Source organism: Saccostrea echinata, unplaced genomic scaffold (genome assembly GCF_033153115.1).
Source record: "Saccostrea echinata isolate AGI-Se365-2 ecotype Australia unplaced genomic scaffold, CSIRO_AGI_Sech_v1 ptg000054l, whole genome shotgun sequence".
NCBI classification, from domain to species: domain Eukaryota; kingdom Metazoa; phylum Mollusca; class Bivalvia; order Ostreida; family Ostreidae; genus Saccostrea; species Saccostrea echinata.
Window position 1 is genome coordinate 63,828,121 of NW_026889803.1, and position 144,179 is coordinate 63,972,299.

At 33.8% G+C, this 144,179-nt stretch overlaps 5 protein-coding genes and 2 non-coding genes across 10 annotated transcripts; 5 read left to right on the forward strand and 2 right to left on the reverse strand.

The window, feature by feature from the left end:
* The first annotated feature begins 5,850 nt into the window (after positions 1-5,850).
* On the forward strand, positions 5,851-24,780 carry LOC133172396 (zinc finger CCHC domain-containing protein 2-like). The gene is made up of 14 exons (XM_061307273.1): positions 5,851-6,495; positions 10,745-10,802; positions 11,090-11,166; positions 14,119-14,190; positions 15,273-15,348; positions 15,773-15,821; positions 16,000-16,130; positions 18,969-19,031; positions 19,271-19,328; positions 19,712-19,868; positions 20,750-20,832; positions 21,198-21,487; positions 21,807-22,910; positions 23,560-24,780. The coding sequence occupies exons 1-14, from the start codon at positions 5,938-5,940 to the stop codon at positions 23,592-23,594; spliced, it is 2,811 nt and encodes a 936-aa protein (XP_061163257.1). The 5' UTR covers positions 5,851-5,937; the 3' UTR covers positions 23,595-24,780.
* A 4,412-nt stretch (positions 24,781-29,192) lies between these two features.
* On the reverse strand, positions 29,193-64,937 carry LOC133172014 (E3 ubiquitin-protein ligase Su(dx)-like). Of its 4 annotated transcripts, none has more exons than XR_009718897.1 (22): positions 64,836-64,937; positions 60,331-60,411; positions 53,699-53,846; positions 48,389-48,513; positions 48,123-48,257; positions 46,999-47,025; positions 45,868-46,005; positions 43,599-43,752; positions 43,403-43,498; positions 42,991-43,223; positions 42,564-42,648; positions 41,882-42,010; positions 37,402-37,555; positions 35,874-35,962; positions 35,264-35,423; positions 34,882-35,015; positions 33,817-33,957; positions 32,848-32,968; positions 32,295-32,399; positions 31,809-31,905; positions 30,969-31,513; positions 29,193-30,932 (listed from the first exon to the last, which is right to left on the reverse strand). XR_009718897.1 is itself a non-coding variant. In XM_061306817.1 (21 exons), the coding sequence occupies exons 2-21, from the start codon at positions 60,389-60,391 to the stop codon at positions 31,341-31,343; spliced, it is 2,514 nt and encodes an 837-aa protein (XP_061162801.1). In that variant the 5' UTR covers positions 60,392-60,411; positions 64,836-64,937; the 3' UTR covers positions 29,193-31,340. The 4 variants fall into 4 exon arrangements, 1 of the variants encoding a protein (XP_061162801.1); XR_009718896.1 differs by having other exon boundaries at positions 43,599-43,761; XR_009718898.1 differs by lacking the exon at positions 46,999-47,025 and having other exon boundaries at positions 43,599-43,761.
* Trnat-cgu (transfer RNA threonine (anticodon CGU)) lies at positions 38,129-38,201 on the reverse strand. Its single transcript has one exon. It is a non-coding gene; the product is annotated as a tRNA-Thr (tRNA).
* On the forward strand, positions 38,503-38,575 carry Trnat-ugu (transfer RNA threonine (anticodon UGU)). Its single transcript has one exon. It is a non-coding gene; the product is annotated as a tRNA-Thr (tRNA).
* A 365-nt stretch (positions 64,938-65,302) lies between the features above and the next one.
* Positions 65,303-80,588, forward strand: LOC133172661 (RNA-binding protein NOB1-like). Its single transcript, XM_061307599.1, has 8 exons — positions 65,303-65,385; positions 70,986-71,118; positions 72,553-72,686; positions 74,897-74,965; positions 76,181-76,612; positions 79,217-79,314; positions 79,974-80,115; positions 80,318-80,588. Exons 1-8 carry the CDS (start codon positions 65,317-65,319, stop codon positions 80,564-80,566), a joined length of 1,326 nt encoding a protein of 441 aa, XP_061163583.1. The 5' UTR covers positions 65,303-65,316; the 3' UTR covers positions 80,567-80,588.
* A 10,007-nt stretch (positions 80,589-90,595) lies between these two features.
* LOC133171668 (microtubule-associated protein 9-like) lies at positions 90,596-94,905 on the forward strand. The gene is made up of 4 exons (XM_061306455.1): positions 90,596-90,773; positions 91,858-92,357; positions 92,559-93,474; positions 93,744-94,905. The coding sequence occupies exons 2-4, from the start codon at positions 91,886-91,888 to the stop codon at positions 94,744-94,746; spliced, it is 2,391 nt and encodes a 796-aa protein (XP_061162439.1). The 5' UTR covers positions 90,596-90,773; positions 91,858-91,885; the 3' UTR covers positions 94,747-94,905.
* A 4,665-nt stretch (positions 94,906-99,570) lies between these two features.
* On the forward strand, positions 99,571-105,411 carry LOC133205087 (beta-hexosaminidase subunit alpha-like). Its single transcript, XM_061340827.1, has 11 exons — positions 99,571-100,156; positions 100,407-100,516; positions 100,961-101,071; positions 101,917-102,018; positions 102,278-102,383; positions 102,730-102,937; positions 103,327-103,425; positions 103,529-103,619; positions 103,919-104,084; positions 104,570-104,660; positions 105,291-105,411. Exons 1-11 carry the CDS (start codon positions 99,571-99,573, stop codon positions 105,409-105,411), a joined length of 1,791 nt encoding a protein of 596 aa, XP_061196811.1.
* The last annotated feature ends 38,768 nt before the right edge of the window (positions 105,412-144,179 follow it).

Sequence of the window (144,179 nt, forward strand, 5' to 3'; positions counted from 1 at the left end):
CCTCATGTCAGTTGGTATCAGTTATCCCTTCTTACCGTATCTAAAAATGTAAAGACAAGAAATTAATTTTGATTAACATTGATGGCTAACATAAATATACTCTTCCAGTAAAGATGTTTGAATGTTATTGTACATTTACAAAGGGGCTATATGTGCTAGTGGGCATGAAGAGGATAGGTGAGGTACATTTTCAAAGATGGTATTTTATCACAAGATTGATGTGACTGTTTGGATGAACACAGCTATATCTGTCTAATAGAATCTATGATCTATTAGCAATAAACACCACAGGTGCTTGAAAACAGGACCCAACCCCACCCAACCCCTTCCACCAATTTATACCCTCGGGGTATTTTGGTCTTCCCTTTCCTAACATATTACCACACATTGACAACTGTAACACAAAATCTCCAATAAAAGGAATTAAAAAATGTTCATTTGCTAATAAATGATTGTAGATTTTGTACCCACGCATTTTAGATTGTCTTATTAAGATTATTGTTCAAAAATTGTCAAGCATAGTTCAAAGGTAGACCTCAGTGGTTCATATGAGCTTTTGCTAAAAGTGAGCACATTACTGATTGGTTTCTTTAACTGATAATGAAAAATTCTATATTGATGAATCCTAGGGCAGATACACCTATTTTATTTTCTTAAAACAAGGCCCAAGGGCCTTAAAAGTCACCTGTGAGTATAATACAATCCTGCACAGGATTAAGAGAAGTCTATAATAAAACAACATAAACTGAGAGATGAAGATATGTTGCCCCAAAGCAAGATAAATAAAATGGTCACAAAATAGTTAGTCTAGAAGTCGGTAATAAAACCTAGAGTAGATCTGTTAACTTGCCAATTCTAATACACTCCCCTCCATCACTATCATTGAGAATATGAAGTAAACCCTTTTTATTCCCTCGCACATTGGCCTCTGTTGGACTTTGAAGAATATATGATGTGCAAAGATAAGGTATTTTGTCTTTGACAATTCTATATGACCAATATAAACTATTTTAAAAGTACTGTTTGTATTATACATTGAAAATTCTTATTGAATTCTTTTATTCAGCATGACTACCAAATTACATTATTTACAGTAATTAATTATCATAGGTGAATAGCAAAGGGGAATAACTTCTCTCAGTAGAATACAAATTTACCAACAATAACATCAGAGTCCTGCCCAGCACCAGAATACTTGACCCAGTGGTCCAGAATTTCACAAATCTGGTAAAAACACTCTTGCTCATTACAACTTTATACTCTGTTTGCCTCCAAGATGCCCAGGAGTAGAAAAGAAGAATTTCAAAGAATTAATGCATTGGGGTGAAACGATACACCTCCTTCACGGTTCGATACGTATTGTATAATTTTGTCTCGGTTCGGTTATTTTCGATACGATACATTTTGATAGAAGGAATCAAATTCAACGTTGTTTTATGCTTTCTTTTCCTAAATCTAGTCACATATTTTACGAATTTTATTTGCAAATTGACTAGAAGAAATTGGTTAAAATTATTTGACTGTCAAAAATTATTTTACAAGCTATCAGTCATCAAAAATTTACGTTTTCTATACTTATTTATACTGAGTAAAGTGTTTTACCTTATGCCAAACCTGACTGAATAACGATCCCGACCGAAAAATGAACCGAACCGAAAATTAGAGATTTTGCACCGTGTATCAAACCGAGAAAAAATACCGCGGTGAATCGATACCGCGGTGAACCGTTTCACCCCTATAATGCATTTTTACTATACAATCAATAGAGCCCCTCAGTAACACCAAAACCCTTCAACCAAGGGCTATGATTTTCAGTTTTGGAAGAGGCATCCTTGCTAATCACAACCATGCATTTTGTTTAATGATTGATAAAAACCCATGGGCAGAGAAGATTTGTAATGTAAAGAAATTATGCATTAAAACTTATAATCTGATCAACAGAGCCCTACCCTAACACCAGAATGCCAGACCCAGGGGCCATGAATTTCACAATTTTGGAAGGCATCCTTGCTTACATAATCATGCACTTAGTTTGTTTGCCAAATGCCCCATAGCCATTTTCACCAAAAAAAATTGGTATCTCAAATACTGATTTTTTTTTCAAATACCATGAATATGCCAAACTGATTTGGAAGTCCCAACCACTTATTTTTTTAAGTATTTTACCCACCATATCTTAAATCCTCATATAAAAGTTTTTTCTCGGTCCCATTGAGTTTGAGAGAACAAGGTTTGACTGTAAAGGAATTTTTTTAAAGCATGTAAGCAAACACTAACAACAAATATCAAGTGCAATTGATTGCAGAGCAATCACAATCACAAGTGTGACAATAAAGCAGGTCATACAAAAATCTAAAGAGAAACTGTCATTGTAAATATTTTGCAGTATGCATACATGTATTTCATTTAATTTTTCAGCAATAATTGTGGGAAAAAATAAAATGCTATTGTAGGGTGTGTTAAAAGTTTGATTAAATGTGCATTTTTAATAGTTTGATCTGTTATATTTTTACATTAAAATCAGCTCTAGAATGCTTATGAGAGGGTTAGGGCTCTCGTAAAGTTACAACAAATTTTAAGAATCTCTCAAGATTTCTCTTACGATGGAAATCAATCCTATTAAGATTTTTTGTGAAAAGGTCTACAGGAGTAGAGAAGAAGATTTTCAAAGAATTAATGCAGTTTCGCTATATAATCAATAGAGTACATGCCACCCTAGCACCCGAACCTATAACACAATGGCCATGAATATTACAATTTTGGAAGAGGCACCCCTTGCTTATCATATCCATTCACTTAGTTTATCTGCTTATTACCCAAGAACAGAGTAGAATGTTTTAAAAAAATAAATGCATTTTCACTATATTATTAATAGAGCCCTGTCCTAACACAAGAACACCTAACCCAGGGGCTATGAATTTTAAATTTTGGAAGAGGCACTCTTGTTCATCAAAACCATGCACCTAGTCTTTCTGCTAAATACCAGGAAGAGAGAGAAAAAAAAATTCTATAAAAAAAAAAAAATACATGTATTCATTTTTACTATTTGGTCAACAGAGCACCGCCCTAAGACTAGAACTCCTGACCCGGGGGCCATGAATTTCACAATTTTGGAGGAGACATCCTTGCTCATCATAACCATGCACTTAGTTTGTTTGCTTAATACTCACGAGCAGAGAAGAAGATTTTCAAAGAAACAATGCATTTTTACTATAAAATCAGTATAGCCCCGCCCTTACATCAGAACCCCAGGGCCAGGGGCCTTGAAATTCACGATTTTCAAACAAGTAGCCTTGTTCATAATAAAGTTAACATGCTTTGAATGCTTGAATCCCAGAAGAAGAGAAGATTTTCAAAGAAATTATGCATTTTCAATAATCAATAGAGCCCCCCCCCCTCTCCCAAAGAACCCCTAACACGGGGGGGGGGGGGGGGGGGGCAGAAATTACATGAAAAAACTATGTAAGCAATGTATGAATTTCTGACCTTGGCCTTTGTCATTTTGACCTCAAAATCAATAGTTTTTTTTTTTAAATAACTTATAGTGATGAAAGGTATGAAATTTCATTGCTAATCCTCAAAGAGAACGAAAGTTGTCACCAAGAAAACATATTATGCAATGTATAAATTCCTGGCCTTGACCTTTGATCTTCTGAACTCAAAATAAATAGGGTCTTCTTTAGGCCACAGGGAGCTGTGATATAAAATTTATTGCAAAAGGTCAAAGGTTTTTGGAGATATCGTCCTGAAACGAGATTGTTCCACACACACAGAATGTATGATTTCTGACCTTTGACCTAAAAATCAATAGGTCTCTTTTAAGACATTGAGAATAATAATTTAGAATTTCATTGAAAAACCTCAAAGAAAACTAAAGTTATCATGTGGAAACCATTTTCTTGCAATGTATAAATTTCTGACCTGGATCTTATCAATGAAATCTATTATTGTAACTCCCAATGACTTAGAGAAGACCTCTATTGAGTTTTAGGTCAAAAGGTCAAGGTAAAAAATTCCTATTTTGCATAAAACGGTTTCGTGGTGATAACTTTATTTCTCTTTGAGGTTTTCCAATTAAATTTTTTTTATCTTTTGTCAATATGACCCTTACTGATTTTTTTTTAGGCCGAAAGTTCAACGACCAAGGTCAGAAATTCAGATATTGCATGCATAATTTTCAGATGATAACTTCATTTTTCTCTCTGTTTTCTTTCTTTACAGTGAAACGTAAGGTCATGAATTTCTTAAATAACTTTTTAAAAAAAAAAACTATTGCCTTTAAGGCCAAAAGATGAAAGGTCAAAGACTTTTGTTTTAGGTCTTCCATTCTGTTTTTTTCCCTTGAGCGGGAGATACAAATTCCCTGAATTAGCATTTTTACGATGTGATGTGAGTAAAAAAAGAAAAGATAAAGGTATAAAGAAAACCATCACTAATTCTGACGCATGTTTTGAAATATCATGAATGCAAGGAGTTTAAAAGTATATTTACAAAGTTTTCGTGAGAATTTACAAAACCTTAATTATCATAAACGACATTGCGGTGACGAGTAAAATGGTCGAGTAATGTGTCTTATTATATTTATATTTTAAATCGTATTCTTACCCGCATCATTGTGAACGAATCCTATTTAGGGGTAGTTTTCCTCGTGTTCAGATGTAGACAGTAGTACAATGGACTTCGATCTTTTCGACTGTTCGATGGACTTCGATCGTTTGTGTAAAAATAAAAATGGTACATTGCATAGATTTTATTAAAAAGCCAAGATGCAAAGAGATGTAGTATGTCATCAAGAACCCTTTTAATACATAACTTGCCATTTCTTACAGGAAAAATGTTCAAGGACAACAAAATAATGATGAATAGAATTACTGTTGCTTATCTAAAAAGTCAAAAAGTGAAAACACATGCAAATGAAATATTCTATTACTTCATTTTGATCAAATATATAATGTTAAGAATACTTGAATTAAATTATAAACTGTTCATTATCCAGTAAATTTACCCCCCCCCCCCCCGGTTTAAATCGAAGGGCAGAAAAGTACCGTACTAGATTCTTCAGTGTGCACAGAGGGTCCTCAAGGCATATTTAAATATTTGTACTATAATGTGGTTTATGTTCTATGTTCTAAGTTTATGTTCTAAATGGAGAATTTTGCACAAAAGTCAGGTCCCCCCTTTACCCTAGCCATCTCCACACACACATTCATTACGCTCCTCTTTAGAAAAGCCTGGTTTCACCCGTGCAAAATAGTTTCTTCGTGATTTGTTTTATATATTGAAAAAATAGAATCCTTCTCGAAACAGGCCCGTAGGATGCGGGGCAGGGGGGGGGCTTCTTTCTGATTAAAGTATTTTGCTATAGTAAATTTTCCTTTAGATGCTGGTTGCCCCTTACCTGTAAGGTCGAGCACTAGCCAATTGCAGGATTTGGACAGTAGTTTTTTTCTCTCCCCCCCCCCCCCGGTTTTACCCTGCCCCCCCCCCCCCACCGGTCAGTTCAGTTTTTTTTTGCTGGTCAGATTTTTTTGGGGGGAAATTGCCCCCCTTTTGAAGCCGTTGCTATGGGCCTGCAAAATCTTTCAACTGTTCAATGAGCTACATAATCTCTCACTCACTATTTAAACATGACTGAGTAAACAATCTAAACCACTGTGGCATTTTAGCCCTCATGGCGCACCGTACTTCATGTGTTCTACACGCTTCAAAATAAATCTTTTTTTATGGTTTAAAATAGCTGCATTATTTGAGATTTATTCATCGATATCATTTATCACTGTGGAATGAATAAGCAAAGAAAAGAAAGATAAAGTAGAATAATATTATTTACGGGCTAATAAAAATCTCTGAATTCGATTGGCCAATGGAAAATGCCCGGATGACTTTATATCCATGTTTTTAGAGAAGAAGTGCTATGGAGAATGTTTCTAGGTCCTGATGTTTATTGACGATTGCATTTTTCCACAGGGAAAAGTGTACTCTGTTCCTTATAACATGGTTGGTAAAGACCTGGATGAGTTATACTTAGAATTTGGGACACTGAGCCCTCACCAAAGAATAGACATAGTATGTGGAATGCTTGAAATGTGTTTAGGCCCCGAGCTTCGATTTATCGGCTCTGTGGTCGAAGATTTGTGTAAAAAAGACTATATATATCTCAGAGAACAGGAAAATAAAGCAAACAAACCAGAAGAATTAGAATCCTTAAAACAGAATTCGACAGATATAAGGAATTTACAGCATGCAATGGCGATGAATCTGGCCTTGCTTCACACAGACAACACACACTGTGCCAGTATAGTTTTTGATATCTTGGAAAATAATCTAAAACGAGCTTTCTCAGTAACGCCGTCAACCGAAAAAGACAGCGTTGATATAATCCTGCTGGTGTTGTCAATGGCTGTGAGGCACCCAGCATTCTCATTTCATCAAAGAACCAAGTTGTGTAATTATTATGTATGTGTTAAACAGCAGTTGGAAAGTGTGTTGTGCAAGGTAAGGAACTGAGTTGTGTATATTGACAGAATATCAGATTACAAGAAAGATGGCGATGCCAGCTTCCACCTTCAAAAGGCGGTAGCAAAGCTGTTATTGCATAAATTGCATGCTATCATGGATTCTATACATCTTTTTGACTTAAAGATTACAATCTCAATACACATTAAGATCTAAGTTAACTTTTTAAAGATATGTTTTTATAGAACTGTAATTGATAAATATTCCATCATCTATATTGGGGGTATATTAACAAAGTGGTGCCTATTGGTTTCTGTTTCATCAGTTTATTTTTTTGTACAGCTTTCTTATGTAGATGAATATAAATGTTCATTTCATATATAATAGGATAAAATTTGAAAAATATTAAACTTTCCCAATGGTCCACACTTGATTGTCACTGGCAGTGAATTTTCGTGTGTCAAACAAAAGGTAATTCACCTCAGTTATAATTAGATTTTATGCAGTTTCAAATAAAAAAAAATGTTGAAAATTGTAATTGTAAATTTAAAGGTATAAAAGTGATATTATATAGATGCTACCTATGTAAAAAGCTACTGCAAAGTACTATTGTTGAAAAATCAGGCAATAAACAGGGTCAAGGTCATTGCATCAACTGAAAAATAACAATAATTAGAGATGTAATAGTTTTCTTCTCAATTGTTAAATGTACACAAAGTGCATCAAATGAGTAGCTGGAGTAAAGTGGAATAATATATTATGTAACTGCAAAGGAAAAAATGTATTACTGGACCAGAAATTGAACCCAGAACCCTGCATCACTAGTCAGGTGCTCTACCGACTGAGCTACCCAGGCCGATATCCATAGCCCAAACCATTACATTTCTCCCTACTTAAATTGTCTTTGCCCTTGAAGACACAATCCAAGTTCTTATTGCTCCTGGCAGGACCTTCACCTGCAAGCCCAGAGTGGTCAATGGCACCGAATTATGTAACAGGAAAGGAGACCCAGTAATGGAACCCAGGACCCCTTTATCACTAGCCAGGTCCTCTAGCTACTGAGCTATACAGACCGATATCTATGGCACAAACCATTTCAATTAATTATGTATACCATGATATAGGTAGGTTTTACCCAGTATATTGTATTACATACATTGAACATTACATACAAAACTTCTGTGGATGTTGTCTCCAGAATGTTTTTGTTATTGCATCTAACATATATTTAACTTCAAGTTTATAACAATAATTAAGAATAGGGTACAAACTAAAAAAACATTTTATACATATGGATGTTTTTCAATCTGTCAATTCTTACACCAAATGCTACTTGATTATTCTGACTATTAATGTGTGGATTTAGAAAAAGGATAGTACAGAAAGGGTAGGGTTTTAAGTAGAATTCATAAGTCAGAAATGTTCAGGTTTTTTTAGTCGGTAGATAACCTGGTGAAAGATGGTCACATTTTGTGGATGTTCAAGGATTATAAGGGAAAATTTAAGTAATATTTCACTCGACTAAGCCATCATTTAGAGTTGAATTATACAGAACAGTTGTACACATCACAAAAAAATTATTTATAAATATATTTATAAAGCAAAAGTAGATGGTATTAGTTCTTTCATATTTGATTCTAAGAAAAGGCATGTAAAAAGAAAGTAGAATTTCTTATTACCTTTAGAGAAATCAAAATCAAATAAATGTGTGTATCTGTGTTGCTTGTACTCTTTTATTGAGTGACTTACTTGACTTATTCCTGTTCGCTGCTTGGGGAGCATAGGGACAAAGAAGTGTAGAATTTTAATGACAGAAATTTATGTAAACGTTAAGAAGCCAATACATTGAATCCACTATTTTAGCTCTTTTATACATTGAAAGTCGGTGAAATTTATATATTGATAGTCAGATAGGAACTCGTTAGAAATTGTCAATCAGTAATACTAATTACTCAGACTGAAAAAAAAAACTAAATTGAATCACAAATCCAAGTATAGAGTGACATATCCATAAGGCTTTCTTAATCGAAAGACTTATTAAACAAATATGACTTGAGGGAAATTTAGACAAACTCAAATGCACTGTAAAGCAGCAAAGATGAAAATTATAAAATAAAATGCAGGAAAAAACAAAAAGTAAATCTAACAGCCATAGCTTCATTATCGTCCATGTCAAAGTCATGCAACTTATAATATAGCATAAAAATCATAAATAACATTGATTTAGCATATGCAGAGGAATATCTTCTTATTATTTCTTTCAAAGATTGTATCAAAATCCTCAGTCGACATACATTCCACCTCTTGAGGCCATGTTAACTATTTTTGCACACACGTACAATAAGGAGAGACGAATGAAGCAATACTTTTATCTTGGGCCAGACAAAAATTATTTATTTCTCCATTAAAGTAGATTTTTAAGGTTCTGAAACTGGTAATTTTATGAAAATAATTTTATGAATTGAACAAAATTTGCATGAGCCATGCAAAAATTCAATTTCGTCAATTTTCCCGTTTTTTGCGTGCCTGTCTCTTTACCTTGATTGGTACTGTCAGTGTGTATGCCAAGTACAATAACCATTAATCAAAAGGTAGCATTCTTTTTTTTTCCAAATTTAATTGAAGATTTGTGGATGCACATATATATAATGGGTATTAAGTGAAAGTTGACAAAGACAAACTGTCTTTACCACAGATAAACAAATGATTTTATTTCTCTGAATAAATCCCAGATAGGAGATGCATATTTTGAATGAGTGTACAATCACTGAGCAAAGTTTCAATAATGTGGAATTCAAATTGATGGGAGAAAGAGATTACAAGAAGGTTACCCCCTATCCCCTCCCCTTTTTCAGTGTGACAGATTCTTGTTGTTGAGAGAGATTTGAATTTATTTTTCTTTGTGGTAAAACATGATACACACAAAAAAACGGCAATTCTTGAGTTGTAGTGTAAGAATTGAATAAACAACTGTTATATCCTATTATCCACCTTGCAGATATTTGGCAGTGTCTACTGCATGTACTACTTCATATCAGTACACTGACTCACAGTAATAGAAACTAGAACAGTAATTACCTATATATATATATATATATATATATATATATATATATATATATATATATATATATTATCAGCACATAGATTGTAGTTTATATGTAAGTAACCACACAAATAAACATGCTGCATATGCACAGTTTTTATTTTTTGGTTGCTGACTTTGAATTAGGATATCTTGCAGTCATCTTAAATCTAAACCATATATTATGATCAAAGAAAATTGGAAAATTTAGGATATGTTGGTCTTTAGTAAAAAGTCATAGCACCAGTCTTAAAGTCCTTAAAAACACACTGTGAACTGTTTGCCTACATCATTACATTAACATTCAGCAAAGAGGACATTGCACTAGGAAATCTCGAAGGACAAACAGAAAACCATTGATTCTGGATGTGTGTTAAGTGACTATATAATTTCTTTTCAAACAATAAGATTCCAAATGCATTGCTTACAGAGTGTTCAGAAGGCAAATATGACTTCTTCCTCTGGGAGACTAAGAGGAAAATATCAGAAAAATTTCACTTGTGTATTGACATTAATCATCAACAAGCATGCAGTATAAACTGCTACATATCCCCATTTAAAGAGAAAGTGGATGGCTTTTTTTTAAAGATAGTTCTAAATAAATAGATTGGACTGATAAATGATATACTTGACTATATATGAACTGATGCTTTTAGAGTGCAGGTGAATTTTTATGTTGGTCATGATGAGAACTAACTTTTGGAAAGGACAATTACCTCTGAGCAACTTGCCTCGTGAATTAATGACTTTTTATTGCCTATTTGTATAAAAAGGTTTAGATTATAATGAGTTTCTGTTAAAAACAAAGTTCTCTAAGTTTGCTTGGTGTTAATTTTCACCCCTTAATAGGTAGCTGACTGCAAGTAGGTGATGTTACCTGAACTGTTTTAGATCAAGTGTCTGAATACACAGTTTTCTAAGTGTACTAAGCAAAAGTAAATTTCTATGATAATAAAAACAGATTTTGTATGAAGTTAATAAAAATTAAGGAAAAAATTATTGCAGATTTAGAATGAAAAAATCCTAAACACAAATTGAGATCACTATTCATATTTTGAAAATTGCTGCCAAAATTAAATAAATGAAATGTAGTGATGATAAACATGAAGTGAATATTGCATGGGTTTGTTAAAGCATTGTACAATATATTTAATATACATTTTTCATTGAAATTGTAGTTGTGTGTGCATTGTTTACTTGCAGGTTGATCATGAATCACGTCCAGAAAACCCATCTGAGCCGAGAGGCAAGCAGGAAGCAGGTATATGATTTTAAGTTGTCATGGAAATATGTAAACTGGTGAAGTCAGATGAAGGAGTTCTTTAGATTTTCCCACACACTAGGATAATAATAGAATATGTGTGACATGGGTAATTTTTATGGAAACTAATGTATGCAGCATTAAAAATGAATACATTTTAGATGAAGGAAGTTAAATTGTAAATAGGCTTGTTATTTTCAGACCTGTGTAACTATAATGTATATCTCCATTTTAATACTGATCAGAGGGCCAAGTGTATGTAACTTTGGAATATCTTGTTCTTTCAGATCATATATGCAATCTGGATGTGGTTAAGGCAGACAAGAGTCATAGACATGAAAGAAGGAGAGAGTATAGAATACAAGTTAGTATGTCAGTGGTATTGTCCAACGATAATTGGTACCTTGTGACAGTCAAGAGTACCATGTAGTTGTTGTTAGTGCCACCCAGGAACTAAAATGATTACCATCTTTCAGTACAACCTATTAACAGTAATCACCACCTAACAGTAATCAGAACCACCTAGCAGTTATCAGTACTACTTAACAGTAGTCAGTACCACATAACTGTAATCAGAACACTTAACAGTAATCATTACCACATAACAGTAATCAGAACCACCTAACAGTAATCAGAACCACATAACAGTAATCAGTACCACAAACAGTAATCAGAACTCCTAACAGTAATCAGAATTCCTAACAGTAATCAGAACCACCTAACAGTAATCAGAACCACATTACAGTAATCAGAACCACCTAACAGTAATCAGAACCACATAACAGTAATCAGAACCACCTAACAGTAATCAGTATCACATTACAGTAATCAGAACCACTTAACAGTAATCAGAACCACCTAACAGTAATCAGAACCACCTAACAGTAATCAGTACCATCAAACAGTAATCAGTACCACATAACTGTAATCAGAACCACCTAACAGTAATCAGTACCATCAAACAGTAATCAATACCACATAACTGTATTCAGAATCACTTAACAGTAATCAGAACCACTTAACAGTAATCAGAACCACTTAACAGTAATCAGTCCACTTGACAGTAATCAGAACTCCTAACAGTAATCAGTACCACCTTACAGTAATCAGAACCACCTAACAGTAATCAGAACCACTAACAGTAATCAGTACCACCTAACATTAATCAGAACCACTTAATAGTGATCAGAATCACTTAACAGTAATCAGAACCACCTAACAGTAATCAGAACCACCTAACAGTAATCAGTACCATCAAACAGTAATCGGTACCACCTAACATTAATCAGTACCACAAAACAGTAATCAGTACCACCTAACATTAATCAGAACCACTTAACAGTAATCAGAACCACTTAACAGTAATCAGAATCACTTAACAGTAATCAATACCACTTAACAGTAATCAAAACTCCTAACAGTAATCAGAACCACTAACAGTAATCAGAACCACCTAACAGTAATCAGAACCACCTAACTGTAATCAGAACCACCTAACTGTAATCAGAACCACCTAACATAGATCAGAACCACTAACAGTAATCAGAACCACCTAACAGTAATCAGTACCACATTACAGTAATCAGAACCACTAACAGTAATCAGAACCACCTAACAGTAGTCAGAACCACCTAACTGTAATCAGAACCACCTAACTGTAATCAGAACCACCTAACATAGATCAGAACCACTAACAGTAATCAGAACCACCTAACAGTAATCAGTACCACATTACAGTAATCAGAACCATTTAACAGTAATCAGAACTCCTAACAGTAATCAGAACTCCTAACAGTAATCAGAACCACCTAACAGTAATCAGAACCACCTAACAGTAATCAGTACCACCTTACAGTGATCAGTACCACCTGACAGTGATCAGTGCCACCTAACAGTAATCAGTACCACCTAATAGTAATCAGTACCACCTAACAGTGATCAGTACCACCTAACAGTGATAGTCACAACCTAACAGTAATCAGTACCACCTAACAGTAATCAGTACCACCTACCAGTAATCAGTACCACCTAACAGTGATAGTCACAACCTAACAGTAATCAGAACCACTTAACAGCAACCAGAACCACCTAACAGTAATCAGTACCACCTAACAGTGATAGTCACAACCTAACAGTAATCAGTACCACCCAACAGTAAACAGTACCACCTAACAGTAATCAGTACCACCTTACAGTGATAGTCACAACCTAACAGTAATCAGAACCACTTAACAGTAATCAGAACCACTTAACAGTAATCAGAACCACTTAACAGTAATCAGTACCACCTAACAGTAATCAGAACCATCAAACAGTAATCAGTACCACATAACTGTAATCAGAACCACCTAACTGTAATCAGAACCACCTAACATTAATCAGAACCACTTAACAGTATTCAGAATCACCTAACAGTAATCAGTACTCCTAACAGTAATCAGTACCATCAAACAGTAATCAGTACCACATAACTGTATTCAGAATCACTTAACAGTAATCAGAACCACTTAACAGTAATCAGAACCACCTAACAGTAATCAGTACCACCTAACAGTAATCAGAACTCCTAACAGTAATCAGTACCACCTAACAGTAATCGGTACCACCTAACAGTGATCAGTACCACCTAACAGTAATCAGTACCACCTAACTGTAATCAGTACCACCTCACTGTAATCAGTACCACATAATAGTAATTGGAACAACCTAACATAGATCAGTACCACCTAACAGTGATCATTTCCTCCTAACATTAATCATTACCACCTAATGGTGAGAAGCACCACCTAATGGTAATCAAAACCACCTAACAGTGGTCAATTCCAACTAACAGTAATCAAAACCACCTAACAGTGTTGGTACAATTTAGTATAAATCAGTTCCATCTAACAGTATTAAGACTAATAGTAATCACCTCACAGGAATCAAGATCCAGCAGGCTTTCCATCTTTATTAGTACAGAAATCATTATGAATCAACATAACACTATAATTATCATCTTATATTAATTACTACCAAACTGAGATCATTACTTCATAAACCTAATAGTACCACTTGATCATTACCACTTTTAACATGATCAGCACCACCTCAACTTCATTAAAAACCATGTTAAAGGTAAAAGTACCACCTAAGGATAATTAACAATGGGGTCTTGTATTGGTATTGATGTGTTTATTAAATCTTCTGATTTGATTAAATGTTTGATAGATCAATCATGATATTGTGAGAGAAAACTCCAAACCATAGCTAATATTGAACTTAACTTTTATTCTCAGGTGATGCTTTGATAATAGAAGTGCTATTAATTTTTCAGGTAACATGGCAAGACAATAAAAAAACAGAGGTGCTTAAAACCTATCAGGACTTCAAAGAATTTCATTCGAAGGTAAATATGTGTAATCTATTGATTGTTACTCAAACCTTAAAGGTTGAGCTAACATATTGACCTGTAAAGTCACAGTTAAGAATTTGTTTTCATGACTTTGCAAGTGAATCAGACATTAGTAATTCAGTTGTTCAGTCGAGCTGCACCATTACTTCTATTTTGTCAGTATGGTGCAGAGAAATGTTCCAAACCATCAGGATGCAAGTAAAAATAATCTAATTCATTCAGAAATTATAAACAAAAACTTGGTTTTAGTTACTGAATGATTTGAATGATTATCAACTTTCTGTGATAGTGAACAATATACACACATAGCCTTTAAAAAAGACCATAGCTGCATTGGATCAATCATTGAAAATATGAATACTCTTCCCTCCCCTTCAATAATTTACATGCTTGATTTTTAAAGTGTCTTTGGTCAAAACTCTTTATAATGTTATTTATGATAATTCTACATTGTTTATAAGGATCCTCATGGGAAAAAAGGGCTCTGTAGACAAAAATTCCACCATCACTGTGATTATTTTTACCTCTTTTGAAAAGGGGGAGGGGGTGAATGCATTGTGTTTATTATTTAGAATATTTCATCTGTGTCTGAATGAAAAGCTCCTCAAGAGTATTTTAAGGATGCTTTTATTATTAATGGAGTTTTGTTGGATTTGAAATTTCCTTCAAAATGATAAATTGGTGTCATGAAGTTTAATAGTGCCCCACATGAACCTTTCATAGATTAATGTAATTTGCTCTTCATAATGAATTGTTTGTGAATCCTGATTGAGAATATTTATTTTTATTAGCTCATACTGGTTTATTGTTTGTGTATGTTGGGTGATTTGAGGGTGATATAATTTTTTCATCAATATCAAGAACTTGACTGCTGTAGAGGTGAATTATAGAGGCCATATCCTAGGATGATAATTTTTTGTCTGCATAAAACTCAAGACAAGCACTGAGGGGAAAAAACCTAGTACTGACTACAAGATATAAAAATTATATGAATGCATGGTCAGAAGATGTCAAATGTTATTATACACGGGTGGATAAAGTATGGATATTTTTTCATGTCAATTCTCTTTTTTCAGCTGGTGAAGCAGTTTCCAGAGGAAGCTAATTTACCTAAACAGGACAGAAAGTTGCCATTTTTCTCAGGAAGCCCAGGTACAAGATTGGATTTATACCGTGTTAACTGTATATGTATCTCAGTGTATATCACATGTCTAAAGTGATGAACATACACATTTATTCTTGGTACAAATTAATAATGTCTTTTGAAATCCAGCTAATCAGTATTTTAGATCAGTTGAGATAAAAGTCATTTTTTTTCAAACATGTACTACATTATAATAAGGGAAAAAAATCAATATAATTTTGTTGGCTTTTAAATTTAACATTTGTTATTAAGTATTGGAGATAGAAGAATTATAATCAGGCCACGGGGAGGGAGAGAGATTCCCTGGAATTTTATTTTAGATCAGTTGAGAACAGACAAAATTAGAAATGCATTTTAATGCCATCTTAACTCGGAAATCAATAAGAAGATTTGTACATTACATGTTTGATTAATCTCTAGTGATTTTTTTAGGTACCGGTGTATCTAAGGAAGATGAGCAGACCATAGCACAATACACAAAGTAAGTTACTTTACGTATGGTTCATGTAACATAAAACCAAGCATTTACATGTATTTCTTTTAATTATGAAGTGAATCATGTACTTCATATATTGTAAGTATATTTTGACATTTTTAAAGAAAAGCTTTTCATAATACTGTACATGTATTTCATATTACTTGTGGTTTTTTTTTTTCAGACTTCTACTTCAGATGCCAAAGACTATCTTAAGTAGTGAACTGGTAGTGAATTTTTTCAAAGGAGATGGTGTTCCAAAGTCTCTGACAGCAAAGTCATCTACCCCAGTGAATAATATCCCCGTCTCAAGTGGTAAGAGAAGTTTTCTGTATATTATAAACTATCAGAAGGTTTGGGGGCACATACAACACAATAAGCAGAGGATCATAGTACAGATAAAAAGAATTTTGAAAATTGAAACAAGTAAATATATTTGGGAAAGGTCTCGTATGTTTGTGATGTCCCAACATTGGTCATTAGGTCAGGGCGCAGTGGTTAGAGCGTTTGCTCTAGAGTCGCGGGGTAAGGAGCTAATCCTTACGTTGCGGGTTCGAATCTACTGTGGAGACTGGTCCTTTGGATCAACAAACAAACAAACATTGGTCATGACCATGTCATAGTCTTGTCTTGTGTGGTGTAATGATAGCCAGAGAATTGTTATCTATTTTTACACAAACACTTTTTTTCTAACAAAAAAAGGTAAGAATATTTAGTTTTTATTAGCTCACCTGAGCCGAAGGCTCAAGTGAGCTTTTCTGATCACATTTTGTCTGTAGTCCGTCTGTCCGTCCGTCTGTCTGTAAACTTTTCACATTTTCGACTTCTTCTCAAGAACCACTGGGCCAATTTCAACCAAACTTGCCACAAAGTATCCTTGGGTGAAGGGGATTCAAGTTTGTTCAAATGAAGGGCCACGCCCTCTTTCAGGGGGAGATAATAAAGAATTAGTGAAAAATTAATAGCATCTTTTAAAAATCTTCTTCTCAAGAACCACAAAGCCAGGGAAGATGAAACTCATGTGGAAGCATCCTCAGGTAGTGTAGATTCAAGTTTGTTCAAATCATGACCCCCGGGGGTAGGGCGGGGCCACAATGGAGGATCAAAGTTTTACATAGAAATATATGGGAAAAACCTTTTAAAATCTTCTTCTCAAGAACAGCAAAGCCATGATGAGTCATATTTATATGGAAGCATCCTCAGGTAGTGTAGATTCAAGTTTGTTCAAATCGTGACCCCCGGGGGTAGGGCGGGGCCACAATGGAGGATCAAAGTTTTACATAGAAATATATGGGAAAAACCTTTAAAAATCTTCTCCTCAAGAACAGCAAAGCCATGATGAGTCATATTTATATGGAAGCATCCTCAGGTAGTGTAAATTCAAGTTTGTTCAAATCATGACCCCCGGGGGTAGGGCGGGGCCACAATGGAGGATCAAAGTTTTACATAGAAATATATAAGAAAAACCTTTAAAAATCTTCCTCTCAAGAACAGCAAAGCCATGATTGGTCATATTTATATGGAAGCATCCTCAGGTAGTGTAGATTCAAGTTTGTTCAAATCATGACCCCCGGGGGTAGGGCGGGGCCACAATGGAGGATCAAAGTTTTACATAGAAATATATAGGAAAAACCTTTAAAAATCTTCCTCTCAAGAACAGCAAAGCCATGATTGGTCATATTTATATGGAAGCATCCTCAGGTAGTGTAGATTCAAGTTTGTTCAAATCATGACCCCCGGGGGTAGGGCGGGGCCACAATGGAGGATCAAAGTTTTACATAGAAATATATAGGAAAAATCTTTAAAAATCTTCTTCTAAATAACAGCAAAGCCCTAATTGATCATATTGATATGGAAGCATCTTTAGGTAGTATAGATTTAAGTATGTCCAAATCATGACCCCTGGGGGTAGGGTGGGGCCCCAAAGGAGGATAAAAGTTTTACATAGAGATATATAGGAAAAATCTTTAAAAATCTTCTTCTCAAGAACAGCAAAGCCCTGATTGATCATATTTATGTGGAAGTATACTCAGGTAGTGTAGATTCAAGTTTGTTCAAATGTTGCCCCCCTGGGGTTGGGTGGGACCACAATGGAGGATCAAAGTCTGAAATAGAAATATATAGGAAGATTTCTTCTGATGAAGAACTGCAAAGCCATGATTAGTCATTTTGATATGGAAGCATCATCAGGTAGTGTAAATTCAATTTTGTTCAAATGATGACCCCCGAGGGTAGGGTGGGGCCCAATAGGGGGATAGAAAGTTTTACATAAGAACACATAGAAAAAATATTTCTTCTCAAGAACAGAAAAGCTATGTTTAGTCATATTGATATGGAAGCATCTTCAGGTAGTGTAGATTCAAGTTTGTTCAAATGATGACCCCCGAGAGTAGGACGGGGCCACAATGGAGGATCGAATGTTACATAAGAATATATAGAAAAAATATTTCTTCTCAAGAACAGAAAAGCTATGTTTAGTCATATTGATATGGAAGCATCCTCAGGTAGTGTAGATTCCAGTTTGTTCAAATGATGACCCCTGGGATAGGGAGGAGCCACAAGGGGGGATCAAATTTTTACAAAGGAATATATCAGAAAATTTTTTTTTAAATCTTCTCAAGTACAACAAAGCCATTTGTTATTTTTAACATGGCAGCATCATCAGGTAGTTTAAAATTCAAGCCCCCCCCCCCCCCCCCCCCCGGAATCTTTTCAATACTGAACTGATTTGTGCTTTTGCCTATCCACTGTGCTCAGGTGAGCGATGTGGCCCATGGGCCTCTTGTTGATGATGGTCTATAAGATTAAATGAGAGTGTTAAGAACAATTTGGAGAAAGTTTGGGTCTTTGAGACAATGATTTGATTAAGTATGTAGTTAAAATCATACATTGCACCAGGATCACAAAGTAAAGGTTCAGTTGGGTGAGGTAATATTGAAGTGTTAAATGTTACAAGTCTAACAAATGCAGTTTCTGTTTAAAATTTGTATTCCCAGTTGTTTTGTTGTAAGAATTGACAGTATTGTGATATTGGAAAGTGTGTCTACAATTTCCTCTGTTACTACATAGTACATATTAAAGATTAAAATGATATTTCTACACATGACTTGTTATTTGTGTTAAAAATAAGATACATTGTACATAATCTTGCAGAATCTGATGTGATACCATACCAATCTGCCCAAGTCTTCAACACCCATAGCCATAGCCCTCCTGGTATGTTTATAAAGTACAGTGATAGAAATAAGCATTTTATTTGATGTAAGGCATGTATGCTATACTTTTCAGTGTTTGCACGGATTTTTCAGCATTTCGACTAAGATTTGATATTCTAGCCTATTAGACTTAGTTTTCTTAGCAAATGCACTGTAATTTTCTTACAAAATTAAGGTTAAGTTACTAAGTTACTTGATTAAATATTGTTTGTGATTTTATGAATCTATTTTCATTTACAGCAACACAGCCAATGGAAACTTTGGCTCCGTATCCTAGTAATTACATTATTACTCAGAGGTAGGCCATCATGTTCATAAATGTAGATATTAATATCATTCATTTCATTCTGTTATATGTTGGAAGAATAAATACTGGTGAGCCAACTTTTTTCATGCCTCATAAAAAAAAAAGAAGTTGTAGTTTCCATTTAGCCTTTTAATCAAAGACTAGATCTTAATATTTACATTGACTTTCATTGGATAACAGCAAACAACCATGTTAACCATCTTAATCTAATTCTATACATAGCTCCAGCTTAAATTGGTAGTCATGAACTGTTTTACTTCAAGGTTTTAATGTTTAGGGTTAATGTCAGTTTGGACCAAAATATATACATGTGTAAGGTATTCCATGTATTCCTGTACAAGTTCACATAAGCACTAAGATTGTGAATTTTTCAGACCTCCCCCTGTGTCGCCCAGTCATTCCCCACAGCTTATCAGCCGCTCCCCCCTGTCTGACAGTCGCTCAAACTCCCCCGAAGAACAGGAAGTAACGAGTCTGATGAATAAAGTCAACATCAGTCAGAACTGCAGTGAGAAAGCTCCACCCATAAAGGTAGAAATAATCAAGTTAACTTTATTTCAAAATAAAACTTCTCATGGTAGCTAACCTGAGCTGAAATTCAAGTGAGCAAAGTTTGTCTGGTGTCTCTGTCTATTCTCTGTCTAAATTTCCCAATTCTCTACTAGTTGTATACCAGAAAAGGTTATGCTTGGACCTAAATCAATAAATCAATCAAGCTGTAGTCATTAGAATTGGAAAGGTATTTCTACATATCCACTAGACCGATTTTCACTAAAATTGCCATAAAACCGCTGAGTAGAAACAAAAGATGTTCCCAGTTTTCCTTTGTGAGAATTGGAATTTACTTAAAGAAGATATGATTAAAACACTTCAAAAAAAGTGTTTTTGAAAATATTTCCTGCAGTCTCTTTAGAATGAAATGTGAGGATAACAAACAGGGATCATGCTCAAAAGTCCATATAAACATACAAGTTGTGAGTAGAGGCAACATAGATCTGTGAAAACAGGTGGGATTGGGTGCTCTGGAGGAGTCAGCATCACCTGTAGAACAAGTCACACCCGCTATGTCAGAACTCGATTCAGGTGTGAGATTATGTATCAATATGTGAGCAGCCATTGTACTCTATACTCTATAGTCTTGGTTTGTTCAGATAATGCCCCTCTGTTTAGAGTGACCAAAAGTCACACACACATACACACAATTTCTCTAGAGTTCTCTTGAACATTATGACTCTATTTTTTCAACTTTAAATGCAGTAATCTTTGTGAACTTATTAAGGGGACATATTTTTTGAGAATTTCTCAAGTGAGTAAAGAACTCAGGGACCAATGTCAATACCTGACTTTTTCTATTCAGTAGGATTGTACGTTCAGTGTTTAACGTGTTCAGATCATGTTTACATTTATTGCAGAATTGGAGCTGTGAAGAAACTGAGTCCTTATCATTGACACCAGAACAGGCAGCTAAAATCCGGGCAAATCTGGCATTAAACAAGTAAATAGAACAGGAATAAGTATTTTTTAAACTGCCATAAAGTAGTAGAATGCTTAACTCTTTAGTGATTACTATGTAAATTAGTTTTTATAGATAGACAAATACATTGAATAGGGCTGAAACAATGGATACTCTAGATCTCCTTGAGAGAAACCTAAGCTCATTTTTTGACACAAAGTTTGTTATGACTAGAATATGTGACATGAATTTGACCCAAGATCATTTGGACAAGTTCAAGATCACTGGAAGAAAAAGTGTAAAATTCATTTAATACATAAACTTGGGGTATCATTTTGAGCTTGTTCACAGTACCTTGAGTTGTTTCTGCAGTAATCTTTATCTTGTTATATATTTTTTTATTTCAGAGACAAAGTTAACAATGGTTATATTGATCACTTAGTGGTCACCTCTGGTGGTCAGCAGATACCACCAGGGTGGAATCCAACCATGATCCAGCCACCATTCCAAGGGATGCCCCACCACCCAGTACATGTACTGGCCCCTCATCAGTATGTACTCCCAGCTAGTCAGACCTCGACACGTGACAGCTCCCCCACTGGGTCTGACTACTCCAGCCCTCTACCCAGTCCACTACTGAAAAAGAAAACTCTGACCACTAAAGAGACAGACAGCTCCTCAGAGGACAACGAGAAAGGTGAGATGTGGAACGTTATTATAAAATATACCTAGGGGAAAGATCCAAGATACAAACTTATAGAATGAATATAAGTATGTCAAGAGGCTGATGTAAGTTTTTTGGGGATATGTTTGTGATTTATGAATGTTGGACATGTGTACAGGCATATGAGTTCTGTTTCAAAGAGAATTATCTTGATATGTTGTACATGTATGTTATCTCAGAAACAAAATTTAAGAAGCTATTTATGTAAAAATAAGCAGATGGTAAACTCATTATTATGAATCATATACATAAGAGTAAACATTGTTGACTGCAGTTTATCTATTTTTCACAGAGAAGAGTCATAGAAATGGTTCTCCACATGTTCGTAAACTTAACAAGACGGCATCAGGAGATGGATATTATCAGGATGGATATGATGTTGGAGGACTGGCCACACTCACTGGAGGGGGTTATCAGTCAGATCCCTCCCCCTCAGGATACTACCCTGTGATAAACATGCCTCCACGCACCCTCAAGGCCCAGCCAGCACATACTAGCAAAACGATCCCACCGAATAATATCATTAGCATGCCATTGGACAGTCTTTATGGAAAAAGAGGCCAAGTTATTCCACTGGGAATGGCACCTCCCATTCCAAGAACAGAGGCCCCCACAATAACTTCTACATCAAATGTTACCTCAGTGACTAGTAATCTTGACAATATAGGGAAACCACGCATCAGTGTTTATTCATATCCACAACTGCGTCCTGTGGCTGCCCCGCGAACATTTGTGTGCTCGGTGACTAATTCCACCTCAGTGACCATGTCTAACAGCATCACCTCTCCCATGGCTATCAACGGATTAAAGTCACAGATGACCCACTCATTCTCGGAGTCCTCCATCAACAATCCCCATGCCCTAGAACAAACCATACCCCCCTTGCCTACACAGCCCCAGAGCACTCCAACATCCACCCCAAATATGCAGCTTCCACCATCATCAACTCATTCGACCTGCTCCAACTGTGGGTGCCCAGGCCACTCAGGAAACCCATCATATCCTTATGCTCACTTCATACCTAGTCACATGTTCCATGGTCAGCATTTGTGGCCGTTATCAGCACTTCCCATGACACCATCATCAAATGGACTTATCTCCCCTCATTTCATTCCACCTGCGTATCACCACTTCCAGCACTTTCCGAATCTGAATGGTCTGACACCTCAGGAGTACCTGTTGAACAACCACCATCAAAATTTTGTTCACAACCCAGGTCCACCCCTGTCTGGCCCTACCAATAATGTTCCAGGACCAATCATCAACCAGGGCCTACAGAGGAGTAACAGTATTAAAGAGCGGAAGGAGAAACCTCGGGTAGTCACGTGCTACAATTGTGGATCTCATGATCATATAGGCAATGACTGTAGTGAGAGCTCTATGGAATCTATATTGGGTAAGTCAGTCTTTGGAATCTATGTTAGGTAAGTCAGTCTATGGAATGTTTATTAGATAAGTCAATCTATGGAAAATCCTAGATTAGGTAAGTCAGTCAATGGAACCTAGATTAAGTAAGTCAGTCTATGGAATCTAGATTAGGTAAGTCAGTCTTTGGAATCTAGATTAAGCAAGTCAACCTTTGGAATCTAGATTGGGTAAGTCAGTCTATGGACTCTAGATTAGGCAAGTCAGTCTATGGAATCTAGATTAGGTAAGTCAGTCCATGGAATCTTAGATTCACAAAAATCAACATGAAAAATTTCTCGCAATATTTTGTAGAAATAAAACATTTTGACTTAATTGTTTTTTCTATGTTCAGTGTGGGTTATCCATACATTCCCAGTGCAGGTTATTGTACACATGTCAAGTTCCTAGCTTAGAGTTTCATTCATCCTTGACATTAAATCTGAATTAACTTGTCTAGAATGTTAATTTCATACTAAGACACATTGAATGCTATTATTTACTTGTACACTGTAGTTAACATTGGTTACTTTTAACCAAGTGTACCTGTGGATTGTCTGTCCAATCTATGTCTACTTACATTTATATCACAGATTTGGCTAATCATGGATCATTATTTACACCAGTTTGTATCATTTTAGGTCATTATCACTTGAATTATGAACCAAAAGAGTGACCACAAGAAGTGAACTGTTGAAACCAATTTTATTGCCATTTCCTGAGGCAGCCTCTTAACACTGAAGAGCGACAGCATGGCGTTTCACTTCAATAAACATTGTCAAGCACCGTCACTGACAGGGATTTCTCTGCACTACAGGAGAGATGTTTTCCCTTACAGCACCAGAACAATGAACAGTTCTAGCCTGCACGATTGCTTTCTGACATACCTATCTGTGAGTGTAGATGTGTCTATATAAATATCTGTCTCATCAAAGAATGAGGAAGAGTATCAACAAATGTTGAGGAATGGCTCATAGTCAAAACCCAGGATGACACTTGGTGCACATATAAAGCTGAAATGAAGATTAAGAAGCATTAGGTTTATTTTACTAAGATATTGCCTTTGAATGAGTTATTTTTTGCCCTTGAGAAACATAAGATTCAGGTGAAATAACATTTTGTTTCCAAGCTAACAGCCTACATGGTGAGGAACTGTTAACTCTGGTTGTTGTTTCACCAGATTTTATGATATAAAGTATTTATTTTCTAAGACACAAGTGATAAATTTCAGCTTCATTGACAATTCCCATGCAGCTATTTCAGAAGTTTCTGATCTCATTGGTTTTCATCTGTGAAGACTCTAAATAATACCAGACAAAGCGGACATCAACTCAGTTACATAGAAGTGCTGATTCATTTTCATAAGAAAATATTGATATCATTACATGTAGCTTATTTTTTGAACAGATAAATAATATGGCTATTTTTTGTGAAATACACCTTTAAAAAATGTTGAAAATGGACTGAGAAATTGTTACTGCAACTTTAATTAGGAATCAGTGAAATCACAATCTGTACATAAAATTGTGTCATTTTATTCATATCATTGTATTAAACGGGGTTTTTATTATTGAATATTGTGTAAACATATTGAGACTTTCTACTTGAGTGTAACTAGTTTGTACCTTTTAAATTTTGATAGTCATTCATACCATTTTGTGCTTCTGATAGCATTTACAGAATATTTTTATGTTGGATGTTATATTTATGTTTATATGTTTGAGTACTGAAAGTGTTTAACTATAAAGTTCTTCTTAGAGAAAAAAAAAACAAGCTTTTATGAGTTGAGCATTTGGCTTTTGTTGTAATTTTGCAAGCTTTTACTGTTACATTGTTTGTATTGTGGGCTCTATTTCAGGTATTTTTGGGGGGTGGGGGAAGGGGGGGGGGGGGTTGAGGGGTTACAATCTGATCATGACAAAAAACAGGTTAAAAATTTTTTGTCAATGTCCAGTTTCTGTTACTGTATGTCATAGTAGTTTAAATACAATATTTTTCATATGTTTGGTAATGTAAGAAACTTTGCAGTATTCTAATCCTATTTATTCCTTAGTTGAACTTAAAACTGTACAACTATTGATAGCAATTTATGATTGTTCAGAAGTATTTGGATATCATCTTAAAAATATCAACAATCTGTACTTCTTTGTCCAGTCAGTTGTAAGTCCACGCTACTGGGTATGTCTCACACACTTGTCTGACGTGAAGGGGAGGGGGTCATTATTAATAAGCCCTAGTTAAACATGCAATATTCAGTAAATGAATGCAAAATGAAAAAAAAAAATACTTGAGTTGGAATTTGAATTTAATAGATGCATATGGGGTAAATATTTTGTAGAAAAATGTCCCAAGTCAAACTGAATAAATTTTTGGAAAAAAAACCATCAGTAATAATTAGCCCAGCTAATTTATTTTAAACATGTTAATTAGCAAACAAAGAAAAATATAGTGCTATTTTGATGCATTTCCAAGCATGGCATGTATAATTTTTTTGTATTTTAATGTTGAAATAAAGTATTAAAATGTCAGTAATTTGTACACTGTGTGATATAAGTACATTATAGGTATGAGTACTGTATGTTTATTGTTACTATGGTTACAATTTGTTTTAATGTGATATTTTGCCATGAGTTATGTGTTATTTATGGTGCTGTTCAAGGTTTTTTCACAAATTTTGTTACACATGCTGTGCCTATTTTGGAAAAAAATATCTTAGAAATGATAGAATTACAGCCAAGGTTTAATGTACATAATGCAGTGTTAAAGCACTTGGTGTTTTAAGGAGCCAAAACTCAGGTGGCATTTTACCAGTACTTGATCTTTATTTATTATTTTACTTGGATCTTGTGATCTCATTTTACTGGCCGCCACTTTGTTTCATTACTGGAGCTGACATTGGAAATGCTCTGTTTTCAGTTATATTTTTAGTAACATGAATATGATTTAAAAATTATTAAAAAAAAATGCAATTTAGTGAATGAAAATGAATTGTTTGAAATAAAAGCCATCCTGAGAAGTACCGTAGTATAAGATTGAAGGTACGTGTACCTGTGTTTATTGTTGCCCAGTGTAGCACATGTTGTGTAGTTGACTTAAGATAGTGCTGTATGTATATTTTTGAAGAAATGGGAGAAACTTATGTGAGATTGTCAATATTGCATACTATTGATATAAACAACGGGATGCATCTTTTTTTTCAGCACTTTTTGATTATGTTTTATTGTATATTTTTATCATAGTTTTAGGCGTAATCAAACAACAAGTTGTTTTACATCTTAATTTCAGGTTGAGTCACCAAAGAAATCTGGGTTGTGTATTTTAATCATGGCAATACATAATGGAAAAAAAAAAAAGATAAAAGTATCTTTTGATTTAAAGTTTGTACTTAACCTTATTTCAGAAAAGAATTATTTTTGGTGTCCATTGATTTAAATAAGTTGCATGCAGAAACTTGAATCAGAATAAATCTGATTTATACATCTTGTTACTATATGTAATGCTTTAATTTATGAATGATATGTAAATATCTTTAAATGATGGTAATTTGTGTAAGAAAGGTCTCCAGGTGTCAAAAAGAAGAGTATAAAATACTTTAGACCTGATACTGGATTATATGATTGTGCCATTTTGGATAGTTAACCAGTTTTATAGTGTGAATATATGAACATTGTTCCGTTTTGTAAAAAGGCATTTTTATTTAATGTTGTGTAATGGGAGATAATGTACAGCCATTTTGACAATTATAGAGTGGGTATTTTGTCAACTTTCATGTGGAGAAATGATTTGTCCAATTTTAAAAGAAATATGAAGTCCCATTCATTAAATAGCAAATTGACAAATCACTTTCCTGGGATATTTTTAGGGGAATTTGATCCTTGTTTTTATATTACATACGCAACTCAAGAGGAGAAGTGGAGTGAGACATTGGTGGAACAGAACATCTGTGTACTTCTAAGACTAAACTCTGAAGAAGGAAAAACTGAAAAAAAAAGCAGCAATACATAGACCCCCTTTAAAATTCCTCATTCATTTGTTTTATATGTCATTGTTACATGCAGATTTTTCTTTAATGCATTTCATGTTATTAAATACTGATGACAAAATAAACCAAAAAAAAAAACATGTTAATAAAAATCATTAAAATTAAACTGGTGTTCTGTTGTTTATTATATGAATGGCAGTTTGGTAAAGTTATATGATTGGTTCAATTTAATATTCTAGGATGGTGGTGGTAACTCTCTTTTTAAGATAAATCCGGAATATAGAGAAATGCTGTACATTGTAATAAAAAAAAAAAAAGGCATACATTTTACACAAATATCTGTGTTGTTCATTGGTATGTAGGAAAGGTTTGACAATTTTTAGCTCATTTATAGCAGACCTTAATCTTTTCTTAATCCCTTGTGTCTCATCATCCAGACTAAATGAGAATTAAGATTTGCGGTCAATCTGTCTATTAACACCCTCAGTCACCTGTGTTACATCTCTTGGTGCCATATGAGGTCAACTTGATTGATATTTTTAAATTTTTCTATTCACAATTTAGTAAAACAGTTGCAATGAACAATCTGATAAAATGATGGAAATTTTCTTGTTGGGAAAAAATACTCAATTCTTTGTCCTAAGTTTTTGCGAAGCGCTGACAAAAAAAAACAAGATGTGTTTATGAAACACTGATGTCCCCGTATGGCAGCTTATGGTGAAGGTTAAAGTTTCTCAAATGCAAGTCCAACTCCAAGGTCAAGAGATAAAAAATGTTGTAACCCTAAGAAAGGACCTGTGTCAATGGATATTCCTGGTAAATATGAAAGTCCAAGCACCAACCATTCAAAAGTTACGGTCAAGGTTTATATTTTCTAAAAGGGAGTCAAACTCCATGGTCAAGGGGTCAAAATTAATAGGTGCAGGTGAATTTCATAAGAAATGCACATGCAAAATATAAAAGCCCTAGCACCAACTGTTCAAAAGTTTGGTGAAGGTTAAAGTTTTTCAAAAGTAGGCAAACTCTAAGTTCAAGGTTGACATTGTTGAAATCCCAATGAAGGTCTTGTCACAAGGAATATACCTGTGAAATTTCAAAGTCCTTGTACCTACTGTTCAAAAGTTATGGCCAAGGTTAAATTTTTTTAAAAGTGGGTCAAACTCTAAAGTCAAGGTCAAAAATATTGACACACATGGTAAGGTCTTGTCACAATGAATACACGTGAAATATAAGAGTCCCAGCACCAACAGTTCAAAAGTGGTTGTCAAGGTTAAAGTAGGGTAAATTTTTGCAAGTGGGTCAAACTCCAAGGTCAAGAGGTCAAATATGTTGGTACCCAAAGGAAGGTCTTGTCACAAGGAATACACATGTGAAATATGAAAGCCATAGCTCCAACCAATCAAAAGTTATGGACAAGGTTAAAGTTTTTGCAGACAGACAGACAGCTAGATGGATGGACAGGGCAAGAACTATGCCCCTGCTGATTCCTCGATTATGGGGGCATAAAAAAACTGCTGGTGTTCCCTACATTTAAAGCATAGTCTTGATCATTGAAGGGTCCCTACATGAGTTTACTGTCTTGCATTTCTAATCAGGTGGTTCAAACTAACTATCAAAGCTGATAACCATGGTCCATATATCCCAAGCCACTACATTCCTCCCTCCTTGTCTTCCCGCTGGAAGACACATAACCCAGGTTCTTTAGTTTATGTCAGGACTCCTAGAAGACACACAACGTGGATTTTAGCTCATGTAAGGACTTTCACAAACAAGTCCAGGGGCACCAAAATATTTAAGGGGAAAATTTGTGGCTGGACCACATATCAGTCCAGGTCCCTGGCACTCTAACCACTAGCTATCCCAGCCAATATCCATATAACCCAAATCATTATAATATCTTTAATTAATCATCAAAAAAATTCAGATCCAAAGCTAGAATGTGGCCTTGGAATATCTATACTTCACATCGAGGTTAGATTTTTTTAAAAATCTGCTTAGGAATGGAACTGCTTTGAACACTTTAACCATCCAGAAAATATAGATGATGCATCAAGCAGATCTGGGAGAATGTATCCATGGTACATCATTCATGCTAGTACACAGAATAGTACTAGTACCTTTGTTTGCAAGGGCTTCTTTCTCTTGCTGATACAATATATATGTCATATATATTCATTTACTCTTGAATTCCCCATCCACTCAGAAAATTCAGACAGAGCAAGTTTTCTTATCAGTACACATATATCCAGGATTTGTTATATTTTCTCTATACACAAAAAACAACAGCAACAGTAGATTTCGTTATTTTATATGACTGACCTTCTGCTGATAACAATTTTTCCTATCGTTTTAATCAATATTTTACATATCATAAAAACAATACATGTTAGAATGATAGAAGGTCAAAATGTTGGGAAATCAGAAGAAAGCAAACACACGCTGTATTCAGAGAAAGATTATTGATATATCTGTATATGTACTATCAATATTCACTGTGACTATATGCTCAAATACACAAACAAGTTCAACAAGAAAGATCACTCTTCCAACAATAAACTGATGTGTATTTTCTCAGTGTTAATATGGAGATGTTTTGTGCCTTGGTAACAACGTCTGTAATAAATAATGGAATACATTTTTACATCAACTCATTCAAAGAAAATGGACAATATTGCATTACAAATAATAACAGGTCACAACAAATTTTAATGCAATTGCAACAAGATCGGAACACATCCATGCTTAGACAAAAAAACCAAAACAAAAAAAAAACCAAATTGTAAGGGTATGTGGTCCTATGATTCTCTGGCTACTGTAGATGGATATGTATCATATAACATGACATACAACTTTATATAATGCTAATATTTTAAATATGTCTCTGTAGGATTTTGAAATTTAATTCGTAAATTCATCTTCAACAAAAATCATTTTTTATTCCAAGGAAGACTTACAATGCATGTTTCAAGCCGATTGCAATGAGATAAATAATTTATTACACTGGGAGGGGAGGTGTGAGAGAATACACAACATATAACTTGTATCTTGCATTATCTTGGAGTACCAAGGGTAGATAACTTGTCTTTCTAATTTTAACTTAAACTGCAAATCATATCAATCTTAATACAAAATAAATATGTGTGACATTTATGGCAAAATATCATCAACATTAATTTTAACAGTTCTTTATCATACTTAAGGCTAACACAATTTAAGTTGAGGCAGCAGGCACAATGCCTCCTCTATCAGCCCTCTCCTGTTACTGGAATGAGTGTGCCAGATACACTTCATGATTCCTTCTTTTAATGGGACAAAGCTTCTTAAGAATGCCTAAAAACAGATACCCAGACACCACATGCAGAAATACTGAAAAAGTTAACATGTTCCGTCATACACTAATCCGTATTTACTGTGGATTTAAACTGAACAAATCATAACAAAAAGAATTCAGCTATCCATGATCTTAAGGATTCTATCACTAAATTTCTGCTTTTCTTGAGAACACAGACCTAGGAATATGCTAGACCACTGTCAAACTTTTTTTTGTACATTTTTTCTTGAAAGTAAGCAAAAAAATAATTTTGTTATATAAAGACCATCTGTATGGTTTCTGACCTATCACAGTCAATAATTTGGAACATTTATAAAATGCTCCATTTGCAAATAAAAAGGTCTAAGGAAAATCCCAGACAATAAACAAAACTAAGCTAAGACTTCCTCCTCAGACATTAATATTCCCCCTTCCAAAGGCCTGGGATCCAAGTCACACACAGAACACATGCATCCATGATTAACAATGTTTTATAAATGACTCACAGTCAACTACATGCCATATATATTCATGGTTTCTTATAAACCCTAAAAAAAATACCGGTAAGATTTTTATCAATTTTAAAAAAAATGACTGCAATACTGTAGATTCCTTTTCGTCAAAAGCAGAAAATTTATTCTTGTATATTTCATGAGAAGTGAATTGAATTTTGGTTTTACTTAAATTATCTCTATCATAAATCATTGCCCTGTGTTTCTTTACTTAAGTTAACTCTATCATATATCATAAATTCTTACAATTTAACATAGATAAACAATCTTAACTCAAGTAAATGAAGAGTCTTTCAGGAATCTACAGCATAATAATTACATAAAAACAAAGTATATTCACTTTAACTCACTACAAAAAAAACCTACACTTCTCATTGAAACAGAATTTTTCCAGCAATAAAAATTAAAATCAAATGAAATACATGTATTACTAAAAATCATTATTTTAGCAAAAGAAATGAAAAATTTCCACAACAAATAACCATTCAAAAAATAATGTCAAGGACAGAAATGGGAAAAAGGGGATCACAGATCATCTTAAAATTCTCCATCATTGTGATCGATGGTCCTTAAGGTCCAGGTATAATCTGAAAGACTGTCTCCATATTTAAATCATGTCTATTCCTGTCCAAAGCCTTCAGTCTCTTCAATGGCCATTGTTAATTTTTCAAATAATTGTTCATAACTTCTATAAGGAGGTAAGTCTAGTCTGTTAAAGCATGTGTGACTCCTAGGTAACCAGGTTTCCTTGCCAACCTTCTCTATACAGAATCTCTGTGGTCCATTACTCCCTGAAAAACAATTAGAACCTCTAGTTAGATATCCACTTACACTCTCTGTTTGTAGGACACAGATTCTGGTACTCATTTATGAAAACTTACATTCTTGTCTTAAAAAGTGAAAAGTACTGTATGTTTCAAATATGGTATCACAAGGGAAATAATGTGTTGTGTAATATGTGACAGAGGAAATTTGAAAAGAAACAGAGGTGATGATATTGGGGAATCAATGTATTTTTTTAATTCTTTAAACATTTGAAAAAATCTCTTTTGATAAAGTAAGAGCATGAAGTTGAAAGCTGATTACCCATTAGTTCTGCAAAGCCTCCAACAGGTAGTCGACACGTTCCTGTGACAAACTGCAGTAAACGAATCTTCTTCTCATTGTCAATATCCCTTACAAACTGAAATTTAAAGAGAAAACATTGTAGCATTTTAAGAACCAAATATGGCCCTCATTTAATATGATAATTTTTCATTAAAAACCCCATTAAAATCTAGCATTGAATATATACCAAATCATGCAAAAACAGTTAAAGAAGGGTGAAAATTAGCACAGTTTCCAAATTTCCTAGAATTTTCATCAAATATTTGATACTTTTAACCAAGAAATAATTGCCTAGTTCCGACAGCCAAGTATGAAAAGATTTTTTTAAAAATACATCACCAAAGACTTCTACAATACATATGGACATGAAATAAATCCCATCTCAAAACAAGATGTTTTTGTAAAATATCCCATTGGTAACAAACTATCAGGTCCACCCCTTTGGATCCACCAGTGAATTCTTACCTTCCAGAACCAGACAACCTGTTTGGAGTTTCTTTGGTAATGCCTGTATATTGTGTTCCTTTCCCAGTCATCAACATCTATCTCCTGCATACCACACAGCATCAACTAACAAAGCAAACACAACTCTGTTAAGGGGAGTCAACTCCAACTATATTCTGTGAAGACTTTTACCACAATACAAAGTTTTCAACTTTAATATACACATCAATGGGCATTTTCTCAATCCAAAATCAAATTTTAAAAGAATAATTTATTCACATTTTATGAACCAGAACAAAGCTGTAAAGTTCAAATCATTGATAACTTGCATCATTATTTAAAGAACACAATCGAAATGAGTTTGAGAGAAGTTATTTAACACAAGAATTTTTGAAGAAAAATTAAGAAACAGTCTGTTCAGTTTCATTTCTTAAAATTAATAACATGAAGTATCAATAAAATGTGTAAAAATAGAAGTTAGGCAACCTGCACTCCACAACAGTCAGCTATGTGTTATTGTGATCCTTGTAAAATCTGTTCTGTTTCTTATGCATAGAAAATTAAGCTAACATACCTCCAGCTCTCTCTCATCAAAGTACTGTAGCCACTGTAAGGGCACCACCTCACTGAAGCCATCCAAGAATGCCTTGCTCTGCTCCTCCACCCCACGAGAGAAGCGCCAATTCGTCATCAAGCTACCAACACAAAGTAAAACATTGATTTTCACACAGTCAAAACAGAGTACAGTCAAAGCTGTATTAAGGGACATTCAGTATTAAGGGAAATTCTAATATGGTCACATATGACAGGTAGTCTATTAAAGCAGGGAATCATATCCATGAATAAATAAATATAAATGCAGGTACTTGTTTTCCTGTTTCCTGTCCTTAATCATAGTTTTGAATGTATTAACTCTTCTTGATAAGTAAAACACATTCCATAATTATTTGTACAAATTAATACTTATTCCTAACTGCATCAGGAGTGATTTTTTTCAAAGAAAATCAAAATACATGTAATAGATAATCAAAACACTACAATTATCATTAAGAAAAATCAAGGTTTTTTTATGCACAAACATACACTACTCTAAATCATATTTCGGAGTTGATCTACAGTTACTTTTAATATGCTTCTTATATTTATAAGTTTCTATGTGATACCAAATTACACTGTGAAATATTCCTTTTATGTGTACTGTTTTGCCAACTGGGAGGAGAGGTAAAAGTAAGCATTCTATTTTTTTGTTACTAAAATCAGCCCTGAAAGTCACTAAATTCAGGGACTTAAACTGCTTTAGGACAGAAAAATGATGACCGTTTGTCAATTTAAACAGGGAGCTGCTGAATGCAGGTAAAATATAATGAAAATTTCTCAGGAGGAAATTTAATGGTTGCATATGACAGGAAGTCGCTAAATACAAGTGGCTTCTATGACAGGTTTGACTGTACAATTTTCTGACCAACTCCAATATTTCTTATAATACCATCCTCAATCTACATGGCTGACAACATAAATCATAAGGTGACAATATTCCTCTTACTCTATATATTCCTCTTTGTTTTCCTCCGTGACTTTGATGTCAGAACCCCCCTCTTTCAGATCGTGTTGTTCTACTTTACCCAAGATCTCAAAGTCAGCAGTAAAGTACAACTCAAGTCCACATTCCTCGATGTCATTATCCCTGGAATCAAAATTACAGCCTGTTACATAAATAATACAGACAGTTAGAATATTAAGTCACATTCAGTACATTCTCAAACGGCTTTCCTATTCTATTGTCCTCTGCTTTCCCTAAAAAATGGGGGATATTAATTTGACTGTCCATTCATCTGTATGTCTGTCAGTCCATCTGTAATGTCTTAGTTTCCAGATGATATCTCTGAAATATCTTTAGCTTTTGCAATGAAATTTTATATCATAACTCCCTAATGTCTGACATATTGCATAAAATGGTTTGAGGTGATAACTTTTCTTTTAGCTTTTGCAATGAAAATTAGGTGTTAACTTCTCTTTTAGCTTTAGCAATGAAAATTTAGGTGATGACTCTTACAAAAGACATTTATCTTGAGGCCAGAAAGTTAAAATGAAATGGTTCATATCAATATAGTCTCTCTCATAAACACAAACCCTGCTGATTTTGAGGTGAAGGTCAAAGGTAAATGTCACAAACATTTTTTGCTACAATTTGTTTTTATTATCTCTCATAAACTTTTGTCCTTATGCGAGGACATAAATTCCCTGATTTAGCTTATTACTTAATGAATATATGCAAGCATTGTGAGTATTCTATCAAGGTACTCAAAACAGACAAGTAAATGAATTGCCTTACAACAAGTTATTTCAGCAATCGGCAAATTTAATGATTTTATCCTAAAAATTATTAGCTTAATTAATTTGTTAGCGATCTTGAGGATAACTTTTCATTTTCATGGACAATATGTGACTGAATTAGTGACATTTATTTTTAGCATTGTCAAGACTCTCGCTAATAATGCCAAAATTAGATGGTTGCTAAAAATTCGTTTTAAACAGTATATATCTGAATTGCCAAGCAGTGGAGAAGATGAGAAATATTAAGAGAGTAGCAGTATAATATATACCATACCTTATCCATACTAAAGAGTTGTAAAACTCGGGGTCTATCGTTTCTATATCCTTAAGATATAATTTTTTGCTTAACATTCTCTTGTAGAAGGGTAGTGTAAACCCACTGTCTATAAACTTTCCATGATAAAGTGCCTAGAAAACAGAAGATGATTTTTATCATGAAATCCAGTAATTTTTCTTGCTCTCTTACATGAAAAAATCAACATTCTACAGTCCATTGAAGCATAATCTTTTTTTCTCAGCTCTAAAACAATCAGTTTAAGCATTTTTATAAGATCCTTTTTTTTCTTCCTCTAAGAAATACAACTAATGAACAGAAGATTTCTATATAATAAAAATAATCCAGTAAAAGTCTGAAAAGACACAGACAGGGTATTTACCATGGCAATGAACCTGCCGATGAACCTGAAGTATACCAGGTGATCAGGGTTAACACTCGAGGCTGGATTGATCTGTAGACAGTAGTTATTAGTGCTGGCATACTCAAACAGACAGTACATAGGGTTCAGAACATCATGTGACAGGTGGAAAAACCATTCTCTGCAAAACAATACCAGCATTTTAATATCTTTTTATCTCAAAATTAATTAGTCTGAAACATTTTTTCTGCAAGTTCAGGCCTTTCAAAATGTGCCAGTACCTGGTACATTTACACAGCTGTTATCATAAGTGTACTGGCCAAAATATTCCTTGGAAAAAAATTGATAACATTTTAAATTAAAATCACTTACACAAGGTACCTCCTATTTTTGAAAAAAAGTACTGCCTGTTTCTAAACTTTTTGAAAGCCTCGAAGTCTCAGCTTATTTTAGCTATTAAACTCAGCAAGTAATTTATATCAATGTCATACTACGAATGGACATAAATTGTGATTGTAATTAACTTAAGTTTATCAATAATCTTTAAAGAAAACCTATGAAATTTGTTTAAAAGAGAGGTTATACAGTGCATTAGAGGACCCACAAATAGGAGTCCCTATATCTAGCTTACCTTGCCACGCCACCATAATCTAAGCCCTCCTCTCCCTTAAATATAATGTATAGTCTCCTCCTCAAATCAAAAGGCTGTAGTCTCATTATCTGCCAACACAAGATCTCAGTTATTGTTTATAGCTACCCATCAATTCTAGAGTACACACGAGGGTTGTCCCAAAATTCCATAGACAAGCATGGTTTTGTAGGAACCCGATGTCATACATTAATGAAACTTTGTACATACATAAAACTAATAATATCCCATACATTTATGGACAAATATTGACCAGTTACACATTTAAACCCTATTTAAATACAATATTTCAGTGTCTGGTGCAAGAAGGCGGCGCAGTACCCATAAATTGCAATTAAAAATCGATATATGATATTTAAAATTTTACGAAAAGGTAGTTAATACAAAGAATTATGAAAATAGAAATAAAAATTATTGATATTGCATTGATAACTACCTCTCCTCCAATTCTGTGGCATATGACTTGATTAATATGAATTTTATAACATTTTAAATGCACCGGTTTAAAATCTGACTTGTTGAAAAATGGCGGTTGCGATGAAAACGGTGGCACACTAGACTCTGATCAAATGTTCTAACTTGGATTCACTCCTACAGAAATGCAGAAGTTATAAATGTCTGGTACGCATAGAAATGTATTCCGGTCCTTATTATATCAAAATTGTCCAAGTATGTGAAAAAGCTAAACTTAATAAGAAACAAGCCGAAGAGAGGGGCAAGAAATCGTTGTCAAAGTGACATTTTTGCAACTCCATTTGCGAAGACATAGGGGAAAAACCCTTAGAGACATGGGGCTTTTAAAATCATTATTATTGGATACATATGCATGTACATACTTTGTTTGTATTTTCTAATGTTAATTTATATCATAGCAATTATGATATTTTTCATTTATTTCTACAATCTTTATATTGAAGTAAAGGACTTGATTCTTGTAATAAGTATATCCACCCCAGTCAAAATTGGTGACGTTAAGTGTATCTTTTTTGACGTCGGAGATTGCTCTGGGTGTTAAGGAATGGAAATACTGAAATTGTAATATCTCAAATTGTTTTCAAACAATCGTGTTAAAACTTCGTAATTTACCAACCAATAACATACTTCATCCACCAAGAAAATTTTACAAAGATACGTTCATTTTTGTAAAAAATATGGGCTCAGTCTACGGAATTTTGGGACAACCAGGTTACAACCCTCGTACTTCTGTAAGCAATTAGTTTACTCAGCAGTGCAAAAAGCAGATTTTTTTTTTTTTTCAAATGCAAAGACATGAATACAAGAACTTGCTTCAACTAACATCTGGTAATATTTTATTTTGTAAACTTTCTACCATCTGGATAAATGTGTTGCATACTCAGAGAACTATATACAGGAAGCATATAGAGATAACTGACATTTCCTGTGTTTGTTCCTGGAGCTAATGATGTACTGGATGTAACTTTCAGAAACAGAATTTTATAACACTTTTAATGTATAATTGCTATGAGAGATATCATCATGTCTAAGATACCTGCTGAAATGAATCTTCAAATAGATTATCCCTGGACACTGTGATTTTGACATGGCCTGGGAGAGCGTTGGAGGTACACAGGTATCGGAACTGTCCAAGCTTCCATCGGAAACTTCTCTCATACTGTAAAGGCACTCCATAGGCTCCCTTAGGTCTGGAATTATTAAACATATAAAGTCAGGTCCAGGTAATTTCTACACATTCTGATTGACAAAGGAAATTGGGGATGTTCTTAGAAAATCAACTGAATCTCTTGTCAGTTTATCAGTTAACATAAACGAACTGCACAGCCTCCCCACATTCATTAACTAACTCATATGCTTAATTTTCATAATCACTGATTTAATGGTGCAGTACAATCAATGACCTTGTCAAAGATAATTTAATCCATCTGCTACTATTTCTCTTAGGCTTGCTCAAGTCTCCATGTTTTAGTTCTCTCTTTTCATACTTTTTATCTATGTTTGATAATATTTAACTATGACAGAGAGCAGAGGACAACAAGACAAAATGAACAAAGAATTATTTAATTAATTTAAAAAAAAACATAGAGACTTGAGCAAGTCTATATTTCTCCCAACAACTGACAAAAGAAAGGCTACACTTCACTGAACAAATACAGGGCATTGTTATTTATTTTCCATCAATTCTGGATAATTCCCTGAAATATTATGTTATAATAAATGCCCAAAATGAAAATAATAAAAAAAAAATGAAAAATAAGTTCTGCCCCCAGTGAGAGTCGAACTCACGACCCCTGGTTTACGAGACCAGTGCTCTAACCACTGAGCTATAGGGGCACTTCAACTCTCCCACAAGTAATTCCTGTATAGACTACTAGGCAGCCAATTATCAGCTGGTTTGCCTTTAATACCTGTGTTCAGGAGTGTATATAAATATAAGTTCACAGTATTCATACAGGTAAAGGTAAATCTCTTATCACAATAGTGGCTAAAAATAGCCTATGGCATGACTGCTATACAATGGGCTCTTGTTAAGGCATAGTGAGGCAATGAATCATATACACCATTTAATCAATACAGCGAACAAACAGTCAGTCGTAGCTTGAAAGGCGGATTACTGTATACCGTCTACATGTAAGCCTCCATAGCTCAGTGGTTAGAGCACTGGTCTTGTAAACCAGGGGTCGTGAGTTCGATCCTCACTGGGGGCTGCATAACCAAACAAATATTTTTTTCCCCCCTGTTTTGGTAAATTACATAACTTACTAATAAATGAAGTAAAAGTATTTCTGTCATACGAGACAAAAAAATCATCCCTCTTAACAAGAATGACTTGAAATATTTTTGTCCAACTCAAACTATGTCATTTTCTATACATGTTACGAGTTTTTGTTTTTATTTCCTGAATGAAATTGCAGTAATAAATTTCAAGCTGATAGAACTTCTACACTTAAATTAGTTGAAACATTTCCTTGGTAGTTATTATTTTTAAGTGTTAGAATTTGTTCTGTATCCAAAAGTTATTAGATTTCTTTTTTTCACATCAACATAAACTGTGTCTATTAAGTTTCCTAGTATTTACCTCTAAATATTTTATAATTTTTCTGTAACCACAAGACATTCCACTCTGAATTAAAATGTTATTAATGGGAAGATTAAGAGATCTAACCCTAAATCCTCATCAAAAAGATCTCTCCCATGTGTTCATTCACTTAATATAAATTAATCTTTTCTGATTGGAAGTTACCTCCTTTATGTCTCATTTATGTTTTTCATCAAAGTTACCCCCCTTTACACAATATGGCCATTTTCCCTCTTCAATTTTTGGAAACAGTGTTTTTATCTTTTTTGAATTTCATTACAGCAAATGACAATTCAAAACAAATCAATGAATTTTGTTTTTCAATATTATCAAAAATAATTTTGCATGTACGGATGAATTTAAAAAGTTTAAATTTTCCCTCATTCCACATTTACTGCATTGTTAGGAGGATCATTTACACGTGTGAACTCAGCAGAGAGTGGGAGGAAATTCCTGATGTCAGATTGTAAATAGGAAAAGTTAAAGTGTCATATAATACAGCATTGTTTCCCATTACATGTAACATGATTGTAATCCAGGAGTATAATATAGTAATAATATGTTTACATGTAAGAAGTACACATTGTCAATATAGCTATAACTTACATTTTGGGTATGATATCAACTTACACAACTATTTTCAGCAATGAAAGATATTAGCCTACAGAACGTATGTTGTAACATCATAAAGCAAAACCTTTATCATCTTTTTACTGGTTTGGAAACAAACTGAGGACAAATTGTTCCATAAGTCTAATGACCTTTATGTAACTTAAAGTTCATCAGAGTCAAAAATATGCAATAGTTATACAACAACAACAACAGAATCTTAAGGTTCTCTGGCCACATCATCTGAGAAAAAGCTGCCACATTTCATGTTTTTAACTGGATTATTTTCAAGGAGAAAGTTGCTTTCTGGATAACTTTTTTTTTCCCCTATTCCCAAAATTTATAGTAATCAATGAGTTGCTATGATAAAAAAGCAAAGGAAAAAAAAAGCCACATAAGAAAACTTTTTAAAAAAAAATAATTCTTAGATATCCATTAATAGATTTAATACTCTATGTACTCACATGCAAGTCAGATTTTAGGGAGTTAAAATTTTTGACAAAAACTGTTTGTCCACCTTATAAACAAGTGCTAGATACATCATTTTTTCAGGAAGAGGAAGATGAAATTTCATAATTTTGTAAAAACCCCACTGCTAATTGCTTATACAGGTGTGAACTTAAATCATCAGATTTTTTAACGCAGAAAATAAGTGTTTTCAAATAAAAATGATCTTATTTTTGCTTAAATTATTGATAAAATATCATAAACGATAGATGTCATATTCCAGAACATACTTTTAAACACATGTAAAAACAATAGAATACCGATCTAAAACTGGCAACAGATTCTGGCAACATACCATTCTGACTTATAAGCGGGTCAATGGTAAATTCCTCCAAAATATACATTGGGACTGTATCATGATACATGTTGCGAAACTTCACATAATCATTTATATAATTTGTGTCTCTTTTCTGAGGTGGGAGGTTCTCCATCATAATGTGAAAGGATAAAAGGTGCAGATTATCTCTTCAGTTCACAAATACATTATGAAACATTTTAGTTAATAAGTTCTGAACACAATAAAAGCAGCATAATTAAATAAAGAAAATCACTTTTATGAGGTCGAACTAAAAAGAAATAGCACATATTGTTTAAATTGTTATATATTGTGATACACAGGTATACAATTTTTGTACAGTACAGTACATTTTTTATTTGTGCATTGTGATATACTGGTATATCAATACACCCTAAAATCTAGTGTTGTAAGTCATCATCAACTGTTTAAGTCAATATATTTTCTCTATAAAATATAGCTATATACAAATTTATATATGTTTTCTATATGAATGGGGTAATTTTTGGAAGAAAAAAAATTATATAAAAGCACACACAGTTCCCTATTTCATTTTAATACAAATATATACCATTGTATCATGATCAACAGTGCCTACTATTAAAGCAGTAGCATCAATTGGAACTGTGCAATATGTGACATATTACTGCCAAGAGCTTAAAATAAATCCATCAGATAATTTATTGCAACAATTAATTTTCCTGACTTAAATATATACTTTCTTAGCAACCTGCAAATTCATAATCATTTTTTTCAAACACATTTGATCAGAAAATCTGCTGACCTTTGACTTAAAAATCAGTGAGTTCATCTACTTGTCAACCTGTGTATGACATTTTATAACTATGAAGCAAAGGATTCTTATAATACATCAAAAATCAACTTTGGTAAATGGACAACTAGATAACTTTTTTACCTGAAGATCAGCACAGGTCATTTATTATTTGGGTAATTTGTGTATAACGCTTGATTAAGATCACATAAAAGGTTCTCAATATATCAGCTAGAAACCATTATTCTGATCAGCTCAAAACTGCAAAGCTACTGTCAGTCACTTAATTTGTGTGAACTTTATTTTCGCATATTTACCCGAGACCTCTGATCACAAAGATCTTGTACATCTAAACATACTCACCCTCTGCTCCGCCCTCCCCAGGGATCTTTTACATTATATATATTCACCCTCTCCTGGGGTCTTGTACATTATATATACACATCCTTTGCCCTGCCCTCCCTTAGGATCTTGTACATTAAATATACTCCCCCTTCCCTCTCTGGATCTTGTACATTACACAGAAAAACAAGGCTATAGCAACACACTTATAATGAATTTATGATTACAGCCAAATGATTATCATTCCCGGTAGTTTTAAAACCGAATGTGAACTGAACAGATATAATAAATTACCTTTATAATGAATCAAAATTGTTGATCTCTGGCACTTTGCTATAAGCATGTTTTACTGTATATACACACCCTTTACCCTGCCCTCTCTTGGGATCTTGTACATTAGATATACTCACCCTTTGCCCTGCCCTCCCCTGGGATCTTGGAATGTTGTTGACTTTGTGTTATGATCTACAAAGTATCTCACACCATCAGCGGTATATCTCATCTCCCAGCCCTCAGGCAACGGGTCCTCCTGTATAATTCTGTGGGGACAAAAACAAAATCATAGTTACTCTAAATGCTCATGGAAAAGTTTGCAAATTAACTACTTCAAGTATAATGAATATTTTTAAATGAATATAAGACAAAATCGTATGATGTCTACTGCATCATTCACTAACACAAGACAAAATGAACGGAACAGCTACATGGGGAAAACAATCCTTGTAACAGAACACAGACAGCTTTGTACATATACAAGCACACCCGTTCCAACATGAACTAATTCCCTTCAATTTCATTGGAGGGGCTTCTGATGGTCATGAAAGGATATTTGAAAACATGTTTGTTTATTGCTGTAGTGACTTCCCTTTGAAAAGTAATGAAATTTTTTTCTGGAAAACATGTATCAACAATGATGGCATGCATTTGCTAGCAATAATTGGGGATACACACTCTCTAGCAACAATTTTTTGATTGTTGGCTACATCACTAATAAACCAGTGCATGACAATGCCCTTTTCTCCACTTTTTTTTTTAAAAAGATATCCTCAAGTCTTTGACACGATAGACAATATGACTTGTCTTTAGACTTACCCTTGTGTCCTGGGATCTTCCCATTGTGTTGTTCTGTTTTTGTGATTCACAAAATAGACACGCCCATTGGGATCTATACGTTTCTCTGCAAAAATAAGAACATATATGTTATTTAGCAAGAACAACTAAACCTTTACACAAGTTAACTCTTTGCAAGTTTCATGTAACAAATGATAGGTATACTAATGGTAAGAGTATTTCATCAAAGGTATATATTTTTTTTTAAATCAATATATATATGTGGAATGAAAAACAAAATTATTATATTAATCTATAAGACAACTGACTGACGGTAACACCACATATTTTTCTATTTCATTTTTTTTTCAATAAAAGATGACATGATGTTCTTTTTTTTAATGGCACATTTTTGAAAAAATAAACACCAATCATAATCAAACTAATACTGCCAATTCATCAAACTCACCCCATCCCTCAGGTAGAGGTCCAAGCGGATCATTATCGGGGGCCGCAGTTGGGGCTTGTGGAAACAGAAACCGGTTCTGTAAGTGTTCCAAAGCAATGTTACGATTATTGCGGTGGTCCTGCCACGCGCTGTAATTGTTTAACATGTCAGTGTTGGGCCTTTGCCACGTTGTAGTTCGTGTGTTGTGATCTACGTAGTAAACACGGCCACGGGGGTCCACGCGTCTCTCCCACCTACAGGAATTATACAAGGATCTCATTCTTATATTGGTTATACAATGTCATTTACAGTGGCAACCAATAATTTTAAAATCAATATACCTATTTACTGTAAAAGTAATTGAAATATTATAATTCCAAATGATTAAATAGTTAGAGGATGAATATTTCATTAAGACATTTTTAGTACTGACCCTGGAGGAAGTGGCTGTGGTCTCTCCCATGTAGTGGTGCGTGTGTTGTGGTCAACATAATAACTACGTCCATGAGCATCAGTTCTCATCTCCCAACTAAATAAAACCAATAAAACCAAGATTTAATTTAACAATAAAGGTATCAGTGATCTGAACATTTTTCATTCCTAAAAAATATTTTGAAAAAGTCTCTTACCCAGCTGGGAGTGGTTCGGTACTAGTGGACTGATTTTGCTGGGCCTGGGTGGGGCTTCCTGCAGGACCCGTATTTCCCTCCTCTGAAGAAGTTGCTCCCGCTGTACCATTTGCTACAGGCACTGACCCATTCTGTTGTGCTACTGGTGTTGTACCTGAAGAACCTAAACATTTTTACAATGATAAAGAATAACTTACAAGCCAGGGTTCGACACTAATGGTAACCCACTAGCAAAGGACAACTGAAAATTGAGGTCTGACTACTAATCAAGTCATCAAACTTATTCTGTGGGCTACTGAAATTTTATATACAAAACACATTCACTTTAAGCAATTGTAAAGATTGATTAAAGGAGGTATAAATTTTGAACTAGTTTTTGAAGTTCAAGGAATAACGTTTGAATTGTCATTGTAAGATAGATGAGTTGTGATTTTTTTTTTAATTGTCCAATGTTATTTTGGTCTAACCTATGAAAAATCTTTATCATATAAGTGTCTGAAACTCCGATGTAAAAACAGACAGAGAATACAAGCAATGCAGTGATATAGATGACAATTATGTACGAAATAACGATAAGGAAAAATGTCTTTAAATACATCTATAAAGCAACATAAAATACATCCAGAATGCAGGATTTGTTTTATTTTTGAAAATTTTGGAAGCGGCCCCCTGTGCCCCCAGCAACAGGAAGGAAAAGCCTCCTCCTGACCTATCCCCCTGTTGCTTTGCAAATTGGCAAGCAGCCAAAGCCTGCTGAACAACTAATTCATGAACAGGGCTAATAGGAATTAAAAACTGCTAGCCCTGTAGTCTACTATGGTTTTAGTGTTGAATCCTGCAAACTATTCTACTTTGAGAAAAATATAGAAAACTGCTGCTTCACAAGATATCTATTTCACTTTCAACCCCTAACAATTCAATCTTTCATAGAAAAGTATTACTGTACCAAATGATAGATGTATTATCTATTCAAAAACATTTTTGGTTTTGTTACTTTATTAGAGGAACACCTAAACAATAAGGATATGTATTCAATATGTAAAGCAGAATGTAAATGTACAATGTTTGTCTTACATGTAAAAAGTAAAATGTAAATGGACAATATTGGACAAAGCAAAAAGTAGAAAGTAAATGTACAATGTTGGACTTACTTACATGTAAAGTAGAACTAAATGTACAATGTTGAACTTACTTACATGTAAAGTAGAATGTAAATGTACAATATTGGACTTACTTACATGTAAAGTAGAAAGTAAATGTACAATGTTGGACTTACCTACATGTAAAGTAGAAAGTAAATGTACAATGTTGGACTTACTTACATGTAAAGTAGAATGTAAATGTACAATGTTGGACTTACCTACATGTAAAGTAGAAAGTAAATGTACAATGTTGAACTTACTTACATGTAAAGTAGAATGTAAATGTACAATTTTGGACTTACGTACATGTAAAGTAGAAAGTAAATGTACAATGTTGGACTTACTTACATGTAAAGTAGAATGAAATGTACAATGTTGGACTTACCTACATGTAAAGTAGAAAGTAAATGTATAATGTTGGACTTACTTACATGTAAAGTAGAAAGTAAATGTACAATGTTGGACTTACTTACATGTAAAGTAGAAAGTGAATGTACAATGTTGGACTTACTTACATGTAAAGTAGAAAGTGAATGTACAATGTTGGACTTACTTACATGTAAAGTAGAAAGTAAATGTACAATATTGGACTTACTTACATGTAAAGTAGAAAGTAAATGTACAATATTGGACTTACTTACATGTAAAGTAGAATGTAAATGTACAATGTTGGACTTACCTACATGTAAAGTAGAAAGTGAATGTACAATGTTGGACTTACTTACATGTAAAGTAGAAAGTAAATGTACAATATTGGAATTACTTACATGTAAAGTAGAAAGTAAATGTACAATATTGGACTTACTTACATGTAAAGTAGAATGTAAATGTACAATATTGGAATCACTTACATGTAAAGTAGAATGTTAATGTACAAAGTTGGACTTACATGTAAAGTAGAATGTAAATGTACATTGTTGGACTTACATGTAAAGTAGAATGTAAATGTACAATATTGGACTTACTTACATGTAAAGTAGAAAGTAAATGTACAATGTTGGGCAATGTAAAAAGTAGAATGTAAACGTACAATATTGGAATTACTTACCTGTAAAGTAGAATGTAAATGTACAAAGTTGGACTTACTTAGTACATGTAAAGTAGAGTGTAACTGTACAATGACTTACTTGCAGCGGCTGATGGTGTGGCCTGATTGCTAGAGCTGGCTGTGCCCCCTGACTGGGTATTTCGTTTGGGAGGAGGAGGTACAGGAGGGCCCCTCCTGTTCCTGGACCCAGAGGCATTTGAATTACTGGAAACTTGTCCTAAACAAAAGGAAATTAATTGGTAGAGAATAGACTGTACACTTGATTTAAATGTATATGAAATACTGATTCTCACTAAAAATCATTAATGTTGTGAAAAAAATTTCCCTGTATGGATTAAGTTATAAATGCATCTCAGTGTGAATCATTAACCAAATTACCCGAAAATAATTGTGTGCATGAATCATTGTAAGCATAATGTGTTTAATTTGACAAGTTATCAAGCAAACTTTACCTCAGAATTCTTCCGAATTAAAATAAAAAGTTTAAAAATTTCAACAAACTGAACTACTGATATGAGGAAAATGAAACTTTTAGATTACTAAATAACACCTTATATCTTTTATCATGCTTTCTGCAGCCAGAAGAGCAGTAATGAAAATAAGCATTCAATTAAAAAAAACATGCAAACAAATTCTTGATGCCTGGTATGAAGTAATTTAGTTAACTCTGCTGAAATTTACAAAACTATAGCTATATATTGGAATTTCTTTGTAGAGACATGTTTGTAATTGTAAGTATTTATATTGGAATGTTCACTCCACAAAGCAGTTTATTTGTAGAAACAAGGCATAGCAAAGTCTTACTGCTAGCTCAGATTTATTTGGTTTGAAATAACATGCAGAATATTAGAATATCTATCTTCTAGTCGACAGAAAAATGATTGTCATCCTCCAGTTTTTACAGATGTTCCTTATTTCCTTTGGGCAGCCTAATATTAAGGTTAAAATATATAATATATGTAAAACATCTGTTAGTTCTCATCTTTAAGAATACAGATCTGGCCCAGGGCAATGACTAGAAATCTGGATTACAAAATGCAAAAATATCTGCAACTTTGATCAGATGCTGTAATATCTTGGGTTATGGATTAGGCTGGGTAGTAAAATGGCAGGCAACAATAAGAAGTAATTCTGTTTTCTTTTTCGGCTTCAATCATTCCGATACATCAGTAAGCAACATAACGAGTAATCAGCTATTGGTTCATCTCACCTTTATTTCTTCTTTCATTACGACTAGCTAAAAGTACGTAAAAACAATCACTCAGTCCCCTTGTGAAATACTGGACAGTTGTGACTATAGACAATATGTACTTCCAAGTCCTTTGTCTTACAAAATCAACCGAGATATTTAAGATTACAGCAAAGCAGGATTTAAATCTTCTACTGTGAAGTATCAAATGAATAAAATTCTGTGCTTTGAATACACCATTTGACCTATTTACTTCTATATTGCCCTGAAAATTCACCCTGCATGTCAGTGTGTCACACTATAACATGCAAAGTTAAGGTTTATCAATAATGAAATCAAAACCAGCATTTACAACAAAAATTTACCAGCTGGTGATATAATCTATCAAATTCAATCTTATCTACATCACTGTTATTTTCCTGTTGTTGTTTCTAATATTATACACTGCTTTCTGAAATAAATTCTCAGCACAGATCTGTTACATCAACTATTATAATGAAATTTAATAGTCAACACTAAATCTACCATATTTTCTGGGGATCCTGTACAACACAATAAAATTCCACTAAATAAATAAGTTCTTTTTTTTTTAAATTACACATATCTGATGTCATAGTAGGGAAAACTTATTGAATGTTTATTCTACTTAACAAATAAGTGTTTAGTCTAAGAAATAATAATTTGGATTTAGTGAAACATGCAGAGAAGACATAATTCTTCAATTCATAATGAATTGGCTAAAAAAAAACATCAGAAATTTGATTGTTAACATTCCATATTGCAGTGGCCTCTCCCCAACATGCACCTAAATCTCCTCTCCCTCTTCCTGAGCTCCCCTCTCCCCCCCGTGCTCTCAGATCCCCTCTCCCTCAAATGTCCAGATATCCCCTCTCCCTCAAGTTACCCCTATTGCCACCCTCTCATGTGCCCTTCTATCCCCTCTCCCTCATATGCCCTGAGGTTGCTCTCACTCACAAGCCCTTATATTGACCCTCCCCTCCCCCTCACATGGCCTGACATCCCTTCCCCTCACAAGCTCTCTGTGATTGGCCTTGAGAATACCTCAGCCTTTCATTCCCCTGGATTGCCTCTTCCTTACAAGCCCTCATACTGCCAGTGTTTTATAGGATTTTCTAATAACTCACCATTGGTCTGTCTCCTCTCGTTTCTCTTAGGAAATCGGGTCATGTTGACTTCCATCCCATTGAAACTTAGACTGACTTCCCCAGTTTTTCCTTTTCCATCAAGTTTGATCTCAAAAGACTTTGTTATATTACTTACTGAAACAAAACAACGTCCAATCTTATTGTATATACATACTAGGCCAACCTCAGGTAGCTTCTTATTTTTTTTCATAAAATAATGAAATAACCTATTTAAAAATAATTTTCTGTGATATGATGATACATACATTTGCCTTGAGCTTCCAGAAGCATATTGTACAGTTCTATCGAGGCCTGTCCCAGGAGGGAGGGGGCTCTGATGGTGTTCTGACTCTGGACTCGGACATCTAGCCGGGAGTAGGGGGTAACCAACCTAAAACACAATATAAATGTTCAACATTGTATAGTTACCAGCCTAATCACAAAATACAAGTGTGACACTGTATAGATACTATCGAACTGGGAGTAGGGGGTAACCAACCTATAATACAACATACATGTGTGATACTGTATAGATACTATCGAACTGGGAGTAGGGGGTAACCAACCTACAACACAACATACATGTGTGACATTGTATAGATACATGTACTATCAAACTGGGAGTAAGGGGTAACCAGCCTATAATACAACATACATGTGTGACACTGTATAGATACTATCAAACTGGGAGTAGGGGGTAACCAGCCTTTAATACAACATACATGTGTGACATTGTATAGATACATGTACTATCAAACTTGGAGTAAGGGGTAACCAGCCTATAATACAACATACATGTGTGACATTGTATAGATACTATCAAACTGGGAGTAGGGGGTAACCAGCATTTAATACAACATACATGTGTGACATTGTATAGATACTATCGAACTGGGAGTAGGGGGTAACCAGCATTTAATACAACATACATGTGTGACATTGTATAGATACTATCGAACTGGGAGTAGGGGGTAACCAGCATTTAATACAACATACATGTGTGACATTGTATAGATACTATCGAACTGGGAGTAGGGGGTAACCAGCATTTAATACAACATACATGTGTGACATTGTATAGATACTATCGAACTGGGAGTAGGGGGTAACCAGCATTTAATACAACATACATGTGTGACATTGTATAGATACTATCGAACTGGGAGTAGGGGGTAACCAACCTACAACACAACATACATGTGTGACATTGTATAGATACATGTACTATCAAACTGGGAGTAAGGGGTAACCAGCCTATAATACAACATACATGTGTGACATTGTAAAGATACTATCGAACTGGGAGTAGGGGGTAACCAGCCTATAATACAACATACATGTGTGACACTGTATAGATACTATCGAACTGGGAGTAGGGGGTAACCAGCCTATAATACAACATACATGTGTGACATTGTATAGATACTATCGAACTGGGAGTAGGGGGTAACCAGCCTATAATACAACATACATGTGTGACACTGTATAGATACTATCAAACTGGGAGTAGGGGGTAACCAACCTACAACACAACATACATGTGTGACATTGTATAGATACATGTACTATCAAACTGGGAGTAAGGGGTAACCAGCCTATAATACAACATACATGTGTGACATTGTAAAGATACTATCGAACTGGGAGTAGGGGGTAACCAGCCTATAATACAACATACATGTGTGACATTGTATAGATACTATCGAACTGGGAGTAGGGGGTAACCAGCATTTAATACAACATACATGTGTGACATTGTATAGATACTATCGAACTGGGAGTAGGGGGTAACCAGCATTTAATACAACATACATGTGTGACATTGTATAGATACTATCGAACTGGGAGTAGGGGGTAACCAACCTACAACACAACATACATGTGTGACACTGTATAGATACTATAGAACTGGGAGTAGGGGGTAACCAGCCTATAATACAACATACATGTGTGACATTGTAAAGATACTATCGAACTGGGAGTAGGGGGTAACCAACCTACAACACAACATACATGTGTGACACTGTATAGATACTATCGAACTGGGAGTAGGGGGTAACCTAGCTGCAATAATGTAGCCCTCTCCGATTTTTTTTAATCTGATATTTTCTGGAGAGGGCTACAATTCCACAGCATCTCTGTAATGGTGCAAATATATTTTTTAAATACGGGCGACTGCAGGCAAAATAAATTGTTTTTACATTCAACTTACTTCTAAAAAGGTGAAATTTTTATTCACTGTCAACAACATAGCCCGTTAAACGCGAAAACCAGATAAAATAAATCTGCTTGTTTACCAGTCGCTCTCATCAGAAGCCATGACAGTTCTCGCGTGATGCACTGAGACTTGCGTTTGAAAATTATAAATTACTTTGTAAAGTAGATTTTCGGGGTTACTAAATGATTGTGCTGTATGGCATCACTAAATATTGATAAAAAAACTATTCCATGTGACATTTTTTCGTAAACAGCGATATTTATGCCTAAAATAAGGTAATTCCTACAGAGATCCGCTCCCTAGAGATCCCTAGTCTCATTGGCTGTCCCAAAATAAAATCGATCAAGGTCAGTAAACATGGCGGATAAATTCAAGTTGTGATGTTGACATACACGAAAAATAACCGATATAAGGATTGTTCTGTGTATGTTTGGATTGATTTATGTTTTGCATAACTACATTTTTGGAGTTCAGGTAAGAAATGTTAATTAAATAGCCATTTACTGATAATTTAAGCCGAAATCCGTGCAGGAGTGAATCACTCCCGCACTTGCACCATTACGGAGATCCTAAGGAGTTGTAGCCCTCTCCCAAAAAAAAAAAAAAAAAAAAAAAAAAAAGGGGAGAGGGCTACATTATTGCAGCTAGGGGTAACCAGCCTATAATACAACATACATGTGTGACACTGTATAGATACTATCGAACTGGGAGTAGGGGGTAACCAGCCTATAATACAACATACATGTGTGACACTGTATAGATACTATCGAACTGGGAGTAGGGGGTAACCAGCCTATAATACAACATACATGTGTGACACTGTATAGATACTATCAAACTGGGAGTAGGGGGTAACCAACCTACAACACAACATACATGTGTGACATTGTATAGATACATGTACTATCAAACTGGGAGTAAGGGGTAACCAGCCTATAATACAACATACATGTGTGACACTGTATAGATACTATCAAACTGGGAGTAGGGGGTAACCAGCCTTTAATACAACATACATGTGTGACATTGTATAGATACATGTACTATCAAACTGGGAGTAAGGGGTAACCAGCCTATAATACAACATACATGTGTGACATTGTATAGATACTATCGAACTGGGAGTAGGGGGTAACCAGCCTATAATACAACATACATGTGTGACACTGTATAGATACTATCAAACTGGGAGTAGGGGGTAACCAACCTACAACACAACATACATGTGTGACATTGTATAGATACATGTACTATCAAACTGGGAGTAAGGGGTAACCAGCCTATAATACAACATACATGTGTGACACTGTATAGATACTATCAAACTGGGAGTAGGGGGTAACCAGCCTTTAATACAACATACATGTGTGACATTGTATAGATACATGTACTATCAAACTGGGAGTAAGGGGTAACCAGCCTATAATACAACATACATGTGTGACATTGTATAGATACTATCGAACTGGGAGTAGGGGGTAACCAGCCTATAATACAACATACATGTGTGACATTGTATAGATACTATCGAACTGGGAGTAGGGGGTAACCAGCCTATAATACAACATACATGTGTGACATTGTTTAGATACTATCGAACTGGGAGTAGGGGGTAACCAGCATTTAATACAACATACATGTGTGACACTGTATAGATACTATCAAACTGGGAGTAGGGGGTAACCAATCTACAACACAACATACATGTGTGACATTGTATAGATACATGTACTATCAAACTGGGAGTAAGGGGTAACCAGCCTATAATACAACATACATGTGTGACACTGTAAAGATACTATCGAACTGGGAGTAGGGGGTAACCAGCCTATAATACAACATACATGTGTGACATTGTATAGATACTATCGAACTGGGAGTAGGGGGTAACCAGCCTATAATACAACATACATGTGTGACATTGTATAGATACAAGCCTAATCACAATATGTAGAAATAGTGAATCCTAAGATAATCACAATGTGTGTGACATTGTATAGATACTATCTAACTGGGAGTAGAGGGCAACTAGCCTACAACACAAAATACAAGTGTGACACTGTATAGATACTATCGAACTGGGAGTAGAGGGTAACCAACCTACAACACAACATACATGTGTGACATTGTAAAAATACTTTCAAACTGGGAGTAGGTGGTAACCAACCTACAACACAACATACTTGTGTGACACTGAATAGATACTAGCTTAATAAATCACAATATACATGTGTGACATTGTATAGATACTATCAAACTGGGAGTAGGGGGTAACCAGCCCCTAAAAAAACATTGTTTTTCTATAGGTTAGCCAGAAGAAGGGGAAATGAACCTTTAATTTATACCTTAGACATTGTATAGATTGGCCAGTAACAATATATTACGTGATATTGTATACCTTAGTCAGGAACTATATGTGACATTGTATAGATACTATCTAGCCAGCAACTATCTTGTAATACAAGGGTACTAAATTGACCTGGATGGGAGCAGGGCATATACATTGGGTCATTATAAAAACTTTACTTGGTTAAAGTAGAAGTATACTGTATTTGTGCAATGCACCAAAGAGATAGGAAAATGGGGTAGATAATTGCCTTCATCATTATTCCACACTCAAATATAACATTACTTACAAAGCTCTTTGGTTCACAATGAAATTTTACCAAGTATCTCTATACATCAGAAGGAGAAAAAAAATCATTACTCAAAAATTTCAGTTCTAAGAAATAAAAAAAAATTGTCCTTTAAGAATTAATATAAAATGTCACAAAAAATGAATAATTGATTCATACAACTCCTACTAAAGATTTTCTTAAATATTAATTTAATTTCTAACAGAGAATTATTCAATACTCATTCAAAACTAGACAGGTTACTGTCAGAAAAATAGATTTTGCTCATTACTTCTCCTTTCCTACCCAACTATTCTCCATAAAAATCTACTCAATAATTGATTTCAGCAATAGAGAAATTCAAATCAATTTGTTGATGATACACAGGTGCATATCACTTTCAAGGCAACACAACTTTTTACTGATGATGTATGTTTTCCTATACAGTTAGTTAATCAGAGGCAGGCCATAATGAAACGATCTTCCTTTTTTAACAACTAATCTTTGTCTCAACTACTATGGACTTCAAATTGACAGAAATACCTAAACTAACGCAAGAATTTTTTTTTTTTTGAGTTTCAAATTGAAAGTGACAACCCTTTTCAACTATTCAGTAAGAAACAAGATACAGAACATCTCTAATGCCTTCAAAAAAGTTTTCACTAAATATTGATTGTTATCTTCAGATTTGAGAGGATGCACATACATTGTGTTGAATGAAGCTGATAAATCGTGTGACTTACAGAGTAAAGTCGTCGTCCCACTTTGGGTTTGTGGTCTTTTTCTGGACATCAGTTTTGCGTGGAGGCTGGCCATCAACAGAGACTTCTACAAATGGATCGGGTTTGGAGGAAAAAACACCACCACTGCCTGTGATCTTAGCTGAGTTTACTAAAATAAAAAACACAAAGTTTAGTTTTGGTTTGAAACATAAATTTTTCAAAATCTCCCTCAATAAAGGTTTCTTTGTGTGTATTTATCAGAGAAGGGTTCAAGCCACACTGAACTTTACAGGAAATTCAACTGTACTCATTAAGCAATCAAACTACAAATATACTGAACAGTAATGAATGCTTCATATTCCTCATGCTTTGTCCTATTCATACAAGACATTGGTTAATGTTTCTTATACCTTGTCAATTCCATAAACTGATCTCTGAGTCAATGTTATGAATTCTGCTTTGACTTTAAGAATAATGGATTGATTGCTTGTTTGAGAAAAATACTTTGTTTTAAATGTAGGTTTAATTGTAAATAATAAGAGTATTTAATCGTTGTGTGTCACTCACTTATGGCAAAGTCTGGATATTTTATTTAAAAATCCATTCCTATTTTGGCAGTTTCAGTGGCAAGAATTTTAAAATGGATGCTAGAAGTTACATGGTTCAAAATCAAAAGTATCTAGCCGTGAACCTCTAGCATGCTGAAGTACTATTGTCCATGTAACCTTTTATTTTACTGCCATTGAACCTACAGGTACATGTAAATAACACGTAATAATAATAATTAAGTTAAAAACTCCCCAACAGAACTAAACCAAACATCTTTCTTGCTTCATCTTTTTTAGAATAAATATATTGATGTTCAGTTGTCAATAAACAAAATGGTGATCTTATTGTCATCCTATCATTTATGTAACTAAAAGAAATATAGTTTGTGAACTTTTAGTTGGCAGATAATTAATTAAATGACATTTTTCAATAATTGCTGATAAGTCACAATACTTTCAATTTGCTGTAAGAAAAAAAAAGCAATACCATAGTTATCGTGATTTGGATAAATCAGTTCTTGAATTCCTACAAGAAAATCTCTCCCTAAGAAGGTATGATCCTATTGATTTCTATGTAGTAAGTTACATACACATTTACAGTTAAGAATTCTGTGCTGACATACACAGGTAGTACATGTATAGACCAAGTAAAAGTTCTGGATCATATTCAATATTACACAGATATTTGTATAAACTTTGCCCTTTCATACTCAAACTTATATGCAAGGTATTGCATAAATTTTATAGGACATAAAACATGTTTCATTTAAAAAATTTTGCATGTGTATCTTTTACAATCTTTATTCTGGTCAAGCGTAGTATTTTCTTAGTAATGTTGACATAATAAATGGTTGTACCTTAGAACACCCATGAATATGTAGAAATAGTGAATCCTAAGATACTCTCTGCTGGGGTTGTAACAGGTTCTCCAATCAATCCTATATCACATCATACTACCTTAGCAAAATCTCCTCCTTAATACTTTGTCTACTCACCACAAATCAATTGTATCTCATTCTACAGCATGAAATTCTTTTAAAACAAAACCCAATTATCTTTATCACTTTTTCTAGTAAAATCCAGCATCTGAAGCAAATATGAGAGTGTTCATCCCATGCATAATCCATGCAAGTTTGGTTCAGATGGACCTTATAGTTTCTTGGTAATGAACCTGCTACAAAATCTTTAACCTGGTCACTCATCTGTAAAATGTAGGTCAGATCCAGCATCCGGAGCAAGTCCAGTAGTGTGCATCCAAAAATATGTCTTATCCATGCAAGTTTGGTCAACATAGGGCTTATAGTTACTTGGAAATGAGATCTGCTCCAAAAACTTTAACCTGATCACTCATCTGGAAAATGTAGGTCAGATCCAGCATCCTAAGCAAGTCTGGTAGTGTGCATTCTTAGATGTCTTATCCATGCAACTTTGGTCAATATAGGGCTTATAGTAACTTGGAAACAAGACCTTTGCCAAAAACTTGAACCTGGTCACTCATCCGGAAAATGTAGGTCAGATCCAGCATCCGAAGCAAGCCTGGTGGTATGCATTCTTAGATGTATCATCCATGCAAGTTTGGTCAACATACGGCTTATATTTACTTGGAAATGAGACCTTCTCCCAAAACTTTAAATTGCTCAAAAAACATTAACCTGGTCATTCCTTATCTGAAATTACAGCATCTGAAATCTTGACTGGCACAATGAAACACACTAGAAGCATCTTCCATGCATCTCTTATTAAACTAGGGCATAGAAGTACTTTTAAGCTGGGACGCCTATGCCGACACCAACACCGAGTGTATTACATAAGCTCCCCCAACTTTGTTGAGGTGAGCTAAAAATCAATTATAAAATTAAGGATTTTTTTAAATTATTGTAATTTTTTCATTAATATATAATGTGGGCCCATGGATCACATTGTGGGCCCTAAAATTTGAAAAGTTAGGAGCCCACTGGCCTAGGGGTGAAACGATACACCTCCTTCACAGTTCGATACGTATTGTATAATTCTGTCTCGGTTCTGTTATTTTCGATACGATACATTTTGATAGAAGGAAACAAATTCAACGTTGTTTTATGCTATCTTTTTCTAAAACTAGTCACATATTTTACGAATTTTATTTGCAGATTGACTAGAAGAAATTGATTAAAATTATCTGACTGTCAAAAATTATTTTACAAGCTATCAGTCATCAAAAATTTACGTTTTCTAGTACTTATTTATACTGAGTAACGTGTTTTTCCTTATGCCAAACCCGACTGAATAACGATCCCGACCAAAAAATGAACCGAACCGAAAATTAGAGATTTTGCACCGTGTATCAAACCGAGAAAAAATACCACGGTGAATCGATACCGTGGTGAACCGTTTCACTCCTACACTGGCCCCTAAGATTTCGTATGTTAACCACAACCCTGGTATCACATCACAGTCATTTTAAAATTACCAGTAGTTTATTCAATCCAGTTTTTGAAACCCCCTTTTTCATACAATTTTATTTAATATCATGAGATCAATGAAAAAAAATTCATCTTGATTTAGTTAAACAAATTCCAGTGCACTTCACTCTGTTAGAAAATGCATGTATCACGAAATTTAATTAAACAATGGTTACAAAAACATCAAAAGGTATAGATTTTAATATCAAAGTCCTTATCGTAGTAACATCAACCCAGAATTTCTGAAAGCCTTCAGAAAAATTGCAATCACATTTACAATGACAATTGAAAGCTGTTTGAACTTTGGATCTTTTTTTTTTAAATTTTAATAATGAGTGGTACAAAAAACACATGAAAAAGGTCATCAAACTTATAACCATCCCAGATGATAAATGTATTAGGCTGATTAGAAATTTCTTGGATACACCAGGGTTTTTTTTTTTTAAGATCCGGATTTTAAGGGCCTTCTGGGCCTTTTCAGTTGAGGGAAATAGTGACTTTGGTTAAAATTGGGGAAAATGTTTCATAGAAAGAAATGAGGAAAAACAGACAAACAAAAAAAAAGAAAACAAAACAGTGTTATAATTGGACTTCTGAGGACTTTAAATTTGGTCCCTTGGTTTACATCCAGGCTAGATTTCTTGCCAATGAAAAATATTTGTGAATATGAAGAAAAAAAATAATTATAAATAAATAAATAGAAAAAAAAATAAATTAAAAAAATGCAGGCTTATCATGCTTACTGTAACAATTTTAGGAGAAAAATTAAAGTGGTGTCTGTTTTGAAAATTTAATGTTTGATATTCTCCTATTGTGAAAATAAGTCTTATATAAAGCCATAAACTTATAAATAAATATAGGAATGTATCTCATTTGATTGAACATCTCTTTTTTTCATGGCAGTATATATAATACACAAATGCAGCATTTAATAACTTATCAATTTATGAATGTCAGAATCCTTTTACACATGTAAACATCCTGTTTACAACTAAGTAGAGTAAAACACAACATTCTAGAGTCATCAAAACAGACATGACTTCCTTGTTACCTGGGTATTATAACAATGTTATCAAGCCTGGAGGCAGATTTATTCCCTCTACTTCCTTGTGTCAATTAGACTGATAAGGTAGAGTTTGTTGTTATTTCTGTACACCTGTATCCATTAATACCGTAGTCTAGTATTTCTCTTTCCCATACCTTTCTTCCCACCGCTTTAAATAATAGACAATGCTGCTGTATCAAGTGCCAGTAACAACAACTGGTACTAAATTAAAGGTCTGACAATATATATTGATCTGCAATTCCAAATCCTTAATAAATCATGATATAAATTTATAATAATTATTCTCAAGCTAAAATGATTTTCATTTTGTCTTGACCAAAACAAGAACATTTGTCACATCTTTGCTGAAATGAAGCCAAAATAAAATCCCTGTTTGTTTGGAATTGATGCCTGCCTCATTGAAATAATCCCTGCTGAGAAAAATTGGATAGACAAAAATAAGAAGAGTGTTCATTGTTTTATCATTTTTGTTGTCATGAAGAGAAAATTACAAATGTGTACAGGCTTCTTTTTCCCCTTTGGTTGACCTCAAATAGAAGTAACTCGATGCAACTGGAAATTCATATATGAAAAGCATTAATATTACTGTCCATACATTCTATCTATTTATGTTAATGATGTACATACTAGTATCTCTAGCTCACTTAATGAAGGCTGAAATGATACAACCTGTTTATGATAAGATAACCTACTGCAATACTGGTATCAAAATTTAATATTTTCAATATGATACACTTCAATGTTTTATAGAAGAAACACAAGGTTGAAGAAAAGATATGATTTATAAGGCAAGTCTTTTTAGTAATTAATAAACTGATACATGTATACAAAACAAACAACAGATGTTTGTGAAACACTTCATCTCCCAAATAATTGGAATTTTTCTAATCCAAGGGGTTTAACTCTGTCAAAAATTGCTCAATCGTACCCAAAACAGAACTTGACCTAGATATTTTTATGATTTATCTGTATACCAATTTTCATTTCAGTACGTGCAAGCTCTGCAAAGAAAATGAACAGAAACTGTTGGTGGACTGACAGACGGAAAGACCAACCGACAGCAGCAAAGCAATATGCCCTCCCTTCTTCGAAGGGGGGCATAAAAAGAATTCTAGAAATCATTTTTATTTATTAGTAATGATTCTAATGAGTACTGCAAATTTTAAGATTAACCAAGTCAGTGTTCTTATTTCAATGATTTCTTAAATATAACAGGATGAATTGTGAAAAGACATAAATTCATCATTCCTAACATGACTACATATCTATTCTTGTCAGGAGACAAAAATCTAAATTAAATGAAATGCAATTGATTTGTGTGCATAAGGAGGACCCTTGATGAAGTGGGCCTTACTACGTACATGAAGTATTCAAAATAATGTGGTATTAACTGCAAAAACACTTCTTAAATTGTGATATTCAAGCAATTGACCAGATGCTTGATAGAGTTTATGAATGTAACAACTTTGATATGTGTCTGGAGGTCAGGATACCATTGTTGCACAATGTTAACTAACGTAAACTAGACTATATAACAATATACATTTCTGTCAGAAAAAAAATTCACTTGCCCGATGGAACAAGGATGTTGACAGTTTCAATTGCTCAAACGAGGAATTTATTTGTCCCGGGCAATCGGACAACCGTTAATGTCGATCCCTGAATACCTGATCAAGTGGTTTCAAAATGCAGGAATATTCACGAGGAGTTTACTAATGATTGTGATGTACCAGTATGGCTATTTGCCCACCTAGACTTTAGTTCTCGGAGCAAGAATGTAAGGTCAACAACATAACAGAGTCAAAGCAATGTAGTGAGAATGTGAGAGCAACTAAGCAATAAAGAAAGAAAAGCAGGGCCAAAAGCATGCAAGCCAAGGTGTTAATAGTAATGTAATGGCTTGTAACTCTAATCTAACTTCCTTGTCCTTATGGTGTTGACCTCCCTCCCTCAAATATTCACCCCCTTCAACTCTAGCACTAGAGATCAAGAAAAGCAATTTCACTTCAAAGAGGGGGGTGTACCCCAAACATTTTCAGTTGGAGGGCACTACTACTCTCACAAGTTCACGCCCTCGCATTGCAAGGCTTTTATACCACTTTTTGGGACTGGGGTCGATGCCAAGAAATTGGGAAAATGAGCAATCATTATGGGAACTGAGAAAATCATTATACACTTAAATCATTATACACTGAGTTTCTGGAGTTATCAACTAAATATCTGTTTTTTATAGAGGTATATGAATAACAAGTTCTTTAATTTTGGAGGAAAATGACTATTGGGAAAATTTACATACAAATAGGAAAAAAGGTACCTTTCTGAACTGGGAATGGGGCCTTTGATTGTCCCGAAACTTAGACAATTGAGGGCCCTGCATTGTCACCCTCACTCCCTCATGCTGTCTTCCTTGCATTCTTGTCCATGCTTAAGGGCTAGGAAATGAGTGGCCATTTCAGTTCAGAATACTAGATCCCCCCTCCCCCTTTTACAAATCCAGTTGTTCAAATGACAAAAGAAAATGTGAATTGCTTCATGAAAATCTAAATGTGTGGAGGATTTAGAACAATATATTTCAGTTAGGTCCATTGTCACCCTTACCTGTCAACTGAAGCTGTGAGTACTGTGCACCGTTGGATGTGGCTGAAGCAGCTTCTCCCATTATATAGATATCATACAAATCTGAAAAGCAAAGTCTGAACCTTTGACAAAGCATAAATAAACAGGGGGTACTCCAAAAGATTCAATCAATCATTTGTATTAAACAACAAGTTCTACAGACAAATCCATCTATATATATATATATATATATATATATATATATATATATATATATATATATATATATATATATATATATATATATATATATATATACACACACACACACACACATATATATATATATATATATATATATATATATATATATATGTATATATATATATATATATATATATATATATATATATATATATATTCTGAAGTGCAATTTTAAGAAATAATAAAGTGACGAACAAATATGAAATATGTAAGAAAACATGTTTATTATTAACAAAATCTCATTTTCACATATGCAGAGCAAAGGATCACATATACAATATGATTTTCCTGTACTTTTGGAACAGTTACATCAAAAGTTGGATTGAGCATTGTATGACATTGTCCCAAAATTCTGTTGAAAAGCATAGTTTTGAAGGAACCTAGTGTCATAAATAATTGAAACTTTGTATAAAGATTAAAAAGAATTACTAATAAATTTTTGAACAAATATTGAGTAATTACACAGACTATTTAAATAGATTAATTCATTTTCTGGTGTAAGAAGGTGACGCAGTATCCAAAAATTGCAATAAAAAATCAGTTTACAATATTTAAAATCCTACAAAAAAGTCTTTATCACTCAGAATTTCAGGAATAGAAACAAAAATTCTTATTACTGTATTATTAACTAACTTTCCTCAAGTTTTGGTGTATATGCCTTAACAAATATGAATGTTATGTTTTATATCCAGCGGTTTGAAATCTGACTTGTTGAAATTGCGTTGACACAGGCAGAGCAATGGACTGTGATCAAATGTTTTGATCCTGAATTCACTCTTACAGAAATGCATGTTATAAATATTCTGAACACATGAAAATGTTTTCTGGTCCTTAGTACATTAAAATTGACTGATATAGTTTCTCTAAGTATGTGAAGAAGAGAAATTTAAAAACATAGGTAATCAAAGATTACGAAGCTCACCTCGATGAATGTTATCTATAAGTAAGGCAAATTTCACATCATACTTTTTTCTAGTTAGGGTACATCCCAAGATCAATATCCATGCAAATTTGGTTGAAGCAGGACTTATAGTTACTTGGAAATAGATCTGCTCAAAAAACTTGTAACCTGTTTACTAATCAAGAAAATTTTGGTCAGTTCCAACATCCAAAGCAAGTCTGGAAGTTTCATCCTTAGATGCACCATCTATGCAAGTATAACAGGCCATAGTATTATATAGTTACTCCAAAAAAATTACCCTGGTCACTCATCTGGAAAATGTAAGTCAGATTCAGAATCCAAAGCAAGTTTGGAAGTGTCCATCCCTAGATACACCATCCATGCTAATTTGGTTAAAATATGGCTAAAATTCACTAATGTGGAAAATCTAGGTCAGATCAAGCATCCGAAGCAGGTTGGTAAGTGTACATCCCTAGATGCATCATCCATGAAAGTTTGGTCCAGTTAGGGCTTATAGTTACTTGGGAATGGGACTGCTCCAAAATCTAAACCTGGTCTCACATGTGGAAAATCTAGGTCAGATCCAGCATCCGAAGCAAGTGTGTAGTGTCCATCCCTGGATGCATCATCCATGCAAGTTTGGTCTTGGTGGGCTTATAGCTACCTGGGAATGGACCTGCTCCAAAAACTTTAACCTAGTCACTCATCCGGAAAATCTAGGTCAGATCCAGCATCCGAAGCAAGTGTGGTAATGTCCATCCCTAGATGCATCATCCATGCAAGTTTGGTCCAGGTAGGGCTTATAGTTACTTGGGAATGGACCTGCTTCAAAAAAATTAATCTAGTCACTCCTGGAAAATCTAGGTCAGATCCAGCATCCGAAGCAAGTGTGGTAATGTCCATCCCTAGATGCATCAACCTAGCAAGTTTGGTCCAGGTAGGGCTTATAATTACTTGGGAATGGACCTGCTCCAAAAACTTTAACCCTGGTCATTCATCTGGAAAATCTAGGTCAGACCAGCATCTGAAGTAAGCGTGGTAGTGTCCATCCCTAGATGCATCATCCTAGCAAGTTTGGTCATGGTAGGGCTTATAGTTACTTGGGAATGGACCTGCTCCAAAAACTTTAACCTGGTCACTCATCTGGAAAATCTAGGTCAGATCCAGCATCCGAAGCAAGCGTGGCAGTGTCCATCCTTAGATGCATCATCCATGCAAGTTTGGTCATGGTAGGGCTTATAGTTACTTGGGAATGGACCTGCTCCAAAAACTTTAACCTGGTCACTCATCTGGAAAATCTAGGTCATATCCAGCATCCGAAGCAAGCGTGGTAGTGTCTATCCCTAGATGCATCAGCCATGCAAGTTTGGTCCAGGTAGGGCTTATAGTTACTTGGGAATGGGACTTGCTCCTAAAACTTTAACCGGGACGCCGATGCTAAGGCCGACGCCGGGGTCATAGCATAAGCTCATCTCGACTTCGTCGAAGTGAGCTAAAAAAGGCCAAGCTTAAGAATCAGGCAAGAGTGGCACTATGCAACTCCATTAAAGAAGAGACGAAAAACCATAAGAAATATAGGGTTTTCAAAATAATATTTCATTCATGTACATGCACAAACTTTGTTTAAATATATTTTAATGTTTAATCATATCTTAATGATTAGATATTTCATATTTATATCTATAATCTTTAATATTATTAATTAAAGAATTTGATTCTGGTAATTAGTGTATTTCCTCCCAAAAATCCGAACTGTTGACATTTATCATTTTTGATGTCAGAGATTGCTTTGGGTGTTAAGCCACTATGATTCACTTCAATGCGGCTATGGCACATGGCTCAAGCCCTTCCCAATCACTGCACATTTTTAAGCGAATTTTTGTGTGCAGATTCCATAAATTCCCTTGCTACCTCAATTTCATGTGATAATGTCAAACATACTGAAGAGACTAACATTTGGTTCATTTAGAGAACTTAAAGGAGAAAGAAAAATAATTGCATCTTCTCTTTAAGAAAAAATATATTGATGCATTCATTAAAAAATTTGCTCTTTAACCTATGTTATGGAAAGATGTGACATCAGTGTCTAGTCTGAGTTCTCAGACTTTTAACTTTCAAAATGAAGATGTAGATCTATGTTAAACATATATGTCTACATATGAAACTCAAAATACCACCAATGTTCTAAATGGAAGAATTGCTCTTCATTATATGTTGTATTCTGTCTGTTATCTTATCTGTAATTATACATGTTATATGTTTATGCCCATTGGGCCCTGATTTGGTAACAAAACTAGGGCTGTCACGAGTACCCGAAATAACCGAGAACCGCGGGCCAAGTTGTTCGGTTCGGTTCCGGTTCCATTTTTCCGGATTTCGGTTCGGGTCTGATTTATATATTAGAGTCTGTTCAATACAAAAAATGGCGTCGAAATCAAAGGAATGATGACGATAACAGTGATAAATAAACATCACTACTGAAATCTACTTCATTCCATGACAAAACACTTGTCATAGAAGTATTAGATAATTATCAAAACGAGCAGGAATGGTCAGGTTGTGGCTAATAGTAGGTCAAGTCACTGATGTCTAGACGTTCGCATGGTTAAGACTTGTTTTCAATGTAAATTTAATGTAACAAATAAAGATTTTTCAAGTTAAATTCATGAAATTAAGGTTTAAAATAGATGTAAATAACTGACCTGAAAAACCCGAAACCAAACCGAAAATTTACAGAACCGACCCGACCCGAAAAATTTTGGAACCGTGACAGCCCTAAATAAAACCTATTCTATATATTTTTTTGGGGTAGAGATCTATGTTAAACATATATAAAGCTTTTGATGGTATCTAAGTTATAAATACAGCCCTTTGCTTGCCCCTAAGAGTCACAATGTCAAACAAACAGCATAAGTACTAGGTGATAATCCTAGCAAATTTATAAACAGAAATATCCGATGCTGGCAATGATGACAAGCCTTAGCACCAAATTATGAGCTTTTAACATATGTGTAATAATTTAAATGATTTTCGAGGAAACCATTTCTTAGAGTCAAAGTTCAGACAAGATCTGATCATGACTTTGTAACATCATGATCAATGGTCACAGTTCTGTCAAGATCACATCATCAGATGGAAACTAAACGATTGTTTCTAGCTAAAATCATACACTTGAAGAACTAATAAACAAATTAAAAATAAACAAATCTCAACCTATCGTTGTAAAATGACAGTCTGCAGTAAATAAAATTACTGGTTACATACCATTGGTAAACACATGATAAAATTACGCAAAAGACTTCCAATCATCGGAATTTTACGCACAATACCTTGATTATTCTTTCAACTGGTTTATTTTCTATCATTTCTAAGAAATACCCACTTGTTTTTCTAACTGACAACGTCAAAGAGAAGTGACAGAGAAAAGGTGTTTGGCAATCACTATTTTGTCCACCATAACTTCATGGATCATGTGACCTCTGACGTAACATTGTGGGACATTTCATGGAAATTCAAAAATTATCTGTGTAATGCATGCACATTGAAATAATTTTTGCTGTATCATATGAATACATTAAAGCTGATTGTTAAAAAAAAAGTCAAGCAAAAACTCTACATCTTCTAAGTGATTTTAGGATCGGTACAAAGAAAATTAAATTAGAAAAATCGTATAAATTGGATTTCATTCTCAAAATGAATGAATTAAATAACTTGTGTTTTATAGCATACAAAAATATTCAAACCTATTTTTTAAATTTCAATAAATATAAGAGCCCTGATTACCACCTCGTTCTCTAAAACTGGAACTTTGGAACAAATTCATTCCAAATATATCCGAAAACCATATTGACATCGATATCAATATGTCTGACAGCAAAATAAAGCACGTTGTTGCCGATTCTGGGGCATTTATTCGCAATGCTCCACTTCAGGTAAGAAGGTCGTTTTATATTATGAGAGAAAATGAATTATTCAACACAGTTGTAAAAGGGAGTGGTCAATTATTTTTCTTAAGACGTCCCATGCTGAAAGCACTAATAAAATCAAAATGAAAATAAATGAGGGACAGGCATAAATCCTATCAAAGAGCTTAGTAAACATCCGCTACGCTTGCGAGGTTCACTGGTAGGACTTACACCTGTCTTTCATTTATTTTGACTTTACTGATAATATGTTTTACGGTGCCACCGTTGAGGCGAGCGCAGTTGTTTACACGGTACAGGTCTGGTACAATCACTTGATTTAACTACGTAGCTTGAATTACCTACATAGCTTTATTTACCTACTGAAGTAGCTTTATTTAGCTACTAAATCAAACTTTTTTCTAAGAATTTTTCTCAGGATGTGCAGAAAAAAATCGCATTTTGATGCAGTGATAATATTCAACTTTAAACTCATCTGAGAACAATTCATGAAAAAATCACTCTTGAAGCAGTGTTTGAAATGGTAGACAGACATCTCGGCCCAACGACACCTCGGCCCATCACATCTGACACCTCGGCCCTGACAGGTCGGCCCAAAATTATTGACACGACGGCCCATATAAAAGACTCCTCGGCCCAAGCAAAATTTTAACGATTTTTAATTAAAAATAAAAAATCAAATAGGGGGTGGTTGTGGTGGTGGGGGGGGGGGGGGTGGGGGGTGGGGGGGGGGGGTGGTCCTATAATTGGTTCATTTCTCTAAATAAATAAATCAGATCAGATCAGTCTTTAACTAACATCTATCTCTTTTGGAAAATGCCCTTAATATACACTAATTTAAACTATATATCAAAATATTACCAATTCTTACTTATGATCTTGAATTTCTATTATCTTTTTATAATCAAAAAAAAATTGATTGTTTACTCATTTACTTTTTTCAGTCAATATTTTATTCAAGTCGCGAATTGGAAATTATATATATATATATATATATATATATATATATATATATATATATATATATATATATATATATATTTCGAAATAAAATTTTGTTTGAGCCGAGGTGTCTTATATATGGGCCGACCTGTCTTAAATCTTGGGCCAACCAGTCAGAGCCCAGGGGCTCGTTTCTCAAAAAGTCGTAGATTTCAGCCTAAGTTAGTCCGACTAAGGAAGTTACGCCAAAATTTAGACGGGCCTAAATCGCGTTTCAGAAAGCGGCGTAAGACTAGGCCTAAGACAAAGACCTCTCCGCTAAGTACTAAGCATGCGCAGATCGTATTTTATTTGGTTTAGAGACTATAATTACATGTGGCGGATCAAATTAATATTGAATTTAAACCTAAATACAGAAGTAAGGCACGGATAGCACTAGTGCGCGTGCATGTTTTCTCTATTCGCCATCTTTCAAACATACATTTATATATTATGCAAATCAATCTGTATACATATTTTCAAGGTTACAGCATAAAAATTAAATAACTATTTTTGTACGCTCAGATAAATTTTAAAAAATCTTTATGGGTACAAATTACATTAGAAAAACATAAACATGCATGTACTCCACTGTGATATACAATCGTACATTAAAACCCAAACTTTGTACATAGCATACGTACTTGCGAAAAATTGGAGTACATTTAGCATAAAGAATTTTACTGAAGTAAATTTCCTTTGAAAATAAGCTATATTGTCTTTTCATTTATGTTTTACATTAAGATAAATACACATAAGGTAGTGGCAAAGGCCTGGAACAGGTTCGTAGCAACGGTTTCAAAAGTTGAGGACACCCCCCCCCCCCCCCCCAAAAAAAAAAATTCATTAACTGTCCAAGTCAAAAACCTAATTAACTGTCCAAGTCATGGAATTATGGAATTTGTCAGTGATTGACCTTACAGAGACAAAATGGGATGGGGGGAGGGGTTGGCACCAGCATCTGAAGGAAAATTTAATATAGCAAAATACTACACTTAGAAAAAGTGGAGGGCCGGGGCCCCCTGGTCCCACCGCGTTCTACGGACCTGTGGATAATTTAACAATTATGAAATCATATATTATTAAAATATGGATAAGAGATTTTTGGAAATTTATTAGTTGTATTGAATTTACAATTTCATAACAATCAATTCTAACTGAATTAATTAAAATTTCTTGGCATTCAAACTGATACATGTATTATAATACATGTATTACACTTTTGACATACAGTATAACATTGATATCGATATGATAATTTACACAGTCCATGTAAAAAATACGCATATACAACATTTCCATTAGCACACACATTCTCAGTAAAGGTTTGCAAAAGCTTAATTAGTCAATCGAGTATTTTTAGTTTATCAATAATATAAAATATATATGATAAATAGTTAATTAATTTCTTCTAATCCATATTACAGGCAAGCAGTCTAGTATTTTTATAAATTTCTGAAATATTTTCATTTAATAATTTCCAGTCGGGATCAGATTTATTTAGATCGGGAACGGTACAAATTTCAACATCACCATCTTTTTCTGTTAAACCTAGTAGTTCCGTTTCAATTTCTATTAAGAATATGATCATATTATATTTACATTTTTCAAATATTTTTCCTCAACATCTTTTGCAAATTAAAAAAAGTTCATGGACTACCGTGGGATGAGTAAGAATATTTCCATTGTGATGTGATTAAAGTCAACTATTTTAATGCAAACTTTGTTTTCTTTCAAAAATGATCGTTGAATGACAAAAATATGTGGCAAGTCATCAGAAAAATAATGTAAATATAAGATATGAATTTAATTTTTGCGAATCCATGAGGCACATGAACTTCACCGCTTCACGCCTGCATATTTATCATGAAGCGCCGGCGTACGCGTGAAGCGTCGTATTTCATGTCCTCATGAATTCTCAAACACTCTCAATTCTTAAACACATGTATTTCTTTTATAGATGCAGAATGTTTCTTGAAGATTTCATCTAGATATAATGATATTAACAAGTCATGACTTCCATATTCATAAATATTTTTAGATAAGCAAAATTTCTTCTTCTTGATACGTTTTATGAGTATAATGCATTAAATGACAGAAAAATTTGAAACTGTTTCTCATTTACAATAAAAAAAAACATGTTTAATACGTTATTGACCATTTTCTTTTCAAATGCATGTAATATAAAGTGTTTATCTGTTCATAAATCGATCAAAAGACACTCTCAAACAAAATTCGTCTGACAAAAGTACGATAGATTGTAAATTAATTAAAAACAAGTACCTGTTTAAAAAATAATGATATACCCATCTGTACGCCTTATATGCCATGACAGTTACTCCTTTGAAATAGGAAAAAACACTACTAAGGACAAGATAATTAATTACTGGAACATTTTACAAATTCATATTTTTCTGTTCTATAAACATATTTAATTAAAGGGGAAACTAAGGTAAAAGGTGTATTAACTTAATTGATGGCATAATTACCGAATATTTCTTATTATTGAAACTATATAAAATGTATATTGTTTGAGGTTTTTTTTTTCAAAAACATTATCTATTTCAAAAATAACACATTATCAGGGACCCAGTGTGTGTGTGTGTGTGTGGGGGGGGGGGGGAGGGGGGAAGGTAATTGAGTAACCAAGATATTCAGCAAACAGTACAAGAAATCAAATACTGAAAGTGTAAGTCAGCCTAAATTACAACTTAATTTTTAACACAAAACACCATTACTGGAAAAAACGGGAAGGTTGCAACCCCCTCCACCATACTACGCCTGACTGCTTTTTTTAAAACTCGGGTACTTCTTAATATCTTACCCAGTTTCACAATTCAAAATTCTTACAAATTTCTAGCTCATCAAACCTTTTTACGGAAAAAAAGTCTGCATCCTCGCTGGATTTTACTGTCTTTCTATTTACCTACATAATAATTGTATATTTCACGATTTTTCGCATATCATATATGTACATGAATAGGTATTTTATCGTATAAGTACAAAATGATTATTTTTGTTATATCTTTTTGATCAAAACACTTGCCACTTTTTTCAAGTTGTGTACAGACTAAGAACTTAAGCCTACTCATGAGGAGGCCTAGATTTAAGCTTAACTTTAGTCTCGACTAAGTCTGCGCCTTTTTGTGAAACGCTACTTAGTCCGATTTTGGGGTTTAGTCACTGACTTAGTCCGGACTAAGCTTACGCCTGGTCGTAGGCCTTTTTGAGAAACGAGCCCCAGGTGTCATTGGGTCGAGATGTCAATGGTCCGAGGTGTCGTTGGGCCGAGATGTCTGACATTCTTTGAAATAACTGTGCGCCTGACTGCCTGAGACGCACAAATTTTGCCGCGGACGAACAGATTTGCACCTTTCAAAGCCCGGCTGGATGTGTTAAAATTCGCCATAAATTAAAATTCATATATTTGATAAATATCTCTCAAATCAACTAATAGTATCAGCAGCTAACTGTAACCAGTAAAGGGGTAGAATTCGAAAGCCTATAGATTTGGAATGGAAGTTATGGTGATCGTGCCCAATTCACATTTTTGTTAAAAAAATGTATAAAAGACTTTTATTTTCTCGGGCTAGTAGAGTTTTGGCAGGACTGACAACTTTCACTTGCAGTCAGCCCTGCATGTCTAGATAATCCTACCACGAGTTTCAAGCACTGCTTGAAGATGTGTCTTTTTCTGCACAATTGCAATCAAAGTTCTAAATGTTTTGGGGCTATATACAACAGTGAATTTGTGACCAAACACTGGTATACAATGGGTAACGTTGGGGGGGGGGGGGTTGCTAAAAAGTATGGGGGAGGCGTTTTCAGCTAATGGGGAAGTATATTTTCACTGCTTCAGAGTCGGAAGAGATGTAGGTTTCGTCTTTTTTTTGGTATTTGTAAGATGTATTTACCAAAAAAAAAACCAAATATCCCATGGAAGACAGCAATATTTAAACTTTGTCTTGGTCTTTGGTCCAGCTACCATATACATATAGTATTCTCAAACACTTCGAAACTATTTGACAGATTTCATATTCACTGCGATCCAGTGGTCAAAACATGCATGATTTGCTCAATCTACGCCTTGCATAAATAATCGGGACATTTTATCTTCAGATAGTGATTGTTACATGGGGGGAGTTGTTTCTGGGAAAACATTTGCCCCCAGCGGTCGCAACGTCAACATATTAGATTTTGAAATGGTGTCAGTCCTAATGTCTTTGATATGGAAAATTAAATTTCACACAATGAGACATTTGGCACATGTAGATTGTGACGTCTTATATTTAGCTGTATTTCCATTACAAAATCTGAAAACTGCAATTTTTGAAACGAAGAACATTAATCTACTTTTAGTTTCTATATGCGGAACTTTACGCAATATCAATTAAATCAAGGTGATTTTTTTAATGAACATTTATTGTTACTGCGAGAATAAAGTTAGCAGTAAGATACATTCGTGTTGCATTGGGGTCTCGAGGTAATTGCAGAAAAAAATTCATTAGGATCAATGTGTATTGTTTGAATTTTCTCTTCACCCAGGCATTTCATAAGAAGTCACAGTGCTAGCGACACAGAGCACTGCTTGTTGAACACACTACTATAATTTATCCTCTTGTTTTCAGAACATTGGATTAAAGATCTACACTGTTCCAAAAGTAGTAAATGAAATCAAGGACAAAGCCACTCTACAGAGGCTGCAGGTGTTACCCTATCAACTAATTCCTAAAACACCAACACCAGAATGCATCAAAATTGGTACAGTTACCATAAATTATAATTCTGTCACATGTGCTCTTTGTTAAGCTTACATGGGTATTTTATAAGGAGTTTACAGAACTTTTTCTTGAGAACTACTTGATGTTGAAATACCTAACATTGCACAAGTGTACTTTATTGGTCCACAAGAAGTAAAGTCACACTTTGAAGGGTTTCAGAGTAATCTGGTGTTTAGTACAAAATGTACCTGTTTTACTGAGACATATCAGATGAAGGTGTGCCAGTCCAAGCAACTTTGAAGGAAGAAAATTGAATAAAGATTTTCTCAATGATGTTCTACATATATCAGGACTATTGACAGATAGAAGCTACATGTATTGTTTGCCAGTTTACTAGACATTTCAGGACTTTTGACAGACAGAAGCTATTGTTTGCCAGTTTACCAGACATGTCAGGACTTTTGACAGACAGAAGCTATCAGTTGCTAGTTTACCAGACATGTCAGAATTTTTGATGGACAGAAGCTATCGGTTGCTAGTTTACCAGCATTTTCGGACTTTTGATTGACAGAAGCTATTAGTTGCCAGTTTACCAGACATGTCAGGATTTTTGAAGGACAGAAGCTATTAGTTTACCAGACTTTGTATTCATCACCCTGAATAAGGGATGATACATTTTTTGCTGATAAAGTAATAACAATTTTAGCCACCAAATATCTATTGTTCCTTCCTTGTGGTTTGAGATATGTGTTGACATATTTCTTTGTTGAGTCTAGCAACATACTGTAGATTAGCTAAGTGAAAGTTATAGTGATTCGGACACAGATTTGAAGCTCATATTTTCTAAAATTTTCTAAACAATATCATGACATATATGTTGCTAGAGCATTTTCCACCATATGTTAAAAGCATGTTAAGAAAAGTCTTTTATCTGGAAATTATCATAACTATGATTTTTGGGACACGTTTGATTGACATACATCCTTGCACTTTCACAAAGTAAACTTTATCCATATTACTTAGGAGAAGTAAAAATTTTGTTGTGTATTAATGAAAAATATGAAAGCTATAATCCAGAAAGTTCAGAGTAGAAATGCAAGAAAGCAAAACCAACTCACCAGTATAGTCAGTCTGTGCTCAGTGATGTATGCAGACTAAACAAATTGAACACATACTGTAAAACATAAACACTAACAGTAACAGAGCTTGTGCCCTGTTTACAAACACAAGTGTTCGACTTGATGTTTTAAAGAATGCCGTTGTCATTGAAATCTTAGAATATATTCATGTAATTTCAAATCACTAAAAAGAAGTTTTTTTTTTTGTTTTTTTTTAAAGAAGACAACAATGCATCTGTGTCTAGGCCCCTTTAAAGTATTTTGTGACTTGAGTTCACTGATCTAAATACAATAATTTAACCAGAACCAAGAACTATTGAGGTTTAATTTTACAATAATGCATTCTATGTTTACAGTGACAGAGTTTTCAAAGAAGACGGGGGATTACAAAAGTCTTTCATCAGTGGATATACATGTCATTGCTTTGACATATCAGTTAGAGAAAGAAAATGTTGGATCAGATCACATCAAAACTGTTCCAGATAACAAGGTATAAACATGATCAAACTGATACAGGTAATAAGATATAAACGTGATCAAACTGATATAGGTAATAAGGTATAAACACAAAACTGATACATATAATAAGGTATAAACACAATAAAACTGATACAGGTAATAAGGTATATACATGATAGAACTGATACAGGTAATAAGGTATAAACATAATCAAACTGATACAGGTAATAAGGTATAAAACATGGTCAAACTGATACAGGTAATAAGGTATAAACGTGGTCAAACTGATACAGGTGATAAGGTATAAACATAATCAAACTGATACAGGAAATAAGGTATAAAAAAGTGGTCAAACTGATACAGGTAATAAGGTATAAACATAATCAAACTGATACAGGTAATAAGGTATAAACATAAGGCCAAACAAAAAAATATGTGTGGTTCCGGTTACACCTCCAAAAAAATTAGGGTAGGTAGGTAGGGAATTTTTTTTTTTTTTACAAAATGATTTTCTAAATTTTTCTAAATAATACCTATCACTGCTTTGCAAGTGGCGTTTAGATGTGGCGTGATAATATACAAGTCAACATTGATAGGGACACCCTAGTTATGAATATGAAACAAATATTTTTAAATCAAAAATAATAAACACACTAACATTCTTATCAATTTCTTTTTGTAAAAAAAAGAGTTCGTGATGAATATCCTTTTTTTAAATCCATGTTTATAAATGAAATTAATGACTTTTATCCAGAGTAATTCTTATTTTATTTAATAATAAATTTTGAACGATAAACTAGAAAACGGACATAGAGTACTGCTAAGAGCTGTCAGAGGAAATATATGTAATATTGTTAAAATTTTAAATTCTTACAATGAAAACTTTTTGCCTCATTGAAGACTTTATACTTCCAAGCTCATATAAATTGGTACTATGTGAGTTGACTATTCAGGTAAAATCAGCTGTCTTGTTTTTCACTTTTCCTCATCAACTGTTTTTTTTTTTCTACTTTCGGTTTAAAAGAAACGATCTGATTTAAATTATTTCATAATTTACAAGTTAATCTATCTTACACATTGGGCTAGTTCTTGCGTAATCAATGCAATCAAATGATGTTTTCTCATGTTATCTTCTCCCTAACTCCCAAAGGCATATTACCTGGCCAGCTGTCTGTGAACGTATATTTATTTAATTTTGGCAAGCAAAAAAAAAAAAATGGTGCTGGAAAAAAATGAATGCTTCTGCGCTATGCTAGCTTTCTTTAGATTTAACACTATTAATTAATTGAACACTTGCACTAACTGACTAAGTTTTGAAACGATGTTTTGCATGGAGGCTGCCATTGCTGAAAATAAAACTAATACCGGAGCCGATGACGGAAAGCGGGGAAAATTCCGGAAAAAATATGAAAATTGCCAGAAAAAAGTTTAGGGTCGGGGGTATAAAATAGGGACGGTCGGGTAACCGGAACCACACATATTTTTTTATTTGGCCTAATCAAACTGATACAGGTAATAAGGTATAAATGTGGTCAAACTGATACAGGTAATAAGGTATAAACATAATCAAACTGATACAGGTTATAAGATATAAACATGATCAAACTGATACAGGTAATAAGGTATAAACATAATCAAACTGATACAGGTAATAAGGTATGAACACAATAAAACTGATACAGGTAATAAGGTATAAACATGATTGAACTGATACAGGTAATAAGATATAAACATGGTCAAACTGATACAGGTAATAAGATATAGACATAATCAAACTGATACAGGAAATGAGGTATAAACATAATCAAACTGATACAGGTAATAAGGTATAAACACAATAAAACTGATACAGGTAATAAGGTATAAACATGATTGAACTGATACAGGTAATAAGGTATAAACATGGTCAAACTGATACAGGTAATAAGGTATAAACATAATCAAACTGATACAGGTAATAAGGTATAAATATGGTCAAACTGGTACAGGTAATAAGGTATAAATGTGGTCAATTTGATACAGGTAATAAGAGATTATCTTATGTAGAACAAACAAAACAGGGTAAAGAAATGACCATTGTGATTTTGAAAGAAATACTCTGACTAATAGATAAAATCCTATCTTATTGTTTCAAAACAAGATTTAACAATCTTCTCATTATGAGCATTTTCACATTGTCATGGTTAGACGTTTTTCTTTTTCCTCCCTACATTGCATTTCCATAATCTGTTTTATTCACAGATTGAATGGACAACATCTAAAGCAATGCTAGAAAAACCAACATCTATAGCAGGGTTTTACCTTGCTAAGGTAAGAAACTTAAAATTGATTTAAAAAATAAAAATTTAATTCTGCTTGGAACTTGCCATTTAATTGGATAGAAAAATTTGTATATATGGCATAACCTGTGTTGCTTACGTCACAATGACACGTCAAAAATGTATCAATCTGCATGATGTTACATTTTAAAATTTGTACAATTTGAGGGCATTTATGAAAAAAGTCTTATTTTTTACTCTTAATGATATTAAATTAACCTATAAGGGATAAATTTAATAGCTACCCAAGTTATACTTTTGTATGTGCTATTCCAGTAAAAATTATCTGATGGGGATGGAACACCACAGATTTTTAGAACCCCCTCGTAACCTATTGAAAAGAATTGCAATTATCAACACCACCTAGAGAATTCAGTCTCTTGTCAATCCCTCTGACGAAGGAGAAAAAACCCCCCCAAAAATCTTCAAGTTCTATAATATAGATATGTTACGAATAAGTGATTATTGATACAATCAGTTTCACTTTATGTAATAATCATTTTCATTTTCCAAGGCATGTGAATCTATTTCTAGTAGAGCATGAAAAGAGAGGGTGTTAAAATGAAGGAAGGATTTTGTTAGATTAACGGAAGCAAAATGACTAATTACTTGCATTTACATGATCTATTTCCCACCTTCAAATAGTAATCACTTATGTTGTTATAATATGTATCCTAAAACGAGAAACTCTTGATTGGTACAACACTTGCAGGTTGGTCTCGAGAATATTAAGATGTGTGTTTTATTACACTTTAGTTATAGTATAACTTGGTAGCTCAGAACTGGAGAGAGAGCCCCCCCCCCTTTCCAGTATAAAATATATTAATCCTTGAGAATACAAAAATGAACATTCCCCCACCCACCCCACCCACCACCACCAACTCCACCCCCTCAGATAATTTTTACTGAAAAAGCCCTAACCTGGATTGGATTTAATTTACATTAACCTGGGTTAGAACAGTTTACATTAACCTGGGTTAGAACAGTTTACATTAACCTGGGTTAGAACAGTTTAAATCCTTTTTAGAAACCACTTTACAGTTTATATAGTGCAATCTGCCCATACCCAGGTTATAGAGTATAACTTGGGTAGGTATTAAATTTATTCCTCAAGTACTTTGGAAAATTTCTGCACAATTCCAATGCCATTTAGACATTTAAATATACACAATTTAAGTGCTGTATTAATTATGTTGTATCATTAAAGGACAACTCAAAAAATAGAACCAATTCAGAATGTACCACAACATCTGACTTACCAGAAACAGAGAGCCAAACAACACCAAAAGAACATTTAAATGACCAATCAGTGAACACCTCTCAAGACATAAAATTACTGACTGATGATGTTAACCAATCACAGACAATTGAATCAAAGGGAAATCTTACCATAGATTCAACAGAAACCAGTGAGACAGGTGGAGAGCAAAGAGAGGAGGGGCTTACTGTGACTGCTGAAATGCTGGAAGAGACGGAGGAAGATGAAGGGATTGAAGAAGATGGTGATGAAGATGATGATGATGATGATGGCTGGATAACACCTAGCAATATCACCTCACTGAAACAGAAGATGACTAGTGCTGATCAAGAGAAAGTAGCAGTACCTGTAGGCTGTGTGACTACAGACTTTGCTATGCAGGTATGTTAGGTCACAATCATTGTTAAAGGAGATAATGTTTGAAAATTGTGATTGTGGAAAGTTCAACTCAAGAAATTTAGATATTAAAAAAGAAGTTATGACAAGAATTAAGATGTATGAGGTTGTCATCTCTCAATATTTACATTTTCAAGTATTTTTCCTTAAGATTCTTTGCAAATTAGAAGATCGTTCATTTTCTCATGAACTACCATGAGATGAGCATGAATATCTTCATTGTTACGTCATAATACCGTACTTGACGTCAAAACTATAGTGCAAACTGTTTTGCTTTAAAAAATGACAGTGGAATAGCGTAACTTGTGAAAACACATCAGAAAAATAATGTAAATATAAGAAATGAATTTAATTTTTGAAAATTCATGAGGTACATGAACGACAATGCTTCACGCCGGCATATTTATCATGAAGCGCTAACACACTTCATGAAATATGCCGGCGTGAAGCGTTGTAGTTCATGTTCTCATGAATCTTCAAAAATTAAATTCATTTTTTAAGTAATAACGTCTGTTGACCTTTCCTCTCCTGTGCACTGTATGGTTCATAGGGGGTTGTGATTTCAGAACATTAAAAAACTGTTGATCTAAAATTAACAATCATTAAAGTTTAAAGTTCAGCTGATGAAAAAGAACACTGGTTATATTAATATTAATGTGTGTGAGGTTTCAACATGTACATTTTATGAATGCACAGTAACGCCTGTATGTATAGTCTGTTATTTTGTAAAAGAGGTTTGTCATATTGCACAGATTACCCTGGTACTATAAACCAACTTTTATTTGCGTGTTAGAAATATCCGTGAGTTTTGTGACCTTGCTTTACTCACGAATATTTTTTTCCACAAACTATTTCATTATGTATTTATGTAAAATACTTCCTCCGTTGCAAAACTTAGTCATCATGGATAAGTTTGAAACTAACAATTCAAACAAGCATTCTGAGAGTATTGCATAAGCAATACTAGTTCCCTACCAGCAAGTGTAATCTGGTTCCCGTTCAAAATTGAAAATGCGGTAATTCCGTCAAAAATCAATGAAGCGGAATGAAATGCAAACTTGATCTATAACTCATCAAGGTAAAGTCACATGCCAAAAATCAGCTCAATATTCGCAAGTGTTAGAAAAAAAGTGCGGAAAACCCTGAAAAATTGAAAAGGCCGTTTTTCCTTCAAAAATCATTGAAGCGGAAAGAAATGTAAACTTTATCTGTAACTCATTAAGATACACTCGCATGCCAAAAATCAGCTCAATATCTGCAAGCGTTTAGAAAAAAAGTGCGGAAAACCAAGTGGGACAGACTGACAGACAGACAGAGGGACAGACAGCCTGACAGACGGACGGACAGACTCAGAGGAAACCTATAGTCCCCTCCGGTTTCAACGGTAGGGGATTAATAAAAATGATGACGCTATTAAAAGTTGGTTTAGAGTACAATATGTAAATGTATATTTAAATAATCCTAGATATTTCTTTTCCTTTTTTTTGATTGACTAACACATCAAAACATCTCTGTATGAATTTGGGTGTAGCAAACTTTCAAATGAAAAGCTAATCAAGAACTATTGTCACTTCACTTCTTACAACTTGAACTATCAATCCTCTAGTTTCAACAGTTCACTGTATTATACACGTATGCCATAATTTACTTTTTGTATGCTTACATTCTTTGTTATTAGTCCCCTACTGGTGGAACCGGAGGGGACTATAGGTTTCCTCTGAGTCTGTCCATCCATCTGTCTGTCTGTCTGTCCCTCTGTCTGTCTGTCAGTCTGTCCCACTTGGTTTTCCGCACTTTTTTCCTAAACGCTTGCAGATATTGAGCTGATTTTTGGTATGTGAGTGTATCTTGATGAGTTACAGATCAAGTTTGCATTTCGTTCCGCTTCATTGATTTTTGACGGAATTACGGCCTTTTCAAATTTTAGGGGTTTTCCGCAATTTTCTTCTAAACGCTTTCAGATATTGAGCTGTGACTTTACCTTGATTAGTTATAGATCAAGTTTGCATTTCATCCCGTTTCATTGATTTTTGATGGAATTATAGCATTTTCAATTCTTAATGGGAACCAGGTTACACTTGCCGGTAGGGGACTAGTATTGCTAATGCAATACTCTCAGAATGCTTGTATCTCTAAATACATACAGTAAGACTTGGTTGAAAAGAACTCGGTTATAAGGAAATCTCCAATATAAGGATTTTTTATGAATCCCCTTGATGACTTTTTACTCTGTTTCTTATACAGAACAGTCAAACCTCGTTTTCTCGAACTGAAGGGACTGAAAAAATACTTCGAGATAACCGAGGATTCAAGATATCCAGAGTAAAATACTTGAGGAATAAGTAGTTGGGACTTCAAAATGACTTCAACATATCCATGGTATTCGAGATATCCGTGTTCAAGATACCAAAGTTCAACTGTATATAAAACCTAAGTTATAAGAAAGTAAAATTGGAGGTCCCAGTGACTTTCTTATAACCAAGTTTTACTGTAGCTCTGTGACCTAGTTAGTGATCTTTACATACCAGCAGAGTTATCATAAGCTAGTAATGGCAGAGTTTCATTTTTATACATTCCTTATCTTTTCAGAATGTGCTGATTCAGATGGGACTCAATGTGATATCTGTGGATGGACTGCTGATTAAAAGAGCAAAAAGTTTTGTTTTACGCTGCTTTGCATGCATGAAGTAAATATCTTTTCAAGTTTATCTGCAAGGGCATTTGTCCCTCCCCTTTCAAAGAAGTGGGGCATATTTGTTATTAGTTATATGTAGGTTGGTATATACCAATGATTTTAGACCACTATTTTGACAGCCAATTGCTTTGTTATCGTAAACAGATGATCCCCAATTCCCTACTGATATCAGATTTAAAAATGTCTGTCATACAGTCTTTATGTCCACATCAGATATCTCTTCACCAATATCTTGAAAATGTTTTGCTTGATAGTCATCAACCTTCACAGTTTGGTCCTTATGACCTCTAGTAATTTTCAGGTCAAAGGTCAGCAGGTTGTCATAAAACCATGCAGAGGTTGGCTATGGCAAAAAAATATATTACTCCTAACTTAAAGAATGGATATGAGGGCATGTATATTACAAGTATAGGGTATTTTTTATTTATGTCAGATTCCTGAAACATTTTGGATTGTAAAGTTGTACAGATATATCACTTGTTTAGTTTTTTAAAACAGCTACTTTTCTTTAAATAAAAAAAATTATTTAAGTTTAATGGAAAGACTTTGCATTTGACCTTTTTAAAAATTTGAAATCCGTTCCAGTTAGTACGTATGATTGTTTACAGAAATGAACAGTTGTAAATGAAATCAATATTTGGAATTTGATAGAATTACAAAGGATATGATGAAGGAATTTTGTCCTTACTGTGGAAACAGAACCTTACAGAAAGTATCAATGACTGTGGAAGAGGATGGCAGTATTCGTTACTTTCTCTCTCGGCGGAAACCAATCTCCACAAAAGGAATGAAGGTATTACTCAAAATTGTCTGCATTTTTCAGTTTAGATCATTGAGAAATTTATTCAATTCATAAATTAAATCATTCTGTTCAGAGTTCAGTGATCCGAAAAAATATGGGTGAAGTCTGTAAGCTTTTAAAATTACTGAAATGGATTTTGAATAATGTTAACCAGTGATGAATATAACATTCAAGAAAGCATTGTTCTTTGCAGCATCAAATACCACTGCCAAGGGGAGGTAAACATTCTAACAACCCAATCTTGACAGAAGATCAACCAATGCCCCAACAGAGGGCAGCCAAGAAGAAGCAGCACCTGGATGTTTTTGACCCTGATTATGTGTCAGGACAATCTCCATTTGCTCTAAATGACATCACCAGTCGGTCAGCACAACTGGGTATCAGAAATAACCAGTTTAATAAACGACATCAGAATTCAAACAGACATGGAAGGCGAAAATAATAAATTATCCACAGAAATTTTAGTTGTTTTTTTTTTTTTTTTGACACTTTGAAACTAACCCAAAATGATGGGATTGTGTAGTTGTCAGTAAAAGGTGACATGGAATTTACATACATGAAGATAACAGATTTCTACTTGTTTTTCACAAACTAACTGAAATGGAATAATTAATATATTAGGCCATCTTTAAAAAAATTGGTTGGTTGCCCTCTCCCGACCGACTGGCTAAAAATAGCCTGACTCAAAACTTTTTAAACCTCCAGGAAACAATGCATTCCAGAGACAAGATTTTGAAAATTCAGCATTGATGTTGAAATTTTCTGAGAAAAAAAAATTGCACCTACCTACTGACCCAATTTTTTCTTCCTGAGTCGGGAGAGGGCAAACAAAGATCATTTTAAAGTTGGCCTTACCAGCATCTTTAAGTAATATGAGGGTAGAACTAAAAATTTTGGGAATTTTGTAATAAAGTCGTTCATCCCAATTGAGAGGCATCGTCAAAATGTCATACACTAGTACCTGTATTTTCAAAGTCTTGTCTGATGAATGGTATTAAATTACAGATATTTTAACACAATTGGATTTTGCTCAACTTCCAAAAAATATCTGACAAGCGAAAAAAAAGCTAATTTACTGTTCAAATCATGGAATTTACCATTGCTCAACCTTACAACATCAAAAAGGGGGGGGGGGCAGTATCTAAAGGAAAATTTACTATAGCAAAATACTATACTCAGAAAAAAGCCCCCCCCCCCTCCCCCCGCGTTCTACGGGGCCTGATGACAAATGACAGTTACGTTGTTAAAATCATTTTGATTCTTCATGAAGTACTGTGAAGGTGATGTTAAAATAATCGTTATGGAGTTTTTCATTGACAATATCTACAGTATCAGTATGTAATATGTACACTAATTTTACCACAGATTACTTCATTTACCTGATTAATCAGAGGGCTCACGGCGGGTGTGACCGTTCAATAGGGGCTGTCTACTCCTCCAACGCAGCTGATCCCAGCTCTGGTGTTTCCAGGGCTCCGTATTTTGCTCTGTTATGATTCGTATTGTTTGAATACTTATGAAATCATCACTGTTCGTTATCTTCAATAAATTCATTAATATGCAATTATCTTTACATAGTGCAGATTCAATTTTTAGCTCACCTGAGCTGAAAGCTCAAGTGAGCTTTTCTGATCACCCGTTGTCCGTCGTCCGTCCGTCCGTCCGTCTGTAAACTTTTCACATTTTCGACTTCTTCTCAAGAACCACTGGGCCAATTTTAACCAAACTTGGTACAAAGCAACCTTGGGTAAAGGGGAGTTTAAATTGTTAAAATGAAGGGCCAACTCCCCTTCAAAGGGGAGATAATCAAGAAAATACAAAAATTGGGTGGGGTCATTAAAAAATCTTCTCAAGAACCACTGGGCCAGAAAAGCTGAAACTTATCTGGAAGCATCCTAAGGTAGTGTAGATTTTAAATTGTTCAAATAAGACCCCTGGGGGTAGGGCGGGGCCACAATAGGGAATCCAAGTTTTACATTGAAATATGTAGTAAAAATCTTTAAAAATCTTCTTCTCAAGAACCACTGGGCCAGAAAAGCTGAAACTTACTTGGAAGCATGCTGGGGAAGTGTAGATTCTAAATTGTTCAAATCATGACCCCCGGGGGTAGGGCGGGGCCACAATAGGGAATCCAAGTTTTACATTGAAATATATAGGAAAAATCTTTAAAAAATCTTCTTCTCAAGAACAACTGGACCTGAAAAGCTGAAACTTATGTGGAAGCATGCTGGGGTAGTGTAGATTCTAAATTGTTCAAATCATGACCCCCGGGGGTAGGGCGGGGCCATAATAGGGAATCCAAGTTTTACATTGAAATATATAGGGAAAATCTTTTAAAATCTTCTTCTCAAGAACCACTGGGCCAGAAAAGCTGAAACTTATGTGGAAGCATGCTAAGGTAGTGTTGATTCTAAATTGTTCAAATCATGACCCCTGGGGGTAGGGCGGGGCCACAATAGGGAATCCAAGTTTTACATTGATATATATAGGAAAAATCTTTAAAAATCTTCTTCTCAAGAACCACTGGGCCAGATAAGCTGAAACTTACTTGGAAGCATGCTGGGGTAGTGTAGATTCCAATTGTTCAAATTATGACCTCTGGGGATAGGGCGGGGCCACAATAAGTACTACCGGGGGGGGGGGGAGAAATCAGGTGAAAAACAGCAAGGCCAAAGTTACTCAGGTGAGCGCTGTGGCCCATTGGCCTCTTGTGTTGAAATCGTGGTTTTGGGTTTAAGGTGGGAATTTGTACGAAAAAATCTTATATGAAATAATCTTCTCAAAAACAGTAGTGCAACAAATACTCATTTTAAGAAGCATCACCAATTCTATAGCCCCCTTCCAATATGTGTAGTTTGTTTTCTTGTAAAAGAATGAAAAGTAAAACGCCTAAATTTTCGTCAAAAATCATTAATGCGGAATGAAATGTGAATTTTTCTATAATTTATCAAAAAAGACTCGAATACCAGAACATGTTCACGGACAAAACAAGTTGATGAAACCAGAATATCAAATGTCTCGTTTAAAGTCATTTCGCAAGTTCTACGGTCGATACTTTGAATTCAATCTATCATTAACTCGAATGCTGACTGATGTATAAAATGAGAAAACGAACAGTATTCAAGCTCATAAGTCCATTAAAACAATACAAATCAGGAGAAGAGCAAACACGGACCTCTGAAACATCAGAGGTGGGATCAGGTGCCATGGAGGAGTGAGCATCCCCTGCCGACCGGTCACACCCGCCGTGTGCTCCTTGTCATGATTTGGAAAAATCGAAAACAGTCCATAGACAATTCAGTGTATAAATAATGGCCTAATAATTAGAATGAAAAAGATGCCAGCATTTGACTTAATGATAGATTGTATTTGCTGACAAGGTCATTGTATCGACCATAAAAGTTGCGAAATGATGACTTTAAACGAGACTGTTGATGTTCTGCAACAGCTTACCTCGTTTTGGAAATGTTTGTACGTAGAGCATGTTCTTGCGTATCGAATCAACTGAGAGACATGAACTCCATGTGCAGGTGATAAGGGAATATTGCTACACAAGTTAGGAAAGTTCACGATTGAAAAACTAAGTCATCATGTTTATCATATGGCTTTGTTGTTAGGTTATCATTAACGTCTTTTCCTAGTAAAATATTCAAATATGAAACAGATGTGATCTTTCATTTCAATCTCACTGGGATATATCGAGTCAACATATGAACGGAAGTAACTATTGTTAATTGATAATATCTAAATGTCAAATTGAAGGCCACAGCAAGTGTTTTCTTCTTCTCAAGTATAAGATTTTGAATAAATTCTGCTTCATATGCGATGAAAAAAGATCTGCTCATAATGGGGTACCATTACCAAAGGATTTATATACTGGAATGGTTATGCTTGATCTGCAAAAGGCATTTGACACAGTAGATCATGTTATATTTTGTTAAAAAAAAACTCAAAGCAATTGGTGTTCAATCTGTTGATTGGTTTTTATCTTATTTGTCTGAAAGAAAACAGTTTGTTCACAACGATGGAGTTTCATCAGATGTTGGCATTACTATATGTTGTGTACCCCAGGGCAGCATTCTAGGTCCTTTGTTATTTTTTATATTCGTCCATGACATGTTAACTTATGTTGATGCAGATTGTAAACTTATTTTATACGCTGATGACAGTGTCATTTTATTTGCACATAAATATCCAGATTTTATATCAGAAAAGCTCAGTAAAGTTTTTAGATCAGACCTCGTACTGGCTTGAACATAATAAATTATCGTTACATTTAGGCAAAACTAAATGCATTTTATTGGATTCCAAAAGAAAGCTTCGAAGGTTTTATGTAAATACCATAACATTGAATGTAAGGAAAAAGTTGAATATCTTGGAGTTGTAATTGACCACTTTTAAGTGGTGAATGCATCATTGAAGAAATTGTTCAGTAAGATATGAAGGGGCTTTTCCTTGATAAATATTGAATACATAGTTGAGTCTAAGCTGAGAAAATCTGTCTTGAACATTTTTTTACTTCGGTCTAATTTTAGTAGTTATCATACTAGGTCAGCCTCAAATGCAGATTTTGTTGTACCAGCTGTTAAGAATTACAATCAGAATATTTTTATTTTAACGGAGTCAAAGATTGGAATATGTTACCAGGAGAAATTAAAACTTTTGTAAATACTGGAAATAACTTTGCTTTTAAAAGAAATGTCAAGAAAATGTTTATATTCACATGAAGACTTGATATATATACATGCAACAATTCATTTCTTAATGATCACTGTGTTGTCAACTTGATTCCACTTCTTTATTATGATTTTTTTACTTAACATCTAATATGCGTGTATAACTGTAAGGACCCCCACTGGTAGTGAAGGAGAAACTGTAAAACAATTAACATATTCGAGAAGTGGTGTTCATAAAATGTGGATACTTAAAAACTCCAAAGAACTTTTAGAAAATTTGAAATCACAAAATTTAACCAAAATCAAAAGCGACAAAACGTACGAATTTTCAACCATTCCCCATGATAAATTATTGTGCAGGCTTTTTGACATCATAGACAACTACTTTTCTTTTTAAAATAAGAATGGAATTTGCCAATATTCCTACCGTGTCATTGGTCATTTGTAGACTTACTTTGTTAAAAACATTCTGATTCTACACACAAATACGCTGAGTTTAATATTTAAAAGATGCTTCAGTTTCTCATTGACAATATCTACGTAGTCTTTGGAGACTAGGTTTTCTAACAATCTGTTGAAATTCCAATGGGTATATTGTGCACCATTATTAGTAGACATGTTTTTGAATTCTTAGGAAGCAGAATTTATTCACAAACTTCTACATAAAGGGAAGTCTTGTGCTGTGACCTTTAATTCGACATTTTGATACTAGATCATGTATATCGATGATGTTTGTCAATAAAGAATAATTATTTTCATTCACAATTTGATTCGATATATCCCATCGAACTCGAAATTAAAAAGCACCTTGGAGTCTGACACATCTGCTTCATACTTGGATGTTTTACAAAAGAAAGACATTGATAGCAAAATAACAACTAAACTTTGTGATAAAAGTGATGACTTCAACTGTTCTATCGTCAAATTCCCTTGTTTATGTAGCAATACACTCCAGTATCCTTTTCACCTCCACATGGGGTTTATGTATCACAGCTGATTCGATACGCAATAGCATGTTCTTTGTATGAACAATTTCTAAAACGAGACAGGCTACTGAAAAACAAGTTGACGATACAAGGTTGTCTGCTAATTGATTGAAGTCAACATTTCGCTATTTCTATGGCCGATACAATGAACTCGTTTGCGAATACTAGGTCATACAATCTGTTATTGGGTCGAATACTCACTGACGTCTTTCGTACAAATTGCTAGGCTATTATTTTCATACTGAATTGACTACGGATTTCTTGAGACAGGAATTTTGGTCAATTCATCAGATTTAATTTGTTTTATCATATCATGCAAAAATCGACGTTTCAACGGACAAAATGCTGTTTTGGCCAACTTTGGAAGTTTATTCTGAAGTTGTAAATGATAATTTTTAGGTGCGGTAGAAGCAGGCCCGTAGGAAGCAATTTCACTTTGAGGGGGCACAACCATACACTCTCAGTTGGAGGGGCACTATCATGTACCAAAATTTCTTGACAAGCAAAAGAAAAAAAAAAAAAGGTCATCAGACCTTATGATTGAGGGGGCACAAGTATATCATAGCTATGTTTACTACAGTATTCTATATATCGGCAAAATTATTGGGGGGGGGGGCACGGTCCCCCCCCCCCGTTCCTACGGCCATGAGAAAACTAATAAACAATGATTTTTAAATGTCACTTTTCCTTAGAAATTCTTCTCTATATCTTTTAAAATTGTGAATACATCCTTATTGTGAAAATTAACTTTTTGGACTTTATATTACTTGCATGTTAACAAAATTCTTTTAGTTTGAAAAATGTGTTAAATTTATAATTTCCACACAGCTAAAATCCTACTTGAGGCAAGTAATCAGAGATGGGCAGTTAGTCTTTTCATTGACCTCTCTTGATATTTATTCGGGAGTTCAACATTACCTCTACATGTCAAAAATATTCAACTCATTACCAGTACTTTTCATCTAAATTTCGGGCGCTCATTACCGCTACGTCCTATCAATATGAAGATCAATTGATGATTACAACTCATTAACGTTACATACACAAATCTGCCTACTATTAATTCTGTTCGATATAATTCACAATGTAGTCATTCACTCTTAATCTTTAATCCAAATTAAAACTATTAATTCTACGTACATACCGATAAAGTGTTATCACTCACTTGATAAGTGTTTGAAAATTAATTTCTTTGTATTTTATTGTTAATCCCTTTTATTCTGCCGTTTAGAACTGTAAGGCATTACTTTATTTTCGCATCATTACGCGAGGTTGTCTGCTCGCGATAATTTCATTATAATATTAATACTGCATGTAGTTGAAAATTATCACCCCAAAGAAATCATTTTCAATCTCGTCGCACCCTCATCCAGGCCAGTAGGAAGCAATTTCAGTTGAAGGGGGGCACAACCAAACATTGTCAGTTTGGGGGCAGAAAAAAGGTCATCAGACGTTATTAGCATATTAGTAGCTATGCTTTCTATAGTATTCTATATATCGGCAAAATATTTGCCCCCCCCCCCCCCCCGGGTCCTACGGCCATGTCATCTACATATACATGCAGTATTTATTACACTGAAGCGGACGCAATGGTATTTTTAGGAATATCACCCGTCGTCAAGCAATGTTGATTGTTGCTAAGTTCTATCACGCTGAAGGGCGTGGTTTCATCATTCAGAGGGTAATAGTGTTTTTTAACAAATGTTTCTCGACGAATCAAACTCAAGTAATTTACATGAGAGTATATTATTATGAAAGATAATATACACGAAGAACCAAAATCTGTGAATTTTTTCACGGGATTTTTCCAATTTTGACCGGACTGGCTAAATAGGTTCCCGGTCTTGTAACCTCAATTCCTTTTGACAGTCGAGGGGTCCCTCCCAGACCCCTCCTCCATGAAAAAGATGAAGGTCTAAATATGGGATCCAGGGTGTTAGCCTGCTCCTGGTTCAAGGTTTACCTATTCTATCCATTGTCATCATTTTGGTCAGGCAAGCTACCTTGGTTTGGGGTCCTCACTCTTCTTTTTTAACTGATGTCTTTGATTTGCTTCTTTAACATGTATTATAATCAGTTATTCAAGTTTTTTTTTTTAAATTATTAGGACACTTACGGTAATTTGAATAGGGAACCGGTCACAGCATGCGGTTCGCCACTCGAATAGTCAATAAGGAATAGGGAATAACCTTCAAACTTCTGATTGCCTGAACTCCTTTATATATATTTTGTTATTGAAAATTATCGTCAGTTGGAAATCAGATACATCCCAAACTCTTGTAAAAGTATATTCCAATTGCAATTTCTAGGTAAAAGTTTAAAAAAAAGTATTGGCTTGTTTGAGGTTTAAGAGTCTGGGTTCAGCATTAAGGGAAACTTCAAGCTGCCAAAAAAAACCAAAAACACCCCCCCCCCAAAGTCATAGATGGACAAAAACAGCCCCGTAAGACGTAAGATATTTACCAAAACATACATGTCTGTAAATTTAATTATGACACAATTTGCTTAATGATTTCTATGTATATCTATTATTGCATTTTATTGTACCATCCTAATGTTATATAGTACACTTATACCCATCCTTGAAAAGCGGGGTATATAGTGATTGGTTGTGCGTCCGTCTGTTACGCTTGGGGGTACCCATCTCTTATCTTATTTCTTATTTAAAGTTTCTTTCGGATAGATATATCGGGTTTCCCCATAGCAGAACATGAGTACTTCCAATCTTTCTTTAACCTTTGGGAACCCATTTCTAATCCACAACCCCTCCCATACCATTGATTAAAAATTCCGAGACTTTCACAGAATCTTTATTACATAGTGTCACTGTGCACATTCTACAGATATTTCAGGTTTCCCATAGCAAAACATGGACGCTGTCATTCTTTCTATAACGTTGGGGGCATCATCTCTAATCCACAACCCCTCCCACACCACTGATTAAAATCTCAAGAGACTATCACAGAATTTTTATTACATCGGTCCGTCGTGCATCTCCTATTTTACTATTGATCAGACATATATTTGGGGTTTTGTATAGCAAGACATGGACACCAGTCTTCCATTCTTTTTATCATATCTGGGGTACCCATCTCTTATCCGCAACTTTATTACATATTGTAGTTGTGCACCTCCTATGTGCTCCTCCAGAAAATGGTGATAAATACAAATTAGAAACTAGAAAGTATTCTTCATATCATCTTATCATATCATCTATGCCAGGGTTTCCCGTTACATACATGTATTTGATTTAAACAAGAAATTAAAACAAATCGTGTGTTCCCATCGAACACTTAAAATTCCATTTACATTTCTTATTATTGCATTAAGTATTTAAAGATTAAATCCTATTAAAAAGCATTCAGGGTTTTTTTCGAAGTAGAAAAAAAGTTTCATAACGCAAAAATTTGGCATTACCTGCATGGGTAATTCGGAAAACATTTCTTCGCCGTTTTTTAAAATTTTGTTTCTGTTTTTGATAATTAATATCATATTTACATTGGCCAATATTTGAGAGAGACAAGAGCATAAAGACTTTTTCAAGCTAACGCTGTGTTTTATTCTATCTCCTGAACAGCATTTTACATAATTATTTTGTCAATTGGCTTATTTCAATTTCTACAGGTGGTTAAAAAATGATCAGGTTACCTTTTGTGCATGGCCATATATTTTGAAAAAGTATCCTCTCTGACATATAAGAATTATTTTAGAAATAAAAATCCGCTACATGGTTTTCATTTAGCAAAATAAAATTTAAGGAAACTGTAAGAAAAAATACTTAACTGTCAGAAAACCTTTTTTAGGAATTAGAATATAAACGATATAAATGGTTTCATGATTCCATGATTAAATGTTACGAACTCCTACAGGAAACCTCGACATCTTTCTTGATTAAATTGTTTACATTTGTCGTAGTCCTAGCCAAAGGCAGTAAAAATGAATATAATCAGTTGTATTAATTTGTTTCCTGATCTATTTTTGGTCCGATGTAGCAAAAATGTTTACCTGGAAGTTGAGTGCATGTGAAATAACTTTTCATAAAAAAATGTACCAATGTAGAAATTTAGTCCAATATAGAAAATAAATAAATAAATGTTATGTTCACCTGCAAGGCCCCGTGCAGGTGACCATAACTTAATTTTTTTTTCTATAATGTTGGATCTCAACCAATCACAGAGCTAGGAAATATTCAATCATACAATAATCATATGCAATGCTTGATTTGCTTTTCTTTCAGAAATTATCATTTCAAAATTTAGACACAATCATTCTGAATTGGATTACCCTTTTCCCTTTATGTCAAATATTCTCAGAAATGGTGTATGTGTGTGTGTTGGGGGGGGGGGGTATACAAAATAGGGAACACGATATTATTTGAAGTAAATTAAACTGTCAGCAAATTGAATTACCAAGATGCACAGTTATTGATTATAAGTTTTTTAAATAAAGATAAAGATAGAAGCTAGAGGTATATCATTCAATATAATCAATTCCATCAATATATTTCTGCATTGCCAAATATTTTTTATATGTACATGAATGTCGGGAAATACAGGTAGATATTATTGAACTTAGAAAATGTAATAATTCTTATATCAACAAAATAAGTCTTAAATAACAAAAGCAAACTTTAAAAAAATGACATGATTGGTTTAAAATTTTATTGCCCCAGAGATAATTTATATCCGTATATCGCACACACGACTTCGTTTTCTAAAGTTTTGTTTGCATTTAAATCTATCTCGAACACTTACAGAGAGAATTGTGGAAGAGACTCGGTTGAGAACTTTTGAATGGATTTATGTACTTTGAAATTTTAAAATTTCCCTTGTCGTCATTACAGAAGGGAGAATAAAACTGGAATCAACTTGAGATCATAAAGTGTTAATATGGACGAAGGTTAAAATTACTCGTATATGTGTGACCAAAGCATGTAAAACACTTCATTATAATGTAGTGGAATGTAGAAGGATAACACGCTATTCAGGTAATAACCCAACTGTAGTGTTGTGTTTGTTTGGTTTATTAGGAAATAAAGTTTGAAGTGTGTTTATATAGTCTATGCAAGACAGCACATTCTAATTTGTTATTACAGTATCTCCGTGGTATATTTATCCAAAAACGATGTCATTATATTTGAAAAAAGTTCAGTATTTCAATCTGAGGTAATTTCAATTTGCAAAGATCAGTTAGAAAATGTCATTAAGATTTGTTTATTCACTTGCACTTTTTAGTCTCTATCTCAATAAAAATATTAGCCTGAAGTCATTTTAAATGCAATTAAATCTATAATCGTTTTAAACTGAACAATACAAAATGTACCCTCTAGAGAAGGTTGTTTTAAATTAATTTAAACTTTATTGGATTACATCTGAATTCAATCGAAAATATTTTCTGCTGTTAAGCCTAGGAACAATACGGCCCAGGTCTCAAATTTCATAACGCCAGAGCGTATCTAGGTAGATTTGTACCTTGTTAAATTTACTCTTTGAAAATTTAAGAAATAAATGTTTAAAGAAGTCTGTTAGAGTTTATGAAATAACATCTTTCCATTTTTGTCGATAACTTGAGATCGAATTTAATTTTTCTGAATAACAAAGACATAGAAGGAAATCGCTTCTCAAAATTCATTTTTCAATGCTTAGGACCGAAACTGAAATGATCTCTCTTTAAATGAAGATCAGGGGGAGTTGGCAATTCCCCATAAAGTCTATTCGTGAAAGTTTGTATGGGTAAACTCGTCTCATTATGTATACCAATGCTAAACAATCTGTCAATAGACAATTGGTTCTCGTATTATTGAAATTCAAAAGAACGCACTTGTAGTCAGAGTATTTATAATCCATTAAGTGGGGGCATTTCACTTGTGTGAGGCATGATTTATTCAGGTAGATTTACAGATATACAGTGTTAATCACAAAACGAAATTCCCAGCCCTTGCAAACATTTGATATGTAATCAATAGACACACTTTGACAAAGCAAACATTTGCAAATGTGATTGCAGATTACCAAAAATGCATTCATGAGTATATAAAACAAACGAAAATAAACAAATATGTTTCTTTGCAGTATAGAGACAACGTTAGGCTGGGGAAATATGGCGCATCTGGAGTCTAAGAGTCCGGATACATCTTTCACTTTATTCGTTGTTTTACCAACGGAAGAAGTTTGTACCCTCCGAAGGATTCCCTCCGGTATATATGTTAACGAAGTCAAAGGGAAACTAGAACTAGCTGCAGGACTCCCCTCCAACATTTACATGCTAACTTATCCCGATGGGGAATGTCTAAGCGATAGAGAAAGGCTACTCATCCAGGAAAACGTTAGGGACGGGTACCTATTGCGAGCCCAAATAATGGACAACTGGGATACGCTATATAATGCTGTAGTCCAGAACAACACGGAATACGTGTATCACAGCGGCGGTGTCCATGTGAAGGGCAACATCATGGTAGGTCAGGATGACACCGGGAAAATAGAGAATATGGTACGGGAACGCGCTACAGCGGCGCTCTTTATCGCAGCCTATTCCGGACTAGTGAAGATGTGCAATCTGTTGATATCAATAGGTATACGACTTTATTTTATAGCTTCTTAATTTGATTGTAATTTCTGCAATAAATATTTGATCTACAAATTGTTACATTTCATGAAAATGTCATATATTTTGATGAGTGTGAGTCGCGTATATCAGACTTAACTAAAAAGTTGATTTTGCAAATTCAATAAACAGGCTATTTCTAAATTGTATTCATATATTTGTTTTGCAGGTGTAAATATGAATGGATCTACACATTTTGGCAGAACAGCCTTACATGCAGCAGTTTGCAAAGACCGTATTCAAATTGTCAACATGTTGCTAGATGCTGGCGCGTCAGTTCATGTTTACGATAGGTATTCTCAAAGTCCCGTAGATGTAGCAAAATCATACAATTCCTTTCAGTGCGAAAAAAGACTTCGTCTTATGCAGTTAAATTTGCGAGGTTTGAAGGACTTACAGGGCAAAAACTCTTATTCAAATCTGCATCGTAAAGGCAGGATATCGAGTACTCCACAAATAGCCCATTATGACAGTGAAGCAGCGAGAAGCACCAAACCTAAATCTACGTCAGCTGGTACAAACAGACAATATTCTGAAAGTGCTTCATCACACAATAAGAACGAGCAACCAAAGAAACTCCTGTCTGCACGGTCCGACAAGAACAACAACGCAATCAAAACAAGGACAGACGGGTATTGGGTGATATCTCAAACCAACCCCAGACAAAAAGAGTTGGATGGCGCTCTAGAAAAAAGATATCTTAACTTTTTAGAACATCACGACAAACTTATCCAAAATAAACAATATCCCTTATCTGCTAGTAAATATAGAATTCTAAAGTTCAAAAAAGATTCCGCTGATATGGCTGTTGGAAATCCCTCTCTTCCGGAAGAATCCAAATTAACACCCGGAAGGATAATTGCACCTGTTCCGGTTGATACAGTTGAAATACATGTTCAAACTGAACACCAGAAAGAGTCGAACAAAATTAACTCCCCAAAAAACACAGAAGAGCCGTCTTTGTCGAATTCCACAAGAGAGTCAGACAAACATACATGTGATAGTGACAACAATATTCGAAAAAGCAGTTTAAAATCGGGAACTTCACAATTACCAAAAAGAGTTCGTTTTTCAGCAAAGTTAAGGTAACAATTATCCTCTGATATAAATGTATGCCATATCATATGTAGGAACTGTGTGAAACTGTATATACATATGTAATTCATAGGCAGAAATTATTGACGATTTCTCTATAATTTTCAGGGATTTACTGATAATTTATCCACACTTGCACTTTCCTGGGAGTTATAAAGATTGAATTTATGACACAGGAATAGTCATCTGTTTTATTTAAAAAAAAAAGTTTTTGTTTAAACTTTTTTTTTGATATTTTGTTTGTGATTTTCATTTATAGGTCTCTGAAGAATCTTGCAAAACCCGAGACAATGGAATCTTTTAAGGACTTGAAAAGAAAGATTTCCATAGCTGCCAATCGCACTGACAGTGCAAGATCAACGTCATCTAGAAATTCAGGGATTACACATGAGTCTTGGTTACAGAGAAAGCAGGCGGAGGAACGGAAGCTTAGATCCGATTCCTCAGACTCTAGCGATAGTGAGGACAATGCTGGAGACTCTGATGCCTTCAAAGAATGGATAAAAAAGAAAAAGGAGGCCAATTACGGTCCTCCGAGAACAATAACTAGACCTATACCTGGCCTGATTCAGATAGGCTCAACTGATGTAGGTGATGGAAGAAACCCTGATCCGATTCATAATATTAAAGCGTATAAGAATTGGATAGGGAAGAGGCAGAAGACAAAAAGGATTCCAAACGTGGAGAGATTGAGGACTATGCAAGACTTCATGGCACATAAAAAGAAATTAGAGGAGAAACGACAACAGTTGTTAATGATTGCAATTACTTACGAAGAGTGGATGGACTTTAATGAAGAAAAGAAATTATTAATCCAAAAAATTCTCCGTGCAGACCTGGAAGAACTAAAAAACATGGAAAAAGAACTTTCTATGAAAAAAGCCCCTCATCAGATTTCTTTTGAAGACTGGAAGGAAAAAGCAAAGAAACGAAGAGAAGAGGAGCTTATTAGACGTGAAAAGCAAAAAAGGTTTCTGGAAGAGGAACAACGAGACAAGAGAGTGAATGGGCGTAGTAGTGCTGCCATCCCACATGCCGAATGGTTACGGTTGAAGAGAACCTCCGAACCCCAACCTCGCCATTCAGTGTCCCCAAGGCCAGACTCCATGTGTGGTTCTGCGCAGACTCGAAAAGAGGCCGAGGAGACATATCAAAAATGGTCGTCTGCAAGGCTAGAGGATGGCGCCAATACTCCATTGCCATATGAAAAACAATTACGTATAGGTTCAAAGAGTTTATCACCACTCGTCAGCGTGCGGTAGTCTTTGTTACTTACTTAAAAGTTGATCGTACTTCCATTGATTTTCAATTAGATAATCTGCACAAAATATATGTAATGAATGTGGACATGTTTAAAAGTATTTTAATGTTTTTCTTAACATTTGTAATATTCACCTATTTCAGTAAGGTTACTAAAATAGAGAAGGATAATAGACTGTATTAAGGCATTTTCTTCTCCATTAAACCAAATATTAACCTCTCACTCCATGTACATTATGACTATGAGCTAACTATGAACTCATTTGAAAATACTCTTTAACTTTAAGACATGAATTGTTGCAATATTGGATCTGCCTCATGTAAGCATGAGTTATAATGCTATCATTTCAAGAAATGTTCCAGTATTTGAGTGTACAGGCTCATGGAGAAGTCCCTATGTACCTGATCCCCTATGTAAGCCACCCAAAAGACTTTGCTCACTTAATGTAATGGTGATGTAAAGTTTAGCTTGAAAAGTGCAAAAATCGTCGTAAAATAAAGCTAACAAAGACCATGTCAGCGATCAATGGGCATTACGCAATGAAATGTGTTTTTTCCAGCATGTTAACATGGATATTGCTCAACAGATGGTCCACAAGAATAATTTTACTTTTCATTATATTTCACTTGTCAATAAAGTTCAATTTTAAACTGTTCTTTTTAGAAAGAAAACTATTCTTGCCGTGTTTAAAATAAGCTCTAGTCAGGCTGTTGCAGAGAGTTTGGCATACAGGAACAGTTGTCTTCAGAGTAGTTATACTTTCGTTTCTTTTGATTTTCCTTAGATCCTAGGAGGAAGGCATATTTTCTGCTGAAGTCTAAAACGAATTTTTATCTTCTCAACTATGTAGATGAAATTCCGAGAGGTGGAGGGGTTGACAGACCCCCTCGCTGATCCACCATTGGGAATTTTTTTTGTTTCACTCAGTATGTTTCTTTACTCTGGGTCGTAATGAAGGAAAGCCTCACAATGTAGTTGAAGGCAGAATTACTTTGGTAAAACACCTTTTCCAAACAAGCACGAAATGATTTTTTTTTCAAAATAAATTACTTAAAATTAGGTATTTCAACTAATCTCTTTTGTTAAAAATGCGCCAATTAATTAAACAAAATTTACACATCACCTCACTATGTTTCTCAGCTTATGTACAGCGTTTAGAAAAGTGGCTTTTTTTCGCGATACGTTGATCAATAAAATCAGAGTGGAAAGATATTTTGTTAAAATTATCATACGTGCGCTCCATCTGTTGGATGCCTCAAAGATGAAATCAGACATGATAGATTATAACCCAATCACAAAAGAGATTCATACCAAAACTATCGACGAAACTCAATTTCACGTGATAGGCCATACCAGGTCTGAAGATTATAAACCGAGAGCAGACTTAAAAATATCAATAAAGATACTGAAAATCTAAATTTTGACATCTTTTCTCAGTTAGAGCCCCGGGGCTCGATCACACAACAGATTCAAACCAACTACTTACAAAACTCAATCTGATCACAAACTCAACACTCAATCACAAAATTCGTATAGGACTATTGATAAAACTCAATCTGATAATGATTTCGTACAGACTAATTCAAAAAACAGTCCTTCCTTTTATGTTTTGATACTAATAAAACATCTGATGAAGTTCTCTCGCGATCTCTAAGTTTCAAAACACTCCCTTCACTATTGACAACAGATCCTTTTACAAAAAAAAGTTGTACGTGCATGATATCAAAAGTTCATCTAAAGCAACAATCCAAGCTCATAGAACAACTAATGAGGGCTCAATGAATAGAATACTGTACATCAAACACAGATGTATTTTCTGAAACGTTTTAAAACATGAAAAGATTGTGCGGGAATTTATATGTGAATGATTCTAAAAAAGAAAACAGGTAAATTGATTGCAGGTACAGAGGTAATTTATAAGTATGCCACATCACTGGGCCTCTCTACGGCCCCAGGCTGACCGAGACAATCCCCGGGCTTTTTTTCTTCATGCTTCATCTTTTATTCCTGTCAATGATGTTAACGTATAGACCAGTAAGCGTAATGATGAGGAAAAGAATCGCCGGCGACGCAACAGCTTGTTCCGATAAACACATGCATTCAGAAGTTTCATGATTTTTCATTGGAAGAATTTAATTACATTGATTATCGACAAAAAAAACCTTAAATTTTAAAAGGAACGATGATTTATCATCAAAGTAAAGGACAGAAACGAGCAACAAGATGAAAAAGTGAGTTAATCATTATATATCTTTATAGCGTAAATAACCGCATTTCCTTTATATGGACGATTGTAATGCAAAAAAATCGAAATCTTTCCTTAGTGGTAGAAGATTTAAATCTAAAAAGCTACATGAATAATTATTACGCCATTGCCCACCTCTAGTAATCTTGTCTCTATATCTGTCAGAAAGTTTGAATGTTTCTGTAATATTCGTTTTATTTAGTATGTTCTTCGATAAACCCACTTACTGTGGAATCCAATTTTGCCAATTTCTTTTTCTTCTTTTTTATTCAAAAATAATTCGGAATAAAGTTTATACAATGTATAAAAATGCTGACATTATGATAATCAAAAATTACAGGGTCGACTTACAGAGGGTCCACTTATAAAATGCATTACTTGGAATCAGAGAGGTATGGGGAGGGATGGGGGGGGGGTGTTAGACATATAACTGTCTCTCATTTATTTCAGCTTTGTATATAAAGTATCGACCTATTCCACTTCGTACATATTTCAAAGTTAGGCGTACAATAATGAATGTGAATATGATTTAAAGGTAATTATTATCGTTTTATTTATACTTTACTGAATTTTATCTGTGTTTCACTTATAAATAATATAAATACATACAAAAATAGATTTTAAAATCCTATAATATTTTCTCCTTTATTTCTAATGAAAATTGATTGTTGTTTATGTGGAGCAATAAACACAAGTTACTTCTAAATTACATGTAGTAAAATCTGGATTCATGAAAGATTTTTAAAAAGTGACAAATGTTCATGGCTCTTCCATCAATGTAACATATGGATTAATCTTACAATAATTTTTCAACTTTCATTTATTTTTAGGAATAAATTATGCCAATATAAATACTATGAAGGAATGAAAAATGCGTTAGAAATTCCGTCGAAGAATATGCTTAGACGATGAGCTAAATATGAAGGGAAAGACTTTGATACTCTGTCAGAATGGATTAAGTGTTTTAGATATATAAAGAATCGCAATAGAAAATTAAAGTGCAAAATCCGAACTATCTATCCTTCCGTTTTCAGCAGACCGCAAGTGATGAAAGAATTAGAAAGACTACATGAAAAATATGTTTTGGTTCCAACTAGCAAAACTTTAACAACATAGTCTTTGTTTGTGAGACTCATTATTCCGACTGCATTTTAGAAGAACTCGGTTTTAATTCCACATCTTGTAATCAAATCTATACTCACAGCTCCCTTTCAAAAGAAGAAATTCTTCAAAATCTCCTTTCAGTTTTAATACTTTTAACATTCCAGTCAAATGAAGAGAGTCTGATTTACCATACTTATACTGAATTCCAAAGCTTCATAAAAATCCTAACAATCAAAGATATATTGCTGGGTCCAGCAAATGTTCAACCAATACATCATTTCAGAAGTATTGTTCTACAACATATTCAAGAAGTGTTGTAAATGATAAAGGTGATCAAATCATTTCACAACATGTAGAAAAGAACGTTTTAATACACAGATATAGGACTAATCTACAAAATGTCTCTGTGTTCAAATACAGAAGGAGTATAGATGATTGATGCAATGTGAATGTTGAAGATTGGAGTATAAACATTGTCATTAATCTTTTAAATTTAAAAACATGTTGCAATCTGTAGAAAATAATATTCCAAGACATAAATGTGTGCTTATAATTCAAGGTTCTTCCAAAGTATATGTAAATCTAAATTCGAGCTTTGGTTACTTTATGTTTCTTACGTACAAGTGGATAAAAAAATTAAAGACAATATGCAATAATGGAAACCCGGTGTTTAAAAACTATACACATATATGGCATAAAATATAAGTACTCCAGGGTATTACAAAAAAAAAGTTGTGATTAAAACACGCTATGTCTTGATGGCTTCGATCAGGGCCGAAACTCCCTGCACCATTCAGACATGACTCCTTTTACGATGATGATTTTTGTTTCACTGGGTATCTATAAAGCCTGGCTCTTAATTTCAAGGAAGTATCTTAGGTATTGCTTTTTTCATAATTTGGTTTTGTTCATAATTGAAAATTGAAAAAAAATTATAATAAACTTGGTAAGCTTTTCATGCATAATATTTATGAAATAACCATACAGAAAAGGACGTTTATACTATTTTATCTTATTTTGCAGATTTGAAATCAACAGTCTCTTTTTGTTTTCCTGTTATATTACTATATCAACACAGGGTAATTTACAAATGAGAATACAAGGTTTGTTTTGATTTTTGTTTTCATAATTTTTCTTATGCCAAATATATTAGAAAGGGCAAAAAATGCAAAATATATTTCCATGGGGGGGGGGGGGTTAGGGGGGAATTCTACGAAATGAAATGTATGGAGATAACGAACAGTATTCAAGTTCAAAAGTCCATTAAACAATACAAAGTTTGGAGCAGAGCAAACACGGACTTCTAAAACATCAGAGGTGGGATCAGATGCCATGGAGAAGTGAGCATCCCCTGCCGGCCGGTCACACCCGCCGTGAAATCTATTCAACTTTTGAAGAATGATGTATTGCTTGGTATGAAGTAAGTGTGTTTTTATGGAATTTATCCCGCCTGCTTTCTGATAAATATCAATTTATATGGCTTCTTTCTGTGTTGCAGGAGAATTAGACAAGGAATATAAACAACAAAAACAAAAGGGAATGATACGAGTTGACAAAATAGTTAAGAAACAAGTGTTACGCAATGTTTGGGTGCAAAATAAACGAGAAACAATTTTAGAAAGAAACGTCAATGTACACGAAAAGCCTAGTATAAGATGGTTTGAACAAAATATGAATTTGGATTTTCCAACCAGTAACCACCTTCACCATCCCTTTCATATCCGCCGAGCCCCTATACCTACGATAGGCCTGCCATGGCCCAGACCGCAGACTTTTGAAACATCTGAGACAAAACTTTATAGAATCAAGACACTTTCTGTGAATGCCAATTTTTCTACCTGTCATGTATTGCAAAAAGCAGTACAAAGATATAGGAATATTTTTTTCACCTGTAGTTATGTTCATTTTACAAACAATTTATTACACTTGAAAAATTCCAACTTTGATTTTTCAATGCAAAAACCAAGTTCCGAATACATGATGTCCTTGGAAGAGTTAACCAAACTTACTTTTAATGTTGAGAAGTGTTCGAATTATCCAACCTTATCGTCAGATGAATCTTGTAAGTATAAAAATTCTATATATAGTAACCTCCAGGTTTGTTCACTTTAGAAATATGACATCATAGGTTTTAAAACTTAAGACTTTTTAAATCACAAAGCCATTTCTTTATTTATCTAACTTCTCAACTTTGAAGATTGAAAGTGAAAGCTGCGCAAAGAATGTATTTTTTTCTTGCAATAAATTCAAAATATACACGTTAGATCATCAGATTGATATAATTTAATGTTATAAGAAATTACTTGTTGCAGACACATTACGAACAGCTACCAGTGAAATAAGGATTGGAGCAAAAGATGTCTGGGGTGCTCTGCGAGCCCTGGAAACATTAAGTCAACTCATCGTCTGTATCAACGACACTGTAAATAGACAACATTTGTTCCTCTCTGTTCTTCATAAATTTAAAAAAAAATGTAGACAAAAAGTCTCCACAAAGCAGGAATTCAAACAGATAATAAAATTACTAATATGCTTTGATAGATATCAATATATTTATTTCTCAATTCGTTCCTAACAAAGAATTATTTTAGTAAACTATATAATTTACTATTGTAAACTATCGTTTACTGTTTTTCTCGTAAATCAAGTTTCTCCGATTTTGCACAAGTTTCCAAAAAGTTCAAATTTACGAAATGAAAATATATGCTTAAAAATATATATTAACAAAGGAGTTATTTACTTATACAGTATATTAGCAGAGGAGTTATAGCGAACTTGTATCAGCTATCGCTTGTTTTCATACAATGGCTGGAAGCTTATTATCCTGAAATGACAGGTGCGCTTATTTATAGTTTTGTCTTTTCAGTTTATTATTAAGAAAACTAGGTTAGTAGACTTTCCAAGGTTTCCACACAGAGGGATTTTAATTGATTCAGCAAGACACTTCATGAGTAAAACAACGATATTTCAAGTTTTGGTAAGGCATCTTTGACTGAAAAGCATTATCTTAAACAATGACCCGATAGCAGTGCGTACTTGTCGATGTGTTTCAGATTATTTCATTATTTTTTTATCATACATTAGCATAAAAAGACATTATTTAGCTTAGATTCTCTTGCCACTAATACTAGATTAACATACTGTGTGAAAATTGGTTGATCAGGTTTGTTTATGGCTACGATCAGATAATTTGTAAAAGCAACCCAAAGACTTAACAAATTTGTCACTTTCCAAAACTTTCTACATATTAAGTAGGTGACGATGACTTACTGTAAATGAGAAATAAATGATGCCGGGATCATATTTTGCATAGTATGAAGTAGGACTATCATACCTTAGCAGTTTTCCATCTTGAGAGCAAATTGTTATCCTAGTCAGAAATATATTTTGGATTTTTGGGCAACGTTTGCTCAGTCCTATGTTATATGTTGTAGAGTCTGTACACGAAATATTGTGAAACCTTATTCCTTGATGCATTAAGCTTAGGATATCCTTTTTTGATGAAATGTTTAGTTGTAATTAGTTTTCGACGAGATGATCGTAAGCGTGTCTTTTAAGTTTTAACATTATGAAATACTTGTATCTACAAATATAATGTTGGTGTGAAGTGATCGTTTACTGTCACTGAAAATCAAAATATATGAATATTCAATACAACCAACACAATGATATATTTTGCATTAATCGCTGATACAGGTTTGCAGGTTTCACGAATATCCTTTTCAAAATTACACAATCTGCTTATTGCAGAAAAATCCACAAAATCGTTAATATCATTACCAAATAAATGTCAAGTTAAATGTTTTTTTTTTATTTTTATAGAGTGCCATGGAGATGAACAAAATGAACGTCCTTCATTGGCATCTATCTGATGACCAGTCCTTCCCTTACAAGAGCCGAACATTTCCTGATCTCAGCGGAAAGGTATGTTGTCTTGAAGATTACAATTGCTGGATTGTATGGCACCCTGGAGCATGATTCAAGATCAGTTCCAAACTGTGAAGTTTTTCTGTAATATTTTGAAACAGAAAAATGGGATTCAATGATCTTCAATTAAAAAAATACATGCTCTGAATTTTGTTTCATACAAAGCAATAGTATAATAATACTTAGCAATAGTAGCATTATAAACAGAGGAAGAAAGGAAAATAAAAGTGAATACTAATCAGGTTACTTCCCGTAGGGAGCTTACCACCCATCACTGACGTACACTCAGGAGGATGTAAAGGAAATAATAGAATTTGCCAGACTCAGGGGGATCCGGATTATACCAGAATTTGATACACCAGGTGGGGAGTTTTGATACAGATTTTCTACTTTTACTTCAAGTGTGACCAATAGGCCAATAGGATTTCCCCCTAAGTTTATCTAAGATTGGCAAACAGTATAAGTGATTCTGGACAAGAAGTTAGAAGAATTAAAAATAAATGGAAGACAAATGAAACTCTAGACAAACAACAGATAAATTCTCACAGACACAATTAATTGGAAAATTTCACTTTCAAGAGCATATGGCTCAAATAAGTTACTGACTTTAAAAGACGCAGAAAGATCTGTAAAATAAAAGAAAAAGAAAACACTATTTAGAGAATTCTGTGAGGATAATACATGAATTTCTTTTCAATTCCTTGACAGGGCATTCGTTTTCCTGGGGCTACGGGCATCCTGAATTACTGACCCAATGTTACAATGGGGAGCGTCCAATACCAGGTCACTTTGGACCAATGAACCCTGCAAGAAACTCAACCTATACTTTTCTTTCGGCATTTTTCAAAGAAGTATTAGAAGTTTTTAAAGATGACTATGTTCATCTGGGAAACGACGAGGTACCACTGGCTTGTTGGTAGGATATAAAAGAAATCAAATATTCTCGAGGTTTATATTGAATCCTGTATAGAATAATGTATTTTTCTTCTGCTATTTTTTGCCAAATTTACCGTCTTTTTTCCGTCACATTTGATTATTTATTGCATTTCTTCAACAATAAATCATCTATTTTTTTCATTTATTTACTTTTTGGTTTGTATTTACAATAAAAGACTCATACCTACCTGTGTGCAGAAATAAAAGAAGAACAATAAATTCAGAGGTGTTAAAAACAAAATAAATCATGATAGGTTACTCAAAAATATAAAAGAGTATACCCATGCTTTAAGCTTCAGAGGTGATTGGGATTTACCAGGATCCTTCATTGTTTTCATCAATATATCATTAAAGTCTTTCTTTCTTCAGGAATACAAACCAGGAGGTTCGTAAACTCTTTGCAAAGATAAACGATATATCAATGTTCAAAGATAAAGGGACTGCAGCGTGGAATTTCTTTACAGAAAGGTATTTTCTCTTCTTTTTTAATACGTATACCAACAATACTGATTGAGCTAATTTTTTCCATTTAGCGAGTCAGTCGTTTGATACATATCATATATTATTTTAGGTTGATCAGAGACATACAGAAAATAGCAATGAAAAGGGAGAGTGGTGTTAAATTTATTCTGTGGCAAGAAGCCTATCAGTCCAATTTAAATGTAAGTGTTTATGAAATGTGAAGATAACGATTAATACAAATTGTGAGCAGAGGAAACGCGGACCTCTGAAAACTTGCTCATGTAATATTGAATATGAGGGGATATTTTGTACACATGCGTGAATCTTAGCAAGTTTGAGTTTAAATGATACACTAGAACCAAAGGCACTTATTTCTGGAATAAAGTTTACCACATAGTTTCATAATATTATAAAACCTTTATTATAGAAAGAAATGCCCGTGTCTGAAACGCCCCAACTCGATTTTCTTACGGCTTACTCCTTCATTGTTTAACATTAGATTCCAAGCGACTCAATTGTTCAAGTTTGGCTTGGTGATCAGAGTCTTATGGAACAAGTGACAAGACAGGGATTTCATGCTTTATATTCCTCTTGCTGGTACATCAACATGATACAATATGGCGTGGTTTGGCCAAAATATTATCTCTGTGACCCTGTAGGTGAAGGTTAGTGAAACGCCTTGGTTTAAAAGTGAATTTTGTCCACTGGGAACGAGTTTGAGGTATAACACGCATATATAACACTATGTCATATTGCAAAACGTACGACACATGTACTCTGCTTTGTAAATCCTTATTCATTTGTATGGCACTGTAGACCCTAAATTTCCGTCAAGAGTAGCAATTTTTAAAAAAGGGCACCTATAAAACATTCAACTTTTCTCTTTTTTTTCTCTCTCTCGACAAAGCTTAATTTAGCTTAATTTTGCCAATAGAGGCCAAGTTTCTTTGTTTAATTTGGTAGAAAGACAAAGTCGACAACTTTCAAAAGTATAAACAGGTTACTATAAATGTGTGACTTCATTCCTGAATGGCAAAACAATGCTATATACTAAGATACATTACATATTGTACTATTTCTACCTATCAATCAACAATATTCAATGTTCTTTCATGCTTCTGTTTTGGAATATCACGTTGAACTTCTTCAGGCTTTCGGGGTAAAGAGGACCTCGTGTTAGGTGGGGAAGCCTGTCTATGGAGTGAATACGTCACTAGTGAGACCGCTATCAGTTTGTTATGGTGAGTGCTCTTTGCATGAATATCTTTTATAAGCAGTTCACGTAAATCTTGGATTCTGGTGCGCTTTAAAATTAGAATTCTGTCAACAAATGTGATGCAATAGACATAATCATATTTAATTCTGATACTTAAAACTTAAATCTATATAATTACACAATATCACCATTTTCAGAAAAAAAACGGAGGAAATTCGGATTAAAAGTTGGCGATGTTTTTACAGTGTTTTTAAACATGTGTTATGATTGTAGCTTTGCTAAATGAGTTAAATAGATGAAAATAACAGATAATGTGACAATTTTACTTTGTGTTTTTGCAAGATAATTAAATATGAAAGCATTGTTCATCAACTGGGAAAAATACTGCCGAATTGGGAAAAAATGAACTCATTTTCAATTGGGAATGGGGCCGAATTTCGGCCCCTGAGAAGGTACTGATAAATTCCTGATCGATGGCGTAATAAGATTAAATTTCGTTGATATTTTATACCGGTAGTTTTATCCAATGTACAAAAAATATAATGTGTTGATAGAAAGCAAAACTAACAGTCATAAGAGTAATTAAAAAAATTAAAATGAGCTGCTTTAAATGATACATCTTTTCTTTCATGATTCTGTTTTTTTTCTGGTACAGGCCTAAGGCGTCGGCTGTTGCAGAAAGGTTGTGGAGTGATAAGAAACTTAGGGACATCGATGGGGCTGCTCGGAGATTAGAGGAACATAGATGCAGAATGTTAAGGTACAAAACAAACTGAGAACTTTATATGAAATATGGAGATAACGAACAGTATTCAAGCTCAAAGTCCATTAAAACAATACAAATCGGGAGTAGAGCAAACATGGACCTCCAAAAACAGAGGTGGGATAAGGTGCAAGGAGGAGTGAGCATCCCCTGCCGACCGGTAACACCTGCCGTGTGCTCCTTGTCATGATCGGGAAATAATGAAAAATCCGTTGACAATTCAGTGTGTAAATAATGGCCTAACAATTAGTATGAAAAACGTCAAACAGCATCTAACTTAATGATAGATTGTATTTGCTGACAAGGTCATTTTATACAATTTTATACACATACTTTATATACAGTACAGTATACTGTTACATATCAGGTACATAATAAACTGAGGAACTTTATATACAATTATCCAATATACTGTTACAAATACAGTACAAACAGTGGAACTTCACATACAATTAACCAATATACAGTTACTTATCAGGTACAATACAAACAGAGGAACTTTATGTACAATTATCCAATATACTGTTACATATCAGGTACAATTCAAACAGAGGAACTTTATAAACAATTGTCCAATATACTGTTACAAACCAGGTATAGTACAAACAGAGGAACGTATACAAAATTATCTAGTTTACTGTTACAAATCAGGTATAAAACAAACGGAGGAACTTTATATACAATTACATGTATCCAGTTTACAGTTCATATCAGGTACAGTTCAAACAGAGGAATTTTATGTACAATTATCTCGTATAATGTTACCGTACATACTCGCCCATAAGTCGTTTTTCTGTCCAAAACTCTTTGTCCGACTTATAGGCGAGTCCTTGAAATATTGGTATTTTTCTGATCGGCGAATGTAGTATTTTTTAAACAACTCCGACGATTATCGTAGACAAAAGTCAGGATAAATTATATTACATGTATTTATGTATTCTAGGATTATGCGTTATAAAGTACAAATACAGAGTGTTTCAACAAACATGTCTCGACTTTTGATGTCTATATTTTTGCACAATAATAGAATATTTAAAAAATTATAACTGTAGTTTATAGTACATTTTCCGGCAATATAATTGAGATATAAACAATATAAAACACTACATTTTTTTCAATGGAAGTCTTGATTACATCTTCAAAAGTCAGCTTGTCAGGTGTTTTCTCCAAAACTAGATCTTTCGATATTTTTGAACTAAACCATGCAAACAGAAAATCTGCAAAATCACCAATATTAGTGCATAAGATTTTGAAAAAAAAGAACTCATATGAGAACCATCTTTCTAGGAAACAGACTTTTCAAATGATATCAAAATTTAAGCAGTACTGGACTTCGGAAACAAAATGAGGTTGCTGACTGAAAAACATTGAGGCCATTTTGAACACATAAGAAATGACCTTCGTTTTTGTTTTGAACATATTTTATTGACAATGTGTCAAAGGGATTGGACACAAGTTCTAAAAACTTAGATATTCCTCTCCCATAGATAGTCCTCTCCCAATTAAAATGACCTTTAATTGAATACTGCTGCTGATGTCCAAACTTTAAAAATCCTGTCTTAAAAATAAATGATTCAGCATTACTTCAAGTTTTATATTGATAAAATTGTTTGGTTATGTGATTTAATTTTTGCAAAAATTTCCTTACATTAATACTGTCTAACTTTATATTGAAACCGCAAAGTGTGGACATGTTTGCTGAAACAACCTGTATTATTTTGTTTTGCTTTAAATGTGTATTGTTATATTATGTTATATTATTTACATAATTAATATTCTTTCAGTAACGCCCTACTGTAAATCTATCGTTTATCGGTAAAATTGAATTGCAACCCCGATATAGCGCCAGATTGGCATTAATAAATAATATTGAAATATTCATTTGTCCTGTCTAAAATATTTTGATAAAAGATTTAATATTGTTAAAAATATGCAGAATATAATTCTTAAAATTCGATTGTTAATGAAACTTATTGTTTCCTGTGTACCCGATTTTCTCGGGGTGCGTGCCACTAAGTAAACACAGTGCCGGGCTAGGGATACAGGTAATTAAAACACAATAATTGTTTAGATAAATGAATCATGATAATTACCAATAATAGAACAAGTGTAGCGTTTATAAATCAATAACAGATATATCTTGGACATTGAGCACCTCGTAATTATAAAATTCATAAAAATCATCGGAATGTTATATATTGATGTGCTCTGTAATGAATATTTTCATTTTCAATAGAGGCTCAGTATAAAAGAAATAAAAGTATAAAAACACTGTATATATTTTTATTTTAATTGAGAGAGTTATGTAGAAAGAAGGTAGAAAAAGAAGGTAAACAAATTATCGTGATCTAGTAGCTCTTTGGTTTGTAGAAAAATGACAGGTTAACTATTTAACTATCGATGTCATATCCCAAAATATTTTTTTGAACACAGTTAGGTAAATACACTAGAATATTAATATGAAATAACTTATTCAGCAATATACCTTTATCACCTTTCATATGGGGTATATATTTTTTAGTTGATTCGGTACGCAAGAGCATGCTCTATGAACAATTTCTAAAGCGAGGTAAGGTATTGACAAACAAGTTGAGGAAAAGAGAGTATTAGCACTCTCGTTTAAGGTCATCATTTCGTAAGTTCTATGGTCGATACAATGACCTTGTCAGCAAAATACAATCTATCATTAAGTCATATGCTGTTTGACGTTTTTCATACTAATTTTTAGGCCATTATTTACACACTGAAGGAGTCGATCCTTACGTCCGTTATTTCCCGATCATGACAAGGAGCACACGGCAGGTGTGACCGGTCGGCAAAGGATGCTCACTCCTCCATGGCACCTGATCCAACCTCTGCTGTTTTTTGGAGGTCCGTGTTTATTCTACTCCCGATTTGTCTTGTTTTAATGGACTTTGAGCTTGAATACTGTTTGTTATCTCTATATTTCATTGATTTGTTGAGAAGAAAAAAAAAGATTAAATATCGGTGTCATTTCTCAAGTTACTATTGTCAGCCGATTATGGCAAAAGGTTGTCCCGGCTTATAAGCAGTTCAATGGCAAATCCCTCAAAAACAACCTAAAAAATTCAACCGACTTATAGGTGGACCGATTTATAGGCAAATATAGACTGTTACATATCAAGTACCAAAAAAACAAAGGAACTTTATAAACAATTATCCAATAAACTGTTACAAACCGGGTAGAGTACAAACAGAGGAACTTATAAAAATTATCTAGTTTACTGTTACAAATCAGGTATAAAACAAACAGAGGGACTTTATATACAATTATACAATATATTGTTATAAACCCGACTTTTTACGTTATATAAGAACAATTAGAATCTAATGCTAATCATAACAGGAACCGTGTTGTCCCCCACTTCCTTATGGTACCCCGTTACCCACGAGCTTCAATTAATTTACATTAGGCAATACTTAAGTATTACAGACCGACACTTTTATTTTCCAAAGTACAATGTATTCTATCTGGAAAAAGCGTAGATACAGCGGTATGGGTGTTATCAAATGAAATATATGGAGATAACGAACAGTATTCAAGCTCAAAAGTCCATTAAACAGTACAAAATAGGTGCAGAGCAAACACGGACCTCCAAAACATCAGAGGTGGGATCAGGTGCCATGGAGGAGTGAGCATCCCCTGCTGACCGGTCACACCCACCGTGTGCTCCTTGTCATGATCGGGAAATAACGGAAAAATCCGTCGACAATTCAGTGTGTAAATAATGGCCTAACAATTAGTATGAAAAACGTCAGTCAGCATATGACTCAATGATAAATTGTATTTGCTGACAAGGTCACTGTATCGACCATAGAACTTACGAAATGATGGCTTTAAACGAGACTGCTGATATTCTTGTTTCATCATCTTGTTTGTCAATAATTTACCTCTTCATCCGAAAGACCCCCAACTTTGACTGCAAAATGTTCAACAATTTGGACAAAAATTTTAATGTAATCAGCTTTAAATATGCAATACTTTAGATTTTAACATGTGGTAAAATGTGCTATTTTATTTTTGTTTTCTTCACGCAGGCAATAATTTATACAATTTTTTTTTTATAGATAATCCGTTGTTTTGTAAATCTTTGCATACTGTTTAAAGTAATGATTGATCACAACTAAATGAATAATTGAAACACACAGTAGATACAACAAAGACCCTATGCATTAATAATCACATAATGTCCTTTTTAAAAAAAAAAAAAAAACTACGTAGATCGTATAAAATATTGATTACCAAAGTTCTGCACAAGACCGGAAATGTGTTTGAATGTATGAAATAATCTAGACCTTGCCTAAGCTGTTTTATTGATAGTGCAGTTTGAATGCAAACGTGCCTTATTTTCAGAAGAGGTTTACCTGTCGGAGATATTAGTGGCCCAGGCTTCTGTGCATTTGAAAGCAAGAAAACAAGTAATTTATCAAGTAACACCTTTAAGAGCCAGATGGTTTATTCGGTTAAAACAGCTAAAAATCAGGTAAGTTATTATCAAAGATTTCATTCCAGTGTAAGTCCAGTATTTTAAATTTATAACTCCTTTTTCAAATTAAGAAGTATTTCATTTCCCATTTAAGGATTTAAAAAAATCCTTTTCAGGAATTTTTCACAATATGACTGTTTTCTTTATGAAACATTTTTCTGGTTTTCTGAAGGATTTGTTCGAAATATTACTGTAATAAGAATTAATCTTATGGTCAAATGTGCAACGTACATTACTTGTTGTCATTTGTTTTTTATCCTTTGCAGACTTCTGAATTTTTACCACATGCTCAAAAATATACGAAATGTATCTGAAAACTCATTGATACAAAAATTCAGTGAGGGCTGAAACGATTTCGTAAAATTAAAAATGAATGAATAAAAGAGGATACAGGTACTTGTTCAAATTAAAGCCCATAATGTGTGTTTCCCTTGAAATATACCTCTAATTGATATGCTTTGATCATACCTACCAATCAAAAAATTCCCTTGAGTGCAATACAAACATACTCCGTAATAACATCTACAGAGGAATCAGGAAGACGTGATTCATGATACGAAAATGAGGTAACTTAGAAGGCACGTGGGATTGTAAACCAATAATATAGTTATTGTAAATTTAAATTTGCGAGTACTGTAAACCAACTTTTATTCGCCTGCGAGAAATATGCTCGATTTTCGCCACCAACTTTTACTCGCGAATATTCAAAAGCCGCGAACCATTTATTTTGCTTTGTATTTGTAGAGAATGTTTCCTCAGTCGCGAAAATTAATCGTCGTGGATAGTTTTTAAACCTACGAATCGCGAATAAAGGATGACACGAATATTAGTTGGTTTACAGTATTTAAATTCCCTTCTGTTCTTTTGGTATCGCATTGCGGGTACTCTATATGATATCGAAAAATATTTTCTTTGTGAAAATAACATCGTTCAAATGGAGGTGTCTTCCCACTCTTTTGTGTTATTCAATCAGACAAAGTAAATATCGCGCAAAGGGTGCCCTCTAAATCAACAAAGCACTACTCCGACAGGATTTACAATGCATACAAAGTGAATGACCCTCTATAAATATGTCAATTGAAATTATCCATTAAATTCTTTCATCCCATCTCTATTACACAATTCAATAAAAAACTTTTATTTTCATTTTTCCATATATGTTTAGACCCGATCAAACTGCTATCGAACTTATCCATCGTTATTGCTCGACAGTGTTCTTATCATGAAACGAGAGCTGAAGAAATTAATTTTCTGTGATGGATAAAGGAATCTTATTTTCCCCTTTACTGTTGAACTGTCGTGATCTTTATTTTTTCAATTATATTTGTTTAAACTTGTCCTCAACTTGGCAAGATATAGCAAAAATATTTTTTTAAGGGTGGGGTGGGTGGGAGGGGGGTGGGGATTATTTACATATATTAAATGTCATGTATACATGTTTTTCCCGAAATGGGTCTTTGAAATATCAGAATTTAAGGAGTTTCAATTAAAATAATTTTTTACAATGTTCTAGTTAGATTAGTTTTTATGAGGATCACTATATTAAAAGCCCTGCAAACTTTTGCATTCATATTTCTCGGCCCCCTCCCCATTACTCAGCCTCATTCAATCTAAATCTTATCAGGATATAACTAATTGGAATGTTCTAAAAAGACAATTTCCAATGAAAGGTGCTCTATCATCCTTATCCAATGTTTGAGAATAGATTGTTGAGTACAAAAGAATTGCAAAAAGATTTAAAAAAAACCCTGAAAGCATTTTTCCCGTTTCACACACACAAATGCTCAGGTCTAACTATTTTTTCAGTGTTTGTTGACAAAAATGACAAAATTAAATTGGACGAGTAAGTGTTATAGAGGCTGGACCAGTTGTTTTTCTTTACAATTTTAAATTTCTAGTTTTATTAAAAAAAATAACATCAGTTCAATGACTTACATGATAATTCAACGACAACGACATTCTTCATAGGATCAGGTCAAACATCTGTTTTTGTAAACGTTGATATGAGATCTGTTTTTGTTAATGTTTACTTTTTACCGGGTGTGTTCAGTTTGTATACTCTGCACACACCATGAACTGATCACGGGTTGGCAATACTGTGATTTGGTTTTGCTTTCTCACATTTCTACTCTGAATTTTCTGGACTATATTTTTAATATCTTTTTTATTAATACACAATTTATCTTAATTATTAAGGATAAAGTTTATTACTTGAAAGCGCAAGGATGTTTGTCAATCAAACGCGTCCAGAAATTCGTAGTTTTAATAATTTACAGAAAAAGAAGTTTCTAACACGCTTTATAATATTTCGGTGTGAAATGCTCTAGCAACATATAAGTCATGATATTATACTAAAAAATTTTTAAAATAGTTTAACTTCAAATCTGTGTCAAAGCCCTTTTAAAGGTAAGAAAAATGTTTGTTCTTTAAACTTCATATACCAACAAAGGAATTGACGCAGTTGATATAAGTAATATTCTTAATCACAAATAGGTCCACACCTTGTATTTCTTACAAATATACATCGACAATTGCTTCCAAACTTTTTAATTATAATAAGCATTCTGGGAGTATTGCATTAGCAATACTAGTTCCCTACCGGCAAGTGTAATCTGGTTCCCGCTAAAAATTGAAAATGCCATAATTCCGTCAAAAATCAATGAAGCGGAATGAAATACAAACTTGATCTATAACTCATCAAGGTAAAGTCACATACCAAAAATCAGTTCAATATCTGCAAGCGTTTAGAAAAAATTGCGGAAAACACTGAAAAATTGAAAAAGTCGTAACCCCGCCAAAAATCATTGAAGCAGAACGAAATGCAATCTTGATCTGTAACTCATCAAGATACACTCACTTAACAAAAATCAGCTCAAGATCTGCAAGCGTTTGGAAAAAAAGTGCGAAAAACCAAGTGGGACAGACTGACAGACAGACAGAGGGACAGCTAGACAGACAGACATACGGAAGGACAGATTCAGAGGAAACCTATAGTCCCCTAGCTCCGGTTTCACCTGCAGGGGACTAAAAAAAACTAAACAATGTCTATTAGATATCGAGCATCTGAAACACAATCCTCCGCGTGTTCATGTTCTTTTATGGTCCTGCTGAACGCGTCATTACTGGTGACATAAATATAGTTAATGATGAGGACCTTACATCACTTATTATAAGAGAGCCAAAGTTTAGGGAACCCCGATCTTTCAACTGGCGTCATAATTTCATTAATATTATGAATTCAGTAGAAGATTACGCCAGACGATGGGCTAAATATGAAAGAGAAGACCTTGAGTCTTTCAGAATGGAAGGAATGTATCAGATGGATGTTGACATAATTCGCATTAAGCGATTGAGGGGTAATATGAAAACCATCTATCCTTCTGTCTTCGACAATGCAGAAGTGAAACAAGAATTAGATAAATAACAAGGTCAGTCCCCGCTGACAAAGCAGGTAACAGAATTGTCCTTGTTTGTAAGGCTTATTATTTGAATTATTTTTTTTATAGGAACTAGGATTTAATTCTTCAAGTGGTAATAATCCAATATGTACCCATAGCTCCCTTTCTAAGGAGGAAATTGTTCAAAACCATATGTCAGTATTAATATTTTAAATATCTTTTAAATATTCCCAACAATCAAAATGAATTTGAATTACCATACCTATACTGGATTTCAAAACTCCATAAAATCTTTCCAAACAAAGATACACAACGGGTTCCAGTAAATGTTCTACCACGCCTCTTTCTTTTCTCCTCATTAAAATATTTACACCAGTGAAAGATAAATTTCAGAGATAGATTAATTAAACTTCATGGAAGGTGGAGATCTGAAAATACAAAAGCCGGTTATGTACAAGATGATGTTAAGTCTAGGTTGTCTGTTTCTCTCAATTAAGGAATGTATTACAAACGCTTTGTGGTTCGAGCTAATAAATGTTTTGATATAAGGCGCCCCCTTGTTAGCAGACCTATTTTTTTATTCATGTGAAGCAGAACTTATTCAAAAACTTCTACCAGCAAATACAACATATCATTAAGTCAAATTCTGACTGACATTTTGCATACTCATTGTTAGGCCATTATTTACGCACTGAATTGTCTACGGAGTTTTCCGTTTTTCCCGATCATGACAGGGAGCACACGGCGGGTGTGACCGGTCGGCAGGGGATGCTCACTCCTCCATGGCACATGATCCCACCTCTGATGTTTTTGTAGGTCTGCATTTTGAATTGTCTAAATGGACTTTGAGCTTGAATACTGTTCGTTATTTCCTTATTTCATGTCACCTTCTACAGAACAACAAAAGCTTCAATTTGAAAATGTTCATCTTTCTCTGTCAAAGCGAAGATTACAAAGGTATATTCATTTTAAATTGCCTTCATTGTTCATTGCTAGGGACAAAGACATGCAATATTTTGAAAAGGAAACCACTGTCAATAATACGGGATAAGGATAAAACACTTACTATCTCTAATCACAGGTTGAACGCCCCGTTGAGCTTAATGTGAGGATATTACACATATCTAGCAAGATTGCAAATTCAGTTGTACATGAATGGATTTTTTTGCTCCGTTCTACGACGACTCGTTTCAAAAGGTTTTGTGCCCTGTCTTTCCATATTGATTTGATCAAAAATAGATCGATGAGACAAGACGCATTTTACCTAATTTAAGCATGTATTAGAATCTGGAATTATACTTTAACATGACACATAAATGATGGAGCGTCAGTGGAGTAAGCAGAAAGGTAACTTTATTTATCATATAAATGTATATCTAGGCACCATCTCGAAAGAATCAGTTATGCAATCTCTGTCCTTTTTACTATGTAGTGTGGACTTGCATATCGAGTAAAATGTGTTGATTTCCGTTGCACTTATAATATTATCCGTAATTTATACAAGTATTAGCTTTCTTAAAAAGCTTGTCTGACGTGAGCAAATTTATTATTATACGGAAATCAAGAAAATTTAAATCCAGCTTTTTGGAGGCCCGTGTTTGCTCTGCTCCAAAATTTGTATTGTTTAATGGACTTTTGAGCTTGAATACTGTTCGTTATCTCCATACATTTCACTTAATCAGCATAACTGTAAAGTCCAGAAATAAATTATTTTTCTTAGACACAAGACTGATCAATTTAGTGGTATCAACTTAAAAAAAAACCTCAGACATGGAACTGAATTACCTTTTTTCATCGCTGTTCGAACCGGTTAGAACCGGATAGAGGATGGTGACGATTCGGGACCCCCCTCCCCAATATTTTGCCGATAAATAATATTAATATGCTACAGAAAACATAGCTACTTTTATATTACTTGTGCCCTAAATCATGATCATTTAATTAATAAAGCATGATGATAACTTCTTTTTGCTTGGTAAGGATTTTTTTCTTGATAATACCCCCAACTGAAGATTTTAGGTTGTGAACCCCCTCCCAGTGAAATTTCTTCTACAGGCCTGTTCCTGAATATATAAATATAACCGGTGCTTTTGAAAGAAAAACTTACAACACATATAAATCTAAGCATCATTTGGTGAACAGTTAGTGATTTTTTAAAATAATAAACTTGTTATAATTGAGCTAACATCTCTGAATATTAGCAAAAACAATGTTTATCCTCTATCTTTCACTTGGATATTTTTAAACTATGAATAAATCAAACGTCTGCAAAGTTAGGAATATATGTCATTGTAGACTTTAAAAAAAGGTAGAGAGACTTTGTATGCATTGAAAATAAACATCTACTAGTTAATCTGATAAGGATATTCGACAAGTATTGACCTGACCAGTTTCATTCCTGCTGTTTTGCTGGAGATACACTGATGAATGATAAATTAGGTATTCGAAAATGGCAAAATGTTATGTAATGCGTAATGTATAATGTGATAATAAATAGGTCCAATGTTCTTTCTTGCTTGGGTTTTTAGCATGTTTCCATTAATTACCATGCTCTCCAATTGATAGTTAAGTAAGTATGAAGTTTCCAAGATCGAGTTATCACAAGAATTCTATTGAACGACTTGACCAACAAGCCTTGGCTAAATCTTGCAGGTGTCATTGCAGGTTGCACAACAGTATTAAATTTTGCTATGTATTCTTACCAAAAATGCGCAATTTTGAGTAGGTGGTATTAATTGAAAACAAACTTTTGAGAAGTTTCCTTTTCAGATCTTGTAAAACAATTCTTTATTAAGATTTTAGTACCAAAAAATACATAGCCATCCAGCAAGGCACGCAAGTTTGTTTCGGTCGAAGTCGAGCAGGTGCTTGAAAATCAAGTCCAGGACCTAATCACTCCCCACTCAAATACAGTATATAGAAAAATCAGCACGCCCTAAATTATAATGAATCTAGTCAATACAGGAAGTTTACATATTGTTTTTCATCTCATAAAAAAATTCGGCTCCAGTCTCGTGTTAAAATGCCCGAATCGGAAGGGAAGATTCAGGAATTATTTTGCGTCAGCCATGATTTGACGTGAACCTCAAGTGAAATACTGTTATGACACCTGCAATAAAACTTAAAATTTTTGTTTGCAAGTATAATTCTATTTTCCCGATCTTTAATGAATATTTAATGTAGTAAAGCAAGTTTCATAAAAATCCGTCACAAGGTAGGAAAAATATTGCCGACACTCGGTGAGAGGGGTGTTCGCGGTGAACACGGATTTCTAAAAATATGGCAAAAGTTGAACTGTATGTCGTGATCTTGCGCGTTGAACTTTTGTTATTTTTTCGTCTTAAATTTTTAATTAATGCATACTGATTCACATAAGAATTAAAAATTATTTAAAATATGTTTGCTTTTTATAACAGGGCGAAAGAAGTAGTCTTTGTCATAAGGAAGGGGGTGGGGTTAAAAAGAGCATTGAAATAATACATATTATTGAAATATCATGGCGTTTTCTGCTTAATTACGATTGTTTTGCCTAAATAATTTTTTTTTCCAACCAGATTTCTGCATCTGTTACCACTGTGTTCCAAATTAACCGATATTTACACCAATTCAGAATTTTTATTTTGCTTCGGGTTTAGTCTAAATTCTTTAAATTTATAGATTTTGAAATTGTTTATGAGTAAATAATGTTAGCGAGTGTGATGGCAAGGTATTTGTTAAAGTGTCTTCTAATTTTCATGCATTTCTCTCAACCCGATACATCGAAATCAGGCCCTTGTGTGGTCAAGATAAATTATTTAAGAGGAAATCTGGACTAATTTTCTATGCTCCATTAAACGCGAACGAACAGCAATGACGGCCAAAAAATGCCATTAGTTCTCATTTTCCGTCTAAACTCACGAAATTAAACCTTAAATTATAGACTATAATATTTCTAAGTATAAAATCTGGTTTTACTGCAGGTTGCACAACAGTATTAAATTTTGCTATATATTCTTACCAAAAATGCGCAACTTTGAGTAGATGGTATTAATTGAAAACAAACTTTTGAGAAGTTTCCTTTTCAGATCTTGTAAAACAATTCTTTATTAAGATTTTAGTACCAAAAAATACATAGCCATCCAGCAAGGCACGCAAGTTTGTTTCGAGCAGGTGCTTGAAAATCAAGTCCAGGACCTAATCACTCCCCACTCAAATACAGTATATAGAAAAATCAGCACGCCCTAAATTTTAATGAATCTAGTCAATACAGGAAGTTTACATATTGTTTTTCATCTCATAAAAAAATTCAGCTCCAGTCTCGTGTTAAAATGCCCGAATTAGAAGGGAAGATTCAGGAATTATTTTGCGTCAGCCATGATTTGAGTGAACCTCAAGTGAAGTATTGTTAAGGTGTCATAATTAGAAAATTAGTCCAGATTTCTTCTAAAATAATTTATATTGACCACACAAGGGCCTGATTTCGATGTATCGGGTTGAGAGAAATGCATGAAAATTAGAAGACACTTTAACAAATACCTTGCCATTACACTCGTTAAGATTATTTACTCATAATATGTATTATTTCAATGCTCTTTTTACCCCCCCCCCCTTCCTTATTACAAAGACTACTTCTTTCGCCCTGTTATAAAAAGCAAACATATTTTAAATAATTTTTAATTCTTATGTGAATCAGTATGCATTAATTAAAAGGTAGAAAATTTGAGACGAAAAAACAACAAAAGTTCAACGCACAAGATCATTACATACAGTTCAACTTTTGCCATATTTCTAGAAATTCGTGTTCACCGCCTACACCCCTGTCACCGAGTGTCGGCAATATTTTTCTACCTTGAGACGGATTTTTATGAAACTTGCTTTATACATTGAATATATCATTACAGATTGGGAAAATAGCATTATACTGGCAAGCAAAAAATTTAATTTTTATTGCAGGTGTCATAACAGTATTTCACTTGAGGTTCACGTCAAATCATGGCTGACGCAAAATAATTCCTGAATCTTCCGATTCGGGCATTTTAACACGAGACTGGAGCCGAATTTTTTTATGAGATGAAAAACAATATGTAAACTTCCTGTATTGATTAGATTCATTAAAATTTAGGGCGTGCTGATTTTTCTATATACTGTATTTGAGTGGGGAGTGATTAGGTCCTGGACTTGATTTTCAAGCACCTGCTCGACTTCGACCGAAACAAACTTGCGTGCCTTGCTGGATGGCTATGTATTTTTTGGTACTAAAATCTTAATAAAGAATTGTTTTACAAGATCTGAAAAGGAAACTTCTCAAAAGTTTGTTTCCAATTAATACCACCTACTCAAAGCTGCGCATTTTTGGTAAGACTATACAGCAAAATTTAATACTGTTGTGCAACCTGCCAGTACTGTCTGACGCCATGACGTCAGACAATAATGTGCCAATTCATTGTCAGTGTTCCTTTTCAGACTTTTTGGGATTTTTAATTTGGTTTTGATGTGTATCTGCGTGTATGATCACACACAATTTTCAATTTCTTCCTAAAATGTTTTTTTAACATATAGCTGTGCCTTATAAAGGTGACCCTGAAAAATAAATTAAATTAGTAAGATCCAGGTCTACAAGATGTGGGGTACAAATTAGAATATACGTGTAGTGATAAAGCGTCAGAGATACTCAAGCAGTAGTTAATAATTCAAGAAATGTCACAATGATTCTTCATACACACATGATGAAAAAATACTAGTATACTGCAAAATTCCTTTATCTCACGAGTACTAATGCTTTTCGGCATTGCATGTAAATGTTATTAGCTTTTAAAAAATAATTTGGTAGAGAACTTTTAATCATTAACCATTTATATACATGTAGTATACTTCTGCTAGGAGACCTACATCAAATTATTGTCGCAGATGCAATATAACTCCATCTTAGCATTTTTCGATATATTGGAAACAGCCTAGGAGTACTGTTGAATGTTAAATACTTATGTGTATAAAAAATATTATCTGATTTTTTGTACTAAAGCACGAGACCTTATAAAACAGGTAAAATAAGAAACACCATTCCTTCCGCAAAAGTATTGTAAGGTCGAAGCTGAGAAATATTTACTAGGAAAATTAAAGGCTTTCAATGAATTGTATATTGTTTCCATTTCATGACATACTCCTATACAGCAAGGTACACATTATCATCTTCAATGAAGATGTAAGAAGAATGTATTTTCTCCATGAACGCCTGTTTTCCACTTTGTTTCTCTATCTGATGGGAAAACATCAAATATACTTTACTATACATATTCAAGAAAAAATGTCAATAAAATGTGGAATCTTAAAAATAAAATTCAAAAGAACTTTAAATCACAATTTTTCATGAATCACCCACATCAAGACGTATGACATTTTAACACTTTATACAACCATCTCTCACGAATTAAAAAAAATTATGTTTTTTGACTTCATATAGCAACTACTTCTTCAATAAAGATTGAGCTTGGAATTTTTCATATCTTGTAATTGGTCATCTACAAAATTACTTCATCAAAAATCATTCTGATTGTACACACAAGTACTCTGAAGCTAATATTAAAAAGATGCTGGAGTTCCTCGTTGACAATATTTATGTAAGGTACTCCAACAATCGGTTGGAATTTCGATGGGCACTTACAATGTAGTCGACCCTCTTTTATATGCTTATTAAGGTGAAATTATTTTAAAATCTTTGCATGAAAAAAAGAAGTCTCTTGATGGGGTCTTCATTTCGACATTACTATATCATAGACGTTTTCTCAATTAACAATAGTTACTTACATGTATATATTTACTTGATATATATATCCAAATGAATTCGAAAAAAAAAGATACCACAGAGTCTGCAGCTGTCACATCTGTTTCTTATTTTGGATGTTTTTCAGACTATAGAGTTTATAGCAAACTAACATATAAAGAACATGACAAATGGGAGGACTTTTCCATCAACAACTTCCCCCTTATATGTTGTACTATCCACTATCACCTGCATAAGGTGTTTAAGTCTTAATGCTTTAAACCGCTACTGACAAATAAGTTGATGCTACAGAGATTTCTATAATCTCCTTTAATGTCAGCATTTCATAAAAATTCTGTCTCGTTATAATGACTTTGTTTGCAATTAAAACACACTAAGTCTTATTTTTCTAATATGTGTATACTAATTGCTAGGCCTATGTTTTTCTTATAATTTTGACTACGTATACTCCAATTATCTTATTAATACCGAGGGTTCACGATAGGAATAACCAGTCTACAGGAGACAGCTTGTCTATGGCACCTGATCCTATCTCTGGTGTATTTTTGTCCTGTTCACGTTTCGTTTTGTTTACGGGATTTTTATTAGACTGACCACAATTTGTTATCTTCACCTTTCTGAATTTAAATAGCAGTAAAGAAAGACTAAAACAAAGAAGAATTGATCAAATTTTAAAGTGGAAGTATTTAAAAGCATGCACATTTTTTTTTATTTTGCCAGCATAAGATAATGTGGAAATAGTGAAAACATTTGCTGTAATAAAGGTACCTTTGGTACGAATATGGATAAAACATCTTTTTCAATCCTGTTTGGTCGATTCTTCTTTTTAAGAAAATTACTTTGATAAAGATTAACGCACAATATAATGAAGATTCGAGATAGTTCCTGGGCTACAATAAAGCTAAATTGTTTAACATTATATACATTGGGATGTATATTTTGGAAAATATTTATATATACAATGCAAACAACACAAAATTTGTATTATTTTGTTGGTGAACAATGTATATAAAAAGGTTTTTCCATTATTTGCTGAAAGATGCATTCAAAAATTTCTTTGATTCTTTTTAAAAATTATGCTTAGAATTAATTAAAATTTTGTAATTATAAATAATTAAGCAACCTCCCAGGATAATATATTGTTTTTTCCACGTTATGGAAGTTGAAGATTTTAGACATATACATGTACTGGTACTTCTAAAGTTTCATTTAAATTCTGTTTGATCAATCATGTTTTAAGCATGTACAGAAGATAACAATATGCTCCGTGCAATACAATGCCATCAAAAAGCATTGACCACACAGCAAAAGTAAATTGAAAGAACTTATGTTTTAAAATAGGCAGTCTAAAAACATCAAAATATTCATTTTTCAAGAAATTGGAAAGAATTGGAATACAGATTTAATAATGATAAAACAATGATTAGAAAGATGTTTTTGTAAGGAAAAAAATGAAGATGCAAATTATATTAGCTATGTAGCTATGAAACCGTTATGCTATTTAGATGAACGTTTCCCTTGACCTTGATTCTGTGTTATGCAAAATGAATAAACTCCTGTAAAATATTCCTATATCTTTTATTTGATATATTTTGAAGCAAATTCTTGATAAATTTGAAGTCGACTCAATCGTATCAATAAAAGCTCATGCTTTATTAGATTTTAACAGATTCACCTTTTACATTAAACGTTCTAGAACATCGTTTTGAAACTGAATACAATATATTCAACTAGAATAAAGGCAAACTTCATCCGATTTCTTTCCAATATTACGTAATCATAATAATATATTTTAATTAGAATATCATAATATTATTTTCCCAAAGGTTTATACCCTGATTTAATTTTTTAGGGAATTTTCAAGGTATCAGCAGCAATAGTTGTCTTTGGAATGGTCCTTATCACATCTTATACCTGTACCTTCACTTCAAACAGATTCCGATGTTTTAAAATACTAAAAAGGTTTGATATTTAAAATAATAAATTAACTGAACTATAGTAAGCGCATTTAATATAATTACCAAATGTAGAATGTATATATGAAATTATAGAAATTGTTCAAATAAAAGAAATTAATCAGCATAATATTTTATTCTGCATTTTGAAATAAGAAAAATGGAATAATTTAACCTTCATCTTGATTACAGATTGGTCAGTCACTAAAAGGGATGAGCTTCAGAGTAAAACCCAGGACATTTTATGTTTGATTATCCCTTTATCGAGACTCCGAGTAAATTTGTATTTTCTAAAATTCGCATTCCGAGCATGTCATATAAGAATATTTGTGTGTATGTTTAAAAACGTGAAAGATCGAGGTAGAATTCTGAATTCATGTTATTTAATTGATAAAATCGTTGAAATAAAAAAAAAACCAACTTACTTTTAAATAGCACTTCTGTCATTCTTCATTACGTACTATTTTTATCGGCGCAATATTATTGAGTAGTGCATCTGGTGTGAAAGCAAAACTTTTTAGGGCGTAAAAATCATATTATAAAAGATCTCTCTTTTTTTTAATTGAATATGTTTTTCATCCAATGAGTTGTACTTTTTTCTTTTCCTAGGCTGGATGAAAGGATAAGAAACAAATAGCTTATTTGATAAATCACAAATCCATCCTATTGCATGTATCGCATGGTTCTAAAAATAGAAGTATATCCTAAATTTCTTAAGCAACTATATTTGCTACCTATAATTTTTATAGATTATACACAATAACAATTTTAATTTGTGATTTTCTTTATATTAAATATACTTCTTTGTAAAATATCGATGTGTTTATTACTGATTTCAGTCTATCCATACGTTAACTTGTCTTACTTTTGCCCTGTTACATTTAGGGAGTTAATTTGTCAGTCAGATAGACTAGTGATGTTACATTCCTACCAAGCGTGTGGTCATAAAGTGATATGATTCTAATTGTGCTCATTTTGGACGGTTTTAGCCGAAAATAAGGTTGATCTAATGTATGTCTTAAAAAGAATCTATCAAAACAATTTCAACTAAGGATTAATTCAAACGCTATAACCACTTGGGCGACCAAGCATGTTGGTGAGCAAAATTATCATGAAAATTGATGAATGACTAGTCATGAATTATGATGACAAATTGGTGATACTTTCATACCAAATACACACTAGATTTCTGAACCCACTTCACACTTAAAACCTGTTGCATGTTAATATTCTGTTGAGGCCATCTTTAAAAAATTGTTTGCCCTTTCACGACCGACTGACTAAAAACGGCCTGACTCAAACTTTTTTAATCTCCAGGAAATAATAATATTTTTATTCATTTTGAAATTTTCTAATCTTACAAAGAACTATTTTTACTTCATATTCATACGTATTTTTTTTTAATAAAAAGATTTTCCCCCTACCTGCCGAACCAATTTCCTTATCCTGAGTCGGGAGGATGCAAGCAAACATTTTTTTTTAAAGATGGCCTGATTCAAGATTTGTTTCTTTGCGAACTGTGTTCTGTCTCATCCTCACAAAGTCAGGGGTCCTGAGTCCACTCGTGGTCATAGGACCCTGATAAAACTTCATTCGATTTTTCACGGGTCTGCTTCTCTCATTGAGAAGCACCAATCAAAATGGGATCTTTTGAAAAGTACTAATCAAAATGGGCTCTCATATATTGACATAAAAAGTAAACACAAAGTATGATATCTCAATGCATCATGTTACCGAAAGGCTTAAAGTGATTGACCGAGTAATAAAAACAATTTGGACTATAATCTTCCCGATTTAAGACGTCGCAGCAATCAACCCTTAAAAAAAGAATGAAGTGTCCACGACCACGAGGAGCTCATGACTCCTGACGTTGTGAGGATCGTTTTGCCTATGCATAAGGATTGTTTTGATTTGATCTTTTATTAAACTAGAGCTATCAGCATTGCCAGGCTGCATTTTAATTATCTGGTAATTTTTTTTTAAATTTTGGCTAGAGATATAAAGTTTTAAAGTTTGAAATAATGGGATTCATCATAATTACAAAGAAAAGATATATCTGTGTGTGTTTTTAGCTTCTCCACATGTTCATGTGTAACTAAGTAATTTTTGGGACCGTATCACTTTACGAATGGTTTTTTAATGTGATTTGTATCTAAAACATAACCTATTGATTTTATTTCATTTCAAGCAATTTTACATTGATTCTAATCACGAAATATAGCTATTGTACTACACAATCTTTCCAAGCTGTTTGAATGATGTATGACTTCGCAATTGGATAGTGTATAATATTTGACAGATTTGATTATCGAAAGTAAAAGTTTTGTTCGATTGAAACAAAATACGAAGGTAAGTATTTCTTGTATACAATTAGGGAATTTTTCGAATTGGATGCTGTACGTGTACATAAATTGGCGTGTTCAAAATTAAGCGCAATCACTGGATATGGAGTTGTTGGCGTAATCATGAATTAGCGCTATACATGTCCGTGCTGTGTATTGTATTTGTACAAGATTTCTTAGCAGTATTGATGAATTAGCGCATCGATTTTCGCGCCAAAGCCGCTAAAATGTGAAGCCTGCTTTTTTTTTAAAGTGCACATACATTTGTTGAAATTCTATTTCTTCAGATAATAAGGGATTTTAAATATATGAATGTTTATGACTTGAATAGGATGGTGACTAGCTTGGTTTGGAATAATTCATAGTTTTGGATTCCAGGTCTTCCAATAAACTGTTAAATTCTAATGGGTACTATAAGCAGACGTGTTCTTTGTATTCATATAATGCAAATTTATTTAAAACTTCTTGTTGTGGCCTTCCACCCGACATTTTATGTCACCCAATAGATTCGCAAGGGCATATTCTACGTATGAACATCATCTTAAACAAGGCTGACTACTGATATATAAGTAGATGATACCAGGAAATAAACAATCTCGTTTAAAGTCAACATTTTGCATATTCTATGGTCCATACAATCACCTTGTTTGCAAATATTACATGACGCTGGGTCGTATTGTGTCTGACGTCTTTCATACAGATTGTTGGGCCAATATTGTCACACTGAATAGTCTAGGGATTTTTCTGCTTACCCGATCATAACAAGGAGGGCGGGAGTGACCTGTCGACAGGGGATGCTTACTTCTCCATGGCACATGATCCCACCTGTTTTTTTTTTGAGGTCTGTGTTGTATTGTTTAAAAGGACGCTTGAGAATGATCATTATTCATTTTCTTCACATTTTATATCTTTAATATTTCAAATAAATACGAATAAAAAAAATTATATACTGACAAGAACAGTTTTCACAATGTATACATCAACATGAATTTAGTGGTATTCCTTTTTATAGTTCATTATTTGACACTGTTTCTCATAGATTCGAAAAACTAAGCTTTGTTGATTTGAAGTGCTTAATATATACCATATAATTTTTTTTCATCAATTGATGCTAATATATTAAGCACACTATTCTTTTTTCTAATACTTAACAATATGTGCGTCACCATTTTCTAGAAGTGATGTAAATTAAATGTGGGTTCTCAAAAACTCCATAGAACGTTTAGAAAATTTAAAATGACATAATTTTGAAAAGTCAGTAAAATCAACACGTTTAACTTTTCTACATCTTATACAACCATTCCTCACGATAAATTAAATACTAGGCTTTTTGATATCTTTGTTAAAATTCATTCTGCTCTACTCACAAGTACTCTGGAGTTGATATCTAGTAGTCTTTGGAGACCAGGTCTTCTAACAATCTGTTTGAATTGCAATGGGCACTAATTGTGTTCCTTTATTAGCCAACCACTTTTTTATATTCCCATGAAGCGGAATTTATTCAGAAACTATTACATGGAAAGAAGAAAATACTTCCTTTAGCAATCAACTCGACATTCAGATACACGTACATATATCGACGACGTTTTATAAATTAACAATAGTTACTTCCATTCATATGTCGACCCAATATATCCCTGTGAACTCGAAATAGAAGACACCACAGGGTCAACCACATCTGTTTCATATTTGGATATTTAATTGACTATAGACGATAAGGTCTACCTAACAACTATACTATGACAAACGAGATGACCTCAGCTTTTCCATCGCCAGCTTTCTTAACTTATGTAGTAATATTCCACAATCACCTGCATATGGTGTTTATGTCTCCCAAATTATTCGATACTAAAGTGAATTTTCTGACTGCGATCAATTTTATGCCGAAGCAGGCTACTGAGAAATAAATCAATGTTACAGTGAATTTAACAATCTCGTTTAATGTCGGTATTTCATAAACTCCGTGTTCGTTATGGACTTTTGCGAGGAGCGCTGACTTTTACAGTGTACGGCATACCGGTACTTTTACACTAGGACAATATACGGAAGCTCTTTTGCGATATAAATTTTAGCTAAACAGTTAATTAAAGATACTAATGGGTCATTTCAAAGTATGTATAACGTTTCTTAGGAAGAAAACGGTAACTACCCTATCCTCAATCCCCTCTCTTCCCAATTTGACCAACTCCTGCAAAGTTTTCCTTCCGGAATGTTTTTTTTTCTTATTTGATTCCTTAAGGAAGAGAGATTACGAATAAGGTATTTTAAGCTATGTTATTCTGCCTCCCATCATATTTTGTGTTGACTGTATACGTTTAATCATGTCAGAACCCCTAAAACTACACTTATAGCCACTATTAAGGTTTTTTATTTAAAATCTAATATCCATTCCGTACCTCCATACATAGCACAGATTTAAATGTCAAAGTAAGCCGTCGACTGTAAAAGTCAGTGCTTCTCGCAAAAGTCCTATAATAATACAACCTGTCATTGGGTCGTTTTTTAACTGACATATTTAATATCAATTGTTAGGCCATTGTATTTCAAGCTAAATTTGACAACGGATTATTCCGTCACCTGATCAATACATGGGGCAAACGGCGAGTGTGACCGACCGATCGACAGGGGATGCTTAGGTACCTGATCCCAACTCTAGAATCTCAGGGGTCCGTGCTTTTCTGCCCTGTTCATAGCTGCAGATTTGTAGCTCAATGGTCTGAAAAAATTGGGATGGATGACCAAAGAGCTACAGTGCCACCCATTGAAAAAACTGTATATTACTGGACACAAAAATTCCTCTTGGTTCTGAATTTATTCTTACCTCAACTGTACAAAAGCTCGATTTAAAATATTCCTTTGCCCTTTATCAACTACTGTTTTATTTGATATCTGAAGGAAGTGCGTTGGACTGAATTATCTTGCCGCCGAAAATGACAATGTAAATAGGCAAAATATTCAATGATCTCAATTTCCAGGCCCATGAGGGCTATTTACTACGATTAAAAGGAGAGTTTTGTTGTGGAAATAGTAAAAGAATAAGTTAGGAACACACGGTGAGTATTTTTTTGGAATGGCAGTTTAAAAACACGAAGAAATAAATAGAGAAACAGCATCCTTTTTTGTGCCCAATTTTCAGAGGGTGGGACTGTAGCTCTCCGGTCTTTCAATATATTTTTTTTCGGAGAGCTCCAGTTCTTCAGCTACCCTGATTTCAGATTTGTATTGTTTGTAGGTTCATGCGATCGATCACTCTTCGTTACTTTTCTCATTAATAAGAAAACAACAACAAAAACATGTTCAGATTTAAGATGTCATTTGCTGGAGATGTAAATATCTTCCAAGCTGTTACTATTTATTAAAAAAAAATTCAAACAATTTGAATACTTCCTAATGACGGATCGATAATTTTTTAAAGTCTTTCCGACTGATTACGCATGAAATGAAAAAGAATTTAGTATCAATAACAAAGATAAACTGTTCTCTACATGTAGGAAATGAACATGGTTGGTACATAATCGAAACAGATAAAAACCCTTCGGGTTTCCATTTTTTTTTTATTTGGCTGTTTAAAATTCTACATTTAACTAAGGAAAAACTCTGCTTAGGAAATTAGACTTAGATGTTATATCCAATACTTTTATTACTCAATAGTGTTTTTTTAACGTACTGAATAGGTTAATTTGAATAAATTCACAAATGTTTAAATTTTTTGTTTGTTTATTTTTTTCCTCCCCCCTCGTAGGTTTTGAACTTTAGAGGTGACGTTAAACTTAGAATTAACTTTAAACAGCCTTATTTTTATACCACGGTAAATGTAGGATGTTTCTACTTCTCTCAATACAGCTGCATTTATTGAGAGTCCTATGAAGTTTTATTGAGGTTAGTACCCGTTTCTTGTGCAAATATCAACAATAACGCGTGCAGGAAAGGATAAAGAGGTAATTATTTCAAATATATATATATATATATATATATAGAGAGAGAGAGAGAGAGAGAGAGAGAGAGAGAGAGAGAGAGAGAGAGAGAGAGAGAGAGGGCATCTGTCATTATGTTTCATTATGGGTTTTTTTTCCTGAATTTTCATCAGTTGTTTATTTAAGCCAATGAGACAAATAGTCATTTTCAAAAAGTTTATTTAACTGAGAGTTGTGAGTCGAACAGATGATCGTGTATTGGCTCTCCCGAAGAGTGCCATAGACCGTATTTTATAATGTACAATACATAATATTCCTTTACATATGAAATAGACAAATCAGATTTAAGTAAACAAGATATACAATAAATTGTAACAAAATCCTTGAATCTTATAAAACAAATTGTAATTTTGACATAAACTTTAATTAGCTTTAGTTCAACGTCATAGTACATGTATTGTGCAAAAGTTTATTAAAATAATTGTCTTAAACCCTATAGGTTTACATTCGTCCCCATGTAATAAGAAATTTCTGGAGGAAATTTCTAAATTGACACAGACAATTATTTCATCTTTATTCACAGTAATAGGAAGCCAATGTTACTAATCCTTCACAAGAACGATAACACTGAAACACCGTTCACATGAGTAATCACACCATGTTCATAATGCTCATTCGATGTATAGGTGTCTTCGCTTTCCTCTTCTTGATGTTTAAAGTTAGATTCACTGATATATAGAGTTATGACAGGTTATGTGTTTTGGATAACACGATTATAAAAGTATATATATGGATATGCACGTATCATGTTCTTCATTCCACATGGATGTATATGAATTATGGAATACTCTTCTCTTCCATTATCTAAACATTATTCTTGGTGCCAGATATTCACGTATGATATACGTTGTTTCATATTGTAAGTTATTTCTGTAGTGCATGTAATGGATACAATCCCGGAGATTTTGTAGATGACGGAGTGTAATTATCACCAATCCAAGCGGCAGTATCGACCTTCAAAGTAGAAGCCATCAATGGATCCTGTATTCTTGAATTCTAATCCGACCCTCAGTGTTGTCCCAAACTGTTTATGAAATCCTTGTTCTCTTGGATATACTGTTGTACCAGTTTCAGTTCTTGTCCCTTTTTTGATACGCCTCTCCAGTCTTTGGCATAGATATCTGTACCCACGTCTATGGAACCAGACTCAGAAGGTGTTTTAGACACAGAACTCCCTCTACCCTGTAACTTAGCTGACCACTTATTTTTAGTTTGTTGACATTTTTTACTTATTTGTTTACGACATTTAACAATAATACAAATCAAACAGAAAAGAACCGAAAATATTGATAAATAGAACCAAGGCAATTGTAACCATTCTTTATGCGGCATTGATTTAATTTTATCCAATGACATTTCATTTATTAAATTTTGTATAGGAATTTCTTTAATAGGTTTTAATTTTTAAGGTAATGGTACAGTTTTAACTTCTGTAAAATGATCATTAAAAAGTTTCCACAAATCAATTTTTCTAAAATGATAATCTTTTACAAATTTATCAAATGAGGGTAAGAGATCGAATGTACTTTCTTTATTATAAAAGGAGGTAAGATCAAAGAACCTGGAATGCTGTGCATCCTCGTTTTAATGTTAAAATAGCAACTGGTGCTATATTGCTGACCTTTTTTAATTACATTTAACAATGAAGGATATCACTCTGGATGAAATTATTAAGCATTTCCCATCAACTAAATATGTGATTCTTGGATCATTTTATTTGATTAGGTCCTTATAGTACATAAACATTGACAATACAATGACTAGAAGATCAAATTCCAGTAAGACTGTACAAAACTTTAAAAATAATTGTTTTTCTGTTATCAAAAATACTTGACTTATACTTGAAGTAATTTCCCAATAATCTTAAGAAACTGGACAGTGGCATCATTGTGTTCTTTACATGTATCCCCATTATACACCTAATTTCAGAATTTATATCTACCCTATCTGGCTCCTCTTCGGAGTCAGAATCTGACTGCTGACGGCCTATATCAATAGAAGAGTCAGAATCATATTCCATTTCGGTTTGTAGTTCTGTTATTTACATTACGTAACGGTGGATTTTCATTACTATTTTGTTTTTCCGTTGTATTTTCGTTATCCGCGAATTCTTCTTCTAAGCTCTTGCAACGGATAATCGTCTTCGTCAGAGGAATTATCGCGTTCAACTCGCTTTTGACTTACAGTCTGACGGAAGAGGAGGATGAAGAACCAGCATTACAGAGACAGTCTGTGTAATGCTGGTTGTTCTTCCTCCTCTTCCGAACCCTCTTCTTTGGAAACATTTTCCGGTGGAATTACACATTGTATTTGTCTTAAAACCCTTTCTCCTAAATTTGACGGTAAATTCCATTCATCTAGTTTAGCATGATGAAGGTGCCTAGCATGTGCTTTAGTGGTGGTACCATTGAGTTGATTCTTAACAATAAAACTTACCGGTCCTGTTTGCTCAATTATGCGGTAATATGGCACCCATCGTTTGTCCAACTTACCTGTTCTGCGATGATTTTTCAAATAAACAGGGACACCAATTTGAAAAGTTTCTTCCTTACTACCTCTATCTGTTTGCATTTTCTGCTTACGTTTAGCTGCTTTCAAATTTCTACTATGTACTTGTTTCCGGAAAAAGTGGATGGATAAGGCCCAGACAAGTCTAGTGCAATTTTAGCGAAAGGATAAGGTGGAATTTCATTCTCTTGTATTGAGGATGACTTTTTCCTGAAACTTTTAGTTTGACAGGTTACACATTGTTCAATGTAATTGTTTAATTTTTTGAATAAATTTGGAATATAATACTTTTGTTGTATCGCATCATAAGTTTTTTCTACTGCTATATGTCCTAAATTGTCGTGATATTGTTTAAGAGTAGTTTCTTCTAATTCTTGAGGAACATATAAACGTAGTCTTGGAGATTCGGAATCCCCGTCTGACAAATAATAAAGGAGGCCTTCGATCTCTAAAATTTTCTGTTCTTCAAATCCAGTAGCATCGAGTAGCTTTTCCTTTTCAATTTTTTCTTTTAATTTAGCAATATGTTCATCTGATTTGTGCAATTTTTGAACATCGATACCTTCCAGTAAGTCTAAAAATGGTTTAATTAAATTATCAGGTATCGTGAAATCGGAGTTAGCAAATTGTTTAGGTTCAATACGATTGGAATTTATTGCACTGACTTCAAATGTGTTGTCATTAATGTCTGCTTTATTTTCATCCTTATCTTCATTATCACTATGATCCGAAGTACTAGACGGAAGTCTTGAAAGCAAGTCTGCACAACAGTTATACTTACCTTCAATATACTCGACCCTACAATTGTATCCAGCACTACTTAGTGCCCAGAGTTGTATTTTCTTGTTTAGCATAGGGGGATCTAATATATATTTTAAAGGTGCTTGGACACAGATTTGAAGTTAATATTTTCTCAAATTTTTTGTATAATATCACGACTTATATATTGCAATAGCATTTCACACGAAAATATAATTAAAAACTTATTTTATCTGGAAATTATTGGAACTACGAATTCCGGGACGTGTTTGATTAACACATCTTTGCACTTACCCTGGTACACAAATTTTAACTTTATCCTTAATATTTAAGAAAAGAGGCGATTCTGTTATGTATTAATGAAAAATAGTACATCTATAATCCAGAAAGATCAGAGTAGAAATTTTCGAAAGCAAAACCAGCTCACCAGTATTGTCAGTCCGTGCTCTGTGATGTGTACAGAGCTTAACAAATTGAACACACCCGTGAAACGTAAACTGTTTTTGTAAACAGGGCACGAGCTCTGTTATTGTTAATGTTTACGATTCACCGGGTGTGTTCAATTGTTAAACTCTGCACACACCACTGAGCACGGACTTAACAATACTGTGAGTGGGTTTTGCTTTCGAACATTTCTACTCTGAATTTTCTGGGTTATAGTTTTAATATTTTTCATTAATGCACAACAAAATTGCCACTTTTCTAAAGTATTAAGAATAAAATTGAAGTATGTGAAAGCGCAAGGATGTGTCAATCCAACGCGTCAAGAAATTCGAAGTTTTGATAACTTCGAGATGAAATAAGATTTTTATTACATTTTAGTATGAAATGCTATAGCAACATATAAGTCATGAAATTATACAGAAAATTTGAGAAAATATTAACTTCAAATCTGTGTCCAAGCACCTTTAAGGGCTTGTGGTCAGTTTTAATAGTAAAAGTGGCTTTATGCAAATAATGATCTAATTTTTGTACTGCATAATGTATTGCATATACTTCTCTTTCGATTGTGGAGCATTTTACCTGTGTTTTCCCGAGTTTATGAGAGAGATAGTAAATGGGTTTCTCCTCTCCGTCTGTTTTCTGTGTAATGCAAGTCCCAATACAGTTGTCACTAGCATCAGTGCACAATACATAAGGTTTGTGGGCATCCGGATATGCGAGTAAAGGTACCACGGTTAAGCTCTCTTTTAGAAAATTCAAGGCAATTTGACACTGTTCTGTCCACTTAAATCTGGAATACTTACTTGTAAGATCGATCAGTGGTTCTGCAATCTAAGAAAAGTTTGGTATAAAGCGACGATAATAACTACTCATACCAATGAAACCTCTAACCTCTCTTACCGTACCTGGTGCTGGTAGAGTTCTGATAGCTTGTATCTTCTTTTCATCTGGTTTGACACCCTTTGAACCTATTACATACCCTAGTTATTCGGTTTCCTGTTGGAAAAACTTGCATTTCTTTAATTCTAACTTGAGACCATGTTGACGAATTCGGCGAAATATTTCTTGAATATGCTTTTGATGTTCTTCGGCGGTTTTCGAAAATATTAGAACATCATCAAGATACGCGGTCGCAAAACTCTCACACCCTTGGAAAACAATGTTCTTTTATGTCAAGCTCACCGGGATATATCGTATCGACATAAGAATTGAAATAACCATTGTTAATTGACAATACGTCGTCGATATATCTAAATGTCGAGTTGAAGGCCACAGCAAGTGTTTTCTTCTTTTCACGTATAAGGTTTTGGACAAATTCTGTTTCATATAAATACAAAAAAAGGTCCGCTAATAACGGGGCGCAGTTGGTACCTATTGAAATTCCAATAGATTGTTGGAAGACCTGGTCTCCAAAAACCACATAGATATTGTCAATCAGAAACTCAAGCATCTTTTTAATGTCAACTTCAGAGTACTTGTGTGTACAATCAGATTGTTTTTTAACTAAACAATTTTGCAAATGACCAATGACAAGGTAAGTAAATTTACGTGTTCCATTTTTATTGAAAAAGCAGCTGTCAATGATATCAAAAAGCCTGGTCTTTACTTTAATGGGAATGGTTGTGTATAAAGTTGAAAAGTCGTAAGTTTTTAAGCTGTTGAATTTGGTAAAATCTTGTGATTTCAAATTTTCCAAAAGTTCCTTGGGATTTTTAAGTATCCACATCTGATTTACACCACTTCTCGAATATATTGTTGCACAGTACTCCTGAAGTTTCTCCTTCACTACTGTTAATATCTTAGTGAGGAGTAAAGAAAGAGGCTTGGTTGAATCTTTACTGAAACCCATTATGTATCTTTGTTTGTAAGGATTTTTATGAAGTTTCGGAATCCAATATAGATATGGTAATTCAAATTCATTTTGGTTGTTTGGAATAATAAAAATATTCAAAACTGACATATGATTTTGGGGAATTTCTTCCTTAGAAAGGGAACTATGAGTATTAGTTGGATTACCACTTGTAGAATTAAATCCATGTTCCTCTAAAATACATTTAATATAATGAGCCTTACAAACAAAGACAATGTTGTTACCTGCTTTGTCAGCAGGGACCAGTAAGTACTGATCATGTAATTTATCTAATTCTTTTTTCACTTCTGGATTATTGAATACAGAAGGATAGATGGTTTCATATTGCCCCTCAATCTTTTAATGCGCGATTTTAACATACATCTGGTACATTTAATCCATTCTGACAAAGTGTCAAGGTCTTCTTTTTCGTGTCTGGCCCATCGCCTGGCGTAATCCTCTACAGAATCCATAATATTTATGAAATTCCGACGCCAGTTGAAGGATTGGGGTTCCCTATATTTAGGACCTTTTAAAATTAGTGATCTAAGGTCTTCATTATTGAATATATTTACGTCACCAGTAATAATGTGTCCAGCAGGACTATAGTTATAGGGTGAAGAAGAACATGAACACGATGGAGGATTATGTTTCAGACATTCGATATCCAGGCCCTGTAAAGTTTTCTTGTAATTAAAAAGTTTGGAAGCAATAGTCGGTGTATATTTGTAGGAAATACAAGGTGTAGTCTTTCACTTGAAATATGGTGGAATACAAGACTGGACCCTTTTGTGATTAAGAATATTACTTATATTAACCGCGTCAATTCCTTTGTTGGCATATTGAAATTTAAGGAATCAGTGTTTTTTTTCAGTACTTTGGGACTGGGGGCTGGGGCCCTCAGGATTGGGAATTTCAGCGTCAGTTAGGCTAAATTGGGAATCTTCCAGAAAACACAGTCACTTAAAAAGCATTGTCAAAAAGCTTTGTTTTTGTCAAAAAGCTTTGTTTTTGTCTTTGTATTACTTTAACAAACAATTGTTATAACAAATCAAGACTATTCTTGGTATGAATTATCTAATTACTTGCATCAAGAACAATAGTAGTATTAATTATCTAATTATGGAGAAATCCAACATGGCTGAACAACAAAACCTGCTTGAACTTCACTGAAAAACATGCAATAAACAAACTGAATTTGATCACATATTTTGTAAGTTTTTCTTTGGGAAAACTTCCATTACATTTTGGGGAAATACAGGCATATTTTCAATTGGGACTGGGGCCGAATTTCGGCCCCAAATCGGCCCTAAAAAAATCACTGAGGAAAAAACGGATTGTTTCAGCTGCATTTTCTTCAGTAAAACGTAGGGGTTTAAAAAGCCTATGATTTGCAATATCCATAATCACAGATCCGAGCCTATATTCTGGTGTCGAGGAATCAAAAAATGGACTTTCCTTGACCTTTTCTAGAAGACTATATAAAAGTTTCAAAGAGACAGAGTAAAGTTTGGTGCGAATATGATGTAGACCTAACTGTTGATTTACATAAGGTAGTAATGAATCAAAAGAGACATCGTGTATTAAAGGTTTGTTGTAAGACCGATGCCCATGACTACGCTTACGTCTTCTCTGTGTATGGTTAAAAAGTCCCATCACATTTACATTGTTACACTGTGGACTGGAAAGATTTCCAACACTGTCGACGTTGTCATTACACCCATAGGGAAAGTCTGTCCCTTGTTTTCTAATCTTAAATTCTTCTCGTTGCCTATGGAAAGGTGGACTCAGTGATGGACTGTTTGTGTGGTGGTAAATCTTTTCTAGAATTCTAACTTTCATTGACAAAATAGAATGATCAGGTAAATTAAAGTACTTGTATAAAAGCTGCTGACTCCCATTATTTATTTGAAATCTATGACCTGATATTCTTTTATGAAGTGATCCCTTGGTTTCACCAACATAAACTAGTCCACAAAGATTACATTCTATTCCGTAAACAAAATTGGAAGATTTGCAGTTAAGATTTTCCCACGTTTTGGTATAGAAGCTCTGTCCAGTAAGATTACTGGTGAAAGAAGTGTTAGTTATCAAAATGTTACAGGCTTTACAGTTTTTCGCAGAACATTTTGAAATAGACATGAGATCGGAAAAGGAATCTTCAAATATATCTCTAATAGAAACCTTACATTCTTTCAATTTTTTGTATGAACTATTGGTTTTATACCAAAACTGGGAATCTGAAGACTGTACATATGACATATGTTTAATATCCCTGAGGATTATCCGAGGGACAATATCAATAGAAAAAAACTTTGATATACAAACATTTTTGTTTTATACATACATTCTTTATATGTTAAATATATAACTAACTAATGTTTAGTGTTAGGCTGTAATAATTTAATTGAATCTACTTGAATCTCTTTTAATTTTTGTACAGATTTAAAAATATATTTATTGATTTCAACATTTTGTGACTCATCACCCCACAGAAGAAGGCAACAATCAATAATATATATTTAGTTTAATACTTGGTATAGTAAGACATAAAAAGTTTCTAAATACTAGTAGTTCCTCCCTAGCATGTTGATACTTATTACAAACAAAGAAGAAATGAAATGGGTCTTCTGGTGTACCACATGAACAAACAGGATTCTCAATAATGTTTCTTCTATAAATATAAAGATCATGATTTAAAGCACACTTATGTTGTAGTTTAGTATGTATGATGTTAAGTCGTCTGTAACCGTAACAGTAAAAATGGCGAGGGGGGGGGGGGGGGGGGTCTGCTGCTTTTTTATGTATTTCATTTTTAAAACTTCTAAATTGTGGTAAAACTTAAACTATTCCATTGGTTAACTGTATCATGAAAAAAATCTTAAATATTTCGAGTCTGCATCTAGTCCTCTCGATTACTTTTGTTGTCTTTTGATTTTGACATGCATATTTAAACAATGCAATAAAACAACAAACTATGTACAGTGAAACCTGTCTTATCCGACATGCTGCGGGAAATAAAATCAATGTCGGATTAGACAGTGTGTCGGATTACCCAGTGTGGAATATTTCTGAGCATTATGATTAGTGTCAGATGACTTCACACCAAAAAAAAATTCATTAGGTTTAGAATGCACGAGTATTTAATTGTCAAAGTGTTTGCATAATTGTGTGTTTCTTTGTTGTATACATATACCTTCAGCTGAAAAGTTTCTTTGAGAAAAATTAAGCGTTTTGTTAACATTAACTAGTAAACTATGTTGTAATATACGACGATATTTTGAAATAGATGGAAGTGCCGATCCCGATGTTAAAATTTAATTTTTAGCATTTTACTCACTGTCCGTAGATATTAAAGAAAATATTTCGTCTACCTTTTCTGCATAGTGGCATTTTTTTTCTACACTTCATTTTTTAGCGATTTTTTCTCCATTGTTTACTTCTTATCATAGCCTGTGCTATTAATACCGTCACGCGACTTTTCATACAAACGGGACGTAACTCTAAAACATTGTGATTTCGATTGAATTTAAATCAAACAGACGTAATATTTTAAATTTAATGGGCAACTTAAAGTGGTATTTTTTGTTCCATGCAAATCTTTCATGTACACAGTCTCGCTTGATTCAGTGTATATTAACCCGGAAAATAAACGTTTTCTATCAGAAAAGATGTAGCCTTCAAATCGTGTATTGTCTGCATATTATACAAAAGTTTCACGTACTAATTTTTTCCCGGCATGGCTTTATTAAGAGTCTGACTGCATATTTATTCTGTAAGGTAAAGGCGATATAAATATCATGTATATTCTTTATTTTCTGTTGCGTGGATGCTGTTTTGTCAATGCAAGAATAAAATTGATAACAACAAAGAGAATTGATTGCCTAATTTTTCAAAAACTGTTCATTTATTGCTTTCATAAACACTTTCAAACTCGTTCATGTAATTATCTACTTTCTTGTGACCAAAGGGGACAATTTCATGTTACCTGTCCAGCGGCTAATTACGGTACACCCAAGTAATTATGTCGGATTTCCCAGGTGAAATTGAATGTAATTATCACAGACTACCACTAAAAAACAAGTGACACCATTTCTTAATTATCTATTTATAAAGTTTGGCATCATATGGCCACGGCTGGTTGCAGATCAATTATTTAAGATACATGTGTTCAGTGGGTGCCGACCCAATTGGTTTTTGGCACACCTCCAATCAAAGCAAACAATCAAACAATCAATCAATCAATCAATCAATATTAACTGTACACATGTCATTTTTTACACTATAAGACTGGCGTTTGCTTTCCAAATTTTGCGGTGCGCCAGCCTTATAAAACAATATTCAATCAATCAATCAATATTCAATTGAATCAATCAATATCAAGTTCAATCAATCAATCAATCAATAAATTTATCAATTCAATTAATGAATATCCAATCAATTAATGAATATTCAGTTGAATCAATCAAAAAGTTTCAGTCCAATGAATCAATCCATTTTCAATAATATCAATCAATATTCAATCAATCAATCAATATTCAATCAATCAATGTTCAATCAATCAATGTTTCAATATTCAATCAATCAATGTTCAATCAATCAATGTTCAATCAATCAATACTCACTCAATTCAATGAATTGTAGTAAGTTTATGTTTAAGCCAAACAATATTAATCAATGTTCTGTGTTAATTATCAAGTCAATTAATTGTTTTCCATCGATAAGTCATCCACATAATCAAGTTGCAGCTGCGCCCTGTTAACAGCGACGCGTGTCAAGATGATTTGTGTTAAGCGCTATTCGATGTATCTCTCCAACTGGCTCTTCGCTCTGTCAATTACAGAGACAATATTGTCCGCATAATAAGATGACCAGCCGTGACGATGGGTGTTGTCTAGTCCTTGATCGATAGTTATCGTGTTGCAGCTTCACCCTGTTTAGAGTCAATAAGCCAATACGATTGGGTGAGCGAAGTCCTTCCTTCTGGTACTTGGAAGTGTCCATCACGATAGCATTCATCATTGTATGGCAAGGAATGGCAGCTTTGGCCGGTCGTGACTAAGGCAAGGTCTTAGAATGATTGACAGCTTGGCTCCTTATGCCTCTTTCTCTGAAATGAAAAGAACTCGGCGCAGAAAACAACTCAAAGTAATATGGGGTGTGGAAGGGCGGGTAAATTTTCTTAAAAATTCACAGCAAACCCTAAACGTGCAACATTTGGAAATGGTGTGAGAATGGAATGTACAAATGCTTGCGCATATATTGCGCGCGCATCCTTCCACGTGGGGCGCTGTGATAAATGGATTTATAACGTATTCACTACATAAATCCGATTATCACAGACTACCACTAAAAAACAAGTGAAACCATTTCTTAATTATCTATTTATAAAGTTTGGCATCATATGGCCACGGCTGGTTGCAGATCAATTATTTAAGATACATGTGTTCAGTGGGTGCCGACCCAATTGGTTTTTGGCACACCTCCAATCAAAGCAAACAATCAAACAATCAATCAATCAATCAATCAATATTAACTGTACACATGTCATTTTTTACACTATAAGACTGGCGTTTGCTTTCCAAATTTTGCGGTGCGCCAGCCTTATAAAACAATATTCAATCAATCAATCAATATTCAATTGAATCAATCAATATCAAGTTCAATCAATCAATCAATCAATAAATTTATCAATTCAATTAATGAATATCCAATCAATTAATGAATATTCAGTTGAATCAATCAAAAAGTTTCAGTCCAATGAATCAATCCATTTTCAATAATATCAATCAATATTCAATCAATCAATCAATATTCAATCAATCAATGTTCAATCAATCAATGTTTCAATATTCAATCAATCAATGTTCAATCAATCAATGTTCAATCAATCAATACTCACTCAATTCAATGAATTGTAGTAAGTTTATGTTTAAGCCAAACAATATTTCAATTAATCAATGTTCTGTCAATTGTTTTCCATTGACCAGTTGTCAAAATAATTATGTTGCAGCCGCGCCCTGTTCACAGCGGCGCTAGTCGAGATGAATTGTGTTAAGCTAAATCCGCCAAACGTGCATAGTTACTCATGTAATATGCACGCCGCCACAAACGTGGGGGTAGCTTAACACTCTACTCACAAAACCAGCCGTGACCCCCACAATATATATCAATGATACTACTACTATAAATGATAATATTAAATCAAGTTGGCAGTTCACTATGTTTTTAAGCCCGCTTTTAAAAATTTTAGCTTACTGCCAGACGAATTGTATATATGAAATATCCTCTGTTGTAACTAGATTAATTATGCTTGGTAACTGAGTTAATTACTTTTGCGATCTTTTTCCTGATCGAACTTCCCATCACATCTGGAAACGACCCTATAGTTAACTTTACTGAACTATTTAAGGATTCGGCAGTTTTAACAATGCATATCTTTACACAGCCAAGGTCATTTGCCCCGCAATAGAATATCGGATTAGGAACCCCATTCTACCATTCTAGCACATTCCTCTCTTGCTTTGTTACAACATACTAAAATTTACTGCTATAGAAGCCTGTGATTAAAATGAACAGATGAACCAAATATCTAGAGAAAAAGTTCAAATGTCTTTCTTATTCTATTGAACTGCAGGGTTTATAATCTATGAATGATAACATTTAAATTGTTCTCTTCCAAATAATTGAATTGATTCGCATGAAAGTAAGTAGCTTTTCAAGTTCTAAAAGAATATAATTTACATGTATAGTGCGTATATTTATATTGAGAAGCAACACATCTAGTTTAAGGTTAATATAAATAATAAATTACCAGGAATGTTTGCTCTGATTCGTAAACAATGGTGCATGACTAATAATTAACAATACAGAGAGTAACTGTGTCTCTTTACCCTACTGCCCCCCCCCCCCCCCCTGCAGTTTAACGTCTATGTGATGAAAGTACTCGTTTTATATAACGAGGTTGTACTTATGCAGTGCCGAGTTTAAACTTAAAGTGCTTAGTATAAAAATGATAGTTAATTATCTACTGTTGGATACATATTAACATTAATGAGAACATGAGATGGAATACACTATTTATTTATTTATTTATTTATTTATTTATCTATTTATTTATTTATTTATTTATTGATGATGGTAGCATGGTAGATAAGATTCTTTATTTCCAAATCAGGGCCCTTTCAGGCATCACAAACAACAAGCATGATTTCCACAATTACAAACAGTACAAACAATTTATGTGTATACATACTAAATAATCTATACATGTATTTGTATATTGTAAAATTTGACACTGTATATGTAAGTAATATTGATAAATGAAATAGTACTTCCGTGATGATAACATGTGAGTGTGATCAAGTAATTCTAAGATGGAGATCTCAATTTAATAAGGTAAAATCTAAAAACGTGTATAAGTCATTTATAAATATACTAAACACCAAATCAAACTGTATAGATCTTACATATTTTGACGTCTGTTTATAAAGTTGTGTGATCTAATCGTAACCAAAATAACTTTACTACAATTATAGGTATATAATCATATGCTGGCTTTCCCGCAGCCAGTATGCCTTCCGTCTGCGCTTACCGCGCTCAGCTAAAGAACATTACTGCTTAATCAGTCATATCGTAAAGAAATAAATATAAAGTGATTCAAAATTTAAATGACATAAAAACAAATGGTCTTTATACAAATGAAAAGTTGCTGCATTTTTTATGCCAATCATTGCATCCTGGGAACGCTGGTAACAGCGCGGTAAGACGGCACTGAAAGAATTGCATTTTCATTTGAAGTGACTTTTAAGATTTATTGGCCCTTCCTATCAGCAAAATCTTAGGTTTAATTAGCTTTTCGTCAGAATACAAACTTGACATGTATCAATTTCCAAACCCAGATGAATTAATTTTTATGACGGGAACAAATGTTCAACGCATTGAAGAATTCCCAATGCTGACCAAAATCGCCAAACGTGTCATCAATTTTGAGCAAATGTTAGCGTGAGCTGAACTTGCAAAACAGAAAGACATCAAGATAAATAAATGCGTTTCATATTTCGAACCAGGTTGTGACCTGACGATTGAAAAAAGATAATATTTCATTTGTGTTTAATTAATTTATTAATCACTTCATTTATTTATTTATTTGTGGCGATGTGTAACAACAAATGGAAGGCGTTTGACATAGTAGTTATTCGAAGCCAAGTACGCAAAAAATCATCTGGTTTTCTAGACAATAGTCTAAAAACGATTTTTTTTTTTTTTTTTTTTTTTTTTTTTTGTATCCATTTTGCCAGGTAAAGATCTTATCAATGGTGCTATCATACCGATTATGGCCCTCAATCTATAAAATTTTTGGGTTTATTGTTATGTGGATATTGATCCCCCTCCATGATTTATGGGCCTAGTTTTGATAGAGGTGTTAAGGAAAAAGGAACAGCCATTCGCCCATAGCTATTTCACTCAGCAACATATACTGAGTTTGTCTTGATACAGATCTACTGAAATTAATTTCAATTAATTAATTAATTAATTTGCTCTTCACTCCATGCGCCCTAAATTAAATTAAAACCATTTCTCAACTCATCGCCTAATTCTTGCTTTGGTGGAACATGACATGCATAAATATTGGAAGTAGTTTAATATTACTAAAGAATGACCGATGTTTATTAATTGAATGCCTAGGAGTAACGAAATTTAAGGTTTTCTGTTTCAAAAAGTGTTTCCCCAGGCCGGGGTTGCTGATTTGTTGAGGACGGACACGAAGATGTTAATCGAAGGGAGAACAAGCTTAAAATACATATTTTATAACAATGTGCACATATATACACAATAAGTAACGATATTTGGCATCAAAACACTAGTCTTTCAATTGTATGAGGGATGCTAGCGAGGACAGTTAAATATTACAAGTGAGGATCAGGTTAATATTGCACGTAATGCAGCCATTACTTGCTATAAACGTAATTGTATTGTTTTTATAAATTATATATATATATATGCCCCCCTTTCAAAGCTCATTGATTGGTGAATAAATAAATTAGTCTTATTATTATAGCCTCATATATCGATAACATTAAGGCTCCATGAAGTATATACTCGGGCGCTTACAACATCGGAACAATGACCGACGATGCCGAGTGCGTGATCTTAAGAGTATGAGGTTAAATTAATTCAAGTCAATGGGAGTTTTATGGAACCCAATCTTAACGTGTGCATAATTATATTTATATTGCTCTAAACTCTGTGGTTGAAGGGGTGTGCTTAAATTTAGATTCTACTAAATACAATAAAACCAATTGTAATGATTAGCTTATTCTTTGCCTTTTCCCACTGATTTTAACAGAATGATCGATTAACTGAACATTTAGTATTTTCTTGTGCATTTTTTTAAAAATGTAATTGATACAACAGTGAAAACATTATACTAATAATTGATGTAGGCATACAAGATGACATACCGTTTGTGCTGTGTGTAGTAGTATTATGCATGTCCTCCTCATTGCTGGTATTGACGTTATTTTCTCTCTCCATTTTGTAATGCCTTGTTTGGCTTTGGCGACTATAGATGTTGTGGACATCTTTGTCAATATTTACAGCAACAATACTCCTACAAGTAAGAGCCTCGGCTAACGTCCATACGCTCCTTACAGCCCTTCGGCGCGAAGTCAAAAACTCTAGCATGTTGAAGTACACTAACGGTACAATTAGTGCAAACAATCAGAAAAACCTCGTCTTTGTACACCACAGTCTTTTGACAATGTCATTGTGCAATATTCTAAATTTTCTTAAAAATTCACAGCAAACCCTAAACGTGCAACATTTGGAAATGGTGTGAGAATGGAATGTACAAATGCTTGCGCATATATTGCGCGCGCATCCTTCCACGTGGGGCGCTGTGATAAATGGATTTATAACGTATTCACTACATAAATCCGATTATCTACTTTCGTTGACAAAAAAGCGCCGGAATTCGGAATGTACAGTGGTCGGAATATACAGTTTTTATTATACATAAATTATAAAGAAATTTTTGGGAATAAAATATGAGGTCGGAAAGTCCAGTGTGCCGGATTACACAGTTGTCGGATTGGACAGTGGGCACTGTAGTTTGCAAGTCAAGTTCTGGTATTGAAATTGAAATGAAAATTTTTTTAAAAAAATTGTGAACAATTTCACAATATATGTTCGTAATATACATGTACGTTATCGAATCTTACTTAAATCAAAATTGAGATCAGATTTGAGTGTTGCTGAAGTAAGATATATTTATTCTCTTTC

Bases quoted from the DNA above. Each gene is read 5' to 3' on its own strand.
- LOC133172396 (XM_061307273.1), top strand. From the start codon at position 5,938: ATGTTTATTGACGATTGCATTTTTCCACAGGGAAAAGTGTACTCTGTT. The intron at 6,496-10,744 runs GTAAGGAACTGA...GTTTACTTGCAG, and splicing joins TGGAAAGTGTGTTGTGCAAG to GTTGATCATGAATCACGTCC. The intron at 11,167-14,118 runs GTTAGTATGTCA...TTAATTTTTCAG, and splicing joins GGAGAGAGTATAGAATACAA to GTAACATGGCAAGACAATAA.
- LOC133172014 (XM_061306817.1), bottom strand. From the start codon at position 60,391: ATGGGAGAAGCTGCTTCAGCCACATCCAACGGTGCACAGTACTCACAG. The intron at 42,011-42,563 runs GTAAGTCTAAAG...TTGTCCCCACAG, and splicing joins GAAGATCCCAGGACACAAGG to AATTATACAGGAGGACCCGT. The intron at 35,963-37,401 runs GTATCTTAGACA...TTGTGTTGGCAG, and splicing joins TTGAAGATTCATTTCAGCAG to ATAATGAGACTACAGCCTTT.
- LOC133172661 (XM_061307599.1), top strand. From the start codon at position 65,317: ATGTCTGACAGCAAAATAAAGCACGTTGTTGCCGATTCTGGGGCATTT. The intron at 71,119-72,552 runs GTACAGTTACCA...CTATGTTTACAG, and splicing joins ACCAGAATGCATCAAAATTG to TGACAGAGTTTTCAAAGAAG. The intron at 79,315-79,973 runs GTAAATATCTTT...GGAATTTGATAG, and splicing joins CGCTGCTTTGCATGCATGAA to AATTACAAAGGATATGATGA.
- LOC133171668 (XM_061306455.1), top strand. From the start codon at position 91,886: ATGGCGCATCTGGAGTCTAAGAGTCCGGATACATCTTTCACTTTATTC. The intron at 92,358-92,558 runs GTATACGACTTT...TTTGTTTTGCAG, and splicing joins CAATCTGTTGATATCAATAG to GTGTAAATATGAATGGATCT. The intron at 93,475-93,743 runs GTAACAATTATC...TTTCATTTATAG, and splicing joins CGTTTTTCAGCAAAGTTAAG to GTCTCTGAAGAATCTTGCAA.
- LOC133205087 (XM_061340827.1), top strand. From the start codon at position 99,571: ATGGCTTCTTTCTGTGTTGCAGGAGAATTAGACAAGGAATATAAACAA. The intron at 100,157-100,406 runs GTAAGTATAAAA...TACTTGTTGCAG, and splicing joins CTTATCGTCAGATGAATCTT to ACACATTACGAACAGCTACC. The intron at 102,384-102,729 runs GTGGGGAGTTTT...ATTCCTTGACAG, and splicing joins ACCAGAATTTGATACACCAG to GGCATTCGTTTTCCTGGGGC.